The sequence below is a fragment of the Rhinoraja longicauda genome, chromosome 1 (genome assembly GCF_053455715.1).
Source record: "Rhinoraja longicauda isolate Sanriku21f chromosome 1, sRhiLon1.1, whole genome shotgun sequence".
NCBI lineage: Eukaryota > Metazoa > Chordata > Chondrichthyes > Rajiformes > Arhynchobatidae > Rhinoraja > Rhinoraja longicauda.
Genome location: NC_135953.1, coordinates 4,381,650 through 4,525,828, shown reverse-complemented (window position 1 = coordinate 4,525,828; position 144,179 = coordinate 4,381,650). Strand labels below are relative to the sequence as shown.

At 45.6% G+C, this 144,179-nt stretch overlaps 2 protein-coding genes and 1 non-coding gene across 4 annotated transcripts in view; 1 reads left to right on the top strand and 2 right to left on the bottom strand.

The window, feature by feature from the left end:
- Positions 1-46,332: 46,332 nt before the first annotated feature.
- paip2b (poly(A) binding protein interacting protein 2B) lies at positions 46,333-133,096 on the bottom strand. Of its 2 annotated transcripts, XM_078403875.1 has the most exons (5): positions 132,959-133,095; positions 98,222-98,275; positions 97,676-97,831; positions 57,346-57,519; positions 46,333-52,159 (listed from the first exon to the last, which is right to left on the bottom strand). In XM_078403875.1, the coding sequence occupies exons 2-5, from the start codon at positions 98,222-98,224 to the stop codon at positions 52,103-52,105; spliced, it is 390 nt and encodes a 129-aa protein (XP_078260001.1). In that variant the 5' UTR covers positions 98,225-98,275; positions 132,959-133,095; the 3' UTR covers positions 46,333-52,102. The 2 variants fall into 2 exon arrangements, with proteins under 2 accessions (XP_078260001.1, XP_078260093.1); XM_078403967.1 differs by lacking the exon at positions 98,222-98,275 and having other exon boundaries at positions 132,959-133,096.
- Positions 80,814-81,123, bottom strand: LOC144601355 (small nucleolar RNA U85). The gene has a single exon (XR_013548301.1). It is a non-coding gene; the product is annotated as a small nucleolar RNA U85 (small nucleolar RNA).
- A 5,288-nt stretch (positions 133,097-138,384) lies between the features above and the next one.
- exoc6b (exocyst complex component 6B) overlaps positions 138,385-144,179 on the top strand; it is a 563,998-nt gene continuing 558,203 nt past the window's right edge. Inside the window, exon 1 of the mRNA XM_078404240.1 lies at positions 138,385-138,513. Within this exon, the coding sequence (XP_078260366.1) occupies positions 138,404-138,513 (110 nt within the window). The 5' untranslated portion in view covers positions 138,385-138,403. The remainder of the gene's footprint in view (positions 138,514-144,179) is intronic.

Sequence of the window (144,179 nt, the reverse complement as noted above, 5' to 3'; positions counted from 1 at the left end):
GAGACGTATCAAATGTTATAAGGACTGGACAAGCTAGATGCAGGAAAAATGTTCCCAATGTTGGGGGAGTCCAGAACCAGGGGCCACACAGTCTTAGAATAAAGGGGAGGCCATTTAAAACTGAGGTGAGAAGCAACTTTTTCACCCAGAGAGTTGAGAATTTTGTGGAATTCTCTGCCGCAGAGGGAGTGGAGGCCAAATCACTGGACCACTTTAAAGGACGTTCTTTCAGAATTAAAGGACGTTCTTTCAGGAAGGAGATGAGGAGAAATTTCTTCAGTCAGTGGGTGGTGAATCTGTGGAATCTGTACCACAGACGGCTGTGGAGGCCAAGTCAGTGGATGTTTTTAAGGCAGAGATAGATAGATTCTTGATCAGTACGGGTGTTATGGGGAGAAGGCAGCAGAATGGGGTTAGAAGGGAGAGATAGATCAGCCATGATTGAATGGCGGAGAAGACCGGATGGGCCGAATGGACTAATTCTACTCCATGAACTTATGAACTTATGAGTTGTAGTTTTGTTTCCAACCAGCTTGAAGATCGAGAACAATATCCTACAACATACCTGGATGACTACAAACCTATGAATGAACGCAGGCCACAGCGGGTAGCTGATTTTCCACACATAAAAGTCAAGGGACACATCGACGCTGAGGTAAATTATTAAGTTATGTAAGGCATTGGTGAAGCCACATTGTCATGTCATAAGTGATAGGAGCAGAATTAGACCATTCGGCCTATCAAGTCTACTCCGCCATTCAATCATGGCAGATGCAGTTTAATGTGGATAAGTGTGAGGTAATCCACTTTGCTGGTGAGAATAGGAAGGCAGAGTATTATCTGAATGGTGTCAAGTTAGGAAAAGGGGACGTACAACGAGATCTGGGTGTCCTAGTGCATCAGTCACTGAAAGGAAGCATGCAGGTACAGCAGGCAGTGAAGAAAGCCAATGGAATGTTGGCCTTCATAACAAGAGGAGTTGAGTATAGGAGCAAAGAGGTCCTTCTGCAGTTGTACAGGGCCCTAGTGAGACCGCACCTGGAGTACTGTGTGCAGTTTTGGTCTCCAAATTTGAGGAAGGATATTCTTGCTATTGAGGGCGTGCAGCGTAGGTTCACTAGGTTAATTCCCGGAATGGCGGGACTATCATATGTTGAAAGACTGGAGCGATTAGGGTTGTATACACTGGAATTTAGAAGGATGAGAGGAGATCTTATCGAAACGTATGATTATTAAGGGGTTGGACACGTTAGAGGCAGGAAACATGTTCCCAATGTTGGGGGAATCCAGAACAAGGGGCCACAGTTTAAGAATAAGGGGTAGACCATTTAGAACTGAGATGAGGAAAAACTTTTTCAGTCAGAGAGTTGTGAATCTGTGGAATTCTCTGCCTCAGAAGGCAGTGGAGGCCAATTCTCTGAATGCATTCAAGAGAGAGCTAGATAGAGCTCTTAAGGATAGCAGAGTCAGGGGGTATGGGGAGAAGGCAGGAACGCACTGATTGAGAATGATCAGCCATGATCACATTGAATGGCGGTGCTGGTTCGAAGGGCCGAATGGCCTCCTCCTGCACCTATTGTCTATTGTCTATTGTCTATTGATGTATCTCTCTCTCCTCACGCCATTCTCCTGCCTTCACCCCATAACCCCTGACACCTACACTATTTCCAGAACCAGGGCCACAGACTAAGAATCCAGAACCAGGCACCACAGTCTAAGAATAAAGGGGAGGCCATTTAAAACTGACGTGAGAAGAAATTTTTTCACCCAGAGAGTTGTGAATTTGTGGAATTCTCTGCCACAGAGGGCAGTGGAGGCCAATTCAGTGGATGAATTTAAAAGAAAGTTAGATAGAGCTCTAGGGGCTAGTGGAATCAAGGGATATGGGGAGAAGGCAGGCACAGGTTACTGATTGTGGATGATCAGCCATGATCACAATGAATGGCGGTGCTGGCTCGAAGGGCCAAGTGGCCTCCTCCTGCACCTATTTTCTATGTTTCTATGTAATCAAGAATCTATCTATCTCTGCCTTAAAAATATCCATTGACTTGGCCTCCACAACCTTCTGTGGCAAACAATTCCACAGATTCACCACCCTCTGACTGAAGAAATTCCTCCTCATCTCCTCCTTAAACATAGAAACATAGAAAATACGTGCATAAGTAGGCCATTCGGCCCTTCGAGCCAGCACCGCCATTCAATATGATCATGGCTCATCATCCAAAATCAGTAACCTTTTCCTGCTTTCTCCCCATATTCTTTGATTCCGTTACCCCTAAGAGCTCTATCTAACTCTCTCTTGAAAACATCCAGTGAATTGGCCTCCACTGCCTTCTGTGGCAGTGAATTCCACAGATTCACAACTCTCTGGGTGAAAGAGTTTTTCCTCATCTCAATTCTAAATGGCCTATCCCTTATTCTTACACTGTGACCACTGGTTCTGGACTCCCCCAACATCGGGAACGTTTTTCCTGCATCTCGCCTGTCCAATCCCTTAAGATTTTTTTTGTTTCTGTAAAATCCCCTCTCATCCTTCTAAATTCCAGTGAATACAAGCCCAGTCGATCCATTCTTTCGTCATATGACAGTCAAGCCATAGACAATAGACAATAGACAATAGGTGCAGGAGTAGGCCATTCAGCCCTTCGAGCCAGCACCGCCATTCAATGCGATCATGGCTGATCACTCTCAATCAGTACCCCGTTCCTGCCTTCTCCCCTTACCCCCTCACTCCGCTATCCTTAAGAGCTCTCTCCAGCTCTCTCTTGAAAGCATCCAACGAACTGGCCTCCACTGCCTTCTGAGGCAGAGAATTCCACACCTTCACCACTCTCTGACTGAAAAAGTTCTTCCTCATCTCCGTTCTAAATGGCCTACCCCTTATTCTTAAACTGTGGCCCCTTGTTCTGGACTCCCCCAACATTGGGAACATGTTTCCTGCCTCTAATGTGTCCAATCCCCTAATTATCTTATATATCTTATATCCTGGGAATTAACCTGGTGAACCTGCGCTGCACGCCCTCAATAGCAATAATGTCCTTCCTCAAATTAAGAGACCAAAACTGCACACAATACTCCAGGTGCGTTCTCACCAGGGCCCTGTACAACTGCAGTAGGATCTTCTTGCTCCTAAACTCAAATCTTCTCGCTTTGAAGGCTAAGATGCCATTTGCTTCCATCACTGCCTGCTTAGATTGTTTTCAGATTTAGATTTAGAGATACACCGCTGAAACAGGCCCTTCGGCCCACCGAGTCCGCGCCGCCCAGCGATCCCCGCACATTAACACTATCCTACACACACTAGGGACAATTTTTACATATTACCCAATCAATTAACCTACAAACCTGCACGTCTTTGGAGTGTGGGAGGAAACCGAAGATCTCGGAGAAAACCCACGCAGGTCACGGGGAGAACGTACAAACTCCGTACAGACGGCGCCCATAGTCAGGATCGAACCTGAGTCTCCGGCGCTGCATTCGCTGTAAGGCGGCAACTCTACTGCTGCGCCACCGTGCCGCCCTAATACCTATACCTGCATGCTTACGTTCTTTAATTATGAGGCTATGACCTCTGGTCCTAGACTCTCCCACTAGTGGAAACATCCTCTCCATATCCACTCTATCCAGGCCTTTTGCTATTCGGTAAGCTTCAACGATGTCCCCCCTCATCCTTCTAATCTCCAGCGAGTACAGGACCAGTGCCGACAAACGCTCATCATATGTCAGTATTGTGTTCAGTATTGTGTTCAGTTTTGGGCACCATGTTATATGAATGATGTTGTTAATTTGGAAAGGGTGCAGAGAAGATTTACGAGGATGTTGCCACGTCTCGAGGGTCTGAGCTATAGGGAGAGGTTGAGTAGGCTGGGACTTGGAGCGCAGGAGGATGAGGGGTGATCTTATAGAAGAGTACAAAAATCATGAGAGAAATGGATTGGGTAGAGTCTCTTACCCAGAGTCGGGGAATCGACAACCAGAGGACGTAGGTTTAAGGTGAGACTGCAGGAGTACTTGCTGAGGGACGCACTGAAGCTTGGTGTAGCCTACGCCAAGGCTCTGTGGGGGAGGACCACAGTCTAAGGTCCTTCCGCTGCTGGACATGGGGGGCAGGGTGTGGTGGAGACGCCCTTCAAAATAAAGGAAGAGATTCCACACCAGTGGGCCACATGAGTGGCAAGGGTGGGGGTAATTTTATATAATTGGTGTATTGAATGTATGTACAGTCTCCGAGAATGTCGGATGGAGTTTTTGGAAGGAACATGTTTTGTATATATTTATTTCTTGAATAAAGTGTTTTTTTGATAATAAAAAAAAGGGGAGCTAGATGAGGCAGGTACTGCAGGTCAATAGACAATAGACAATAGGTGCAGGAGTAGGCCATTCGGCCCTTTGAGCTAGTACCGCCATTCAATGTGATCATGGCTGATCATCTACAATCATGTTCCCAATGTTAGGGGAGTCCAGAACCAGGGGCCACAGTTTACGAATAAGGGGCAGGCCATTTAAAACGGAGACGAGGAAAAACCTTTTCAGTCAGAGAGTTGTAAATCTGTGGAATTCACTGCCTCAGAGGGCAGTGGAGGCCAATTCTCTGAATGCATTCAAGAGAGAGCTAGATAGAGCTCTTAAGGATAGCGGAGTCAGGGGGTATGGGGAGAAGGCAGGAACGGGGTTCTGATGGAAAATGATCAGCCATGATCAAATTAAATTGTGGTGCTGGCTCGAAGGGCCGAATGGCCTACTCCTGCTCCTATTGTCTATTGTCTAATCAGTACCCCGTTCCTGCCTTCTCCCCATACCCCCTGACTCTTTAGGAGCTCTATCTAGCTCTCTCTTGAAAGCATCCAGAGAATTGGCCTCCACTACCTTCTGAGGCAGAGAATTCCAGATTTACAACTCTCTGACTGAAAAAGTTTTTCCTCATCTCCATCCACCACTGATGTTCCAGCACCTTTAGTTCCAGAGCCTTTCCGGATTATCCGTGTTGCTAGACCAACAGAGGTCACGGCCTCCGAGAGGAGTCCAACGGTACCGGAACGTTCCGCTTGGGCCGCCGAGAGGTGGGGGGGGGGGGACCGAGATACCGGCCTGCAAAGTCGGCCGTGGGAGTCGGCTATGGGAACGGATCTGCCGGCTCCGGCCTAATTCTGCTCCCGATAACATGAACTTATGAAGGAATCCAGCATCTGCATTTCCTTGTGCCTCCTTGTCACCGATGGCTCGGTTACTTGCTTGGGCCGAGGGGACTGGGTGGTTGAAGGGGGAGGGTTGGGAGGGGAAAGGGGGAACGCATCAGGGAGGGGGGCAGTGAGATCACAATTGGGCGTGGGCTGCAATGTTGATGTAACACGGCCCTCAACAGGCCCAGTGCTTGCAAGGCTGGGAAGGAACGACATCTCCTGAGGCACAAAGATCTGGTGAGATCAAAGGCACTTTTGCCTCTCAGAACAGCTTCGCTGCAGTGGAAATGTAGAGGGCAGTCATTGGAACTATTATTATGTAGACGCTATACCTGGACAAGTTTAGATTAGATTCATTTAATTTTTAGTCTGGTTTACTTTAGTTTACGTCAGTTTACTTTAGTTTAGGTTAGTGTAGATGACTTTAAATTACTTTAGTTTCGTTTATTGTCACGTGTACCTAGGTAGAGTGAAAATAGGGTTGCCAACTGTCCCGTATTAGCCGGGACATCCCGTATGGGCCCGGACACTGAAGGCCTGGACACTGTAGGCCCGGTCACTGTAGGCCCAGACACTGAAGGCCCGGACACTGTGGGCCCGGTCACTGTAGGCCCAGACACTGTAGGCCCGGACTGTGTAGGCCCAGACACTGAAGGCCCGGACACTGTAGGCCCGGTCACTGTAGGCCCGGTCACTGTAGGCCCAGACACTGTAGGCCCGGACTGTGTAGGCCCGGACTGTGTAGGCCATGAGGCCCGGGCGCAGCCTAACAGAGATTGCATAGCAACCCGCCATTGGTGGAGCGGGAGCTCGTGGTCGCTGGCTGGGTGAGGTCACGTGGGGCGCGGGACGCGGGGCGGTGATGTCACCTTGTCCCTTATTTGGGCACGAGAGTTGGCACCCCTAAGTGAAAAGCTTTTGTTGCGTGCTATCCAGTCAGCGGACAGACAATACACGTTTACAATCAAGCCGTCCACAGTGTACAGATACGTGATAAAGGGAATAACGTGAATAACATTTAGTGCAAGTTAAAGTCCGATCAAAGATAGTCAGAGGGTCTTTAGTTTACGGGTTTAGTTTAGTTTAGCTCGAAGACAGATACAAAAAGCTGGAGTAACTCAGCGGGACAGGCAGCATCTCTGGAGAGCAAGAATGGGCGACGTTAAGTTTAGTTTAGTTTACTTTAGTTTATTGTCACGCGTACCGAGGTATCGTACAACGAGATCTGGGTGTCCTAGTGCATCAGTCACTGAAAGGAAGCATGCAGGTAGAGCCGGCAATGAAGAAAGCCAATGGAATGTTGGCCTTCATAACAAGAGGAGTTGAGTATAGGAGCAAAGAGGTCCTTCTGCAGTTGTACAGGGCCCTAGTGAGACCGCACCTGGTTGACTGTGTGCAGTTTTGGTCTCCAAATTTGAGGAAGGATATTCTTGCTATTGAGGGCATCCAGCGTAGGTTTACTAGGTTAATTCCCGCAATGGCGGGACTGTCGTATGTTGAAAGACTGGAGCGACTAAGCTTGTATACACAGGAATTTGAATACCTTGAATGTCTTGAATCCCTTGAAGACAGGAGCAGGGGAATTTATTATGGGGAACAAGGAAATGGCAGACGAGTTGAACCGGTACTTTGGATCTGCCTTCACTAAGGAGGATACAAACAATCTCCCAGATGTTCTAGTGGCCAGAGATCCTAGGGTGACAGAGGAACTGGAGGAAATCCACATTAGGCAGGAAAAAGTTTTGGGTAGACTAATGGGACTCAAGGCTGATAAATCCCCAGGGCCTGATGGTCTGCATCCCAGGGTGCTTAAGGAGGTGGCTCTAGAAATTGTGGACGCATTAGTGATTATTTTCCAATGTTCTATAGATTCCGGGTCAGTTCCTATGGATTGGAGGGTAGCTAATGTTATCCCACTTTTCAAGAAAGGAGGGAGAGAGAAAATGGGAAATTATAGACCAGTTAGTCTGACGTCAGTGGTGGGGAAGATGCTGGAGTCAATTATAAAAGACGAAATTGTGGAGCATTTGGATAGCAGTAACAGGATCGTTCCGAGTCAGCATGGATTTACGAAGGGGAAATCATGCTTGACTAATCTACAGGAATTTTTTGAGGATATAACTAGGAAAATTGACAGGGGAGAGCCGGTGGATGTGGTGTACCTCGACTTTCAGAAAAGCCTTCCACAAGGTCCCACATAGGAAATTGGTGGGCAAAATTAGAGCACATGGTATTGGAGGTAGGGTACTGACATGGATAGAAAGTTGGTTGACAGACAGAAAGCAAAGAGTGAGGATAAATGGGTCCCTTTCAGAATGGCAGGCAGTGACTAGTGGGGTACCGCAAGGCTCGGTGTTGGGACCACAGCTATTTACAATATACATTAATGACTTGGATGAAGGGATTAAAAGTACCATTAGCAAATTTGCAGATGATACAAAGCTGGGTGGCAGTGTGAACTGTGAGAAAGATGCTATGAGGTTGCAGGGTGACTTGGACAGGTTGTGTGAGTGGGCGGATGCATGGCAGATGCAGTTTAATGTGGATAAGTGTGAGGTTATCCACTTTGGTGGTAAGAATAGGAAGGCAGAGTATTATCTGAATGGTGTCAAGTTAGGAAAAGGGGACATACAACGAGATCTGGGTGTCCTAGTGCATCAGTCACTGAAAGGAAGCATGCAGGTACAGCAGGCAGTGAAGAAAGCCAATGGAATGTTGGCCTTCATAACAAGAGGAGTCCTGAGTATAGGAGCAAAGAGGTCCTTCTGCAGTTGTACAGGGCCTTAGTGAGACCGCACCTGGAGTACTGTGTGCAGTTTTGGTCTCCAAATTTGAGGAAGGATATTCTTGCTATTGAGGGCGTGCAGCGTAGAAGGATGAGAGGGGATCTTATCGAAACGTATAAGATTATTAAGGGGTTGGACACATTAGAGGCAGGAAACATGTTCCCAATGTTGGGGGAGTCCAGAACCAGGGGCCATAGTTTAAGAATAAGAGGTAGGCCATTTAGAACGGAGATGAGGAAAAACTTTTTCAGTCAGAGAGTTGGAAATCTGTGGAACTCTCTGCCTCAGAAGACAGTGGAGGCCAATTCTCTGAATGCATTCAAGAGAGAGCTAGATAGAGCTCTTAAGGATAGCGGAGTCAGGGGGTATGGGGAGAATGCAGGAACGGGGTACTGATTGAGAATGATCAGCCATGCTCACATTGAATGGTGGTGCTGGCTCGAAGGGCCGAATGGCCTCCTCCTGCACCTATTGTCTATTGTCTATTATTGTGAAAGCTTTTTGTTGCATGCTAACCAGTCAACAGAAAGACAATACATGATTACAATCAAATCATCCACAATGGCCAGATACAGGATAAAGGGAATAACGTTTAGTTCAAGGTAAAGCCAGTAAAGTCCGATCAAGGATAGTCCAAGGATCATCAAAGATGTAGATAGTAGTTCAGGTCTCTGATTGTCCCTTTGTTTTCATTCTCAAACTCAAAATTTACTTTAATTTACTATTGTCACTTGCGCCAAGGTAAGTGAAAAGCTTCTGTTGCGTTTAGTTAAGTTTTTAGATACAGCGCTGAAACAGGGCCTTCAGTCCACAGAGTACGCACCGACCAGTGATCTGTGAACACTAACACCATCCTACACACACTAGGGACAATTTACAATTAATCTACGAACCTGCACGTCTTTGGAGTGTGGGAGGAAACTGAAGATCTGGGAGAAAACCCACGAGGTCACGGGGAGAACGTACAAACTCCGTACAGACAGCACCCGTAGTCAGGATCGAACCCTGGTCTCTGGCACTGAGAGGTAGCAACTCTACCGCTGCGCCACCGTGCTGTGCGATCCAGTCAGTGAAAAGGCTCTACGCAATGACAATCAACCCACCCACAGTGAACAGATACAAGATAAAGGAAATAATGTTTAGTGCAAGATAAAGTCCAGTAAAGTCCGATCATAGATTGTCTGAGAATCTCCAATGAATTAGATAGTAGTTCAGCACTGCTCTCTGGTTGTTGGTAGGATGGTTCAATTGCCTGATAACAGCTGGGAGGAAACTGTGCCTGAATCCACGGCGGCACGGTGGCGCAGCGGTAGAGTTGCTGCCTTACAGCGAATGCAGCGCCGGAGACTCAGGTTCGATCCTGACTACGGGCGCCGTCTGTACGGAGTTTGTACGTTCTCCCCGAGACCTGCGTGGGTTTTCTCCAAGATCTTCGGTTTCCTCCCACACTCCAAAGACGTACAGGTTTGTAGGTTAATTGGCTGGGCAAATGTAAAAATTGTCCCGAGTGTGTGTAGGATAATGTTAATGTGCGGGGATCGCTGGGCGGCGCAGACTCGGTGGGCCGAAGGGCCTGTTTCCGCGCTGTATCTCTAAATCTAAATCTGGAGGAGTTCATTTTCACATTTCTGTACCTCTTGCCTGATGGGAGAGGGGGGAAGAGGGTGTGGCTGGGGTGAGACTGGTCCTTGATGATGCTGCTGGCCTTGCCGAGGTAGCGTGAGGTGTAGATGGAGGGTCAGATGAACATCGTAGTGTATTCATAAGGCTCCGAGCGGCGCGGTGGCGCAGCGGTAGAGTTGCTGCCTCACAGCGCCAGAGATCCCGACTACGGGTGCTGTCTGTACGGAGTTTGCACGTTCTCCCCGTGACCTGCGTGGGATTTCTCCGAGATCTCCGGTTTCCTCCCACACTCCAAAGACGTACAGGTTTGTAGATAAATTGGCTTGGTATGAATGTAAAAGTCCGAGTCTGCACCGACCAGTGATCGCCGCACATTGACACCACTCCACACACACTCGGGACAATTTACACTTAATACATAACCAATTAATCTACAAACCTGCACGTCTTTGGAGTGCGGGAGGAAACCGAAGATCTCAGAGGAAACCCACGCAGGTCACGGGGAGAACGTACAAACTCCGTACAGACGGCACTCGTAGTCGGGATCAAACCCGGGCCTCTGGCGCTGTGAGGCAGCAACTCTACCGCTGCGCCACCGTGCCACTCTCTTTTACTCAGAGCAGGACAATTGAGAAGTAGAGGACTGAGGTTTAAGATGAGGGGGGGAAGATTTAATAGGAACCAGAGGAGCAACTTTTTGTACACAAAGCCTGGTGGGTGTATGGAACAAGCTGCCGGAGGAGGTAGTTGAGGCAGGGACTATCGCAAATTCCAACCGCTGATCTATCTCTCCCTCCTAACCCCATTCTCCTGCCTTCTCCCCATAACCCCTGACACCCGCATTAATCAAGATTCTATCTACCTCTGCCTTAAAAATATCCACCGACTTGGCCTCCACAGCCTACTGTGACAAAGAATTCCACAGATTCATCAATGTGTCCACGATTTGGTGCGGACTCGGTGGGCCGAAGGGCCTGTTTCCGTGCTGTATCTCTAAACTAAACTAAACTAAACAAAAAAAATGCTGGTGTAACTCAGCGGGTCAGGCAGCATCCTTGGAGAACATGGATAGAAACATAGATACATAGAAACATAGAACATTGGTGCAGGAAGAGGCCATTTGGCCCTTCGAGCCAGCACAGCCATTCATTGTGATCATGGCTGATCATCCACAATCAGTAACCCGTGCCTGCCTTCTCCCCATATCCCTTGATTCCACTAGCCCCTAAGCTCTATCTAACTCTCTTTTAAATTCATCCAGTTAATTGGCCTCCTCTGCCTTCTGTGGCAGAGAATTCCACAAATTTACAACTCTCTGGGTGAAAAAGTTTCTTCTCACCTCAGTTTGAAATGGCCCCCCCTTTATTCTTAGACTGTGGCCCCCTTATTCTTAGGTGATGTTTCACAGAGTGCTGGAGTAACTCAGCGGGTCAGGCAACATCTCTGGAGAACATGGATGGGTGACGTTTCACAGAGTGCTGGTGTAACTCAGCGGGTCAGGCAGCATCTCTGGAGAACATGGATGGGTGACGTTTCACAGAGTGCTGGAGTAACTCAGCGGGTCAGGCAGCATCTCTGTAGAACATGGTATGGTAGCGCAGCGGTAGAGTTGCTGCTTTACAGCGAATGCAGCGCCGGAGACTCAGGTTCGATCCTGACTACGGGTGCTGCACTGTAAGGAGTTTGTACGTTCTCCCCGTGACCTGCATGGGTTTTCTCCGAGATCTTCGGTTTCCTCCCACACTCCAAAGACGTGCAGGTCTGTAGGTTAATTGGCTGGGTAAATGTAAAAATTGTCCCTAGTGGGTGTAGGATAGTGTTAATGTACGGGGATCACTGGGCGGCACGGACTTGGTGGGCCGAAAAGGCCTGTTTCCGGCTGTATATATATGATATGATATGATATGGATGGGTGACGTTTCGGGTGGATACCCTTCTTCAGACTGATTGTGGCTGTGGGGAGTGGAGATGAAGAAAACTGGAAAAGGGGCAAGGCTTTGTTTTGCCTCTTCCCTTTTCCAGCGATCTTCTCCACCTCCCCCCCACCAACAACCGGTCTGAAGAAGGGTTTCCACCCGAAACGTCACCCATCCATGTTCTCCAGAGTTACTGCCTGACACCCTGAGTTTAGTTTAGTTTAGAGATACAGCACGGAATCAGGCAATGTGGCCCACTGAGTCCGCGCCGACCAGCGATCCCCGCACACTAGCACCATCCCACACACACTAGAGACAATTTACAATTATACCAAGCAACTCTACCGCTGTGCCACCGAGTTACTCCAGCTCTCGGTGTGTCCATCTGTGGTGGTGATGTCAACAGTGCTACCAAGATGAGACACAAGGAACTGCAGATAATGGAGTCTTCAGCAAAACACAAAGTGCTGGAGGAACTGGGCGGCACGGTGGCGCAGCGGTAGAGTCGCTGCCTCACAGCGCAAGAGACCCGGGTTCGATCCTGACTACGGGCGCTGCCTGTACGGAGTTTGTACGTTCTCCCCCGTGACCTGCGTGGGTTTTCTCCGGGTGCTCCGGGCCCAGCACACTACATACTAGGGACAATTTACCATTTTTGCTGAGGCCAATGATTCCATAAACCTGTACGCCTTCATAAGGTCATGTAATAGCAGCAGAATGAGGATATTTGGCCCATCAAGTCTACTCCACCATTCAATCATGACTGATCTATCTCTCTCCCTCCTAACCACATTCCCCTGGCTTCTCCCCATAACCCCTGACACCCGTACTAATCAAGAATCTATCTGCCTCTGCCTTTACAAATATTAATTGACTTGGCCTCTATGGCTATGTGCCGTCAGTGGCTATGAATTCCACAATGTGTCCCTAGTGTGTGTAGGGTAGTGTTAATGTGTGGGAAACGCTGGTCAGTGCTGACTCGGACTTTTTCATTTACAATTAACCTACAAACCCGTAAGTCTTTGGAGTGTGGGTTGTGGAGGCCAATATTTTTAAGGCAGAGAAAGATAGATTCTTGATCAGTACGGTTTTGGGGAGAAGGCAGGAGAATGGGGTTAGGAGGGAGAGATAGATCTGCCATGATTGAATGGCGGAGGGGACTTGATGGGCCGAATGGCCTAATTCTACCCCCGTTCCTTACGACCTTATGAAGGTATCTTATTGAAACGTATAAGATTATTAAGGGGTTGGACACGTTAGAGGCAGGAAACGTTCCCAATGTTGGGGGAGTCCAGAACAAGGGGCCACAGTTTAAGAATAAAGGGGAGGCCATTTAAAACTGACGTGAGAAGAAACTTTTTCACCCGGAGAGTTGTGAATTTGTGGAATTCTCTGCCACAGAGGGCAGTGGAGACCAATTCACTGGATGAATTTAAAAGAGAGTTAGATAGAGCTCTAGGGACTAGTGGAATCAAGGGATATGGGGAGAAGGCAGGCACGGGTTACTGATTGTGGATGATCAGCCGTGATCACAATGAATGGCGGTGCTGGCTCGAAGGGCCGAATGGCCTCCTCCTGCACCTATTTTCTATCTTTTCTATGAAACATGAATCAAGTTTAGTGCAAGATAAAGCCAGTAAATTCCGGTCAAAGATAGTCCGAGGGTTTCCAATGAGCAAGATGGGAGGCCAGGACCGTTCTCTAGTTGGTGGTAGGATGGTTCAGTTGCCTGATAACAGCTGGGAAGAAACTGCCCCTGAATCTGGAGGTGTGCGTTTTCACACTTCTGTACCTCTTGCCCGATGGGAGAGGGGAGAAGAGGTTCCAGTAAAGTCCAATTCTAGTCTGAGCGTCTCCAATGAGGTAGATAGTGGCTGAGGTGAGACTGGATCACTAGTTCCCGGAATGGCGGGACTGTCGTATGTTGGAAAACTGGAGCGACTGGGCTTGTACACACTGGAATTTAGAAGGATGAGAGGGGATCTTATTGAAACATATAAGATTATTAAGGGATTGGACACGCTAGAGGCAGGAAACATGTTCCCGATGTTGGGGGAGTCCCGAACCGCGGGTCACAGTTTAAGAATAACGGGTAGGCCATTTAGAACGGAGATGAGGAAAAGCTTTTACACTCAGAGAGTTGTGAATCTGTGGAATTCTCTGCCTCAGAAGGCAGTGGAGGCCAATTCTCTGGATGCTTTCAAGAGAGAGCTAGATAGAGCTCTTAAGGATAGCGGAGTCAGGGGGTATGGGAGAGAAGGCAGGAACGGGGTACAGAATACAGAATACCTTTATTGTCATTCGATACCGAACGAAATTCATTTGCCAGCAGTCACAGAGCAAAAAAAAAGAACACAAGACACACGACCCCAACACAAACATCCATCACAGTGACTCCAAACACCCCCTCACTGTGATGGAAGGCAACAAAACTTCCTCTCTGTTCCCCCATGCCCCTCCCACAGACAGTACTGATTGAGAATGATCAGCCATGATCACATTGAATGGCGGTGCTGGCTCGAAGGGCCGAATAGCCTCCTCCTGCACCTATTGTCTATTGTCTATTAAGGATAGCGGAGTCAGGGGGTATGGGGAGAAGGCAGGAACGGGGTACTGATTGCAGATGATCAGCCATGATCACAGTGAATGGCGGTGCTGGCGCGAAGAGCCGAACGGCCTCCTCCTGCACCTGTTGCCTATTGTCTATTGGCCTTGCTGGTGACGCTGGAGTTCGACAGGCTGTTTTTTCTCTTTTTTTTGCTGGCAGATTCCCAAGATCGACCCGTGCGTCCCGACCACCTACATGGATCACTACCGAGGCTGCCTGCCTCCGGTGCGGCCCTGTATGGATTACTGCAGGCCCCACATGAACGAGTACACCGCTTGCATGGACCGCTTCAACCTCCACTGCTGTGAACCGTGCGGCTACCAGATCTGTCCACAAACCAGCTGTTCCTACGACACCAACAGGGTAAGGAAAAGGGTCAAGGCGCAGAAACATCAGGACAGATGTTTTACTCAACACCAAACAGCTGGAGTAACTCAGCGGGATCGGCAGCATCTCTGGAGAGAAGGAATGGGTGACAATTTGGGTCGAGACCCTTCTTCAAACTGTCTAGAGATACAGTGCGGAAACAGGCCAATTCAGCCCACCGAGTCCTATTAAATCTTTCCCTCCTCACCTATGTCCTCTGGTCCTCGATTCCCCTACTCTGGGCAAGAGATTCTGTGCATCTACCCGATCTATTCCTCTCATGATTTTATACACCTCTATAAAATCACCCCTCATCCTCCTGCCTTCCAAGGAATAGAGACCCAGCCTGCTCAACCTCTCCCTATAGCTCACACCCTCTAGTCCTGGCAATGTCCTTGTAAAATCTTCTCTGTACCCTTTCCAGCATGACAACATCTTTCCTATAACACGGTGCCCAGAACTGAACACAATACTCTAAACGAGGCCTCACTAACATCTCTTATACAACTGCAACCTGACCTCCCAACTTCTATACTCAATACTCTGACTGATGAAAGCCAATGTGCCAAAAGCCTCTTTGACCAGTGACTCCACCAAGGATCTATGCACTTGCACTCCAAGATCCCTCTGCTCTGCAACACTCACCCAGAGGCCTACCATTCACTGTGTAGGTCCTGCCCATGTTGGACTTCCCAAAATACCACACCTCACACTTCTCTGTATTAAATCTCCTTAATCATTCCACAGCCCACCTAGCCAACCGATCCAGATCCTGCTGCAAATTTTGACAACCATCTTCACTAATGACAATAGACAATAGGTGCAGGAGGAGGCCATTCGGCCCTTCTACAAAACCACCCACTTCAGTGTCATCTACAAACTTGCTAATCTTGCCCTGTATGTTCTCATCCAAATCATTGATGTAGATGACAAACAGTAACGGGGCCCAGCACCGAACCCTGAGGCCCACCACTAGTCACAGGCCTCCAGTTGAGAAGCAACCTTCCACCATCACCCTCTGCTTCCTTCCATGGAGCCAATTTGCTATCCATTCAGCAATCTCTCTTTGGATCCCCACGCGATCTAACCTTCCAGAGCAGCCTACCTGACAGGAACGTTGTCCCCCAGTGTCATAACAATAAACCTAAACCTTCGTCTGTCGAGTCTGCTCTTCTGCCGAGGAATATAAATGTGCCGTGTTTTTATTTCAGGCAGCGGAGGATGCACTAGCGTGCTACAGGTACAAGAAATGCTTGGATAGTTTCTATGGAGCATCACCCTTGGCACAGGTGAGTCAGCACAGGTGCTACACAAATGTTATCTATTAAAATTATAAAATTATAAATTATATATATCAATTTAAAATTTAATTTAAAATTAAATATATATATTTAATTTAAACCTGTTCACACAAATCCTATATATATATATATATATATAATTTTAAATTTAATTTTATATTGATATATATAATTTATAATTTTATATATATATAAATTTAATTTAAAATTTTTAATTTAATTTAAACCTGTTCACACAAATCCTATATATATATATATATATATATAATTTTAAATGTGATTTTATATTGATATATATAATTTATAATTTTATATATATATAGATAGATAGATATATAAATTTAATTTTAAATTTATATATATATATATAGGATTTGTGTGAACAGGTGAACAGATTGATGGTCAGCATGGATACTGTGGGACGAAGGGCCTGTTTCCATTCTGTATCTTGGAACTTTAAAAAGTCGTAGAAAAGTAGCTGTACCTGAACCTGGTGGTGTGGGACATTTACTTTCTGTACCTCCTGCCCGACAGTAGCAGCGAGATTAAAACTAAGATAAAAATATGGAACTGCAGATGCTGATTTACAGAAAAGGACACAGAAAGTGCAGGAGTAACTCAGCAGGTCAGGCAGAACTCCGTTTAAGAAAGGAACTGCAGATGGAGATAGATACTCTTAAGGATAGCGGAGTCAGGGGGTATGGGGAGAAGGCAGGAACGGGGTACTGATTGAGAATGATCAGCCATGATCACATTGAATGGTGGTGCCGGCTCAAAGGGCTGAATGGCCTCCTCCTGTGTCTATTGTCTATTGATGCTGGTTTACACCGAAGATAGACACAAAATGCTGGAGTAACTCAGCTCGACAGGCAGCATCTCTGGAGAGAAGCATTGGTTCACTAGGTTAATTCCCGGAATGGCGGGACTGTCGTATGTTGAAAGACTGGAGCGACTGGGCTTGTATACATTGGAATTTAGAAGGATGAGAGGGGATCTTATTGAAACACATAAGATTATTAAGGGATTGGACACGCTAGAGGCAGGAAACATGTTCCCAATGTTGGGGGAGTCCAGAATCAGGGGCCACAGTTTAAGAATAAGGGGTAGGCCATTTAGAATAGAGATGAGGAAAAACTTTTTCACCCAGAGAGTTGTAAATCTGTGGAATTCTCTGCCTCAGAAGGCAGTGGAGGCCAATTCTCTGGATGCTTTCAAGAGAGAGTTAGATAGAGCTCTTAATGATAGCGGAGTCAGGGTGTATGGGGAGAGGGCAGGAACGGGGTACTGATGGGGAATGATCAGCCATGATCACATTGAATGGCGGTGCTGGCCCAAAGGGCCTCCTCCTGCACCTATTGTCTATTGTCTATTGACCCGAAACGTCACCCGTTCCTTCTCCCCAGAGATGCTGCCTGTCCCGCTGGGTTACTCCAGCATTTTGTGCTTATCTTCGATTAAATCCAGCATCTGCAGTTCCTTCCTGCGCACTTCTTCACAAGTGTTTGCTATTAGTTTCCATTGTTTCGTTTTCTTTACATGGGATTATCCGTGACTTCTCTGTCATAAGCAATTGGATTTCTAAGAGTCCACGTAAAGAATAAGATCGCCAGAGCGATTTTGTATTCCGATGTTCTGAACTTCTGGGGTCACTAAATTACTCTTTGCCTTCACAGAATAAATTTCCACCCGACGAGATTGCACCAAATCCATGCGCGTACCCAGGTAAACATCCACCTTTACTTTAGTTTAGTTTAAAGATACAGCGCGGAAACAGGCCCTTCGGCCCACCGAGTCAGTGCCGACCAGCGATCCCCGCACACTAACATTACCCTACATACACCAGGGACAATTTTACGTTTATACCAAGCCAATTAACCTGCAAACCTGCACGTCTTTGGAGCATGGGAAGAAACCGAAGATCTCGGAGGAAACCCACGCAGGTCACGGGGAGAACGTACAAACTCCGTACGGACAGCGCCCGTAGTCAGGATCGAACCGGGGTCTCCGGAGCTGTAAGTCGCATACAGCGTGGAAACAGGACTTTCGCCTAACCTGCCCATGCCGATCAACATGTCCCATCTACACGAGTCCCACCTGCCTGAGTTTGGCCCATATCCTTTTAAACCTGCCCATTCCCTGTCCCTGTCTAAATGTTTCTTAAACGTTGCGATAGTCCCTGCCTCAACTAGTTTAGTTTTGTTTATTGTCACGTGTACCGAGGTGCAGTGAAAAAGTTTTTGTCGCGTGCCAACCGGTCAGCGGAAAGACAACACATGATTGCAATCAAGCCGCCCACAGTGTACATGATAAAGGGAATTACATTTAGTGCAAGATAAAGTCCAATTAAAGATAGTCCGAGGGTCTCCAATGGGGTAGATGGTAGCTCAGGACCGCTCTCTGGCTGGTGATAGAATGGTTCACATGCCCACTTCAACTAATAATAAAAGGACTGGAAGGAACTTCAGATGCAGGTTTAAACCGAAGACAGACACAGAAAGTTTAAGTAACTCATCAGGTCAGGCAGCATCTCTGGAGAGAAGGAATAGGTGACGTTTCGGGTTGAGACCCTTCTTCACATTAGTGGTTCAGACCAGTCTGAAGAAGGGTTTCGAGCCGAAACGTCATCCATTCCTTCCCTCCAGAGATGCTGCCTGTCCCGCTGAGTTGCTCCAGCTTTTTGTGTCTAATAATAATAGTGTTTTAAAACTAAAACTAATCTACACTAAACTCTCTGCGATTTCTTGCTTGTTCATTTGGTCCTAGAAACATAGAAACATGGAAAATAGGTGCAGGAGGAGGCCATTTGGCCCTTCGACCAAATATGGCCAGCACCGCCATTCATTGTGATCATGGCTGATCATTCACAATCAGTAACCCGTGCCTGCCTTCTCCCCATATCCCTTGATTCCACTAGCCCCTAGAGCTCTATCTAACTCTTTTACATTCAACCAGTGAATTGGCCTCCACTGCCCTCTGTGGCAGAGAATTCCACAAATTCACAACTCTCTGGGTGAAAAAGTTTCTTCTCACCTCAGTTTTAAATGGCCTCCCCTTTATTCTTCGACTGTGGCCCCTGGTTCTGGACTCCCCCAACATTGGGAACGTTTTTCCTACATCGAGCTTGTCCAGTCCTTTCATAATTTTATGTCTCTATAAGATCCCCTCTCACCCTTCTAAACTCCAGTGAATACAAGCCCAGTCTTTCCAATCTTTCCTCGTATGACAGTCCCGCCATCCCGGGGATGAACCTCGTGAACCTACGCTGCACTGCTTTTGCAACTTGTTTTAATCAGACCTTCCACCACCCCATCCCCGGGCACTTTCCCCTGCAACCGCACGAGATGCAACACCTGTACCTTTGCCTCCCTCCTCAACTCCATCCAAGGACCCAAACAGTCTTTCCAGGTGAGACAGAGGTTCACCTGCACCTCCTCCAACCTCATCTATTGCATCCGCTGCTCCAGATGTCAACTTATTTACATCGGCGAAACCAAACGCAGGCTCGGCGATCGCTTCGCTGAACACCTGCGCTCGGTCCGCGTTGGCCAAATTGGTCTCCCGGTGGCCGAGCACTTCAACTCCCCCTCCCATTCCCAGTCTGGCCCTTCTGTCATGGGCCTCCTCCAGTGCCATAGTGAGGCCCACCGGAAATTGGAGGAACAGCACCTCATATTTCACCTGGGCAGCTTACAGACCAGCGGTATGAACATTGACTTCTCCAACTTTAGATAGTTCCTCTGTCCCTCTCTTCCCCTCCTCCTTCCCAGATCTCCCACTATCTTCCTGTCTCCACCTATGTCCTTCCTTTGTCCCGCCCCCCCTGACATCAGTCTGAAGAAGGGTCTTGACCCGAAACGTCACCCATTCCTTCTCTCCCGAGATGCTGCCTGACCTGCTGAGTTACTCCAGCATTTTGTGAATAAATACCTTCGATTTGTACCATCATCTGCAGTTATTGTCTTATACTATATATATTCTCCCCTCTTCCTTTCAAAGCTCCAAATGTGCCACACAGCGTGGACTACGTGAAGAAGACCTCGTCTGTGCCCCGGATTCCTGAGGGAGGTATCAGCAAGAAACTGGAACAGTGCTCCATCTTCCCAGCAGGTCAGTCGCCTGGTTTAGGGGTTTTGTTTGGTTTATTATTTAGTTTAGCCTGAACTCTGGAGCTGTGAGACAGAGCCTTCACCAGCTACACACCACTGTTTAGGCCGCCCAAAATGGGGTTCTTGAACTGACCTGCACAACCTAATATGACAATAGACAATAGACAATAGACAATAGGTGCAGGAGGAGGCCATTTGGCCCTTCGAGCCAGCACCGCCATTCAATAGGATCATGGCTGATCATCCAAAATCAGTACCCCGTTCCTGCTTTCTCCCCATATCCCTTGATTCCATCAGCCACAAGAGCTATATCTAACTCTCTCTTGAAAACAGTGGATTGGCCTCCACTGCCTTCTGTAGGAGAGAATTCCACAGATTCACAATTTTCAATTTTCCTCATCTCGGTCCTAAATGGCCTACCCCTTATTCTTACACTGTGACACCTGGTTCTGGACTCCCCAAACATCAGGAACAATTTTCCTGCATCTAGCCTGTCCAATCCCTTAAGAATTTTATATGTTTCTATAAGATCCCCTCTCATCCTTCTAAATTCCAGTGAATATAAGCCCAGTCGACCCATTCTTTCATCATATGTCAGTCAAAGTATGGTGAATCTGTAGAATTCAATGCCGAGTCAGCATGGATTTATGAAGGGGAAATCATGCTTGACTAATCCTTTGAAATTTTTTGAGGATGTAACTAGGAAAATGGACAAGGGAGAGCCAGTGGATGTAGTGTACCTGGACTTTCAGAAAACCTTTTGATCAGGTCCCACATAGGAGATTAGTGGGCAAAATTAGAGCACATGGTATTGGGGGTAGGGTGCTGACATGGATAGAAAATTGATTGGCAGACAGGAAACAGAGTAGGGATTAATGGGTCCCCTTCAGAATGGCAGGCAGTGACTAGTGGGATACCGCAAGGCTCGGTGTTGGGACCACAGCTAGTTACAATATACATTAATGACTTAAATGAAGGGATTAAAAGCAACATTAGCAAATTTGGAGATGACACAAAGCTGGGTGGCAGTGTGAACTGTGAGGAAGATGCTATGAGGATGCAGGGTGACTTGGACAGGTTGTGTGAGTGGGCGGATGCATGGCTGATGCAGTTTATGTGGATAAATATGAGGTTATCCACTTTGGTGGTTAGAACAGGAAGGCAGATTATTATCTGAATGGTGTCATGTTAGGAAAAGGGGATGTACAAAGAGATCTGGGTGTCCTAGTGCATCAGTCACTGAAAGGAAGCATGCAGGTACAACAGGCAGTGAAGAAAGCAAATGGCATGTTGGCCTTTATGACAAGAGGAGTTGAGTATAGGAGCTAAGAGGTCCTTCTGCAGTTGTACAGGGCCCTAGTGAGACCACACCTGGAGTACTGTGTGCAGTTGTGGTCTCCAAATTTGAGGAAGGACATTCTTGCTATTGAGGGCGTGCAGCGTAGGTTTACTATGTTAATTCCCGGAATGGCGGAACTGTCATATGTTGAAAGACTGGAGCGACTAGGCTTGTATACACTGGCATTTGGAAGGATGAGAGGGGATCTTATTGAAACATATCATATTATTAAGGGAATGGACACGTTAGAGGCAGGAAACATGTTCCCAATGTTGGGGGATTCCAGAACCAGGGGCCACAGTTTAAGAATAAGAGGTAGGCCATTTAGAACAGAGATGAGGAAAAACCTTTCCAGTCAGAGAGTTGTGAATCTGTGGAATTCTCTGCCTCAGAAGGCAGTGGAGGCCAATTCTCTGAATGCATTCAAGAGAGAGCTAGATGGAGCTCTTAAGGATAGCGGAGTCAGGGGGTATGGGGAGAAGGCCGGAACGGGCTACTGATTGAGAATGATCAGCCATGATCACATTGAATGGTGGTGCTGGCTCGAGGGGCCGAATGGCCTCCTCCTGCACCTATTGTCTATTGTCTATTCAGTAAAGAAATTGTAAATTATCGCTAGTGTGTGTGGGGTGGCGTTAGTCTGCTGGTCAGTGCGGAATCAGTGGGCCGAAGGGCCTGTTTTCCGCGCTGTGTCTTTAAAGTCTAGAGACTAAAGACCGGTTGGAAGCTGTGGCGATTGGGCGGCAAAACTGAAGGGGGAAACAAAATGTTTCTTCCGACTTTGAAGTGCTATTGTTTCATCTTCTTTCCTTCTCAGCACAAGTAAGCCAATTGTCTGGTTTCCCTTCTCATAAGGTCGACAGCCGATACTGTCACTATCCTGGTGTGGTCGCTAACCCTTGTGACCCCTACATGCGTATGCCCCGCCGACAAGAGTACAGGTGAGTGCTCACAGACGCCCGTGGAGTCATAGAGTGATACAACGTGGAAACAGCACCTTCAAACCCAACTTGCCCACACAGGCCAACAGGTCCCAGCTACACTAGTCACACCTAGGGTTGCCAACTGTGCTGTATGAGCCGGGACATCCCGTATATTGGGCTAAATTGGTTTGTCAGTAAAACGGGACCGCCCTTGTCCCTTATTAGGCCCGGTGGGGGGGGGGCACTGTAGGCCCGGACACTGTAGGCCCGGACACTGTAGGCCCGGACACTGTAGGCCCGGACACTGTAGGTCCGGACACTGTAGGCCCGGACACTGTAGGCCCGGACACTGTAGGCCCGGACACTGTAGGCCCGGACACTGTAGGCCCGGACACTGTAGGCCCGGACACTGTAGGCCCGGACACTGTAGGCCCGGACACTGAATTCCCGGAGGCCGCTGTAGGCCCGGACAGCGTAGTCCCGGAGGCCCGGGCGCCGCCTAACAGAGGTTGCGTAGGAACCCGCCTCCCGGCCCGCGCGGCCGCCATTGGTGGAGCGGGAGCACGTGGCCGCTGGCTGGGTGAGGTTACGTGGGGCGCGGGGCGGTGATGTCACCTTATGTCCCTTATTTGGGAGTGAGAAAGTTGGCAACCCCTACACAGCATGGAAACAGCACCCTTCAGCCCAACTCTCCCACACCGGCCAACATGTCCCATCTACACTAGTCCCACCTGTCCGCTTTTGTCCCATATCCCTCCAAACCTGTCCTGTCCAAGTACCTGACTTACTGTTTCTTAAACGTTGGGATAGTCCCTGTCTCAACTACCTCCTCCGGCAGCTCGTTCCATACACCCGCCACCCTTTGTGTGAAACAGTTACCCCTCAGATTCCTATTCAGTTTTTTCCCCTTCCCCCTTAAACCTATGTCTTCTGGTCCTCGATTCCCCTACTCTGGGCAAGAGACTCTGTGCGTCTACCCGATCTATTCCTCTCATGATTTTATACACCTCTATAAGATGCAGCACAGAACGCCACAGGAGATCCTTCTTCCCTGGGGCTATCAAACTGTACAACTCCTCCACCTTCTGTCATGGGGTAGACTGACTCCCCCTCCCTCCTCCCCACACCCCCCCCCACAATCTTTGCACATCTCCCCCAACCTCCCGGCTGCCTCATACGATACGATATGATGCAACTTTATTCATCCCAGAGGGAAATTGGTGAAAAAGATACAGTTACATGGCATTGAAAGTGTGCATTATAATAATAATAATAATAATAATGAAATATAAGTGACCAGTTATTGCACAGCACATATGTAATATTGCACAAACAAGAAATTAAATCATCGAGTGGAAAAGGTCAGGATTTGTAAAGATGATGGGGATTCAGTCTCAGTTTGCCCCTCGACAGAAGGGGGAGGGGTTGTACAGTTTGATAGCCACAGGGAAGAATGATCTCCTGTGGCGTTCTGTGCTGCATCTCAGTGGGACCAGTCTGTTGCTGAAGGTGCTCCTCAGGTTGACCAGTGTGTCACGGAGGGGGTGAGCTGTATTGTCCAGGATGCTCCACAGTTTGAGGAGCATCCTCCCCTCCAAGACTACCTCCCCCCACCATTGAATCCAACTCCCCTCCCCTGGACAGAGCCAGCCTTCCTGATGAGTTAGTTCGCTCATCTAGGCTTTCCCAGCTTCTTTGCAGTCACAGAGTTGATTAGTGCGGGTGTCAGGGGTTATGGGGAGAAGGCAGGGGAATGGGGTTGAGAGGGAGAGATAGATCGGCCAGGATTGAGTGGAGGAGTAGACATGATGAGCCGAATGGTTTAACTGGATGAACTGAATGGACTCCTGTAACTTGTGAAGTTATGAACTTATGTGTACCGGGTTTGTTGTGTGTTATTCAGTCAGCGGAAAGACTATACATTATTACAATCAAGTTGGCCACAACGTATAGATACAGGATAAAGGGAATAACGTTTAGTGCAAGATAAAATCCAGTAAAGTCTGATTCAAGATCGTGCAACGTCTATTTAATGAAGAAGGGTCTCGACCCGAAACGTCACCCATTCATTCTCTCCTGAGATGCTGCCTGACCCGCTGAGTTACTCCAGCATTTTGTGAAATAAATACCTTCTATTTAAAGGAGATGTGTGGGGCAATTTTGTTACACAGAGGGTGGTGTGTGCCTGGAACGTGTTTACAGGGGTGTTGGTGGAGGCAGATATGATAGTTTTAGAGGCATTTAGATCGGCACATGGAAGTGGAGAGAATGGAGGGATATGGATCATGTACAGGCAGATGTACATCATGTTCGGCACAAACATTGTGGGCTGAAGGGCCTCTTCCTGTGCTGTACTATACCATGTTCTATGTTTCATTAGTCGGGCCGAAGGGCCTGTTTCCCAGCAGTACGACTCCATGAATCTAATAGTTCGTACTGTAGACTTTCCATATTTCCTTCCACAGTCAGAGTCACACAACACAAACACTGGCCCTTCGACCCGACTTGTCCATGCTGACTAAGATGCCCCATCTAAGCAAGTCTCATTTGCCTGAATTTGGCCCATATCCCTCCAAACCTTAGGTAGATACAAAATGCTGGAGTAACTCAGTGGGTCAGGCAGCATTGGTGCCAGCATCGGGCGGCACGGTGGCGCAGCGGTAGAGTTGCTGCCTTACAGCGAATGCAGCGCCAGAGATGCAGGTTCGATCCTGACTACGGGCGCCGTCTGTACGGAGTTTGTACGTTCTCCCCGTGACCTGCCTGGGTTTTCTCCGAGATCTTCGGTTTCCTCCCACACTCCAAAGACGTACAGGTTTGTAGGTTAATTAGCTGGGCAAATGTAAAAAAAAAAAATTGTCCCTAGTGTGTGTAGGATAGTGTTAATGTGCGGGGATCGCTGGGCGAAGGGCCTGTTTCCGCGCTGTACACCCTTCCCTCTAAACCTTTCCTGTCCAAGCATCTTTTAAATGTTATCGCGGTACCTGCCCTCAACTACCTCCTCTGGAAGCTCGTTCCACACACCCACCGCCTTTCGTGAGGGCAATTTGCCCTTCAGATTCCTATTAAATCTTTCCCCTCTAACCCTAAACCTTTGCCCTTGAGCCCTTGAGCTCTTGATTCCCCTACTCTGGGTAAAAGAATGTGCTTTCACCCTATCTATTCTGTTCAGTTGAGTTCATTGCCACGTGTACCGAGGTACAGCGAAAAGCTTTGGTTGCGTGCTAACCAGTCAGCGGAAAGACAACACATGATTATAATTGAGCCATTCACAGTGTACGATACATGATAAAGGGAATGACGTTTAATGCATCTATCTGTTCACCTATCTCTGTAAGTTCAGGTGATGAAGAGCAGAGCACTCCATGGCATAGAAATGTAGAAACACAGAAAATAGGTGCAGGAGGAGGCTATTCGGCCCTTCGAGCCAGCACCGCCATTCACTGTGATCATGGCTGATCATCCACAATCAGTACCCCATTTCCTGCCTTCTCCCCATACCCCTTGACTCCGCTATCATTAAGAGCTCTATCTAGCTCTCTCTTGAAAACATCCAGTGAATCGGCCTCCACTGCCTTCTGTGGCAGAGAATTCCACACATTCACAACTCTCTGGGTAAAAAAGGTTTTTCCTCATCTCAGTCCAAAATGGCCGACCCCTTATTCTTAAACTGTGGCCCCTAGTTCTGGGCCAGGCTGAGATGCACCAGTGCTTAGAAGGTTGCCCCTTCTCTGGGGTTACGTCCCGTGCCCGGGTGGTAATGGAGGGGGACTACCCACTATCCACGGGCACCGTGTGATATTTCCAGGGCCGCCGGGCACCTCGTGGGATGCAGGAAAAATGTTCTCAATGTTGGGCGAGTCCAGAACCAGGGGCCACACAGTCTTAGAATAAAGGGGAGGCCATTTAAAACTGAGGTGAGAAGAAACGTTTTCACCCAGAGAGTCGTGAATTTGTGGAATTCTCTGCCACAGAGGGCAGTGGAGGCCAAATCACTGGATGGATTTAAGAGAGAGTTAGATAAAGCTCTAGGGGCTAGCGGAATCAAGGGATATGGGGAGAAGGCAGGCACAGGTTATTGATTAGGGACGATCAGCCATGATCACAATGAATGGCGGTACTGACTCGAAGGGCCGAATGGCCTCCTGCACCTATTTTCTATGTTTCTATGAATACATCCTTGACAAGGATGGTAATCTGGTCGTTTACTTTTCAGTATATATGATATAAGGTCATAAGGAACAGGAGTAGAATTAGGCCATTTGGCCCATCAAGTCGACTCCGCCATTCAATCATGGCTAATCTATCTCTCCCTCCTAACCCCATTCTCCTGCCTTCTGCCCACAACCCCGGACACCCGTACTAATCAAGAATCGATCCATCCCTGCCTTAAAAATATCCACTGACTTGGCCTCCACAGCCTTCTGTGGCAAAGAATTCCACAGATTCACCACCCTCTGACTAAAGAAATTTCTCCTCATCTCCTTCCTAAAGGAACGCCCTTTAATTCTGAGGCTGTGTTCTCTGGTCCTAGACTCTCCCACTAGTGGAAACATCCTCTCCACATCCACTCTATCCAGGCCTTTCACTATTCTGTACGTTTCAATGAGGCCCCCCCTCATTCTTCTAAACTCCAGCGAGTACAGGCCCGGTGCCGACATATTTAAAGATATTTGTTGTACTTTGTACTACGGTGGTGAGTTTGTTGGTATTGTTTTGTATTGTACATATTATTCTTGTAAATAATTGATTAAAAAGTGTTTAGATGGTTGATACGGTTTGGCACTCAGGACTCAGGATTGGTTGAAAGATAGTGCATGGAAACAAGTGTGGGAACGAAAACCGCAGATGCTGGTTTAAATCGAAGGCAGACACAAAATGCTGGAGTAACTCTGCCTCTCCACCTCTTCACAGAGTGTGGATTTGCCAAGAGAGTCTGGAGAGGTCTGCAGGGGTCCCTGTCACGATTCATTCCGAGCAGCTCCGTCACAGAGGACTCTGTGATCTACGGACTGTTCCCAGGGACGTATTCGGAGACTGACTTCGAGTGCTGCTGGAAGGTCATCAACTCGGTGAAAGACGCCCTATGGTCTGCCCGATCCTTGTTGACCTCCCAGTGGAGCGAGCTGTCCGTCAAGGAATGTTGCCGACTGGCCCGCTGCAGACTGCAGGAGTACGTGCTGAGGGACGCTCTGAAGCTTGGTGCAGCCAACGCCAAGGCCCTGTGGGGGAGGACCACAGTCTAGGGTCCTTCCGCTGCTGGACATGGTGGGGGGCAGGGTGTGGTGGAGAGAAACGCCCCTCCAAATAAGGGATACTATAGACAATAGACAATAGACAATAGGTGCAGGAGTAGGCCATTCAGCCCTTCGAGCCAGCACCGCCATTCAATGCGATCATGGCTGATCACTATCAATCAGTACCCCGTTCCTGCCTTCTCCCCATACCCCCTCACTCCGCTATCCTTAAGAGCTCTATCCAGCTCTCTCTTGAAAGCATCCAACGAACTGGCCTCCACTGCCTTCTGAGGCAGAGAATTCCACACCTTCACCACCCTCTGACTGAAAAAGTTCTTCCTCATCTCCGTTCTAAATGGCCTACCCCTTATTCTCAAACTGTGGCCCCTTGTTCTGGACTCCCCCAACATTGGGAACATGTTATCTGCCTCTAATGTGTCCAATCCCCTAATTATCTTATATGTTTCAATAAGATCCCCCCTCATCCTTCTAAATTCCAGTGTATACAAGCCCAATCGCTCCAGCCTTTCAACATACGACAGTCCCGCCATTCCGGGAATTAATCTAGTGAACCTACGCTGCACGCCCTCCATAGCAAGAATATCCTTCCTCAAATTTGGAGACCAAAACTGCACACAGTACTCCAGGTGCGGTCTCACCAGGGCCCGGTACAACTGTAGAAGGACCTCTTTGCTCCTATACTCAACTCCTCTTGTTACGAAGGCCAACATTCCATTGGCTTTCTTCACTGCCTACTGGGTAAATGTTAATGTAAATTTGGAAGTTAATACCTGTATTGAACGTGTAACCTCCGGAAATGTCGGATGGGGTTGTTAAAAAGATTTTTTGTAAATGTTTATTACTTGAATAAAGTATTTTTTGATATATAAAAAAAAACTCTGCGTCTCAGGCAGCATCTATGGAGAGAAGGAATGGGTGACCTTTCAGGTCGAGACCCTTCTTCTGAAGAAGGATCTCGACTCGAAAGGTCACCCATTCCTTCTCTCCAGAGATGCCGCCTGACCCGCTGAGTTACTCCAGCATTTTGTGTCTACCAGCGTAGAAACAAGCCATTCGACCCACTGAATCCACGCCAACCATTGATCACCCGTTCACACTGGAGTCATAGTCATACAGAGTGGAAATAGGCCCTTTGGCACAATTAGCCCACACCATGTAGATGATCAGACATGATCACATTGAATGGTGGTGCTGGCTCGAAGGACCGAATGGCCTCCTCCTGCACCTATTGTCTATGTATCTACACTGACCATCGTGTCCCATCTGCACTAGCACCACTGTTGCTGTTATCCCACTGTCTCATCCACTCCCGACACGCTAGGGGGCAATTTACAGAGGCCAATTAACCTACAAATCCGCACATCCATGTAACGTGAGTGGAAACTGGGCCACCCGGAGGAGAACCACGCTGTCACAGGGAGAATATGCAAACTCCGTACAGACAGCACACGAGGTCAGGATCGAACCCGGGTCTCTGGCGCTATGAGGCACTGTTTCTTCACGAGCTTCACCACACAATGAGATGGATAGCCTTGGAGAAGTACACTGAAGTGCACCCACACACACGCACACTAGGGTTGCCAACTGTTCCGAATTAGCCGGGACATCCTGTATTTTGGGCTAAAGTGGTTTGTCCCGCACGGGACCGCCCTTGTCCCATATTAGGCCCGGATGGCGATGTAGGCCCAGACACTGTAGCCTGGGGGCCACTGTAGTCCCGGACAGTGTAGGCCCGGGCACCGCATCACGGAGGTTGCATAGCAACCTGCCTCCGGCCCGGGCGGCCATCATTGGTGGAGCGGGAGCACGTGGCCGCTGGCTGGGTGAGGTCACGTGGGGCGCGGGGCGGTGACGTCACCTTGTCCCTTATTTGGGAGTGAGGAAGTTGGCAACCCTAACGCATACACACACACACACCTACACACACCTACAGTCATACATACGTACACACTCATACAAACACACACACATGCATGTGCACACACACATATATACATACACACACACACACACACACACACACACACACACACACACACACACACACACACACACAGGGAGATAGATCATGAAGCATTGGCTACACTTCGTAAATCATTAACCTGGAAAGAGGGCAGGGACTCGAGGACCTAAGCTACAGGGAAAGGTCTACTCCTTGCAAAGCAGGAGGATGAGGGGTGATCTTGTGAAGGTGTACAAAATCATGAGGGGAATAGATGGAGTAAATGGACAGATACTTGTTCCTTGGGTTGGGGAATCGAGAAGCAGAGGCCATGGGTTTAATAATAATAATAATAATAATAATAATATTCATTTATTGTCATTGCAACGAGTACAACGAAATTAAAAAATAGCCAATCCTGACGGTGCGTACAAACATATATGCAATAAATGCAAAAACAAATAAATACATAAATACAATTAAATACAATTATATTAAGTACAAGATTTTTTAACGGTGTTGCCTAGTGCAAAGGTAGTGTTCAGTTCCGCAAAGGTAGTGTTCAGCGTGAGAGGAGAAATATTTACTCAGAACCTGAGGGGTGACGTTTCCACACAGAGGGTGGTGGGTATGTGGAACACAAGTTGCCAGAGGAGGTAGTTGAACCAGGTGCTATAACATTTAAAAGACATTTAGACAGGTACGTAGATAGGTTTAGAGTGGCAGAGGCAGATCCGGCCATGATCACATTGAATGGCGGTGCTGGCTCGAAGGGCCGAATGGCCTCCTCCTGCACCTATTGTCTATTGGTGTTTAAGAGGCTTCTAGACAGGAACAGGGCAGCTTAGATGGGGCATCTGAGTTGGGCAAGTTGGGCCGAAGGGCCTGTTTCCGTGCTGTGTGACTCTGAGATGGGTGAGCCTTTTAAAGAGTAAATTCCTTTAACACTCTTCTCTTTTGTTGTTGTTGTTCTTTGCAGTTACAGCTGTAACAGGCTGGAAAGAACAAGCTAAATGACAAAGCCACAGATAATTAAAACCGTACAGAACAAAATGGACCAGCGATCAATTAGACCTTCAGCAACTGTGCTGCCGTTCCCTCTTGGCACGACTCTTGTGCAGTCCAACACCCTGACTTTGCCCTCATCTCACACGTCCCTTAGTCAAGCCCCATTTACTTGTTGCTACTCAAACCGTCGTTGTGCGTTCCAAGTCCTACCAAATTCTACTCTGCGCTCAAAATCCTCCCTTCCAGTATTGGCTTCGTCAACTGGCTAACGCTCTGGAACACCAGAGCTCGATACAAACATAAAACGAAAGACACCTTCACCACCGCCAATACGCCAAGTGCCAAAGTTTGACTTTTATGACCTTGTGCCAACTTACTGACCGTCGTCCTTGTCAAACCCACGCAAAACCAACCAACACCCGTGGGAAACGTTCTGCTGTGTTATTGCTTATCTGTACAAATCCACCAAGAAATAAATTAAGGGAAACTGGACACCACTTTAGTTTACCGTCATGTGCGCCGAGGTACAGTGAAAAGCTTTCTCGTTGCGTGCCAAACAGTTCACGGAAAGACGATACGTGATTACAATCGAGCCGTTTACAGTGCATAGTAAATCAAAATAATCATAATCACAATCAAAATCATAACCATACTTTATTAGCCAAATATGTTTTGCATCGTGGATGATCAGCCATGATCACAATTAATGGTGGTGCTGGTTCGAAGGGCCGAATGGCCTCCTCTTGCACCTATTTTCTATGTTTCTAACATACGAGGAATTTGTTTTGCCATACAGTCACACCAATAAAAAGCAACAAAAGACACAAAATACATTTCATGTACATAAAGCAAGACATGTTGCCGTAGTGTGGAGCGGTTGCTTCAGTTTCAGTTTTGTCCATCCAATCTCCCTATAACTCAGTTCAAGTTTAGTTTCTTGTCACGTGTACCGAGGTACAGTGAAAAGATTATTGAGGGCGTGCAGCGTAGGTTTACTAGGTTAATTCCCGGAATGGCGGGACTGTCATATGTTGAAAGACTGGAGCGACTAGGCTTGTATACACTGGAATTTAGAAGGATGAGAGGGGATCTTATCGAAACGTATAAGGTTATTAAGGGGTTGGACACGTTAAAGGCAGGAAACATGTTCCCAATGTTGGGGGAGTCCAGAACCAGGGGCCACAGTTTAAGAATAAGGGGTAGGCCATTTAGAGCAGAGATGAGGAAAAACTTTTTCAGTCAGAGAGTTGTGAATCTGTGGAATTCTCTGTCTCAGAGGGCAGTGGAGGCCAATTCTCTAAATACATTCAAGAGACAGCTAGATAGAGCTCTTAAGGATAGCGGAGTCAGGGGGTATGGGGAGAAGGCAGGAACGGGGTACTGATTGAGAATGATCAGCCATGATCACATTGAATGGCGGTGCTGGCTCGAAGGGCAGAATGGCCTCCTCCTGCACCTATTGTCTATTGTCTGTTGCCTATGTGCTAACCAGTTAGCGGAAAGACAATACATGATGACAATCGAGCCGTTTACAGTTCACAGATACATGGATCAGAGAATAACGTTTAGTGCAAGGTGAGGCCAGTGAAGTCCGATCAAGGATTGTCCGTAGGTCCCCAAAGAGGTAAATAGTAGTAGTAGTCTTCACCAAAGAGGTAGATTGTAATATGTGACTATTGATTATAGATCTGCTTCTGTGGCTAGCATGCAAATAGTTGCCTGGGCTGGGCGCCATCTTCAGGTGAGTGGACATGTTTGCAGGACTACGGATGGTAGTGGTGAACGCAGGGCTAAAGGCCTTCCGAAGTAGACGTGATGTCCTGCAGGGCACGGTGACCCAGCGGTAGAATCGCTGCCTCACAGCACCGGAGACACGGATTTGATCCCGACTACGGGCGTAGTTTGTACAGAGTTTGTACGTTCTCCCCGTGGGTTTTCTCCGGGCGCTCCGGTTCCATCCCACACTCCAAAGACGAACAGGATTGTAACCGGGGCATTGCGGGTCGATGGAGCCCGCGGCCATCGGCCTGGGTCGGCTCCATGGAAGCTTCCGGAGAGGACCCGGCGGCGATAGTGGAGAGGTCAGTGCTCAACTGAAGGACGAGAACAGACCATGTGGAGTGGGGTTTATTCACAAAATGCTGGAGTAACTCAGCAGGTCAGGCAGCATCTCGGAAGAGAAGGAATGGGTGACGTTTCGGGTCGAGACCCTTCTTCAGACTGATGTCAGGGGGGGCGGGATAAAGGAAGGATGTAGGTGGAGACAGGAAGATAGAGGGAGATCTGGGAAGGGGGAGGGGACGGGAGGGACAGAGGAACTATCTAAAGTTGGAGAAGTCGATGTTTATACCACTGGGCTGCAAACTGCCCAGGCGAAATATGAGGTGCTGTTCCTCCAATTTCCGGTGGGCCTCACTATGGCACTGAAGGAGGCCCATGACAGAAAGGTCAGACTGGGAATGGGAGGGGGAGTTGAAGTGCTCGGCCACCGGGAGATCAGTTTGGTTAATGCGGACCGAGCGCAGGTGTTTAGCGAAGCGATCGCCGAGCCTGCGTTTGGTTTCGCCGATGTAAATAAGTTGACATCTAGAGCAGCGGATGCAATAGATGATGTTGGAGGAGGTGCAGGTGAACCTTTGTCTCACCTGGAAAGACTGTTTGGGTCCTTGGATGGAGTTGAGGGGGGAGGTAAAGGGACAGGTGTTGCATCTCGTGCGGTTGCAGGGGAAAGTGCCCTCGTGAGGGAGGAGGGGGAGAACAATGGGAGACCAGGCACGGGGGTACTTTGTAACTTTGTCAGCGGCCTTTACGTGGCGACTATTTGCATACCTTGGGTATGCAAGCAAAGAATATCACTGTGACTTGCCACATGTAACAATAAAGCATTCATTCATTAGCTTTAGTAAAATTGTAAAATTCTGCCCAGTGTGTAGGATAGTGCTGGAGTACGGGGCAATGGCACGGACTCGGTGGGCCGAAGGGCCTGTTTTTACGCGCAGTATCTCTAAAGTAAAGTCTATCACTTGCTTCTCTTCCGCCCCCACCTCTCATCCAGCTTTCTCCCCCATACAAAAAGCAGTCCTGACCCGAAACGTTACCTCTCCATGTTCTCCAGAGGTACTGCCCGACCCGCTGAGTTACTCCAGCATTTAGTGTCTTTTTTTGTAAACTGGCATCTGCAGTTCTTTGTGACTCCTCTTTATAAAGAGAGTGTTTGATTACAGTTGTTAGGAAGTCTGATTGCAACTGCATAGGCCAAGAGTCAAGAGTGTTTTATTGTCGTGTGTCCCAGATAGAACAATAAAATTCTTACTTGCTGCAGCACAACAGAATATGTGAACATGACACACTGTCAACAATATGATAACAATATGCCCTTGGTCTTCTTCTTCTTGTGTTTGATTACTGCTCTGCCCCTGCGCTGCCCTAGCAGCTGCGGCTTACCTGCAGTCCGTCTGTCTTTAATGTTGTTTTTTTGTCTTGATTGTAGTGTAAATGTGATGTAGTTTTTTGTGGTTGTGTACTATGGGGGGGGGGGGGGGGACTGTAAATGTAAAACTGTCTCTTCCGAACGGAGACGCGATCTTTTGTTCTGGGTGGTGTCTCCGTTCCCGCTGCGGCCTACCATTCGCCATGCGCCTGGACCTGGCGGCCTCCAACTGGGACTCGCCTGTGGAGGCTCCGGCCGTGTGGACGTCGGAAGCTCGCAGCCCCTGCCCTGGGTGGGGGCCGACATCGGGAGCTCCGGCAGTGGCAGCGTCTTCGCCCGCCGTGGACGTTTCACCGTCTGGCGCGGCCTGAAATAGGCCGCAAGCTTTTTCTCTGCCCGGCGGGGGCTTCAATGTTCGGAGCCACGACCGCCCCGACGTGCAGCGGCGGCGTCTTCGCCCACACCGGATCGCGGGGCTTGGGACGGCCCACCGCGGACCTTTCACCGTCCGGCGCGGCCTGGAACGTGGCAACTACAACAGCCTGACCGCGGGAGAAGACGGCAGGGGAAGAGAAAAGACATTGTGGCCTTCCATCACAGTGAGGAGGGGACTGGAGGAGACTCACTGTGATGGATGTTTCTTTTTTTTGTTTTTGTTTGGTGTTGGTTTATGATTGTGTGTGTTATTGCTTATTTTTATTGCTCTTATTGTTGGACTGTGGGAAATCTTTCATTTCACTGCACATTTATGTGTGTGTGACAAATAAACTTGACTATTGACTATATTGAGGCAACAGAAGTTATGAAGCTGCTTCTGCTTCTGCTGTCTCTGTTTGTTGTCGTTCGTCTGACTGAGGACTGTTGACAGGGCTCACCACGGGGAGGTCGACAATGTGGGCCCCATGCCCTTGGTGAGACCACAAGTTAATGTTTTTTCCACATGACATCAGGTGCTGCCTTCTAGATGGGATTGTACACTTGGATCTATGTTGAAACAGAATTGGGAAACAGTTTAGTTTAGAGAAACAGCGCGGAAACAGGCCCTTCGACCCACCGGGTCCGCGCCGACCAGCAATCCCCGCTCATTAACACTATCCTACACACACTAGTGACAATTTAGAATTTTTACCGAAGCCAAATTAACCTACAAACGTGTACGTCTTCGAAATGTGGGAGGAAACCAGAGCACCAGGGGAAAACCCACGCGGGTCACGGGGAGAACAATAGACAATAGACAATAGGTGCAGGAGGAGGCCATTCGCCCCTTCGAGCCAGCACCGCCAATCAAAGTGATCATGGCTGATCATTCTCAATCAGTACCCCGTTCCTGCCTTCTCCCCATACCCCCTGACTCCGTTATCCTTAAGAGCTCTATCTAGCTCTCTCGTGAATGCATTCAGAGAATTGGCCTCCACTGCCTTCTGAGGCAGAGAATTCCACAGATTCACAACTCTCTGACTGAAAAAGTTTTCCCTCATCTCAATTCTAAATGGCCTACCCCTTATTCTTAAACTGTGGCCCTTTGTTCTGGACTCCTCCAACATTGGGAACATGTTTCCTGCCTCTAACGTGTCCAACCCCTTAATAATCTTATATGTTTCGATAAGATCTCTCATCCTCTCATCCTTCTAAATTCCAGTGTATACTGGAATTCCAGTGTCCAACGTACAAACTCCGTACAGACAGCACCTGTAGTCAGGATGGAACCCGGGTCTCCGGCGCTGTGAGGCAGCAACTCTGCCGCTGCACCACCGTGCCGGACCTGGAATCCTCCTCGGTGTCAAATAATGAGGAGCACAAATAAGATGAAAAGCCCACAAGCCATTTCGCCAGAATACGGTGTAAAACCAGGGGAGCAGAAGGTGAAATGGGAAAGATGTAATAGGAACACAGGGGGCAACCTTTTCACACAGAGGGTGGTGGGTGGGTGGAACGAGCTGCCGGAAGAAGTGGTAGAGGTCGGTACAAATAACAACATTTAAAAGACACATAGGGAAAGGTTTGGAGAGATATTGGCCAGGTGCAGGCAAGTGGGACTAGCTTGGTGTTGGGCAGCTTGGTCGGCATGGTTGAGATGGGCCGATCGACCTGTTTCTGTGCGGCAAAACTCTATCTTGAAGTCACCATGACTTAACTCTCATAGAAACAGAGAAAAATAGGTGCGGAGTAGGCTATTTGGCCCTTCGAGCCAGCACCGCCATTCAATGTGATCATGGCTGACATCAGCCCAACATCACTGTAAAATACTGTAAGGGTGGCACGGTGGCACAGCGGTAGAGTTGCTGCCTCACAGCGCCAGAGACCCGGGTTCAATCCTGACTACGGGTGCTGTCTGTACGGAGTTTGTACGTTCTCCCCTTGACCTGTCTGTGTTTTCTCCGAGATCTTCTGTTTCCTCCCACACTCCAAAGACGTGCAGGTTTGTAGGTTAATTGGCTTGGTGTAAATGTAAATTGTCCTCAGTGTGTGTAAGATTGTGTTAGTGCGGGGATCGCTGGTCGGCGTGAACTCGGTGGGCCGAAGGGCCTGTTTCTGTGCTGTATCTCTAAACTAGGGTGGTGGGTGCATGGAACAAGCTGCCAGAGGAGGTAGTTGAGGCTGGGACTATCCACCATCACCCTCTGCTTCCTTCCATGGAACCAATTCGCTCTCCATTCAGCTATCTCTCCTTGGATCCCATGCGATCTAACCTTCCAGAGCAGCCTACCATGCGGAACCTTGTCGAACGCCTGACTGAAGTCCATGTACACAACATCTACAGCTCTGCCCTCATCAACCTTTTTGGTCACGTCTTCAAAAAACATCAATCAGATTTGTGAGACACGACCTCCCACGTACAAAACCATGCTGACTGTCCCTAATCAGCCCTTGCCCAACCAAATGCCTATGTATCCTATCCCTCAGAATACTCTCCAGTAACTTTCCAACTACGGATGTTAAGCTCACCGTCCAAAAGTTCCCAGCATTTTCCCTGCAGCCCTTCTTGAAAAGAGACACAACATTTGCCCCCCTCCAGACTTCCGGCACCTCTCCTGTATTTAAGGACGACTCGTACATTTCAACCAGGGCTCCCGCAATTTCCTCTCTGGTTTCCCGTAATGTCCTCGGATGTATCTGATCAGGCCCTGAAGATTTGTCCACCTTCAAACACGACAGTACCTTCAGTACTTCTTCGACGGTAACCCTGACTGCTCTGAAGACACTTCCAGTGACTGCTCCAGTTTCCTCCGTCCTACCTGTCTTTCTCCTCGATAAATACAGAGGTGTGGCGGATCAGGCCACTCCTTGGGTCAGCCCCCTCGTTACGTGACGGACAGGCGAAAGGGGTTAAAAGCCAGACCAAGGGAAGGCGTATCTTATCCCTAGGAGAACTACGCTGTGGGCAGGAGCTCACAGCCTAATAAAAGAATCTTACTAAACACTGCCTGGCGTCTTGCCTTTTCTCTGGCCTCCGCCAGGCCACTACAGAGGAGAAATACTCATCGAGGACCTTGCCCATCTCCTGTGGCTCCACACAGAGGTGACCGCTTTGATTCCTGAGAGGTCCCACTCTCTCTCTAGTTACCCCTTTCCCCCTTATGTATTTATAAAATCTTTTGGGATTGTCCTTAATGCTGCCCACCAGAGCTATCTCCTGGCCCCTTTTTGCCCTTCTGATCTCCTTTTTCAGTTTACTCCTTAGTTCCCAAAACTCCTCCAGGGATGCACTTGATCCCAGCTGCCTACGCCTGTCCCATGCATCACCTCTTGTTTTTGAATAAGAATAAAGGGGAGGCCATTTAAAACTGAGGTGAGAAGAAACTTTTTCACCCAGAGAGTTGTGAATTTGTGGAATTCTCTGCCACAGAGGGCAGTGGAGGCCAATTCACTGGATGAATTTAAAAGAGAGTTAGATAGAGCTCTTGGGGCTAGCGGAATCAAGGGATATGGGGAGAAGGCAGGCACGGGTTACTGATTGTGGATGATCAGCCATGATCACAAGGAATGGCGGTGCTGGCTCGAAGGGCCAAATGGCCTCCTCCTGCATCTATTGTCTATGTTTCTATGTTTCTATGACCAATGTCTCAATTTCCCTCATCAGCCAAGCATCCTCACGTTTGCCTGCTTTACCCTTCACTCTAACGGGGACGTACACATCCTGACCTGTGGTCAGCACACTTTTAAAAACATCCCACTTGGCCGATGTTCCTTTCCCCTCTAATAACCTGCTGCAGTCAACTTGAGCGAGACCTTCTCTCATCCCCTCAAAGTTGGCCTTACCCCAGTTCAGCATTTCAACACGTGACCCTCTCCATCCCTACCCATAACTATCTTAAACCTAATCGAACTGTGGCCACTAGTCCCAAAAGGCTCCTCCACACACACTTCATTAACTTGCCCTTCCCAGTTTCCCAATACTTGATCCAGCGTTGCCATCTCACGTGTGTGGGCCTCTACGTACTGCTTAAGAAAACTCTCCTGAACACCTTTGAAGAATTGCACCCCATTTAAACCCTTCACACTATGATTTTCCCAGTCTATATTGGGAACGTTAAAATCCCCGACTACAACAACGTTGTTTGACCTGCAGCTGTCTGCAATCTCCTGCCACATTTGTTCTAATTCCCGTTGACAATTTGGGGTCTGTAGTACAGTACACCCCCAACAAGGACCATCCCTCTCTTGTTCCTCAGCTCCACCCATAGAGCCTCACGAGACCGACCGTCCGTAATGTCACCTCTGATCACAGCCGTGCCATCCTCCTTGACCAACAATGCAACCCCCCTCCTCTTTTCCCCTCACCCCAGCCTCTCCTGAAGCACCTGTACCCCGGGACATTGAGCCGCCAGTCCTGCCCCTCCCTTATCCAGGTTTCAGTCATGGCCACAACGTCCCAGTCGCTCGTACCTATCCACGCCCTGAGCTCATCTGCCTCGCCCGTCAGGCCCCTGGCAATGAAATACGTGCAGTTTAAACCAACCCTCCTTCCCCACTCTCCGCCATTCGCCTGCCTATTCTGTCCACTAACCTTTCCCACACCACCCTCCATACCAACTTCCAGCCTCTCACCTGCCTCTGTCCTGCACGAGATCCCACCCACCCCTGCCAATCTAGTTTAAACCCTCCCGTGTAGCATCAGCAAACCTGCCCGCTAGGATGTTGGTCCCCCTCCAGTTAAGGTGCAACCCGTCCCTTTTGTACAGGTCACCCCTGCCCCGGAAGAGATCCCAATGATCCAGAAATGTAAATCCCTGCCCCCTGCACCAACTCCTCAGCCACACATTCATTTCCCCAATCTTCCTGTTCTTACCTTCACTAGCACGAGGTACTGGAAGCAGTCCTGAGATCATTGCCCTGGAGGTCCAGCTTTTCAGTCTTTTGCCCAATTCCGTAAACTCGTGTTGCAGAACCTCCTCCCTCGTCCGGCCTGTAACATTTGTGCCACCGTGCACAACAACCTCCAGCTGCTCCCCCTCTCTCTCTCGGATGGCGTGCAGCCGCTCCGAGACGTCCTGGACCCCGGCACCAGGGAGGCAACACACCATCCTGGAGTCTCGCCTGCTGCCACAGAATCTCCTGACTAGTTGTGCTGTCTGTATGGAGTCTGTACGTTCTCCCATGACCTGCGTGGGCTTTCTCCGAGATCTACGGTTAATTGGCTTGGTATAAATGTAAATTGTCCCTAGTGTGTGTGTGTTAATGTGCGGGGATCGCTGGTCGGCGTGGACACGGTGGGCCAAAGGGCCACAGTTTAAGAATAAGGGGTAGGCCATTTAGGACTGAGATGAGGAAAATCCTTTTCACTCAGAGAGAGTTGTGAATCTGTGGAATTCTCTGCCTCAGAAGGCAGTGGAGGCCAATTCACTGGATGTTTTCAAGATAGAGCACTTAAAAATAGCACAGTCAAGGGATATGGGGAGAAGGCAGGAAACGGGGTACTGATTGTGGATGATCAGCCATGATCACAGTGAATGGCGGTGCTGGCTCGAAGGGCCGAATGGCCACCTCCTGCACTTATATTGTCTATTGTTTCCATGCTGTATGTCTAAACTGAACTAAACTAAAGTGAAACTCAACTGCCAAGAAGCACCATTGCCTTTAATATGATGGTATCTGTGATTACAGGCGGAGTTGTAATCGGCTGATGAGATTAAACAACATGATTTCTACGGAGTAGATTGCCAAGAGTACAAGATGGGGGAAGACAACAAGCGAAGTGCTGCCTCACCACCCCAACTTCAAGACAACATCTTACACATCGTCCATCTGCGCCCCATCTAAAGCTGGCATATAAGCACTCCAGCACTATTTAGGGTTGGTTTAGTGCCGAGATACAGCAAGGAAACAGGCCCTTCGGTCCACCAAGTCCGTGCTGTTGCCCAGAATCTGAGGCATCTTATAACCTTACCAACACGGTTTAAATCCACTGTCCGCCGTAACTGAAGCAAAAATAAAGGAGAATTGGGAATAATTGTTCTTCAAAACGCTTGAGTTGGGGTTGAGAGGGAGAGGTAGATCAGCCATGATTGAATGGCGGAGTAGACTCGACAGGCCGAATGGTCTGATTCAGCACCTTACACTTATGAACTTATGAGTCACGCCAGCAAGTTGTGCTTAAAACCTTATTTTGGATAAGGACCTTTAGGGATATGGAACTGGGATGTAATGCTGAGGCTCTATAAGGCGCCAGTCAAGGTGCACTTGGAGTATTATGAGCAATTTTGGGCTCCATATCTGAGGAAGGATGTGCTGGCTCTGGAGAGGGTCCAGAGGAGGTTTACAAGAATGATCCCAGGAATGAGTGGGTTAACATATGATGAACGTTTGTCGGCACTGGGCCTGCACTCGGAGTTTAGAAGGATGAGGGGGGAACCTCATTGGAACTTACCGAATAGTGAAAGGCTTGTTGAAAGACGATGTGGAGAGGATGTTTCTACTAGTCTAGTCTAGGACTAGAGGCCATAGCCTCAGAATTAAAGGACGTTCCTTTAGGAAGTGGATGAGGAGGAATTTCGTTAGTCAGAGGGTGGTGAATCTGTGGAATTTATTGCCCCAGACGGCTGTCGAGGTGACGTCATTCAGTAATATTAATGTCGATATTGATAGATTCTTGATTAGTACGGGTGTCAGGGGTTATGGGGAGAAGGCAGGAGAATGGGATTGAGAGGGAGAGATAGATCAGCCATGATCCACCTCTCTCTCTTTCTCTCTCTCTGTGAGATGGAGTGTGTCAGTGAAAGAGGGAGGGAGGGAGATGCAGTGTCACTGACACACCATCTCTGCCTCTGCCTCTATATCCCCCTCTCTCAGTCTCTCCATCTCTCTCAATTATGCACCATCTTCTCTATCTTCTTGCCACACACTCTCTTCTCTCTGACCATCTCTCTCACTGACCATTTGAGGAAGGATATTCTTGCTATTGAGAGCGTGCAGCGTAGGTTTACTAGGTTAATTCCCGGAATGGCAGGACTGTCATATGTTGAAAGACTGGAGCGACTAGGCTTGTATACACTGGAATTTAGGTGAGAGGAGATCTTATCGAAACGTATAAGATTATTAAGGGGTTGGACACGTTAGAGGCAGGAAACATGTTCCCAATGTTGGGGGAGTCCTGAACCAGGGGCCACAGTTTAAGAATAAGGGGTAGGCCATTTAGAACGGAGATGAGGAAAACCTTTTTCAGAGAGTTGTGAATCTGTGGAATTCTCTGCCTCAGGAGGCAGTGGAGGCCAATTCTCTGAATGCATTCAAGAGAGAGCTGGATAGAGCTCTTAAGGATAGCGGAGTCAGGGGGTATGGGGAGAAGGCAGGAACGGGGTACTGATTGAGAATGATCAGCCATGATTACATTGAATGGCGGTGCTGGCTCGAAGGGCCGAATGGCCTCTTCCTGCACCTGTTGTCTATTTGCTCAATCACCATTTAAGATGATACAAAATTTGTTGTGTGCCCTCCCCTAATTCCCCATTTACTGGTGCCCTCCCCTAATTCCCTGTTTACTGGTGCCCTCCTCTAATTCCCCATTCACTGGTGCCCTCCCCTAAATCCCTGTTTACTGGTGCCCTCCCCTAATTCCTCGTTTACTGGTGCACTCCCCTAATTCCCCGTTTACTGGTGCCCTCCCCTAAGTCCCCATTTACTGGTGCCCTCCCCTAATTCTCCATTTATTGGTGCCCTCTCCCAATGCCCAATTTACCAGTGCTCCGTCCTAATTATGACCAACACCTCTCTCTCTCTCTCACACACAATGGTGGAAGTCTAGGACCAGAGGTCGTAGCCTCAGAATTAAAGGACGTTCCTTTAGGAAGGAGATGAGGCGGAATTTCTTCAGATCGATCAGCCACGTTTGAATGGCGGAGTAGACTTGATGGGCCGAATGGTCTAATTCTGCTCCTATCACTTAAGAAGCCATAGATGTCAGGCTCACTGGTCTATAGTTACTAGGCTTTATCTTACAGTCCTCCTTAAATAGATGCACATCATTAGCCTCCCTCCAGTCTTACAGCACCTCACCCGTGTCTAATGATGATTCAGATATCTCAGCCAGGGCTCCAGTAATTTCTCTAGCCTCCCACAGTGTCCGTGGTTATATTTGATCAGGCCTAGTTGACTTGGTAATTAAACACTCTTGTCTCTTGAGACATGAAGAGTTATGCAAAGAAACCTCCTCCACCATAAAGGGACTGAGCTTCTGCTCGTAATTCTTATCTTCCGTAATTTCGTTGATGATTGAAAGTAGATCATAAGTCCATAAGCGATAGGAGCAGAATTAAGCCATGCGGCCCATCAAGTCTACTCCGCCATTCAATCACGGCCGATCCATCTCTCCCTCCCAACCCCCATTCTCCTGCCTTCTCCCCATAACCTCTGACACCCGTACTCATCAAGATTTTGTCAATCTCCGCCTTAAAAATACCCAATGACTTGGCCTCCACAGCCTTCTGTGGCAATGAATTGAGAATGATAAGCCATGATCACATTGAATGGTGGTGCTGGCTCGAAGGGCCGAATGGCCTACTCCTGCACCTATTGTCTATTGAATTCCGCAGATTCACCACCCTCTGGCTAAAGAAATACCTCATCTCCTTTCTAAAGGTGCGTCCTTTTATTCTTTGGAGCGCAGGACGCTAAGGGGTGATCTTATAAAGGTGTGCAAGAACATGAGGGGAATAGATAGGGTGAATAAGTCTTTTACCCAGAGCAGGGAAATCTAGAACCAGAATGCATAGGTTTAAGGTTAGAGGGGAAAGATTTAATAGGAACCCGAGGAGCAACTTTTTTCACTTAGAGGGTGGTGGCTATAAACAATGAGCTGCCAGAAGAGGTAGTTGAGGCAGGTACTATAGCTGCATTTAACCCTTGACACAGACAGCTGTGGAGGCCAAAACATTTAGGTATTTTTAAGGCAGAGATTGATTAGGAAGCATGTCAAAGTTTATAGTGAGAAGGCAGGAGAATGGGATTAAGAGAATGGTTTGGCAGCACGGTGGTGCAGCGGTAGAGTTGCTGCCTTACAGCGAATGCAGCGCCTGAGACTCAGGTTCGATCCTGACTACGGGCGCCGTCTGTACGGAGTTTGTACGTTCTCCCCGTGACCTGCGTGGGTTTTCTCCGAGATCTTCGGTTTCCTCCCACACTCCAAAGACGTACAGGTAGGTATGTAGGTCAATTGACTGGGTAAAATGTAAAAATTGTCCCTAGTGTGTGTAGGATAGTGTTAATGTGCGGGGATCGCTGGGCGGCGCGGACTCGGTGGGCCGAAGGGCCTGTTTCCGCACTGTATCTCTAAATCTAAAAGAGGGAAAAATAATCAGCCAATTATCCTCAATGGGCTGACTAGCCTAATTCTGCTCATCTGTCATAGGAGAGTCTAGGACTAGAGGTCATAGCCTCAGAATTAGAGGACATTCCTTTAGGAAGGAGATGAGTAGGAATTTATTTAGTCAGAGGGCGGTGAATCTGTGAAATTCTTTGTCACACAAGGCTGTGAAAGTCAAGTCAATGGATATTTTCTAAAGCAGAGTTAGATTCTTAATTAGTATGGGTGTTAGGGGTTACAGGGAGAAGGCAGGAGAATGGGGTTAGGAGGGAGAGATAGATTAGCCATGATTGAATGGCAGAGTAGACCAGATGAGCCGAATGGCCTAATTCTGCTCCTATCACTGATGACCTCATGGTCCAAAATGAGTTTCAACAATGGACAAGGAATTTCTAAACACTAGAAAATCCACTCACAAAGATAGTCAAGATCTCCGCTGCAATCCTGAATCAGAGGTGACTCCAAAGAGGATCTTCTCCACATTGCTTACTGAGCCCTAACATAGAACAGCACAGCACAGGAACAAGGCCTACAGCTCAGTGTCCGTACCAAACATGATGCCTCGAGAAACTAATCTCATCTGTCAGCACATGATCAGTATCCCTCAATATACATATAAGGAACTGCAGATGCTGTTTTACACCACAGACAGGCACAAAATGCTGGGGAGCAACTCAGCGGTACACAAAATACTGGAGTAACTGAGTAATGCTTAACATTGAGCATAAACTGAGTAACTCCAGCATTTTGTGTCTATCTCTCTCATTGTACAGGAAGAAACTGCAGATGCTGGTTAAAGCCAAAGAAAGACACAAAAATCTGGGGTAACTCAGCGGGACGGACAGCATCTCCGGAGAAAAGGAACATTTGACGTTTTGGGTCGCGACTCTTCAGACTAAAGAAGGGTCTCAACCTTAAACGTCACATATTCCTTTTCTCCAGAGATGCTGTCTGATCCACTGAGTTACTCCAACTTTTGTGTCTCTTAATATACATCTGCCTATCAAAACGTCTCTTAAATATCTGCCTCAACCAACAACCCTAGCAGTCCATTCCAGGTACTAGCCATTCTGTCTAAAATACCTGCTTCGGACATCTCCGTCACATTTTCACCCTTTCATCTGCTTGTATTCTTTAAACTTTACCCCATGTAGCTCCCCTGTGCAATTTTGCAGAAAATTAGATTTGCGAGGATGTTGCCAGGACTAGAGGGTGTGAGCTGCAGGGAGAAGTTGAGTAGGCTAGCTCTCTATTCCATGGAGCGTAGGAGGATGAGGGGAGATCTTACAGAGGTGTACAAAATCATGAGAGAAGATCGGGTGGATGCCCAGAGTCTTTTACCCAGAGTCGGGGAATCGAGGACCAGAGGACATAGGTTCAAGGTGAAAAGATTTAATAGGAGCCCGAGGGGAAACTTTTTCCACACAGAGGGTGGTGGGTGTATGGAACAAGCTGCCAGAGGAGGTCGTTGAGGCTGGGACTATCCCATTGTTTAAGAAAGTTGGACAGGTACATGGATAGGACAGGTTTGGAGGGTTATGGACCAAGCGCAGGCAGGTGGACTAGGGTAGCTGGAACATTGCTGGCCGGTGTGGGCGAGTTGGGCCGAAGGGCCTGTTTTCACACTGTGTAACTCTATGACTATCTATGACTCTAAAGGGTGTGGTTTAAAAAATGGAACTGCACAAGATGGAAGAGCCCTGGGGAAGATTGTACAGAGTTGGGATCTAGTAGTACAGGTACATAATTCCCTTTAAGCGGTGTCACAGGTAGGGTGGTGAAGGCAGCTTTTGGCACATTGGCCTTTCCATCAAGGTATTGAGTATAGAATTTAGGATATGTTGCAGTTGTAGAAGTCCTTGGACAGGCTGCATTTGGAGTGCTGGGTAGACACAAAATGCTGGAGTAACTCAGCGGGACAGGCAGCATCTCTGGAGAGAAGGGATGGGTGACGTTTCAGGTCGAGACTCTTCTTCAAACTGGAGTACTGGGTTCAGTTTTGGAGAGGGAAAGATGGATCAGCCATGATTGAATGGCAGAGTAGAATCTAAAGTGATAGGAGCAGAATTAGGCTATTTGGCCCATCAAGTCCACTCCACCGTTCAATCATGGCTGATCAGAGCATTTTACCCAGGGTAGGGGAAATCATGTCAAGAGTCAAGAATGTTTTATTGTCATATGTCCGAGATAGAACAATAAAATTCTTATTTGCAGAACCAGAGGACAAAGGTTTGTGAGAGGAGCGAGATTTAATGGGAACCTAAGGGGCAATTTCTTCACTCAGAAGGTGCTCGATATATGTAATGAGCTGCCACAAGAGGTTGTGGAAGCAGGTATTTTCCCAGAATTTGGATAGGTATATAGATTGCTCAGCATGCAACAAAAGCTTTTCACTGTACACATGACAATAAACTAAACTCAAACTCAAGATAGGAAAGGTTTAAAGGTATAAGATAAGATGTCCTTCAGACTGAGGGTCAGGGGAGAGGGAGACACAAAGATAAGGAAATGTAAGGTATCGGCATGAACGAGTTGGGCAGAAATCTGTTTCCAGGCTGCATGACTCTATAGGTAAACACAGAACTGTGAAATAAACAAGGAAAAGCCTATGTAGGTATAAATACCAACAAAAGGCAAGTCGATCTCGTTGCTCCACCAAACATTTGTTTTAAATAAAAATGTTGTGATAGTTTTATGTCTCTAAAATTCCCTTTCCAGAAACAGCTCAAGAAAAAGACTAAACAAAATTGTAAATTACAAAGTTTATTCCACACTTGTGTCAGATAATTAACAATAAACAAAGGCGATACATCCGCAAACACATTCGGATAATACCCTCGTCTCGACAAAATGCTGAGAACTCAATTTTTAATACAGAAATGGTATTAATACAGAAATGTACTGGCAACTGTGGTTTAAACAGACTTTACCGCAGGAGTGACCCAACCCATTATTTACCAGCCAGCAAAACAGCAACAGTGATACTGTGTAACTGAAATTTATGGGCCAAGTATACACAGCGGCAATTTAGAGGCTATTTGGGGCAGGGCTGAAGGTTTTTTCTTACTAAAATAGATCCTAGATAATTTGCATTGAAGTGGGGTTTAGGGGGAGGGGAAGGGTGGAGAGTTGAGTTACAAGGTCCTGCAGTTCACCATGTGGAAATCAGTTATGGAGTGGCATTGGTAGATGCCCAGGAGACAGGAGTTGACCGCAGCCAACGGAATTACGGTCTAACCCACCAAATGCCGTCTAAATTTTTGATCGGCCAAACTGGTTTGTAACGGACACGGAGTTTGATGATTTTGAGCTTCAGCACAAGCAAAACGAGGCTTGTAAGCAAACGAATCGGGGTACTGCCCTGCCCTCTTATGCATAGTGTCGGTGCGAGATCTTTGAGAAAAAACACAGCCAATGAGAGAAGTAAATCAGACACAATATGTTCCTATGTTCAACGGAGGTTTTTTTTAAAAACTTAAATATTTTGGTTTCATAAGCTTAACGCACTGCTTAACAGGATGATATTTCAATTCCCCCCCCCCTATTTTTGGCCATGATTGACTTGTAATCTTTTCACGAGAGAAAAAGAACTTGCACTTCTTTAGCGCCTTTCACAACCCCATGACTTTCCAAAGTGCTAGAAAGCATTTTTTTTAATGCATGTTTTCTGCTGAAATGTCAGAAACGATTTCCACACACATAGAGGTTTTCTAAATGTGGTCCTCAGGCATTGAATAAATGAAAAGCAAAATACCCTCTCATACCCCCTCCTTTAAATATCTTATGTACCCACTGACCCAAGTAAATAGGTTTCAAAGGCTAATTTATCAACTAAGCTAGCACAAAATGGGAAGGGTCCACAATTCCAGCACAATTGTAACCTTCAATTCAAGCTCGAATATTCAATTCATCCAGTTAAAAAACAACTGTTGAAATGAGAAGCCAAAGGTAGAGTCCCAGTTCTTTTAGACCATCTACACTAGTCCAGCAGTCTTGTGCTCAAGTTTCCTTCTTTGTTATATCCCTGTATGAAGGTGTACCTCAATGAGAAATGCTGAATTATTGCATGCACATCCTGAACACGTGAAACACGTGGAACAGCCAGAATACTGGAGGTGTGTAGAACAGCTGCTATCAACCGTTTTTGTTCCTGCAAAAACTGGCATTCATAATCCTTGGGTGACATCAGCTCTGTCACATGCCGACCTGGTGTTCTAAAGCACCAGCTCACCCTCCGAGCAAATGGTTATCGCTCTCAATACTAGGCAGTAAATAAGTGAATAGTAAAGCGTGCACGGAAGAGGAGTAAGGAAAGGTGCTATCCATAGAAGAGTTCACCATGAAGTTGCTATGCCTGATTAAAAGCTTGAATTTTAAATGAATTTAAAAATACCTGGACTGAAAGACAAAAAACAAAATTCCCGTGTAACCTCCAATTTTTCCAAAGTACAAGGCCAATTGCAGAATAAGACAGGACTGGAGAGCTTGTTTATTTACTTGTGGTTTCAAAACGTCAGCACAAAAGGAAGAGTGTAAGAACTCACGATTGCAATATAGTACGAGTTCCACAATTCTCACAAGGTTCTGGTTGGTACAATCAACTTAGAAATTCAGTGAAGGTGATACAAATTTTCTTGGGCAGTTGTCTTATGGCTCCACAGATGCTGGCAGATATATAGGAATGCAGCCAAGAAGACGACCCCCCTCCAATTTTCTTAATAAACGTCCATCAGATTTCATATATTTAAAAATACTGTATATAGTTAGTTTGCACAGGCATTAACAATGTTCATGGTAGAATTATTTGTAAAATATTTTAAATGGTTACCAAATCTAAATTTAATAATTGAACCTAATTTTGTTGAGAAAAGATACCTACATTCCCATCTGATGATTACTAGTTAGAATTCACCAGGGTAAATCTAAATTTGGGATAAATATTAATAGGCAGTTTTCCAGTTATATTCAAGGCTGGAGCCTTTTAAGAGAAAGGATGGTTGCAGCTTTAAACAGGTTACCTGAACCCCATTTTCTTTTGGATGGCTTTGATTTAAGCAGCAGCAACTCTCCCTAATTCACCAAAATTCAAGCACCAGCTGAATTATTACCCTCTGAAAATTTATGATTATGAGAAAGCATTGGAGGCATCTACAACAGGGCAGACTTTAGCAACAATCACTATTCTCCCTTTTGGCAGATGGATAAGTTGAATAAAATAATAAGAATTGATGAAAACAAGTACAGGGCATTGCCAACTAAAATCAACTGCTCCAAAAAAAAAAACTAACACATTTAAAAGGTCAAGATAATAAAGGACAGGGTGGATGTTTCAACTGAGGAAGATTGCCATACCTGGACATTCCTCTCCTAAGCACCCTGCCATGTCATTCAAATTGTAATCTTCAATTCATTCTCCAATATTGTTCTGTTGGTATCAGCTACACTTAATTCAAATATATGACCATAAAAGATAACCAACCAAATAAAAATTAACTACCACACTGCAGGAGTCGGTTAAAAAAAACCTGAACCCAGCAAGCTTCAGATGTGAACGCTTCCATCAACACCAGACAAGGTAAGAAACCAGATGGCATCTTGATAAGATTTCTTCCTTTGTCCAAGGGTGCAAAGTGAGGTAGTAACACTGCCACTCCTGCTGTAGAGATGTGTTCATTTGGCAATCACCAATAACCAAATTCAGGGCCTCTGGGCAATGCCTTTATTCACTGGGCCACTGCAGAGATGAAAATTCATTTTTTAACCCAATCATATAGCTGCCAACCATCCAGATTGATAGGAGTGAAGTCTGTTTTCCAGAACAAAAAAAGGTTCTAAAGTTGTGTGCGCTGCAATGGGTTTCTGGAAACCCCTTCTGCAGCACAAAAGTGATAGATATTCAGCATTAACAAGCAATTTCCCCTCAGTCGGGCCACAAGTTTGTGAAACTGCATTTACCCTACTTTAGATTAGTGGTGAGTGTTGTTGGCATGAAAGTGTGCTGAAGCTGTAATTATAAATGACCAATGCCTAAAATAGAACTGGGATGAGTGTTTCGACAAGTACAATGAACTCTAAAATATATGAACATTAAAGAACAGGCCTCGATTGGTAGGACAGCAAGGGGAAAACGTTTGATATATCATGTCACAATGGAGACAAATATAATTTCCATCTTAAAGGGCCATAATGACTCAAAATGATACCATAACCATCCACCCAGTTTGTAGAAATAACGTACTTTTGGATAAAGTGTTTCAGCAAGGGGTTTGTTGTGCAGAAGACATTGCTGATGTTAATGGTTGCACTGAATAGCTGTTCAATCTGAAGTCGTGGATTATGTCACGACTTGGTATGTTGTATAACAACATATTTTTAAGACCCCTCCTTTATTAAAGCGCTCTACTGAGATTTCAACCTTTGCTGTAAATCCAGAACCAGGGTGAGTGGTGACGGGAATGAATAAAGGACCGCATCACGCAAATTGCCAAACCATTTCTTGCGGCAAATGCGCCCAAGATATCCGAGTGTTTCTTATCACAAAGCAACTGCAGGAACAAGAACTGATAACAGTTGGTGTGGCAGGAAAATGACGTTATAAAGAAAATGGCTTAAAAATGGGAAATGATATCGGCTGACATAAGGGTTGGGAAAAAATTCTGCACCTCCAAATGTGAAAATCAAAGGAAAGAGAGTTAGCAAAAATGAGGTGTGATCCACAAGAAAATCGCTGCCCATTTCATTGAAAACTTAATACCATAGAACTCACTTTCATTTAGCACAGAAAAAAAGTCATAACCAAAGCACGAAGCTTGCCCACCATTCCACACGTGATGTACTGAATTAACATGGAATTTTCACAAAGGAAAATGGGCATCACAATTAGGTTTTGAAATTGTACGGTGTATCTCCCTCCATCGTTTTCCCTCACCCCACCATAATTAAACCTGTCCTGTGCAGGAACATCAGGGATTTTGAATTAATTTAATTTCATAAAAGCTTCAAAGTGTAAGCTACATTCCATTCCCTCCCACCAAAACACAATGTGTAACAAAAATATTGGCATCTCTACTTAAATCAGAGTACCTGCAAACCACTTTTATACTATCAGGTCTAGAACATGCACATCTCCACTACATAAAGAATATATTCATGATCTTTTTAAAAACCTTTCAACCCTTAAACCTGCTAACTTCTCACTGACATAAGCTGAAGAGTGGCCAAGTACCTTATTGTTTTTCTTTAAAATAAAACTCTATTTTCCAGTAAATTTTCCTTTTGCACTCACTTGCATTAAGACCAAATGACAAAAAGAAATGCAACTCTTTGAAAGGAGCACCATCATCTTCCCTGGGACAGAGTGAAAGAGATAACGAGAGCAAGAGAACAAGTGAGAGAGCGAGAGAAAGCGAGAGAAAACGAGAAAGACTGGGACAGCAGTGCCATGTTCACCATCAAGGTAGACACAAACAATGACCCATTGGTGAAATTTGTAATGAACTGGATCACTCTGCTTGCTGGTTAAAAATGCTCTTTGTTAAGCAATTTGTGCACTCTTTACCAATGAGCATCCCTTTGACCTGGCTCCCACCCAAACCCAATATACAATTTTCAAAAGTGCAACCCAATTTTTTTCTTCACATCTTTGAAGGATTTCCCCCCACAGCCCCATTCCAGACAAACAAAATTCTTTTTTTTTTCATTAAAAACCCCTTTGGACTGCACTTCAAAAATAATGCCCCAAGAAAGATACGTATAGTTTCTAAATAAAATATCACAATATGTATTGTAACACATTTAGCCGCTACAGCATTCCCTTTACTGCCAGTATTATTTTAAGATAATCTTGCAGACAACAAAACTAACTACCGGCAATGGTAGCGGTAATACTGTTATATTTTTTAATATCCATCCCACAACCCGCACCCCACCTTTATAAGGCTCTTGTAATTTAGAAGAAAGGGACAATTATAATCAGGCAGTAAGAGACCCAAAGCAGTGCATGTTGGGTTCCAGCAGTTTGTAGTTATTCTTGGAGAATAATTTTTTGGCAAAGTGCTTTTGTTGTTATGCTTACACCAATTCTTAACATATTTAAAAAAGGGGGGAGTGGGGGGGCACTGTCACTTTAAACCCATCTTTCATGACATGCACAATGGTCTCTAAACTGAACAAGACTCTGGCAATTTGCTTCGTTCTCCTCCCGCTGAACCACGAGAACCAGTTGTTTTAAAGTAGCAGACTCATTGTGATACGTGGCAAATAGAATACTGTACACCAGCCGAACCCTTGCACATATCAGAAGTCGTGAAAGGACCAAGTTATTTCTGCAATGAAGCTTAAAAAAAAAGAGCATTCGATCTAAACAAGTTTCGGCAGAGGGAAAGGGAGAGGGTGGGTAATCCAATAGCATCTATAACCAATTGGCCATCCTAAAAAGTGACTCGCTTCACAGTGTTCAGAAATTGTATTTTTTTTTGCTTCCTCCAGAAGAGGGCAGCCTACAAGACTCTCAAAATTTCAGTACTTCACTCCAGGAACAAATTCCTTGGCGTCAGGATTCAGAGTACTTTTACTCTAGAGGAAAGAAAGAGGAAACAATTAGATTTTGTTTTGTGCGAGTCAAACACAATTTTTTTTTTTAAAACTGCACAAACGGCTGACAACAACATCCTGAATGGGAAGGAAGTGATTCTTGCTTTCACTCGATGGCTTGGATATATCAAAATCAAAACAAAAACAAGATTTAGCCTCTTAAAAAAAAAAAAAAATGCCGGAGTAACTCAGTGGGACAGGCACAGCATCCCTGGACCGCACCAGAAACATCACCTATCCATGTTCTCCAAAGATGCTGCTTGATCAGCTGAGTTACTCCAGCCATGTTTTTTTTGTAAACCAACATCTGCAGTTCATTGTGACAAGATTTAGTCTCTGTTATATAGGAGGGATATGCCAGGATTGATTCACGGGCGAGGTGATTGTCAAACGAGCAGAATTGCTGCCCCCCCCCCCACCTCACAGGAGTTCAGAGGTACTTCAGTCTTCCCAGATTAAACCAAGGCCCTTCCATTTGGACAAAGAACCGAACAGTGCAAGAAAAGGTTCTTCGGCCCACAATGCCAGTGCTGAACATGATGCCAAGACCAACTCTCATTTTCCTGGAGGCTGATTCAAGCATCTAAGATTGTGGGGAATAGACAGAGTAAATAGTCCAAATATTGTTCAGATGGTAAGCATATAAAAGGTGGGGTTTAAAGGAGATCTGAGGTGCAATTTGTTTTTAAACAGGGAGTGTGATTGATATCTGGAATGCCTGCCATAGGAGGTAGTGAAATTGCTCTGTGTAAGAGCAATTTAGACAGACACAAACAAACAGCAAGGCACAGAAGCATACATAAGAAAGGAGATGTACAGTGCCCTCCATAATGTTTGGGACAAAGACCCATCATTTATTTATTTGCCTCTGTACACCACAATTAGAGATTTGTAATAGAAAAAAAATTCACATGTGGTTAAAGTGCACATTGTCAGATTTTAATAAAGGCCATTTGTATACATTTTGGTTTCACCATGTAGAAATTACAGCAGTGTTTATACATAGTCCCCCCCATTTCAGGGCACCATAATGTTTGGGACACAACAATGCCATGTAAATGAAAGTAGTCATGTTTAGTATTTTGTTGCATATCCTTTGCTTGCAATGACTTCTTGAAGTCTGTGATTCATGGACATCACCAGTTGCTGGGTATCTTTTCTGGTGATGCTCTGTCAGGCCTGTATTACAGCCATCTTTAGCTTATGCTTGTTTTGGGGGCTAGTCCCCTTCAGTTTTCTCTTCAGCATATAAAAGGCATGCTCAATTGGGTTCAGATCGATCGGGTGATTGACTTGGCCACTCAAGAATTGATCATTTTTTAAGCTTTGAAAAACTCCTTTGTTGCTTTAGCAATATGTTTGGGATCATTGTCTTGCTGTGGAATGAACCGCCGGCCGATGAGTTTTGAGGCATTTATTTGAACTTGAGCAGATGTGTCCATACACTTCAGAATTAATTATACTACTAACATCAGCAGTTGTATCATCAATGAAGATAAGTGAGCCAGTACCTTCAGCAGTCATACATGCCCAGGCCATAACACCCCCACCACCGTGTTTCACAGATGAGGTGGTATGCTTTGGATCTTGGGCAGTTTCTTCTCTCCTCCATACTTTGCTCTTGCCATCACTCTGATATAAGTTAATCTTCATCTCATCTGTCCACAAGACCTTTTTCCAGAACTGTGGTTGCTCTTTTTAGTACTTCTTGGCTAACTGTAACCTGGCCATCCTATTTTTGCAGCTAACCAGTGGTTTGCATCTTGCAGTGTAGCCTCTGTATTTCTGTACATGAAGTCTTCCGCGGACAGTGGTCATTGACAAATCCACACCTGACTCCTGAAGAGTGTTTCTGATCTGCCAGACAGGTGTTTGGTGATTTTTCTTTATTACAGAGAATTCTTCTGTCATCAATTGTGGAGGTCTTCCTTGGCCTGCCAGTCCCTTTGCGATTAGGAAGCTCACCAGTGCTCTCTTTCTTCTTAATGATGTTCCAAACAGTTGATTTTGGTAAGCCTGAGGTTTGGCTGATGTCTCTAACAGTTTTATTCTTGTTTCTCAGTCTCATAATGGCTTCTTTGACTTTTATTGACACAACTTCGGTCCTCATGTTGATAAACAGCAATAAAAGTTTCCAAAGGTAATGGAAAGGCTGGAGGAAAGACTGGGTGGCGAGAGCTCTCTTATACCTGCATTAAGGAGGCAATTAAACACACCTGAACAATTACAAACGCCTGTGAAGCCATGTGTCCCAAACATTATGGTGCCCTGAAATGGGGGGACCATGCATAACCACAGCTGTAATTTCTACACGGTGAAAATGTATAATAAAATCTGACAATGTGCACTTTAACCACATGTGATTTTTTCTATTACAAATCTCAAATTGTGGAGTACAGAGGCAAATAAATAAATTATGGGTCTTTGTCCCAAACATTATGGGGGGCACTGTATGGGTCAAGCATTCTTGTGTGTTTTAGGTGCCTAGAACTGGATGGTGAAGTTTGGAAATAGGAAACTATTGCTACAATTGCACAGGACATTGGTGAGGCCACACCTGGAATACTTGCATTTTGTCTCCTATATTTAAAAGGATACACTAGCATTGGAGACAATCCAAATGAATTCACCAGGTTAATTCCAGGGATAAGAAATACATCCTATCTTAATTCAGCTGAAGATCTTGAACCTATACAGAAGGATGAGCGGTTACGCTCTTGATTAGTGCGGATGTCAGATGTTGTGGGGAGAAGGCAGGAGAATTTAGTTTGGAGGGAGAGATAGATCAGCCATGATTGAATGGCGGAGTAGACCTGATGGGTCAAATGGCCTAATTCTGTTCCTATTACTTATGATCTTATGTGACCTCATTGAAGATCCTGAGGGGGCAGGGCAGGGTAGATGGGTGTTTCCGTAAATACAGCACTCAGTAGTGAAACTGGTCTCCAAACTTCCAGGTTATTTTCCTGTTTTTTATGTAATAATCCCATCGTTTCATATCCTGTATTTTAAGTAGTATAGATCATGGTGTATAGCCAAAATAATGAGATGACGCAAAAATAAATAAATCTGTTTTTACAAAGAAAAATGTCAGATATGTCCCTGTGTTTCCTTGCCTTTTTGTGTGACATTTTTCAAGCAGGATTTCATCAAATCCTTAGGCTAATTTGTAGGAGAAAGATCACATTAATTTTGCAGTTAAATAACTCTATATAAGCCAAATTCTGATTATGTTTAGGATTTTTATTTATCACCTGATTTGATGATTTTCTGATGCCTAAAGTGTTTGCAGCACAAGTGAGTAGCAGTGCCCCTTTGGTCACGTGTGAAATGTGTCCATGTTCCCAATGTTGGGGGAGTCCAGACATGTTCCCAATGTTGGGGGAGTCCAGACATGTTCCCAATGTTGGGGGAGTCCAGAACAAGGGGCCAAAGTTTAAGAATAAGGGGTAGGCCATTTAGAACGGAGATAGGATAAACCTTTTGTGAGAGTTGTGAATCTGTGGAATTCTCTGCCTCAGAAGGCAGTGGAGGCCAGTTCTCTGAATGCATTCAAGAGAGAGCTAGATAGAGTTCTTAAGGATAGCGGAGTCAGGGGGTATGGGGAGAAGGCAGGAACGGGGTACTGATCGAGAATGATCAGCCATGCACATTGAATGGCGGTGCTGGCTCGAAGGGCCGAATGGCCTTCTCCTGCACCTATTGTCTATTGTGTCATTTATAAGCAGAGTGACCGTTTTTATATTTATTGTTTCTTTTTAATTGTTTATATTTTGTGTTTAAAATTTCCATTGAAATACTTAATAATGAATAGAACTTAAAATCATGAAATAAAAATCTAGTTTGCTCACCTATTTTATCGATGCCTAATTCAGTTGTCCCTCCCGTTTTCTGACCTCATCAATGCTATAACGGGTTTTTTTTGTGCACTCGTCGCGATTAAAAAAAAAATTCAAACAATGCGATTGTAATGACCCTGACCTGAACTACGGGCCTCGTGGTGGCTTACGTGCCGACATTTTGCAAGGGAGCTAAGAAATCAGTATGAGAGACGGTATCCAAGTGGTCACGTTGTGGGCACTCTGAGCTCTGAAGAATGCTGTGTTCACTTTTATTTGCTTGGAATCATTGGTTGGTAGAAATCTTTTTGGACCTTTTCGTTCTTTTCTCTTAAATGTTGCTTCTCGTTTACTAAAGAAATGTTTAAATTCCATTAAACCTTCATTGCTTGTTGCTATGTTGTTGTAAAGTGCGTGCACTGTAGCGAAGGGAATCGAAAGTGATCGGGTTCTACATATCCCCATGTCTCGTTGAAAGTATGCCCCTGTCTACACAGATGCTTTTGGTTCCGGGCAGATTTCGAGTAAATTAACATCGAATTCGATGAAAGGTTACTATATTCTTTCTCATTTATGTATATATGTTTTTTTTAAATTGTAAATATTTTTTTTCTTGTTTTTCCCCCCTCATATTTTGGTCGATTTTGTGCAAATTAGTGCAAAAGGATCATAGGCAGGCCCATTTTTAATGCTGTGGTATTTCATTATAATTTAATAACTTTCAAATTTGGCCAGCCGTCACAGATTGGTACCCTTATTTACGGAAACACCTAGATATCAAGATGTTTTAATAAGTGGGCAAGTCAAGGGCCAAATGGCCTAATTCTGCTCCTATGTCTTATGGGACGAGGTTACAAAGAGCTGGTCATTTAAAGCCCATGAATTTCTTCCCAGAGAGAATGATTAATCTCTGTAATTCTCTATCCCAGAATGTGGAGACTAGATCATTGGAGGTATTTAATGAGGGGGCAGATAAACTTTTGAAAGAAAGATTGTGGAATTGAAAGCGATGTGGAACTGGCAGAGAAAATGAGTTGAGATCCACGATCATAATGAATGGCAGGGAACTCTTAAAGGAACAAGGTGGACTACTCCTGCTCCTGTTTTCTTGTGCTCTATAAAACATTAGCTTGATCACAACTATAGTGTTGAATGTGAAGACTTGGAAGAGGTCTGAAGAGTTTTTATTGGAACAATGCTAGGGATGAGGAAATGTTAAAGCTGGGATTGTTTTTTAAGAGCAGAGAAAATTGAGCTGAAATTTGATGCAAGATAAGATGGCACATTAAGGGTTTTTGTGTGGGAACATTATCGCTCTTTGCTATTTACCACAAGGTCCTCTGTCTTGCTGCTGTCGTTTATGGATAGTCCATTCATTTGTTGTTGCATCTGGTTGATGCCTGGCAAATCCCGCTCTGGAATGAACCATTCCTGGTCCTCTTCATCCAGCATCTCCTGAAAACAACGCTCCAAGAATTCTTCCTCCCATAATTCCTCTTCTACCTGTGGACCAAACCAAAAACAACGTTAAATACACATGCGAGCTCATTCAACGATTTAATCTGAATGTTGTGCTATTGGGCCACTAGGCAAGGTTTGGAGGCAGGGCTATTTGTTCTGGGCATTTTAATCAGACATCGTTGCATGCTGAAGTAATAAAATATGAAAATGTGCTGGTGAGAGGTAATGGTGAGTAAAATAGAACCTTAGTGGAGTTGGTGGAGAACCCAAGGAGTTAGTGGTGGACTTTAGGAGGAGAGGAACACCCCTGTCCCCTGTCTCCATCAATGGTGTGGATGTGCAGCTTACCAGGGAGTACAAATACGCTGGAGTGTACCTGGAGAGTAAACTGGACTGGTCCAGGAATGCTGGGGAATACAAGAAGGGACAGAGCCAGCTGTACTTTTTGAGAAGGCTCCGCTCCTTCAACGTCTACAGCAAGATGCTACAGATGTTCTACCAATCGGTGGTGGCCAATCTTTGCACATCCTCAATCCTTTCCACTCATCACTTTAATTTCATGTTTCATGTATCTTGTGTTTTATGACTGTTGGCAGATCAATCTCCCTCCTGGGATAAATAAAGTTCTATCGTATTGTATCATTATCATAGATTGATGGCACAGAAGTGGATTTCTAGTCCCCTGTGAGAGCAAACAAATTGAAATGTTTCAATAGAAAACAATTCTCACTATTTGCCAAGTTGTGGACATTTCTGAATAGTTACAGATAACTACTGATTGCAGGTTCAGCACCAAGACACATTTTAAAATGATTTCTGTTAAAAGAGAGAGGGTAATGTTGCTGATTCAGAGAGCTACCTCGAGTGAAAGGCAAATTAAAAGTCATTATATTGTTCTTGATAAGTAACTGGTAGTACAAGAAAATAACTGCAGATGCTGGTACAAATCGAAGGTATTTATTCACAAAATGCTGGAGGAACTCAGCAGGTCAGGCAGTATCTCAGGAGAGAAGGAATGGGTGACGTTTCGGGTCAAGACCCTTCTTCAGACGGATGTCAGGGGGGCGGGACAGAGGAAGGATATAGGTAACTGGGTCGAGTGTCAGGGGTTCCCCCATTTTTTTTAGAAACCTATTTATTCTTAACCCTTACTATATTTTCCCCGAATAACCTTCAAGTACCTATTTACCATGCACTTTTGTGCAAAAATGTGCTGGACATGTGGGGGGATCCACATTGAGCTATCACAATGTTTAGACAGGGACATATAGATAGGATAGATTTAGAGGGGTATGGACCAGAAGCAGGCAGGTGGGACTAGTTTAGACGGGGCACGATGGTTGGCGTGGGCAAGTTGGGCCTGTTTCAACGTTGACTCTGGTTGTACTTTCCACCGATACAAGGCCACACTCTGCAGATGCACAGATCCCACCATCATGGAGATGGCAATACTGCAACCATTTATTGGGATCCACATATAGCGAGTCGGCTTCAGGTAGCAGATTCAAAGGCTATACTCCCCATCTGCCCTGAGCTTTTTGATGCTCCAGCTAGAATAAGACCTACCCCCATGGTCTCCAATGATAAGAGATAAATAGAAACAGTTTAAATAAAAATCTTTAAAAATTAATAAGTTTAAAAGCACTCGGTTCGCATAAATTAATTATAAAAGAATACACTTGTTTTAGTTAACATTTCAATGAAGGTCAGAAGACTATACTAAATGTATTCTGCCTCCTATCAGCTGAGTAAGACTATGAACCACTGCTGGATTCAGTGCAGCATATAAGAGGGACATCATATGGCTCACTATCTGACCTCCAGCACATTCCAGCCAGCAGCATTCAGGCACTGAAGATTAGAACATGCTGACGTGCATCCTACAGCTAACCCACTGATTCTTGACCATACCAATGGGTAAAGATTACAGCGATCCATGCAATATCTCGGGCCTGCTGGGATCACGAGAATATTATTTACGGTGACGACAGTTGGGACTGAGCCAAACTGTGTAAGCCACGTGTAGGTCAATGATGGAAGCAAGCCATAGTAAATGCAAAAAGCACAAATGCTATGCAAACGAGCACAGCCACGCAGATTGTATTGTGTTTATAAAGGTTTAACAGTTCTTTGAGCAGCCTGGTTACTGCAATGTCATGTGCTTTTTGCTCAATCCATTGGTAGCTATTTTGAGATCAAACACTAGCGACAACCTCATCTCCTGCAGACAAAGCAGACAAAAACAATTCAAGGCACAGTGCCCATTTGCCAACAATTTGAATGAGATTCACAGATTTCAAAAATGGTGAAGAGCTTTTAACATGTACAGATCAGGCAGTGATGGAGAAAGTCTTCAGTTCATTTCAGTATAAAGCCTAGGACCTGAAAGAGCATCGAGGGTGATTAATCTGTATGGAGTTTGCATTTCTTCCTGTGACCATGTGGGATTCCACTGGGTGCTCCAATTTTTCCCCAAATCCCAACGGTATGGTAGGTGAATTGGCCACTATTAATTGCCCCTGATGTGTAGGACCAGTCTGGTAGGCTAGACCTGTACAAGTGGGATAGAAACAATTGAGTCCATGTCTATATACTAAAACTCTCGTTTGTTTGTTTGTTCCTGAACTACAGGCAAAACGGTGAATGATAGCACGACAATTATAGGCCCACCTTATTCACTGCTGTCCCTTTGGTGCTAATGGAAGAAGTTTCATTGAAATTGGTGTTATATTTTTTAAGTTGTTCACATTTTAAAATGTAAATCTATCTCCTAGGGAGGGAGGGGGAAAGGAGAGGATAAGGGGGGTTGATGGGGAGGGAGGAAGGGGGCAAAGGGCAGAGGGGAAGGGGGGAGGGGAAGGGGAAGGAGGAGAGGGGAAGGGGAGAGGGAGCGGGGAAGGGGGAGAGGGGAAGGGGGAGAGGGGAAGGGGGAGAGGGGAAGGGGGAGAGGGGAAGGGGGAGAGGGGAAGGGGGAGAGGGGAAGGGGGAGAGGGGAAGGGGGAGAGGGGAAGGGGGAGAGGGGAAGGGGGAGAGGGGAAGGGGGAGAGGGGAAGGGGGAGAGGGGAAGGGGGAGAGGGGAAGGGGGAGAGGGGAAGGGGGAGAGGGGAAGGGGGAGAGGGGAAGGGGGAGAGGGGAAGGGGGAGAGGGGAAGGGGGAGAGGGGAAGGGGGAGAGGGGAAGGGGGAAAGGGGAAGGGGGAAAGGGGGAGAGGGGAAGGGAGGGAGAGGGGGAGAGGGGAGAGGGGAGTGGAGGAGGAGAGGGTGCTGCACCAATGCAGGAGAGGTTTGGGCCCGCTAGGTCTAGTGATATATAAAAACGGAAAATAGAAAATGCTTGAAAAACTAAGCATGCCAGTCATCACCGTTACACTGACGACTGCATCGGGGCTACCTCCTACACCCGTGCAGAACTCATGGACCATTAACTTCACTACCAGTTTCCGTTCTGCACTGAAATTCAAGGACCATCTCCGACACCTCCCTCCCCTTTCTTGATCCCACCATCACTGACAGCTACTATATTGTGGGAGTCAGTAGGATCTACTGACTCTCACAATATCTAGATTACACTTCTTCCTACTCTGCCCTCTTGCAAAGACTCTATCCGCTACTCCCAATTCTTCCCCCTATATACCGCAGCTGCGCCTAAGATGAGGTGCTCCATAACGGGCCATCCGAGATGGCCCCATACTTTATGGAACAGGGATTCCCCACCTATTATACACGAGGTCCTCATGTGTCTCCTCGGTACCCTGCAACTCCACTCTTGCTCCCTCTCCCTCCAGTGGCAACAGGGACAGAATTCCCCTTGTACTCACCTTTCACCCCATCAGCCATTGCATACAACGCACAATCCTCCATCATTTTAGCCACCTCCAACAGGATCACACCATTAGTCACATTTTCCCATCTCCACGCCTTGACACTTTTCGCAGAGACCGTTCTCTCAACTCTCAGGTTATCACATCCCTTCCCACTCAACCCCCCCCCCCCCTTCCCAGGTACCTTCACGAGATGCAATCCTGTTCCTATACCTCTCCCTACACTCTGTCCAAGGACCCAAACAGTCCTTTAAGGTAAGGCAGAGGATCACTTGCAACTCCTCCAACCTCCTACTGGATCCGCTGTTCCTGGTGTGGATTCCTATATATCGGTGAGACCAAGAGCAGACTGGGCGATTGTTTCGCTGAACGCCTTCGATCAGCCTGCCTTGCCCTATGTAATTTCCCAGTTGCCAAACACTTTTGCTTCCCATCCCATTCCCATACTGACCTTTCTTCCCTGGGCCTCCACCATTGTCACAGGAGGGCCAAATGCAAATTGGAGCAACAGTGCCTCATATTTCGCTTAGTCAGCTTACAACTCAGCAGTATGAATAACTAGACAAAGTGGACCCGTTGGGCCCAAACCTCTCCTGCATTGGTGCAACACCCTGTCCTCCCCCCCCTCCCCAATCCCTCTCCCCAATCCCCCTCTCCTCTCCCTTCTCCCCCACTCCCCCTTTCCCTCCCCTCCCCTCCTCCCTTCCCCCTCCCTCCCTTTTAAACTTTAAAAATATAACACCGATTTCAATAAAAACGACTTGCATTATCACTAAAGTGACAATGGTGAATAAGGTGGGCGTAAAATTGTCGTGCTATCGTGTACCGGTTTGGCTGAAGTTCAGTCACAAACAAGATAACAAACGAGAGTTTTAGTATATAGATGATTTCTCCAACTTCAAATACAGGTGCTCCTCAACTTACGATGGGGTTACGTTCCAAGAAACCCATCGCAAACCGAAAATATTGCAAGTCGAAATGCATTTAATACACCTGATCACGTGGCCTGAAGCGAGCTGTGGCTTCGCTACGGGTCGCTGCTGTTTGTACCATCGCAAAGTCGAAGCACGTAAGTCGGGGAGCATCTGTGATCCTTTCATTCCCCCCTCTCTCCGTCCCTCCCCCACCCTCGTCGGCGTACTAGTTTCACTGTTGTCCTGTTGAGTATCACTGTTGGTATAACTTATCACCTAGGATATCACCTATCACTTATCTTAAGGATAGCGGAGTCACGGGGTATGGGGAGAAGGCAGGAACGGGGTACTGATTGAGAATGATCAGCCATGATCACATTGAATGGCGGTGCTGGCTCGAAGGGCCGAATGGCCTCCTCCTACACCTATTGTCTAGCCCACAGCCAACAATGAACCATTGTGGGCTCCACCTTTCCTTGATCATCGTTACTTTTGCATATCTTTCATTAATTTGCTCCATATCTCTCTATATCACAGTCTATATCTCTTGTTTCTCTTTCCCCCGACTGAAGGAGGGTCTCAACTAGAAACGTCACCTATTCCTTTTCTCCAGATAGGATGCCTGACCAGTAATCCCGCTTTGACCTCTTCATAACTGACCTCTTCATAACTGCCCTTTTTACATTTGGTTCTCAAAACATTTATTTATAGACTTTATACGACAAATGTTACGGGGAGAAGGCAGGGAATGGGGTTGAGACGAAAAAATAGATCAGACATGATCGAATGGCAGAGCAGACCCGATGGGCTGAATAGCCTAATTCTGATCCGACATCTTATGATCTTATGCCCAACCTCTCCCAATAGCTCAACCCCCTAGGTCCTGGTAACATCTTCCTAAATCTTCCCTGCACTCTTTCCTGCTTAATGACACCCCTCGTACAGCGACCAAAACTGAACACTGTACTCCAAATGTGACCTCATCAATGTTTTGTACAACATCCTAACCTCCATATTCATTCAATACCCAAAATCACCTTGACCACCCCATCTACCTGTGACACCACTTTCAAGGAACTATATACCTGTACTCCTATGCTCTACAACACTCCACATGGCCCTACCAATCACTATGAAGGTCTTGCCCCGATTTGTTTTCCCAAAATGCAACACCTCATGCTTATCCACATTAAACTCAATTTGCTATTCCTCAGCCCACATGCCGAGCAAATCTAGCCCGCTGTAATTTATGTACGAAATGAACATCCTTTCCTGGTTGTTTTTGCAACTTTAATATTCTCTTCAACTGAGCTGAATTTTAAGGCAAGTAACCAGTCTATAATAAAAATCATTTATTCCTATTTCTACTTCTGCAATTCTATTTATTTCTGCTTCTGGCATATAGACACCCAGTTTGCAGAATACCTCAGTTTATACTGCGAGTTTGTCCCCAACCTTCTCGATACCTGTCACTTTAAATGCACATCATCGTGTCATACAGTACGGAAACAGACTGTTTGGCCCAAATCGCCTATGCCGACAAAGTGCTCATCTACGTCAGTTCCACTTGCCAGCGTTTGACCCATATCCCTGCAAATCTTTCCTATCCTTGTACCTATCCAAAACCCCTTTAAATGTGTTATTGTATCTGCTGCAACCACTTACTCATGGAGTCTTACAGCCTGGAAACAGGCCCTTCGGCCCAACTTGCCCACACTGGCCAACATGTCCCATCTACATTAGTCCCACCTGCCTGCGTTTGGCACATATCTCTCTAAACCAGTCCTGTCCATGTACCTGTCTAAATGCTTCTTAAAGGCTGCAGTAGTCCCTGCCTCAACTACCTCCGGCAGCTTGTTCCATACACCCACCACCCTTTGTGTGAAAAGGTTACCCCTCATCTTTCCCCTCCCCTCAACTTAAACCTATGTCCTCTGGTTCTCAATTCCCCTACTCTGGGCGAGAGACTCTGTGCGTCTACCCGATCTATTCCTCTCATGATTTTGTGCAACTCTATAAAATCACCCCTCACATCCTCTTGCACTCCAAGAAAAAGAGTTCTAGCCTGCTCAACCTCGCCCTATAGCTCAGGCCCTCAAGTCCTGGCAACATCCTCATAGCTGTGGCAGCTTTTTCCAACCCCCATTCTAACCTTGATGTTGGACCTCATCTGAGCAGCATCTCCAGCATTATTGGGTAATAAGCTCATACGTATTCTCCTATTCATATCTTCCTAAAACATAGATTTTGTTTTCACTATCCGCTGCCACACATTTTTTAGTCAGTTTATCATTACGTGCTATTCAATCACTTATGTCCTTGACCCTATGATGCAGCTTTCCTCTCCTTCACTCAGCAACTTAAACTTTGGTTTACTTCCAGATATCTCCCATTTCTGATGACGCGATATCTGAAATGTTATTCTGTCTTTTGTGTCCAGAATATAGATATTTCCAGCGCTTTCTGTTTTATTCCCATCTTAGCCCTGTATTTTGTCTTTTAATTTCTTGTCTCTACTTTAGAGGGGCAAATTTTAAAAGTAATGTGTAAGACAAGTTTTATTTTACACGCAGAGAGTGGTGGGTGTCTGGAACACGCTGCCAGAGGTGGTGATGGAGGCAGATACGATAATGGTATTTAAGAAGCTATTAGATAGGCACATGGATATTCAGGGAATGGAGGGATGTGGATCATGTGCAGGCAGAGGAGATTAGTTTAACTTAGCATCATGTTCAGCCAGACAGAGTGGGCCAAAAAGGGCCTGTTCATATGCTGCTGTTCTACGTTCTATTTCAAATACTATTTCACAAAATCTATCCAGAACAACCAAATATAACCTTCACTTCTCCCTTTCCCATCGTTGCAGCCCAGGAGCACAAACAATACTGTGCAAATTAAACAAAGAGGCGACATTTAATCGCTTGATGAACTGATCAGCACAAAGGAGATGTCACAAAAAGACAAACACTGGGAAAAGCAGTTATACAGCTGCGTTTGGAACCTGTACCTGGTTCAAAACATCACCATAGGCATTTTCCAAATCACTTTATATCTTAACACGTCTTGAAAATGATACAAAAAAATAATAATTTAATGGTGACTATGTAAATTCAATGACGAAGATAGAATACTCTCTGACTGAAAAGGTTTTTCCTCATCTCTGTTCTAAATGGCCTACCCCTTATTCTTAAACTGTGGCCCCTGGTTCTGGACTCCCCCAACATTGGGAACATGTTTCCTGCCTCTAACGTGTCCAACCCCTTAATAATCTAATATGTTTCAATAAGATCCCCTCTCATCCTTCTAAATTCCAGTGTATACAAGCCTAGTCGCTCCAGTCTTTAAACATACGACAGTCCCGCCATTCCGGGAATTAACCTAGTAAACCTACGGTGCACGCCCCTCATCTTTTCTCCCCGTATTGCATTTTTAGTTATCTTTTGTTGCTCTTTAAAAGAGTCCCAATACTCCGGCTTCCCACTCTTTGCTATGTTATACTTATTCTCTTTTATTTTTATGCTGTCCTTGACTTCCCTTGTCAGCCACGGGTGCCTCTTACTCCCCTTAGAATCTTTCCTCCTCTTTGGGATGAATTGATCCTGCAACCTTTGCATTATTCCCAGGAATACCTGCCATTGCTGTTCCACCATCTTCCCTGCTGGGGTCTCCTTCCAGTCAAATCTGGCCAGCTCCTGCCTCATGCCTTTGTTATAGTGTAATACTGACACTTCCGATTTTCGCTTCTCCCTCCCAATTTGTAGATTAAAACTTATCATATTATGATCACTGCCTCGTAATGGCTCTTTTTCCTTGATTTCCCTTATCAAATCAGGTTCATTACTCAACACTAAATCCAGAATTGCACTCTCCCTGGTTTGCTCCAGTACAAGCTTTTCTCAGAATCCATCTCGGAGGCACTCCACAAACTCCCTTTCCTGGGGTCCAGTACCAACCTGATTTTCCCAGTCTATCTGCATGTTGAAATCTCTCATAACCACCGTAGCATTACATTTTCGACATGCCAGTTTTAGCTCTTGATTCAACTTGCACCCTATGTCGAGGCTACTGTTTGGGGGCCTGTAGATAACTCCCATTAGGGTCTTTTTACCCGTACAATTTCTCATTTCTATCCATACTGATTCTACATCTCCTGATTCTATGTCACCCCTTGCAAAGGAGTGAATATCATTCCTTACCAACAGAGCAACCCCACCCCTTCTGCCCACCTGTCTGTCTTTTCGATAGGTTGTATACCCCTGAATATTCAGTTCCCAGCCCTGGTCCTCTTGTAGCCATGTTTCTGTAATTCCCACAACGTCATACTTGCCAATGTCTAACTGAGCCTCAAGCTCATCCACTTTATTTTTTATACTTCGCGCATTTAAATACAGCACTTTAACTTCGGTATTCACCTCCCCTCTCACACCGGTGGTCACCATTGGCCCTGACCTTACTCTCTTATCCCATCTAGAACTTTCCTTCCCATTTATTCTAGAGTCCTTTGTAATCTTATTCTATGTTCTACCTATGGGTCTAAGTCCATTGTTCCCTGAAAATGGCAACGCAGGTCTACACAATGAAGGCTGCACATGGTAAACTTGGGTTCATAGGTTGGAGCAAAGAATAAAAGAATTGGGATGTGTTGCATTTTTACAAAACACTGCTTAGGCTGCACATGGAAATATTTACTGAGGACGCTGTGGGAAGTTAGAGGGGAAATTACAGATGCCCTGGCTGAGATTTATGTCATCATTAAGGACGGGTGAGGTGCTGGAAGACCGGAGGGTGGCAAGTGTTGTGCCTTTAGACACAAAGGGCAGCAGGGAACAGCCTGGGAACTACAGGCCAGTGAGTCTAACATCTGTGGTGGGAAAGTTACCAAAGAGTATTTTAAGGGATAGGATATACATGCGTTTAGAGGAACAAGGACTGATTAGAGAGAGTCAGCATGGTTTTGTACATGGTAGATCGTGTCATACAAATCCAATTAAGTTTTTGAAGATATGACCAAAAACGTTGATGCGGGCAGAGCTGTAGATGTTGTATGGGCTGGCTGCTCTGAAATAGCTAATGGCTATTAACTTTGCAAGATGGGATGCTTGACCATAATAAAATGGTAGAATGAATAAAAAGCCTGAACTTTGGGTCCTGAATTGCTGATGTTTGCAAAATTGCACCAGGCAGGATGCAACAATGTGATTCCTAAAGCTTGTATGCCAGGCTCTGATAGTATATCCTGTTTTGCCTGGGAAGAATTTCTAGGAAAGACGATGGACAATGCTCTCGCTAAGATTAGGATGTGGTTAACTGTTGACTACTTGTGGGAGTGGGACTACTTGTGAGACCTTCTGTGGTATGATAAGGATCCTTACCTTCGACTAATTACTTATTGTGTGGAATATTTTATGACTGTAGGGTGACAAAAGTATATTGTGTTTGATACAATTTGTGATTGATTTGAAGGAAATGTTGTGTTAAACATTCTTGCAGCAAATTCTGTATAAAAATAGTGCGAAAATGCTGTATCTTTGAGTGGAAGCACGGGAAGTGCTGAGTATGGTCATACACCCTTAGCACTGGTCTCCCCACTCCCGTCTGACGATAGGGTCTCGACCCGAAACGTTACCCATTCCATCTCTCCTGAGATGCTGCCTGACCTGCTGAGTTATTCCAGCATTTTGTGAATAAATACCTTCAATTTGTACTAGCATCTGCAGTTATTTTCTTATAATTAAAGCTTTGCTTGGTTTACCTTTAACCGTTTGTGTTGTTGTCTGTTTTAAGAAACGAACTTTAACAGCTCTGGATGGTTAGGCTACATGGGATGCAAAGAAAGCTAGCCAACTGGTTAGAAAATTGGCTACATAGAAGGAAATAGAAGGCGATGGTGAAAGGTTGCCTTTCGGACTGGAAGCTGTGACTAGTAGTGTGGTGTGGGTGTAGTGCAGGGCCCATTGCTGTTGTCATCTATATCAATGATTTGGATGAGAACGTACAAGACATGATTAGCAAGTTTGTAGATGACACAAAAGTGGGTGGTATTGTAGATAGCGAAAATGGTTGTCAAAAATTGTAGCAGGATCTTGATCAACCGGGCAGGTGGGCTGAGGAATCGTTGATTACATTTAATTCAGAGAATTAAGAGGTGTTACATTTTGGGAAGTCAAACCAAGGCAGGATCTACACAATGAATGGCAGAGCTTTGGGAAGTGTTGTAGAGCAGAGGGATCTAGGATTGCAGGCAGGTACATAGTTCCTGAAAGTGGCATCTTTTGTTTCTACTTATTTTATTGTACTGATTTTTTGTTTTAATCAAATTCAGAAGAGGCCACAGCTGACAAATGCAATCATAGTTTGATTTCAGTAGTGTGGGAGATGTTTTCCAAATATATTCAAAATCCAGTGAAAGGTTTTCCCTCCTTAATGTGGGATGTTAAGTTTGCAACTCCAAAAATATTCCACACTTTATGGGCTGACCATGGGTGATTAATTAACGATGGATCAATCGGAACATTCAAACAGCAAGTTACGTTTATATAGCACCTCAAGAAGCCTTATCAAAAAGTACAAGGACTCTTTGGTAATGCAATTGTCTGTTTCTACCAAAACGTACGGCACTGAAGTACGTAGGAAGGTTAGGACGCGAACAAAAGCTTGGCTCAGCATTTACATCTTTGGGATTATCTCAGGAGGGAGAAGTGGAGGCCCAACGATTCAGAGCTCAAGGATGAAGTTGCTGAAGCTCCAGCAGTCATGGGGAAAATGAAAATAAACTGATTATCAAGAAGCTGGGATTGAAAGAGCCCAAGAGTTTGAATACAGGCATGAGAGTTTGAAAAAGAACCATTGCCAGACTGAGGATCAATGTAGGTTACAGGAAGACAGCAAATTAGTACATTATTACAAAACACCAGCTTCACTCATTTAAATGAAAAATTTCCAATAAAGTATCATTGTCAATATGTTAAAAAATGCCAAAAACAGTGCTATTACAATCCTATTCTCAAGAAGCATCGCAGGGAGCAAGTGACATTGATTTGCACTTATTTTTAGCCCTGAATGTTATCCCAGGAAGTGGACAACTGGCAAGATAAAATCTATACTTTTAAGAATATGGAATTTGAGAAATACAAGATGGTGTCGAAAACGTGGTGCCATTTTCTATACCATCTTAGAAATCTACTATTCTTACAATACAATTGTTGCATTCTTATATTATAAGCATTATTGTGCCAGTGATCCATATCTATGTTACTACTGCATTTCATAAAGGCCACCATCGTATCTGCTTCCACCAACATCCCCGGAAGCACATTGCAGCCACACACCACTCTCCATGTAAAAATCTTGTTCTGCACATCTCCTGTAAACTTTTCCCCTCCGACTTCAAAGTTGTGGTATGGACCAAATGCAGGCAAATGGGACTAGCTTAGAAGGACAACTTGGCCAAAAGATCTTGTTTCCTTGCTGTAGCTCTATAACTCTGTGCCCTAGTCTTTGACAATTCCACACAGGAAAAATATTCTATTAGGTCTCCCCTCGGTCTCTGGCGCTCAATATACACCGATCAGCCAAAACATTATGACCACTGAAAGGCGGTCACTGAAAGTGAATAACATTGATTATTTTGTTACAATAGCACCTAGGATATATTAGGCAGTAGGTGAACAGTCAATTCTTGAAGTTGGTGTGTTGGACCCCTCTCACCCTGGCCACAAACTCTTCGAAGCACTTCCCTCTGGAAGGCGACTCCGGACTGTCAAAGCAGCCACAGCCAGACATAAAAACAGCTTTTTTCCACGAGTGATAGTTCTACTCAATAACCAAAGTCTGTTGTCTCTTTTTTGCTCTGGTATATTTTCACCCACATGTTTAGACCGTAATGTTGTATCCTTATTGTTTTGACGTGGTTATGCTTTATTCATAATTGTTAACTGTATGTTTGTGTTGTCATTTGTGAGCGGAACACCAAGGCACATTCCTTGTATATGCATACTTGGCCAATAAACTTATTCATTCATTTATTCATTGGATGCAGGAGAAATGGGCAGGAGTAAAGACCTGAGCGACTTTGACAAGGGCCAAATTATTATGGCTAGACGATTGGGTCAGAGCATATCTGAGAGGGCAAGGCTTGTGGGGTTTTTCCCCCCCTTCAGCAGTGGTGAGTACCTACCGACAGTGGTCCGAGGAGGGACACACCACAAACCGGCGACAGGGTGTTGGGCGCCCAAGGCTCATCGATGCACGAGGGCAACAAAGGCTATCCCGTGTGGTCTGAACCGACAGAAGGTCGACTGTGGCACAAGTCACAGAAAATTTTAATGGTGGTCATGGGAGGAATGTGTCACAATAGACAGTGCATCGCACCCTGCTGCGTATGGGGCTGTACACGGAGGACCAACAGCATATTAGGCAGGTGGTCATAATGTTTTGGCTCATCAGGTCATAATGTTTTGGCTGATCGGTGTATGACACGGGCTAGCCACGTGGATAATATTCAAATCGCAATCTACATGGACATCCACACAGACATTTTACACTTTGGAAGACGATAAACATCACTGCTTTTCATCTGTTCACTGATAGCCATTAGTCAACAGAAAAGTTGTGTGACACAAGCAAATCCGCTGATACAGTATGATTCATTGCACAGAACATTATCTTTTTACAAGGTTAAGAGTTTAAAACAAGACCTAGTTTTCAAAAAGAAACATCAATGTGCTTTGCATACAAAGTATTTATATAGCTTTGTTTTAATATTGCATTTGGAAAGTTAATTAATTTAAAAAAAATCAACATGGGACAACTATTACGTTTCTTACATTCAACGTTCTCTCCAGAATAGCATTCCATTTCCCCCAAATCAATCAGCAGCTACTTAGAAATAAAGTTTGTGTTGGGTTAACATTATCCTGTGCTACCTGAAATTGCTAAGTAATTCACTTCCAAAACTTGCATAGCATACACTAAACACAGTGCTATAGTAAGACAACGGGCCAGATAGCATCTGTGGAGGGAATGGATAGGCGCAGTTTTAAGTCAAGACTCTTCTGCAGACCCACAACATAGACTGTCTATTCCCTCCACAGATGCTGCCTTGTCCTGCTGTGTTTTGCTCAAGATTCTAGCGTCCGAAATTTACTAAATCTACTATTAAAACATAATGGCACACAAATGTTTTTCAGGGAACGCACAATCCAATCAAGCCAATATAAGATCTGACCGCAAGACCGTAATTTCACTTTTAAATATAAATTTTAGGTTTTTTCCTGATTGGTTGGTATAAAATTAAATTTCTAATTTTTCTCTGCTAGCCTAGCCTCTCACCAAAGGGAGATTTTAGAGATACAGCTTGGAAACGGACCCCGAGTCCCACAGAGTCTGCACTGGCCAGCAATCACTGCACACTAACACTATCTTACACCCGAGGGAAACTGGAGGTATTGGAGGTAGAGTACTGACATGGATAGAAAATTGGTTGACAGACAGAAAGCAAAGAGTGGGGATAAATGGGTCCCTTTGAGAATGGCAGGCAGTAACTAGTGGGGTACCATTAGCAAATTTGCAGATGATACAAAGCTGGGTGGTAGTGTGAACTGTGAGGAAGATGCTATGAGGTTGCAGGGTGACTTGGACAGGTTGTGTGAGTGGCAGATGCAGTTTAATGTGGATAAATGTGAGGTTATCCACTTTGGTGGTAAGAATAGGAAGGCAGATTATTATCTGAATGGTGTCAAGATAGGAAAAGGGGACAGACAACGAGATCTGGGTGTCCTGGTGCATCAGTCACTGAAAAGAAGCATGCAGGTAAAGCAGGCAGTGAAGAGAGCCAATGGGATGTTAGCCTTCATAACAAGAGGAGTTGAGTATAGGAGCAAAGAGGTCCTTCTGCAGTTGTACAGGGCCCTAGTGAGACAGCACCTGGAGTACTGTGTGCAGTTTTGGTCTCCAAATTTGAGGAAGGATATTCTTGCTATTGAGGGCGTGCAGCGTAGGTTCACTAGCTTAATTCCCGGAATTGCGGGACTGTCGTATGTTGAAAGACTGGAGCGACTAGGCTTGTGTACACTGGAATTTAGAAGGATGAGAGGGGATCTTATCGAAACATATAAGATTAGTAAGGGGTTGGACACGTTAGAGGCAGGAAACATGTTCCCAATGTTGGGGGGTCCAGAACCAGGGGCCACAGTTTAAGAATAAGGGGTAGGCCATTTAGAACGGAGATGAGGAAAAACTTTTTCAGTCAGAGTTGTAAATCTGTGGAATTCTCTGCCTCAGAAGGCAGTGGAGGCCAATTCTCTGAATGCATTCAAGAGAGAGTTAGATAGAGATTAAGAATAGCAGAGTCAGGGGGTATGGGGAGAAGGCAGGAACGGGGAACTGAGAATGATCAGCCATGATCACATTGAATGGTGGTGCTGGCTCGAAGGGCCGAATGGCCTACTCCTGCACCTATTGTCTATTGAAATTCACCATTCTTTTACCGGAGCCCATTAACCTACAAACCTATGGTTGATTTAAAAGTTTGTAGATGACACAAAAGTGGATGGAATTGTAGATAGCGAAGATGGTTGTCAAAAATTACAGTAGAATCTTGATCGGTTGGGCAGGTGGGCTGAGGAATGGTTGGTGGAAATTAATAGAGTAATGTCAGGAGTTGCATTTTTGGAGCACTAACATGGGCAGAACCCACACAGTAAACAGTAGGGCTCTGGGGGGTGTTGTAGAGCAGAAGGATCCAGGAGTTCAGGTACATAGTTTGTTGAAAGTGGCATCTCAGGTAGATAGGGTGGTCAATTTGGAACATTGGCCTTCATCAGTCAGAGCATTGAATATAGAAGTTAGGAGGTCATGTTGCAGTTGTACAAGATGTTGGTGAGGCTGCATCTAGAGTATTGTGTTTTCAATTTTGGGATCCATGTTACAGGAAAGATGCTGTCAAGCTGGAAAGGGCGCTGAGAAGATTTATGAGGATGTTGCCAGGACTAGAGGGCCTGAGTTAGGGAGCGAGGTTGAGCAGGCTAGGATTCTATTCCTTGGAGCCCAGGAGGATGAGGGATGATCTTAGAAGTGTAAAAAATCACGAGAGGAATAGATTGGGTTGACACACAGTCTCTTGGCCAGAATAGGGGAATCGAGGAGTAGAGGACATAGGTTCAATGTGAGGGGGGAGAAGATTTAATAGGAACCAGAGGGATGACACACAAAGGACAGTGAGTACAAGGAATGAGCTGCTGGAGGTGGCAGTTGAGGCAGGTACTATTGTAACGTTTAAGATTTTTTTTGACAGGTTCAGGGACAGGACAGGTTTAGAGGGATATGGACCCAAACACAGGCAGGTGGAACTAGTGTAGATGGGACAGGTTAGCCTGTGTGGGCAAGTTGGGCCAAAGGGCCCCGTTTACGCGCTATATGACCCGGTGGAAGCTCATGCGGTCACAGGGAGAACATACAAACTCCATACAGACAGCACCCGTAGTCAGGTCGAACCAGGTTCTCTGGCGCTATAAGGCAGCATCTCTACCGCTACACCACTGTGCCGTCCCAGGCTTATCAATTATACATTCTGACAAATAGACCAAAATCTGATAGTAGCAAGAACTTTGCTTCACTCACATAAGTTACAAAATACTATTGGAATACTGGCCAAGCATTCTTTGAAGTTCCCTGCAATGACTAAAAGCCATAAACAACTCAATCGGGAATAACTGAAGGACCAATGTATCGAGTGAACTGAAGATTATGTGGATATTAATAGCAATGTTTGACCCTTTTGTACAGATACGATGAACAGCAGACCAAATATAGAGAATCAACGTGCAGTGGGGTTTGGCTGAAAGGAGGATTGAATTATGACTCCATCTATCAGACATATCTGAGGACACTGTGGGAAGCTAGGGAATAAATTGCAGGCTCCCTGGCTGAGATGAGAATCATGCTTAGGTATGGATGAGGTACCAGAAGATGGGTGGCTAATGTGTCTCTATTTAGGCAAGTTAGTAGAGGGTATTATGAGAGGTTAAGATAGATGAATTTGGAGGCGATTCGAACTAGCATGGTTTTGTTTGTGGGACATCTTTGCTTACAAATCTAATTTTTTTTGAAGATGAGGGCAAAGCCATAGACATTATCTACATAGACTTCAGCCAGGCTTTGATAAGGTTCCACATGGTAGATTGCTCTGGAAAGTTTGATTGCATGGGGTCCAGGGAGAGCTAGCCGACTGAATAGAAAATTGGCTTAATGGAAGGAAGAAGAGGATGATAGTGGAAGATAGACACAAAATGCTGGAGTAACCCCGTGACAGGCAGCATCTCTGGGGAGAAGGAATGGGTGACGTTTCGGATCGAGACCCTTCTTCAGACTGAAGTCTGAATCAGATCAGATCAGTCTGAAGAAGGGTCTCAACCCGAAACGTCACCCATTCCTTCTCTCCAGAGATGCTACTTGTCCCGCTGAGTTACTCCAGCATTTTGTATCTATCTTCGTTTTAAACCAGCATCTGCAGTTCCTTTCTACACATGATGGTGGAAGGTTATTTTTCAGACTGGATGCCTGTGACCTCAGGAATTTGTGCCGGACCCATTGTCATTTGTGGTTTATATCAACGATTTGTACGGGTCATAGAGTGATAGTGTTGAAACAGGCCCTTCGGCCTAACTTGCCCACACCGCCCAACATGTCCCAGCCACATGAGTCTCACCTGCCTGCCTTTGTTCCATATCCATCCAAACCTGGATGTTTGAATGTATGAGAATGTATAAGATATGATTAGAAAGTTTGCAGTGGTATTATAGATAATGAAAATGGTTATCAAAAATTACAACAGGATCTTGATCAGCTGGGCAAGTGGGCTGAGGAATGGTTAATAGATTAAATGCAGATGTGCAAATGTTGAATTTTGGGAAGTCATACCAGAGTAGGATCTTCACAGTGAATGGAGAGCTCTATGGAGCGCTGAAGAGCAGAGGGATCTAGCAGTGCAGGTACATAGATCAATGAAGTGGTGCCATAGGGTAGATTGGATTGCGAAAGAGGCTTTTGGCACATTGGCCTTCATCAGTCAGGGTACTGAGTATAGAAATTGAGATGTTATCTTACAGTTGTACAAGACATTGGTGAGCCCACATTTGGAGTATTGTGTTCAATTTTGGTCATCCTGTGAAACGATTGTCCAGTCTATGTTTAGTCTCGCCGATGTGTAAGAGTCCACTTGGCAAACGTTTCGCTGAACACCTTCGCTCAGTCCGCCTGAACCTACCTGATCTCCCGGTTGCTAAACACTTTAATTCTCCGTCCCATTCCCACACTGACCTTTCTGTCCTAGGTCTCCTCCATTGTCAGAGGGAGGCTAAACGCAAATTGGAGGAACAGCATCTCATATTTTGCTTGGGCCGTGGTATGAATATTGATTTATCTAACTTCAAGTAACCCCAGCATTCCCTCTCTCTATCCTTTCCCCACCCAAGTTGCACCAGCTTCTCATTTTCACCTAACAAACAGCTAACAATGGCCTGTTTCCTTTATCATCATTACTTTTTTGCATATCTTTCATTCATTGCTCTTTATCTCTCTACATCATTGTCCATACCTTGTTTCCCTTTCCCGTGACTTTCAGTCTGAAGAAAGGTCTCGACCCGAAACGTCACCCATTCTTTCTCTCCAGAAATGCTGCCTGTCCTGCTGAGTGACTCCAGCTTTTTGTGCCAGAGCAGGTAGTTGAGGCAGGACGTTTGACAGGTACATAGATAGAACAAGTCTAGAGGGATAGGGGCCAAATGCAGGCAGATGGCTCTAGTGTAGATAGGGCAAATTGGGACAAATGGCCTGTTTTCATACTGTATGACTATCATCTTTATGGCGTTTCTCACTTCAAATCTGGTTCTAATTAAGCCCATTAAGTTCTTTGTTTTTGTCTCGTGTACAGAGATATAGTGAAGAGTTCACATGCTATCCAGTAAAAAAAAAACTATACTCAAATCTAATCAAGCCATCCACATTGCAAAGCCAAAAGATGGGAATAAAAGGACGGAAGTTGGGAATAAGACAAAAGAGTTAAGAATAAAAGGATAGCTTCATTTGTACCTCTGGATAATAAAGAAACAGTAACAGACCACGGGGGAAGTAAGGGGTGTCCGTCTTTGTCAAATTCCACTATAACCAAGTTAGGGTCCCCCCCCCCCACATGACATCATTGCCTGGGCACTGGGTCAGAATCCTGGAGCCCAGTGACTGATAACCCAGAGAGACCTCCCTCAGCCCAGCGGCCCGAGGAGGTCGCCCGGCACCACCTTGTCCAGCACAGCTGGGAAATGGCAATCCCTACTGCCCCCGCTACTGATTCCCATATTCTGAGATTGAGAGCAAAATGGGAGGTCTGGGGCATTGGGGTGACAGGGTGAGGAAGCTCTGTCCTAATCTAAGTGCGAATCCCACGACCAACAGGAGGAAACTACATCGACCTTAAACGTCTCTCCTTCCAAAAACACTAACCTGCGGAGTGTACAAAGTTCTTTTTAACAGCTAAAAATGTATTTTTGTTACCGCAAGCTAAAAATACTGAAAGGCTATTTGGTACATTGTTTAATAGTTAAGTGTCGATCGAAGCAATTGCCTGATCAGTGGCCTGTCAGTTTCAGCGGCCTCTGCAATGTAACTAGCAGGCTGTGTTCTTAAGGAGAGAGCACACTATAACCAAAATCAGAGGCAGGCCATTCGGTCACATCGTCTCTGCTGAACACGATGCCAAGATAAACTAATCTCATCTGCTTGCAGACGATTCGTATCCCTGCATATCCACGTGCGTCTCTAAAAGCCTCTTACACACTATTATCGTATCTGATAATAGACCTTCAGATAGGCACATGGATACGCAGGGAAAGGATCACATGCAGGCAGAGGAGATCAGTTTAACTTGACATTATGTTGGGCATTGTGAGCTGAAAGGCCTGTGCTGTGCTGTTCTACGTTGAAAGGATGTATGTACCATCTAGATACTAAAACTCTCGTTTGTTTGTTTGTGTCTGAACTACAGCCAAAACTGTACACGATAGCACGATAATTTTATGCCCACCTTACTCACCGTCGTCCCTTTGATACTAATGGAAGACGTTTCATTGAAATTGGTGTTATATTTTTTAAGTTATTCACATTTTGAAGTTTAAATCTATCTCCCAGGGAGGGACGGAAGGTGGGGTGGAGGATAAGGGGGGATGGAGTGGGGGGGGGGGGAGGGAAGGGAAGGGGGGGGGGAGGGGAGGGGGAGGAGGAGAGGTTGCTGCACCAATGCAGGAGAGGTTTGGGCCCAACGGCTCCACTTGGTCTCGTTACTACAAAAACTGCGGCAACACAAATGCCAAGAGACCTTTACAAAAAGAGCATGGAACTTGGAAAGCTGACAATTAACTCGTTTGCCAATGAAATCACAATGGTGGACAAAAAAGACTAAAGTAGGGGTTTGGTTTACGTCTGCTGCAATTATCACACCAAATAACTCATCATCCGAGGGCCACACTAGTCTAGTTTTGATCTGAGCAATTTCCTGGCAATGTGTTATATTTACCACTTAAGTCTTATCAAATCTGCACAACACTTTGAGGTGTAATCAAGTCTGCAGTAGGCTATTTATATCAGCCACAGCCTGATGGGTTCAACATCAAAACTAATCAATAAAAACATTACAATAACATAAATGCACATTGTCCTGACGTAAGCCACATTAAATGTGCTTGGCAATCTAACATTCTTACCTTTTGCCTCATCATATTAAACACGGTCTGTACATTTTCTTCCATTGCAAGTATTAATTCAAGCAATACCACATGTGAACACGAAGGCATCACAAAATGCTGGAGCAACTCAGGTCAGGCAACATCTTGGAGAGAAGGAATGGGTGACATTTCGGGTCGAGACGCTTCTTCAGACTGATGTTAGCGGGGAGGGACAAAGAAAGGATATAGGTAGAGACAGGAAGACAGTGGGAAAACCAGGAAGGAGGAGGGGAAGAGAGGGACAGAGGAACTATCTAAAGTTAGAGAAGTCAACGTTCATACCGCCGGGCTGTAAGCTGCCCAAGCGAAATACGAGGTGCTATTCCTCCAATTTCCAGTGGGCCTCACTATGACACTGGAGGAGGCCCATGACAGAAAGGTCAGACTGGTAGTAGGAGGGGGAGTTGAAGTGCTCAGCCACCAGGAGATAACATAACATAACATAACATAACAACACTTTATTGTCACTCGGCACAACACCGAGCGAAATTTCAGCAGTCACACAAAATACAGCAAAAAGAAAAGAACACAGGACACCCGACCCCAACACAAACATCCATCACAGTGACTCCAAACACCCCCTCACTGTGATGGAGGCAACAAAACTTCCCCTCTCTTCCCCCCGCACCCACGGACAGGCAGCTCGACCCCTACCGAGGCAAACGACACGCACAGCCCCCGCAAGGGGATGGAAGGCCCCCCGGCCGAGCCGCCCCGGGCACCGAAACGTCCCGCGGCCACACCGGGCGATGTTAAGTCCAACGGCCGAGCCGCACCGGGCACTGAAACGTCCCGCGGCCGAACAGCGCTGACGATGTTAAGTCCAGCGGCCAAGCCGCGCCGGGCACTGAAACGTCCCGCGGCCACACCGGGCGATGTTAAGTCCAGCGGCCAAGCCGCACCGGGCATTGAAACGTCCCGCGGCCGAGCCGCACCGGGCACTGAAACGTCCCGCGGCCACACCGGGCACTGAAACGTCCCGCGGCCACACCGGGTGATGTTAAGTCCAGCGGCCGAGCCGCACCGGGCACTGAAACGTCCCGCGGCCGAGCCGCACCGGGCACTGAAACGTCCCGCGGCCGCACCGGGCGATGTTAAGTCCAGCGGCCGAGCCGCACCGGGCACTGAAACGTCCCGCGGCCGAGCTGCGCCGGCAATGTTAAGGCCCGCAGCCGAGCCGCACCGGGCACTGAAACGTCCCGCAGCCGAGCTGCGCCGGCAATGTTAAGGCCCGCAGCCGAGCCGCACCGGGCACTGAAACGTCCCGCAGCCGAGCTGCGCCGGCAATGTTAAGGCCCGCAGCCGAGCCGCGCCCCGGGGAAGAGACCTAATAAAATAAAGGTTTCCCCCCGCCCCACCCCCCCACCCCACCCCACACCCCCACCACACACCCCCACCACACATACACAGCCAAAAACAGAAACAAAAACCATCCCAACACCGACACAAACAAAAAAAAAGAAAAAAAAGACAACAGACTGCCAGAGAGCCGCAGCCGTTAGGCGCAGCCAACTCCTCCCAGGTGGGTTTCAGGAGGAGTTGGTTAAGGCAGACTGAGCGTAGGTGTTGAGCGAAACAATCGCCGAGCCTGTGTTTGGTCTCGCTGATGAAGAGAAGTTGACATCTGGAACAGCAGATACAATAGATGAGGTTGGAGGAGGTGCAGGTAAAACACCTCATCCTGGGCGCAGATGCGGCGTAGATGGAGGAATTGGGAGTAGGGGATAGACTTTTTGCAGGAGACAGGGTGGGAAGAACTGTAGTCCAGATAGCTGTGGGAGTCAGTGGGTTTGTAGTAGATGTCAGTCACTAGTCTGCCTCCTGTGATGGAGATGGTGAGGTCCAGAAACGGTAGGGAGATGTCGGAGATGGTCCAAGTATATTTAAGAGTAGGATGGAAATTAGTGGTGAAATGTATGAAGTCAGTGAGTTTTGCATGGGTACAAGAGGTAGCACCAATGCAGTCGTCAATGTAGCAGAGGTAAAGTTTGGGGATGGGGCCAGTGTATGTCTGGAACAGGGATTGTTCGACGTACCCGACAAAGAGGCAGGCATAGCTAGGGCGCATGCGAGTGCCCATAGCTACGCATCGGGTTTGGAGGAAGTGGGAGGAGTCAAAGGAGAAGTTGTTGAGGGTAAGAAACAGCTCTGCTAGGCGGAGGAGAGTGTTAGTAGATGGAGATTGGCTGGTTCTACCTTGGCTGGTCGAGGAAGAAACACAAGACCATCCTTGTGGGGGATGGAGGTGTAGAGTGACTGGACATCCATGGTAAAGATGAGGAAGTGGGGGCCTGGAAACCAGAAGTTATTGAGGAGACGGAGAGCGTGTGAGGTGTCGTGGACATAGGTGGGGAGGGATTTACCACATGTGAACACAGCTTGTTTGAGTTATGCAACAGCCCAGGTCTTAATATTTGACAAAATAACAATTTTTGGCGACTTTCAATATTAAAAATGCATTCCGGGATTTTTATTTATTTATTTTTTCGGTATTACATAACACTCATAAATTCATGTGATTGGAGCAGAATTAGGCCATTCGGGCCATCAAGTCTGCTCTGCCATTCAATCATGGCTGATCTATCTCTCCCTAACCCCATTCTCCTGCCTTCTCCCCATAACCCCTGACTCCCATACTAATCAAGAATCTATCTATCTCCACCGTAAAAATATCCATTGACTTGGCCTACATCACCGTCTGTGGCAATAAATTCCAGAGATTCAACACCCTCTGATTAACAAAATTCCTCCTCATCTCCTTCCTAAAAGAACGCCGGGTGACTTAGAGGGAGCACCATACCGTCCCTGATGCCCACGCGACCCCTCAAAGTGCCATCAGATTACCAAAGATGTGCGATCATTCTCTCTGGCATGTCCGACCTTCGATCTCTGACCCTCCCTCCCCCCTCCGAATGTTCGTGCCTGGCATATGAGGAGGTGCCCCTTCTCTGGGCGACCCCCCCTCCTCTTCCTCTGTGTCGCCAGGCACGAGGGCACCCCACCCTCGCTGTGGGTCCGGCCTTACAGCGGGAGCGGTGGTCTCCTGCACGCCCGCCAAGATTACGGACCTTTCCCCACCCAGATCGAAGGTCGGCATTGGTCGCCGAGAGGTCACACTCGCCTTTGACTCATCACGTGGCCTCTCCTCCTCCCCCCATCCCCTCCCTCTCTCTCTCTCTCCCCCGCCTTCCCCCACCATTCTTCTTCTGAATTAATAATTAATCATTGACAATATACTCATTGAAACAATTATAGACACTAAATGCTGGAGTAACTCAGAAACGAGAACAGACCAGAAACGTCACCCCTTTCTTCTATCCAGAAATGCTGCCTGTCCCGCTGAGTTACTCCAGCATTTTGTGTTTATCTTCGGTGTAAACCAGTATCTCAAGTTCGTTCCCACACATTAATATAATCACCTAAAATAACAAATAAACACAGATAAATCTTGAATAATGACAGCTAAAAATAATGTTCATTTTGCAGTTACACATAGAATCATACAGCAGCTGAAAAGATGTCACTTTTGAAAATCATTTCCTCGCATGAGCATCATTATTTACATGACCTAGTTATCGAGTGGGCTCGAGGACTTATCACTGACAGAAAAGGACAAAATCAGAACAGGCTGACACTTAAGATAAAAAATAATAAAATAAACTGCAAATCAAAGTAATGAGCAATATGACGAAAGCAACTGCTGCATGCAAAATTAAATACAGATTATGGAACCTTGTGCAGATATACAAGGTTTCACTGTTAAGGTAGAGGTCAACTCTTTTCCAGTATTTCCAAAAGGGGAGTTGCTTATCGCCATGACTGAGACTTCAAAGTCTTCACTCAGCTACAAGTGGATCAGTCATTTCTACTGTTAAACTCCACCCATTTGAAAAAATAAAGATGGCCCAAAAAGATGGATCTTCTGCACACTGCTTCCAGAAATGGTCAGAAAAACCTCAGTCAGTGCATAAAGGCACAAATCAAGACAACGTCCAGTTGAATTACACAATGTCAAGCAGAAGCTTCTTATCAGCTGAAAATAAATGCGTTTCACACTAGGTCCTGGCACTCTGTTCAGTCTGAAGAAGGGTCTCGACCTGAAACGTCACCCATTCCTTCTCTCCCGAGATGCTGCCTGACCTGCTGAGTTACTCCAGCATTTTGTGAATAAATCACTCTGTTCTGAGCCTTGTTGTTTTCAATGTTAATTTTAGATTGAAGGGAAGAGGAATAAAAGTTCAGTACAGAGAGGTGACTCTGTTCTCTTATTCCCCCTTGCCTTTAACACATTTATAAATCTCTGGCATATAAAGTTAAGGAAAAGCAATGATTTTCTCAATTTTTCCTTTATGTTCTTAATTCATGATCTAATTTCAGCTTTACTGTCATAATGAGCTGTTGGTATTTTAGACAAGTGTTTCCATTTTAAATTATCCTACATATTCTTGCTGTATTCGACAGAGAGGGGAAGGCCCAAACTTTGTGATTCAGGAAAAGATTTTCTTGAGATGAGAAAAAGTAACGGTTCTTCAGAGAGGCGAACTGACTTATAAATGAAGACCAACCAGACATTGCGGAATTTTCTGTAATTACACCCAGAAAATGGGTTAACCTTATAACCTCACCAGACAAACATAACTGAAAACAAAACCAGCAGAAATGTCCACAAACAGATTGCCAACAGGCAACTTGAATCCACGTTTAATTTCGACACCCACACCCGCTGATAGCATCATTTGGTCATCAACCATTGAAACACTGCATCAGGTTTATCAGATTGATAGCTACTTCAGAAATAGAAAAGGTTGCAGTGAGTTGCAGGGTACCAAATATGAAAAATTAAAACGTTGAGCAAAGTTTTGTAATAATTGGTTACAGAATTAGATTGCCCATTTGGCCTAAGCCAATATAAGGGAAACAAATTAAAAATTAGGCATTTAGACCCTCTTGTTATTTGAAATAATGAATTGTACATCGTGGAAACAGGCCTTTTGACCCACTCTACCAAGTACCCACAGGTACTAATCCTTCACTGATCCCATTCTACTCACCAGGCATTAACTTTACATATTCTACCACTGCATGGCGTGATTTACAGGGGCCAATTAATCCACCATCCCGCATCTATTTTGCGGTAGACTCACGGGAAGGATGTGTAAACTCTACACAGACAACTACAGAGGTGAAGACACAAGAAAATTCAGATGAGGAAACGAACACAAAAACAAAGCACTGGAGAAACTCAGCAGGTCAGGCAGCATTGATGGAGGGAATGGGCAGCTAATGTTTTGGGTCTGGACTCTTCATACTGTTGAGCAAGGTAGTAAACTTGGGTCACTGGAGCTGAGAGACTGGAACTTAATTACTGCGTCACTCTGTGGTGCAAAGATCCTGCTTTCCCCAACTGGGTCTGATTTTAACTAAATTATTCCAAGGATTTACTTTTCTCAAAAGCAGACCTACTGTTGCTGGAAACACAAATAAAAAATAAAAATTGCTGGAGGACTTCACGAGTCAGGCAGCATCTGTGGAGGGAAATGGAAAGACAATGTTTTGGGTTGTGAAACTTTTCCATCTAAAGAAAAGTCCCAATGCGAGACATTGTCTGTCCAATTCCATCCAAAAATGCTGCATTCCTCTAGCAGTTTGTTTGTTTAATCTATTCTTGCAAGGGTCACTGCAAAAACTTTACATGATCGTGAAACTTTGGAACAGAATTCCTTTTGTCCATTCTCGAAAGTGTTAAGTTGTACTTATATTTTACACTCTTGCCCTAGCTTTTCACTTCCAAGATGCCTTCTTTTCAATCTGATGGCCCAAGTTTCTCTGGTCTTTTATTCACACCTCGTACTCAGAGTTAGCTTCAGCCTAGTGGCATTTCTCTCTGTGGTCTCAAATGCTTGAATGCATTTTTTGTTTTCCAGCAGCCAGAAGCAGACACACTTCACAAGGAAAGTCTGATCAGGCACTGAATAACTTAATCAAGACCTCATTATTCTGTATGGACCATGTAGTTCAACTTTCCATTAGTTGGTTGTTTATTATTTTCACTTTGGTTGAATGATTCAAACAGCATTTACCAAGGTACCTGGGTGTGGATTTTCTCGGCTTTTAGTTTCTAGCCAATGAAAACCTACATCTAGAGGAGACCTGGAAAGTATATTAAAAAGCTGACTACTGAGAATTAAAGTTTAGTAAACGGACAAGAAAAGAGGATATAGTACCGTGGGAGAAAATTATAACAGTTTGTACCACAGTTTAATAGTTAAAGAGTCAGAGCATGGAGCAGGCCCTTCGGCCCTAGTCGTCTATAACGCCCAAAATGCTCTATCTAAATTAGTCCTATTTGTCGTTATAAGAAGATAACTGCAGATACTGGTACAAATCAAAGGTTTTTATTCACAAAATGCTGGAGTAACTCAGCAGGTCAGGCAGCATCTCGGGAGAGAAGGAATGGGTGACGTTTCGGGTCGAGACCCTTCTTCAGACTGAGGAAGACTATTTGTCGTTGGTTGGCCTATGTGCCTCTAAACCTTTCCTATCCATGTACCTGTTCAATTGTCTTTCCTACAGCAGATGACCAATACTTAATACAATACTCCAAATACGGTCTTGCCAACATTTTTACAACTGTAACTGAACATCCCAACCTCTATACTCAATATCCTGACTAATGAAGGCCAAAGTACCAAAAGCTTTCTTTGTCGATCAATCCCCTAGGCGGATTGATCCATGCCTGACTTTCGTATTGCTGACCTGATCTAGGGTCCATGCCTGGTTTTGGTGTGCCATGCAGAGGTTAACCATGAGGTGTGCCATGCAGAGGTTTTCTCACCTGCTCTCTGCATTGTATTTGTAATAAAACGCTTATATAGAAGTTAAACGATTTGTGGAAATCTACACATCTTACATTCTTCACTAGCCTATTCACCTTTAATGGCACTTTAATGGAACTATGTGCCTGCACTCCTAGATCCCTTTGCTCTACAACATTCTCCAGGCCCCATACATTCACTGTGAAGGTCTTGCACTGGTTTAGGTGAAGGGCCGAATGGCCTACTCCTGCACCTATTTTCAATGTTTCTATGTTTGACTTCCAAGTTAGGAATCATAGTTATCAGAACAGAAATAGGCCCTTGGACCCAACTTATCCAGGCCAAACAAGTTGCCATAGCCAGTCCCATTTCCCAACGTTTAGCCCATTTCCCTTTAACCCATTCCTGTCCATGTACCTGTCGAAAGGCTATTTTAAATGTTGTCATTTTGCCAGCCTCTACCAATTTCTAACGCAGCTCATCAATATTTTCACCATCCTCTGTGAAAATGTTGCTACTTAGACTCCCTTTAAATCTCAACTACGTCTATGCCCTCTAGTTTTAGTCTCCCCAACACTGAGACACCGACAGTGACCATCCACCTTATCTATGATCCTCAAAACTCAATAAGGTCAATCCTTAGGTTCACACACTTCAGTGAAAAAGACCGAATGTTCCACAATTTCTTCTTTTATAATTGACTCCAGCATCTTCCCCACCACTGATGTCAGGCTAACTGGTCTATAATTTCCCGTTTTCTCTCTCCCTCCTTTCTTAAAAAGTGGGATAACATTAGCTACACTCCAATTCACGGGAACTGATCCTGAATCTATAGAACATCGGAAAATTATTCACAAAATGCTGGAGTAACTCAGCAGGTCAGGCAGCATCTCAGGAGAGAAGGAATGGGTGACGTTTCGGGTCGAAACCCTTCTTCAGACTGATGTCAGGGGGGCGGGACAAAGGAAGGATATAGGTGGAGACAGGAAGATAGGAGAACTGGGAAAGGGAAGGGGAAGAGAGGGACAGAGGAACTATCTAAAGTTGGAGAAGTCAATGTTCGTACTGCTGGGCTGCAAGCTGCCCAAACGAAATATGAGGTTCACCCATTCCTTCTCTCCTGAGGTACTGCCTGACCCGCTGAGTTACTCCAGCATTTTGTGAATAAATACCTTCGATCTGTACCAGCATCTGTAGTTATTTTCTTATACTACTTGAACAATGCGTCCACGATTTCTAGAGCCACTTCCTTAAGTACCCTGTGATGCAAACCATCAGGCCCTGGGGATTTATCAGCCTTCAGTCCCATCAGTCTACCCAACACCATTTCCTGCCTAATGTGAATTTCCTTCAGTTCCTCCGTCACCCTAGGACCTCTGTCCACAAGTACTTCTGGGAGATTGTTTGTGTCTTTCTTAGTGAAGACAGATCCAAAGTACCTGTTCAACTCGTCTGCCATTTCCTTGTTCCCCATAATAAATTCACCTGCATCTGTCTTCAAGGGATCCACATTTATCTTAACTTATTTTTTTCTCTTCACATACCTAAAGAAGCTTTTACCATCCTCCTTTATATTCTTGGCCAGCTTATCTTCGTACCTCATCTTTTCTCCCCCCCTTGCCTTTTTAGTTATCTTCTGTTGCTCTTTAAAAGAGTCTCAATCTTCTGGCTTCCTGCTCATCTTTGCTATGTTATACTTCTTCTCTTTTATTTTTATACTGTCCTTGACTTCCCTTGTCTTATTGAAACATATAAGATTATTAAGGGATTGGACACGCTAGAGGCAGAAAACATGTTCCCGATGATGGGGGAGTCCAGAAACAGGGACCACAGTTTAAGAATAAGGGGTAGGCCATTTAGAATGAAGATGAAGAACATTTTCATCCAGAGAGTTGTAAATCTGTGGAATTCTCTGCCTCAGAAGGTAGTGGAGGCCAGAGTGCTTAAGGAAGTAGCCTCAGAAATAGTGGATGCATTAGTGATAATTTTTCAAAACTCTTTAGATTCTGGAGTAGTTCCTGAGGACTGGAGGGTAGCTAATGTAACCCCACTTTTTAAAAAGGGAGGGAGAGAGAAATCGGGGAATTATAGACCAGTTAGCCTAACATCGGTAGTGGGGAAAATGCTAGAGTCAGTTATTAAAGATGTGATAGCATCACATTTGGAAAGTGGTGAAATCATCGGACAAAGTCAGCATGGATTTACCAAAGGCAAATCATGTCTGACGAATCTTATAGAATTTTTTGAGGATGTAACTAGTAGAGTGGATAAGGGAGAACCAGTCGATGTGTTATATCTGGACTTTCAGAAGGCCTTCGACAAGGTCCCACATAGGAGATTGGTGTACAAACTTAAAGCACACGGTATTGAGGGTTCAGTGTTGAGGTGGATAGAAAATTGGTTGGCGGACAGGAAGCAAAGAGTAGGAATAAACGGGTCCTTTTCGGAATGGCAGGCAGTGACTAGTGGGGTACCGCAAGGCTCAGTGCTGGGACCCCAGTTATTTACAGTGTATATTAATGATTTGGACGAGGGAATTGAATGCAACATCTCTAAGTTTGCGGATAACACGAAGCTGGGTAGCAGTGTTAGCTGCGAGGAGGATGCAAGGAGGCTGCAGAGTGACTTGGATAGATTAGGCGAGTGGGCAAATGCATGGCAGATGCAATATAATGTGGATAAATGTGAGGTTATCCACTTTGGCGGCAAGAACAGGAAAGCAGAGTATTACCTGAATGGTGACCGATTGGGAGAAGGGGAGATGCAACGTGACCTGGGTGTCATGGTGCACCAGTCATTGAAAGCAAGCATGCAGGTGCAGCAGGCAGTGAAGAAAGCGAATGGTATGCTGGCATTCATAGCAAGAGGATTTGAGTTTAGGAGCAGGGAGGTTCTGCTGCAGTTGTACTGGGCCTTGGTGAGACCGCACCTGGAGTATTGTGTGCAGTTTTGGTCTCCTAACCTGAGGAAAGACGTTCTTGCCTTAGAGGGAGTACAGAGAAGGTTCACCTGATTGATCCTTGGGATGGCGGGACTTTCATATGAGGAAAGACTGGATAGACTGGGCTTGTACTCGCTGGAATTTAGAAGACTGAGGGGGGATCTTATAGAAACATATAAAATTCTTAAGGGGTTGGAGAGGCTAGATGCGGGAAGATTGTTCCCGATGTTGGGGGAGTCCAGAACCAGGGGTCACAGCTTAAGGATAAGGGGGAAGTCTTTTAGGACCGAGATGAGAAAACATTTCTTCACACAGAGAGTGGTGAGTCTGTGGAATTCTCTGCCACAGAAGGTAGTTGAGGCCAGTTCATTGGCTATATTTAAGAGGGAGTTAGATGTGGCCCTTTTCGCTAAAGGGATCAGGGGGTATGGAGAGAAGGCAGGTACAGGCTACTGAGCTGGATCATCAGCCATGATCATATTGAATGGCGGTGCAGGCTCGAAGGGCCGAATGGCCTACTCCTGCACCTATTTTCTATGTTTCTAATTCACCGGATGTTTTCTAGAGAGAGTTAGATAGAGCTCTTAATGATAGCGGAGTCAAGGGATATGGGGAGAAGGCAGGAACGGGGTACTGATTGTGGATGATCAGCCATGATCACAGTGAATGGCGGTGCTGGCTAGAAGGGCCGAATGGACTACTCCTGCACCTATTGTCTATTGTGGTAAGTGCCTGGAGTGTGCTGCTGGAGGAGGCAGATATCATAGTGGCAACGAAGAGGCTTTTAGACAGGCACAGGGATATGCAGGGAGTGGAGTGATATGGATCATATCCAAGTAGCTTAAATCAGCATTATGTTTGGCACAGGACAATGTGAGCCAAAGGGCCCGTTCCTGTTCGGTGTTGTGTCATGTTCATTCCTTGGGTCACTTCCCCAGCTCATCTAGATCCTGCTGTAAACTTTCTTTACTGTGCATCATACCACCAACTTTGGTGTTATTCACAATATTACTAGCCATCATACTATGTATTCACACAAATCATTAATATAAATAAGGAGCGGCACACCGCTGGTCCGACAGCTAGCTGATCACAGGGCTCTACAGAACATCCAGAATGAATTTCATCTTGGTGGGTTAAAATGTGGTGGAGTACAAACTGTAGAACTGAGAACATATTTCAAGCAATTCTAAGGTCGAACACTTTTCAACAAGTTTATTTGTAAGGTAAGCATGAATTCTATTAACATCTAATACTAAATATTTGTTTTACTCTAAGTCAACAACTAATTCCATAACCCAAAGTCTGAAGAAGGGCCTCGACCCGAAACGTCACCCATTCCTTCTCTCCGGAGATGCTGCCTGACCCGCTGAGTTACTCCAGCATTTTGTGTCTACCTTCGATTTAAACCAGCATCTGCAGTTCTTTCCTACACACATAATTCCATCGGCCATTTCCTTAGCAAACTTGGTGGTTTTATGGGGGTGGAGGGCGAGGAAAGGAAACGAGAAAATCGAGTACAAATCAGTAAGGCTGCTTAAAGAAGCAGACAAGAATCTTAAGTTTACAAATAGGAGTACAACAGCATGGCAGTTATGCTGAACCTTTATAATCCAATGCTGCAGACCCAGCTGTCATACTGTGTCAATTTCTAGACATCACTCATCAGGAAGGCCATAAGGGTGATGGGTGTATGGAACGAGTTGCTGAAGGAAGTAATTGAGGAGAGACCATCGCAACATTTATAGTCATAGAGTGAGACAGCATGGAAACAGGCCCTTCGGCCCAACTTGCCCACACCGTCCAGCATGTCCCAGCTACACGAGTCCCACCTGCCCATATTTGGCCCATATCCCTCCAAACCGGTCCTATCCATGTACCCGTCTAATTGTTTCTTAAACATTGGGATAGACCCTGCCTCAACAACCTCCTCTGGCAGCTCGTTCCATACACCCACTACCCTCTGTGTGAAAAGGTTCCCATTAAATCTTTTCCCTTCACCCTAAACCTATGTCCTTTGATCCTTGATTCACCTACTCTGGGCAAGAGACTGTGCATCTACCCAATCTATTCCTCTCATGATTTTACACCTTGATAAGATCACTCCATAGCCTCCTGCGCTCCAAGGAATAGAGTCCCAGCCTACTCAACCTCTCCCTAAAGCTCAGACCCTCTAGCCCTAGCAACATCATTGTTCATCATTATAGATAGACAATAGGTGCAGGAGTAGGCCATTCACCCCTTCAAGCCAGCACCGCCATTCAATGCGACCATGGCTGATCACTCTCAATCAGTACCCCATTCCTGCCTTCTCCCCATACCCCCTCACTCCGCTATCCTTAAGAGCTCTATCCAGCTCTCTCTTGAAAGCATCCAACGAACTGGCCTCCACTGCCTTCTGAGGCAGAGAATTCCACACCTTCACCACTCTCTGACTGAAAAAGTTCTTCCTCATCTCCGTTCTAAATGTCCTACCCCTTATTCTTAAACTGTGGCCCCTTGTTCTGGACTCCCCCAACATTGGGAACATGTTTCCTGCCTCTAATGTGTCCAATCCCCTAATTATCTTATATGTTTCAATAAGATCCCCCCTCATCCTTCTAAATTCCAGTGTATACAAGCCTAATTGCTCTAGCCTTTCAACATACGACAGTCCCGCCATTCCGGGAATTAACCTAGTGAACCTACACTGCACGCCCTCAATAGCAAGAATATCCTTCCTCAAATTTGGAGACCAAATCTGCACACAGTACTCCAGGTGCGGTCTCACCAGGGCCCGGTACAACTGTAGACAATAGACAATAGACAATAGACAATAGGTGCAGGAGTAGGCCATTCAGCCCTTCGAGCCAGCACCGCCATTCAATGCGATCATGGCTGATCACTCAATCAGTACCCCGTTCCTGCCTTCTCCCCATACCCCCTCACTCCGCTATCCTCAAGAGCTCTATCCAGCTCTCTCTTGAAAGCATCCAACGAACTGGCCTCCACTGCCTTCTGAGGCAGAGAATTCCACACCTTCACCACCCTCTGACTGAAAAAGTTCTTCCTCATCTCAGTTCTAAATGGCCTACCCCTTATTCTCAAACTGTGGCCCCTTGTTCTGGACTCCCCTAACATTGGGAACATGTTATCTGCCTCTAATGTGTCCAATCCCCTAATTATCTTATATGTTTCAATAAGATCCCCCCTCATCCTTCTAAATTCCAGTGTATACAAGCCCAATCGCTCCAGCCTTTCAACATACGACAGTCCCGCCATTCCGGGAATTAACCTAGTGAACCTACGCTGCACGCCCTCCATAGCAAGAATATCCTTCCTCAAATTTGGAGACCAAAACTGCACACAGTACTCCAGGTGCGGTCTCACCAGGGCCCGGTACAACTGTAGAAGGACCTCTTTGCTCCTATACTCAACTCCTCTTGTTACGAAGGCCAACATTCCATTGGCTTTCTTCACTGCCTGCTGTACCTGCATGCTTCCTTTCATTGACTGATGCACTAGGACACCCAGATCTCGTTGAACTCCCCCTCCTCCTAACTTGACACCATTCAGATAATAATCTGCCTTTCTATTCTTACTTCCAAAGTGAATAACCTCACACTTATCTACATTAAACTGCATCTGCCATGTATCCGCCCACTCACCCAACCTGTCCAAGTCACCCTGCAGCCTTATTGCATCTTCCTCACAATTCACAGAACCCCCCAGCTTAGTATCATCTGCAAATTTGCTAATGGTACTTTTAATCCCTTCATCTAAGTCATTAATGTATATCGTAAATAGCTGGGGTCCCAGCACCGAACCTTGCGGTACCCCACTGGTCACTGCCTGCCATTCCGAAAGGGACCCATTTATCCCCACTCTTTGCTTTCTGTCTGTCAACCAATTTTCTATCCATGTCAGTACTCTACCCCCAATACCATGTGCTCTAATTTTGCCCACTAATCTCCTATGTGGGACCTTGTCGAAGGCTTTCTGAAAGTCGAGGTACACCACATCCACTGACTCTCCCCTGTCAATTTTCCTAGTTACATCCTCTCTTCTCATCATTCTCTGTACCCTTTCCAGCTTGACAATATCTTTCCCATAACATGGTGCTCAGAACTGAACACAGTACTCTAATTGTGGCCTCACCAATGTCTTATATAACTGCAACAAGACCTTCCAACTTCTATACTCAATACTTTGACTGATGAAGTCCAATGTGCCAAAAGCCTTTTTGACCACCCTGTCTACCTCTGATGCCACTTTCAACAAACTATGTACCTGCACTCCTAGATCCCTCTCCTCTACTGTACTCCCCTACCATTCACTGTGTAGGCCGTGCCCATGTTAAACTTCCCACAATACAACACCTTACATTTCCATCATCCATTCCTCAGTCCACCTGCCCAATCGATCAAGATCCTGCTGCAATTTTTCACAACCATCATCACTATCTGCAAAACCACACACGTTTGTATCAAACGGGCCCAGCACCAAAGCCTGAGACATATCACCACTCACAGGCCTCCAGTCTGAGAAGCAACCTTCCACTTTCACCCTTTGCTTCCTTCCACAAAGCCAATTTTCTATACATTCAGCTATCTCTCCTTGAATCCCATGCGAAGAAACATTTGGACAGGTACATGGATAGATTAGGTTTAGAGAGATATGGGCCAAACGCCTGCAGGTGGGACTGGTATAGATGGGACATGTTGGCCAGTGTGGGCAAGTTGGGCCTGTTTCCACACTGTATGCCTCTATGAGTGGGACTTGAACTAACTGAAGGAATTAAGAAAAACAAGATTGCTTTCTTTGAGGCATAAAAGACTAAAAGGTGTTGCAAAATTGTAGCATGGTGAACAGGAAAAACTTGTTTCCTCTGATGGAAAAAGTAACAAGAGGGATACAGGTTTTAGCAAATTGGTAAAAGCAGAGACGAAAATGAGAATTTTTCGTCCTTAATGTGGTGGAATGCATCATCTTAAAGATGGTAAAAAGGGGTTCATAACACCTGACAGAACTGGATAAATCCTTGAAAAGAAAAGGTACAAGGCTACGTCAGTAGAATACAGGTATGAATTAATTTTGACAACTTCAATTAGCTGGCATAAGCAAAACTGATGAAATTGCAGTTTTCTTTGCTGCAAAAACTCAAACTATCCATTCCATGTACCACATCTGGTGACAACAGAAAGCTTCAAAAACAAAGATTACAACTTGCACAACAGTATTCTTTCATTGTGAGAATACAGGATCAATTTTGTTTTCTTGCTCCTCAATCTTAGTATACTTATCCTTTTCTTTTATTATCAACTGCAGTTTCTGCCTCAAAGATATTGGTGATACAATATTGAGTTATAAATTGTTAGGTATAACAATATCTTCTTTGTGAATATGGAGCTAAGGAAGTAAAGCTAGATAGGTGATAAAGAATTTCTAACTACCGTTGTTTTTCGAAGTATAAAAATGTTTTCTATACTCTGCATTTCCAAGACAAGTTTTGCATTTGGCCATTTTTCTCCAGATTACACAGTGAAAGAAGTCAATTAGGCAGTATAGTCTAATCCTTGGGAGCATTTACAGTCAGAGTTATGTGGCACGGAAACAAGGCCTTCAGCCCCTCGCACGTGCCGGTAAAGATGCATCATCTTAGCTGGTCCCATTTGCTCATGTTTAGCCCATAATCCCTTTATATCTTTCTTATCCATGCACCTGTCAGTGTTTTGCAAATGCTGTTATATACCCTCCTCAACTACCCACTCTGGAAGATCACTGAGCGGAAATGTTGCTATTAAATCTTTCTCCTCTCAGCTTCTCCTCCTAGTTCCTTTGGTTCTCAATTCCACTAACCTGGACAAAATCATTCCTCTCATAATTTCACACACCGCTGTAAGATCACCCTTCCAAGGAATAAAGTCCGAGCCTACCCAACCTCTCCTTACAGCTCAGGCCCTCAAGTCCTGGCAAAATCCTTATAAATCTTCTCTTACCTCCACCTCTATTCCTCTTGCAGCATTTGTACCTGAGAACATTGAGGTGCCAGGCGATTCCCTCCTGCAGCCACATTTCTGCATTAGCCATAATATCCCAGTTCCATGTACCTACCCGGGCGCTACGTTCATCTGCCTTAGCTGCAATGACATAATTGTAGTTTAATCTATTAATCTTCCCTTAGTTCCTGCCTTGATCCTCCCTGTCCGATTTACTTATCTAGTTCTCTTTGTCTCATGCCTCATCCGCCTTGCTACTACTTTGGGTCCTACCCTGCGCCAGACTAGTTTAAATCCTCTCGAGTAGCTTTAGAAAATTTCCCTGCCAGGATTTTGGTCCCTCTTCAGTTTGGATGCAACCCGTCTCCCGTCTGTCCTCGTAATTGAACTATGGAATTTCCTCTGCCCCAGCAGGGATCCCAATGGTCCAAAATAGCCGAATGCCCTGCTCCCTGCACCAGCTCCAGGCATGCATCCATCTGCTCCAAACTCCTTTTTCCACTCTCACCAGCACGTGGCACCGGAAGTAATCCAGAAATGACTATCCTTGAGGCCCTGCTTTTTAATCTTCTGCCTAACTTCCTATATTGATTCTGCAGGATCTCATCCCCCCCCCCCCCCCCCCTTTCCAAGTTCCACCTATTTTTCCACCTATGCTGTTGGTACCAGTATGTACTTATGACCACTGGCTGCAATAGTTTACATTTTTTTCAGAATAAATGCTATTTGGCTCGATATTTTGAATGTATATTACATACAAAAATGAAGTTCTTAGATCAGGTCTTCTTACAATTTCTCAATGTTGCTCCTCTAACCACCTTAAAAAAGTTAAACCCAAAGTTGGCATCACCTGACCATTGAGCAAAATGTAATATGCTGGAGGAAATCAGCATGTCAGGTAGCATCTATGGAGGAAATGGACAGACGACACTTTCAGGTCAGACCCTTCTTCAGTTTGAAGAAGTATCCCGACTTGAAATGTTGCCTGTCTATTCCCTCCACATATGCTGCCTGATCCACCAAGTTCGTCCAGCAACTTGTGCTTTGCTCAAGATTCCATCAGCTGCAGGTCCTTGTCTCTTCATCACCTGACCATTACTTGTAGTCATAGAATCATAGAGCATGGAAATATTTGGCTCAGCTGATCCATGCCAACCGGTGCCACCCTTTCCTATTACCATCATTATCCAGCACTTGGTCCATATAACTCTATGTCTCAGTAATTCAAGGCATTCAATGCATTAAAGATATCCACCACTCTCATGGTAAACAAGGTGCCCCAGTGGTGGGGAAGATGCTGGAGTCAATTATAAAAGATGAAATTGCTGAGCATTTGGATAGCAGTAACAGGATTGTTCCGAGTCAGCATGGATTTACGAAAGGGAAATCATGCTCGACTAATCTTCTGGAATTTTTTGTTTTGTTTTGAGGATGTAACTAGGAAAATTGACAGGGCAGAGTCGGTGGATGTGGTGTACCTCGACTTTCAGAAAGCCTTCGACAAGGTCCCACATAGGAGATTAGTGGGCAAAGTTAGAGCACATGGTATTGGAGGTAGGGTACTGACATGGATAGAAAATTGGTTGACAGACAGAAAGCAAAGAGTAGGGATAAATGGGTCCCTTTCAGAATGGCAGGCAGTGACTAGCGGGGTACCGCAAGGCTATTTACAATATACATTAATGACTTAGATGAAGGGATTAAAAGTACCATTAGCAAATTTGCAGACGATACAAAGCAGAGTGGTAGTGGAACTGTGAGGAAGATGCTACGAGGTTGCAGGGTGACTTGAACAGGTTGTGTGAGTGGGCGGATACATGGCAGATGCAGTTTAATGTGGATAAGTGTGAGGTTATCCAAGTTGGCGGATAGGGAGAATAGGGAGGCAGATTATTATTAATTGAATGGTGTCAAGTTAGGAAAAGGGGACGTACAACGAGATCTGGGTGTCCTAGTGCATCAGTCACTGAAAGGAAGCATGCAGGTACAGCAGGCAGTGAAGAAAGCCAATGGAATATTGGCCTTCATAACAAGAGGAGTTGAGTATAGGAGCAAAGAGGTCCTTCTGCAGTTGTACAGGGCCCTAGTGAGACCACACCTGAAGTACTGTGTGCAGTTTTGGTCTCCAAATTTGAGGAAGGATATTCTTGCTATTGAGGGCGTGCAGCGTAGGTTCACTAGCTTAATTCCCGGAATGGCGGGAATGTCGTATGTTGAAAGACTGGAGTGACTAGGCTTGTATACACTGGAATTTAGAAGGATGAGAGGGGATCTTATCGAAACATATAAGATTATTAAGGGGTTGGACACGTTAGAGGCAGGAAACATGCTCCCAATGTTGGGGGAGTCCAGAACCAGGGGCCACAGTTTAAGAATAAGGGGTAGGCCATTTAGAACGGAGATGAGGAAAAACCTTTTCAGTCAGAGAGTTGTAAATCTGTGGAATTCTCTGCCTCAGAAGGCAGTGGAGGCCAATTCTCTGAATGCATTCAAGAGAGAGCTAGATAGAGCTCTTAAGGATAGCGGAGTAAGGGGGCATGGGAAGATGCCAGGAACGGGGAACTGATTGAGAATGATCAGCCATGATCACATTAAATTGTGGTGCTGGCACGAAGGGCCGAATGGCCTACTCCTGCACCTATTGTCTATTGTACCCATTCAAAATTTCTAGCCCCTTACCCTAAATCTATGTAATCGAATTGGATCTAACTCTTGTATGGGGAAAGGTTTTCTGGATGTGGTCTATCCATATCCCTCATAACATTATATAGCTCAATCATGCCCCTCCATTCGCCCCAGCTTTCTCCACTTCCGGGAGAACACACCAAACTTCTCCCGTTTCTCCTCTTAATTATACTTGGGAATTTCCTCTGCGTCCTCTTAAACATAAGCTTCCTAGAAAATGGTGACTAGAGCAGCACATCAGTACTCTATTGAGGTTTGACCAATTTGCTAGAACTCTCTGTAATTTCTTGCAGTCATTGGCAGAGCAGTTTCTAAACCTGACAATATGATTCAACCCAACAACATGCTTTCTGTGGCGCGTCCGTAGCAGTAAAGAGTCATCGGAGACATGCCAAATTTCCCTCGTCTCCTGCAGAAGTCGGTATGCCTTCTTGGCTGTCTCTTCAATATGGTTGATTCATGACAAGTCATTCGTAATATTGATGCCATAGAACTTGAAGCTCTCAAAAATTTCCACTTTGGTACCATTCATGTTAATTGGAACATGTACCCCACTACATTTCTTGAAGTTGATAACGAGCTTCCTTTGTCTTGTTGACGTTGGGGGAAGAGGCTGTTGTCTCACGACCATTCTTTGACCCACTTTCCCAGTTCATTAAGATTCTTTTATAATCTTTGTTAACCCAGTTCACAGTCCATGATACCACGGATTTTAGTAAACTCCCCAAGATCCTACCATTCGTGATGCATGTCTTAACTTCGTAAGTATTCCCAAAATGCATCACCATACATTTGTCAGATTAAACTGCAAATTTTCACCCCTTTTCATCAGCACAACATGATCTCCCTGCAGACTCTTCAGACATCCTTCCACACTGTCAACAACTCCCCCAATCTTCACGCCATGTGCAAACGTACTGATCTTGCCTCCCACGTCTATGTAAGTCATTCATGAATATTACAAACAACATTAATTCCTGTTGGACGCCAGCCATATTACAAATTTTGGTACTCTTGACTTCTTGCTTTTTTTCCTCCTCCTATTCCAATGAATTTCACTAATATTTGTAGCGCTTGTTTTATAATAAACACAAAATTATGGTAGATATGGAAAATAATCTGGAGTGGAGCTGTTTAAAAGTTTAACACCATAAGAGAGGCTACAGTGGGTTTAGTTCATGACATAGGTGCAGAAGTAGACTATTCGGCACATCGAGTCTGATTTTTCAAGTTCTGTCTTTAATTATTGTATTAATTTTAAAGTCACATTTACCTGTCGGTTGTATTCTTCTTCATGTTCCATCCACATGTACTCGGCAAAAGGATTTGGCTCACTTTCAGTATGCCCATTGGATACGATAACTTCCTGCGCCCCAGAGCCTGACGTCATGTTTGTCATATTAGGTGCCTTCATGTCTAAGGAATCAGTCTGCAATGTAGAACACAGGATATAGGGACCGATTAAAGACAAGAAACATTTGACTCAGAAATACCCTGAATGAATATTATTAGAATATTGGATTTATGCTAAAACTAGCCAGCAGAGACAAAAACATTCAGCACACTGCAGGCCAATTCGGTTAAGTGTTCAATCAAGAAAGATAATCAAGGGATGGGGACACAAGCCCTAAAATGACAAAAGACACTTAAATGTTTGTTTGTTGTAAAAGTTGAGCTGCACGCATGCTACCCTTTCACAGACAATTTTTTGAGATGGTGTGTTGTATTATGCACACCTGTGACCTGACCCCATACTTCCCAGCAGCATAAGGTGCAGGGATAGATGTGACAAGGTTCACAACTCTTCTGCTGAACTCACCATTTTCCTCAGTTGTTGAAATGATCAGAAGAAAAAGTTGTTCCAGGGTAGTCACTAGAGGTAAAGAAACAAACGTAAGGGCTGGGCCATCGAATAGCAGATAAGAAACAAACATGACCATGAGAAAAATCAGGGAATCATATTGAGCAGCATATCAAAATACCCTGGAGTGGTTTTTTAAAATTTATGCCTGTCCAGATTTACTGAGCACCAAGTAAAAAAATAATAACTACTGCCCATCTCCTTTTGAAACTTTTCAACTTTCTCCTATATTCCAAATGCAACTGGTATCTACCAGTGTTACACTAGCATATAGGTGGACAATATTTTGTTTCCTCTGTACAGAGGATGAAGGATAGATTTTAAAAAATCCAAAAAGAGTACAAAGCGGGGATAATTGTTGAAGCTGCAGACACAAACTCCCTTTCCTGCAATAAAAATAGAAAATTATGAAAGCACTTTGCATCCAGAGGGACAGAATCAAAACGTAACACTTCAGGTTAATGACCTTTCAATAGAACTGAGAAAAGTTAGAAATAAAACAGTTCTGATGAAGGGCCTTCGACCTGAAACATTAACACTGATTTCTCTTCCCAGAGACATAGTTGATCTGCTGACTCCAGCATTTTCAGTTTTTATTTTAGATTTCCAGCATCAAGAACATTTGACAGAACAAAATGACTGAAATTGAGTGGAGACCAGAAGAGATTCAATGAGACACGTGGTGGTTTATGGAGCCAGCTGGAAAAGGATGGTAAAAGCATGCCTTGGGATGCAAAAAGGTTAAAAAAAATGCTGCAGACATCAAATAAAAAGGCAGAATGATATTGCTATTAGTTTATTAACCTCACGTGTACAAAGATACAGCAAAAAGCCTTTGTTTGCGTGCTATCCAGTGAAATAAAATCATACTATATTCTATACAAGTACAATCAAGCCATACACGTAAATGGATAATTATCTGAAGTTGATGAATTAATATTGAGCCTTAAAAAATGTGCCAATTAAAACAAGATACTGTTTCTTGGGGTTGCTTTGAGCATCATCAGAATAGCGTAGAATAGCAAAGGCAAACAAAGTCAGAGTCGAAATGTGATGGATTAATGTAATAGGGTTAATTAGCCTAACTCATATGGACCAGCTGAAATGAGAGGCTCTGCATCCATTTCCCCAATGTATTGGAAACCATATTGTCAGCAACTAATAAAGTACATCTAAATTTGAAGAAGTGCAAGTGATATGTTATATCACCCATCGAAGGTATTTATTCACAAAATGCTGGAGTAACTCAGCAGGTCAGGCAGCTTCTCAGGAGAGAAGGAATGGGTGACATTTCGGGTCGAGACCCTTCTTCAGATTGATGTCAGGGAGGCGGGACAAAGGAAGGATATAGATGGAGACAGGAAGACAGTGGGAGATCTGGGAAGGGGGAGGGGAAGAGAGGGACAGAGGAACTATCTAAAGTTGGAGAAGTCAATGTTCATACCGCTGGGCTGCAAGCTGCCCAGGCGAAATACGAGGTGCTGTTCCTCCAATTTCCGGTGGGCCTCACTATGGCACTGGAGGAGGCCCATGACAGAAAGGTCAGACTGGGAGTGGGAGTTGAAGTGCTCAGCCACCGGGAAATCAGGTTGGTTATATCACCCAAATGATGTTTGAATCCTTGAATGACAATAATGCAGAAAGAAAATGGGTGTACATGTCTTTCAGTTGCATGATAAGTTGACGTGCGAAGTGGTTTTAGTGGAGATGTAATGGACCAGAGCACTGCAGATGTAACAGTCCCTTGGGAACGCAGAAAGGAAAAGGGGGGAAATTTGTCTCCTTGGGGTATTGCATTTGAAGGCGTCAGAATTTAAGATACCGATCTGTTGAACGAAGAGGTTGGTGGTGGAACGAGAGGACGAGGAGGAAACATTATTCTTGTTCTGGATGGGAGCACAGGTGGTGAAGGTTGAATTGTACAAAATAGAACTGTAAGGTTCACAGCTGACAATAATAAAATAATAGCAATATCATTCTTTATGGTGGAGGGGGAAAGAGAAAGGCAAAACATATTGGAAACAATGGTATGGGATCTGGCATCAATGGAACAGATGTATAGATGGAAAAATTGGGAAAATGAAATGCCAAGATGAACATTGGTGCAGCTAGTTATGTGCTCTGACCTTAGGAAAAATGTTAAGGTTTCAGAGTGCGTACAGAAGAAATTTGCTACAATGATTCCAGGGATGAGGTACATTGTATTATGGATAAACTGGAAATGTAGCTGTAGTTTGTGCTTTTGGTTGTGAGGGAATCAGGTAGATATTTGAAATCATGAAGGATATGAAGAACAGGTAAATAAAAAATTCCATTGAAGCAGGGGTCAAAACAGAAGACAAAGACAGCATTTGACAAAAGAAATAAAATTCATGAGGAAAGCAGTTAGGGTCTGGAATGCTTGAGGAGAGCAGTTAGGAGGAATTCATGAGGAAAGCAGTTAGGGTCTGGAATGCACTGTCAGGATTCAATTGTAGACACAAAGAACTGCAGATGGTCGAATCTTGAGCAATACACAAACTGCTGTAGTAACTCAGCAGGTCAGGGAGCATCGCTGGAGGACATGGATTTGCAATATTTTGGGTCAGGGCCCTTTTTCAGACTAATTCAATTGTGAACTTTTCAAGGAATGAATAGTACGGGAAAGGAAAATATTTGTAGAGCTATGGGGAGAGGTCAAAGGACTGAGTCTAGAATTGCTCTTGAAAAAGGGAACAAAGGGAAGATGTGTTGAAAGGAACTGCAGATGCTGATTTATACCGAAGATAGATATACAAAGTGCTGGACTAGCTCAGCAGGTAGCATCCTCGTTTGGGTGACATTTCGGGTCGGGACCCTTCTTCAGACTGAAGAACCTGAGTTTGAAGAAGGGTCTCGACCTGAAACGTCACCCATCCCTTATTTCTAGAGATGTTGCCTGACCCGTTGAGTCACTCCAGCACTTTGTGTCTATCTCCAAAAAATGGGAAAAGTTGGACAAGATGAAAGCAGGAGCATGGTGGAAAATGGTAATGAAGGTGATGAAGCACTCATGTTCAATATGACAGCAGAAAGCAGCACCAATATAATCATTAATGCAGTGAAAAGAGTTGAGAGCGAACCCTGGTATAGCTGGGCCTCATATATGCATACAATTTTGATTAAACAAGGCAGTTTTAAAGAAGTTGTTCAATGCCAGAATGTTTAGGCAAGCAAAAGGAGGGTGTTGGTGAATGTCAAGTCTCTAAGCAAGGAGAAAGCAAAAGGCCCTACGGCCATTCTAACGATGTAGGATTAGAGGGCCATCGCCCATCGCTCTCAATGTGCTACCTCACTCTGACCTTTCTGATTTTTTTCCGTCAAAACTCAATAAGCTTGACGCACCACACCTCATCTTCTGACAAATCATATTATAAAATTCAAGGCTCCACAATGAATTGCTTTACAGGCCGAATTGGCATTTAATGACCTAGTTGCCCTTAAGGTGGCAATTTGCCTTCTTGAATTGTGGCAGTCTGAGACGTATATGGATACACCTACAATGCTGTTAGGGAGAGATTTCCTACATTTTGACCCAGCGATAGTGAAAGAACGGCGATGTCTTTTCACATCAGGATGGTATGTGGCTTGGAGGGCAACTTCCAGGTAATGGTCTCTCCATTTTTTGCTGCCTTTGCCCTTCTACCCGGTAGAGGATACAGGTTTCAACTGTGCTGTCAAAAGAGCCTTGGCAAGTTGCTGTAGTGCACCTTGTAGATCGTACAAACAGCTGCTTCTTGAGCGTTCCTGAAGCTGAACTCCTCCAGACAAGTGAAAAGTACTCCATCGCACTGTCATGTGGCTTGTAGATTGCAACCAGACTTTGAGAAGTTAGGAAGCGAGTTATTCACTGCAGGATTCGTTGTCTTGGACCTGTTCTTGTAGCCATATTGTGTACAGTTTCTGTTCAATGGTAACCGCCAGAATATTGGTCATGGGGGTTCAGTGATGGCAATACCACTAAACATTAGACGGTGATAGCTGGATTCTGTTTATTAGATACCTTCATTCCCAGGTACTTGTATGTGGCCACTTCAACATTGTATTTCACTCATTTTCAGCCTTCCTCTCCAGGACTTTTCGCCTTTTCTGTATTTTATTCACTTTGTTTACAAATCCTCAGGACATATCTTTACATCTCACTTTCACTGCCAGCATTCAATTTCTCCTGGTCACCTCTCTATCAGAAGCCTTTTTTCCCCATCTCATCTTTAAAAAGGTCACTAATCTTTAATAGATTTTTCATCTCTCAGATTTGCGAGTCTTTGACATTCCTCAAACATTGTTGGAAACAGTTTTTGAATATTATTAAGGTCGATAGATTCTTCATAATCAAGGGTTAGAGTCAATCATGCAATTGAAATTGGAGGTTATGATCAAACCAGCATGCTTTATTACATGGCAGTCGGCTCCAGGGGTCGAATGACCTGTTCCAAAATCTTATGTTCATATTTCTTTTTAAAGTTTACGCTTTATTTTTCACTTACATAACCATTATGCAGTTCTATCATACTTGTATAGCCCAATTATGACATATTCAGGAGATGCTCATTAAGGATGTAGCAAGATACACCAAGGAGAGACAAGTACTGGCATAATGACCGTATCAAGCATAATGTGTTTTCCCTCCAACAATGACTGTTTGCCACTTACTAGACTTATTCAATGGCGAAATAGAACTCTGTGAATACTCATCCATTGGTTTATTGGTTTGTTATTGTCACATGTACTGAGGGTATAGTAAAAAACTTCTGTCTGTGTGCAATTCAATTAAATGAAATTATATTGTACATGAGTATAATCAAGTCATACACATGTATAAAAGGTAGTGCAAAAAGTAAAATACCAGAGTGTAGAATATAGTTTTACAGCATTGTAGAAGTACAGTGAAAAACTTTGTTTTGTATGCTATCCAATTAATTCAGATTATACTATACATAAATACAATTAAATCCAACTCAAGCACAATAGATCGAGCAAAGGGAAGATACAGAGTACAAAATATAGTTCTCAGCATCGCAGCGCATCAGTTCCATAGACAAAGTCAAATATCCACAATCAGGTAGAGGTGCATCAGACAGTACCTGCACGGTAGCGCAGCGGTAGAGTTGCTGCTTTACAGCGAATGCAGCGCCGGAGACTCAGGTTCGATCCTGACTACGGGTGCTGCACTGTAAGGAGTTTGTACGTTCTCCCCGTGACCTGCGTGGGTTTTCTCTGAGATCTTCGGTTTCCTCCCACACTCCAAAGACGTACAGGTATGTAGGTTAATTGGCTGGGTAAATGTAAAAATTGTCCCTGTGGGTGTAGGATAGTGTTAATGTACAGGGATCGCTGGGCGGCACGGACTTGGTGGGCCGAAAAGGCCTGTTTCCGGCTGTATATATATGATACCTTAGCTTACGGAAGGTCCGTTCTGAAGCCTGGTAAAATATGATTAGAAATGGTGGTAGATTTAGAAGAGTAGCATGATTGTATTGGATGAAGGTAGACTCTCCTCTGGGAAAGGCACACAGAAAGTCACCATGCTCTACCACTATCTTTGTGCAATTTCTTGAAGTCTTGGGCAGAGCTATTCCCAAACAAGCTTTGATGCAACCTGATAGTTTGCTTTCCACAGTGCCTCTGCACAAGTTGGCGAAACATGCCAAACTCACCGAGTCTCCCGAGGAAGTAGGGGTGATTTTTTTGCTGTAGCCTCATTGGCCCAGGATAAGATTGTTGGGGATATTTATGCCTAGGAATTTGAAGCTCCTGACCATTTCCATTTCGGCACCATTGATGCCGATTGGAGAAATACTCCACCTCCCTTCCCGAAATCGATAACTAGCTCCTTTGTCTTGCTGACATTGAGGGAGAGATTGTTGTCTTGACACCATGTAATCAAACTCCCTATCTCCTTCCTACATTCTGTCTCGTCATTGTTTGAGATCTGGTCCACTACAATGGTTTCATTTGCAAACTTCTAGATGGAGTTAAAGCACAGAAACTAATGGAAAGGGCGTATAGCAAGAGGTTGAGAATACATCTTTGCGGGCCAACAGTGCTGAGAATTATTGTGGAGAATTTTTGTTGCTTATTCTCACTGATGTTATGGCAGAGCTGCAGTCAATAAATAGGAGACTGATGTAGGTGTTCTTATTATCTAGATGTTCCAAAGATGAATGTAGGGCCAGGGAAATGGTGTCCACCATTGACTTGTTGTGACAGTAGCCAAACTGCAGTGGATCATGGTTGGCTGGGAAGCTGGCCCATGTACTCCATGACCAACCTCTCAAAATACTTCATGACAGTGGATTTCAGAACTACTTGATGGTGTCATTAAGGCACACTACCTTGCTTTTCCTTGGCACCAGGATGATAGTGGTCTTCTTAAAGCAGATAGGTACCTCAGAATAGAGTAGAGGGGTGAAAGATGTCCATGAATACCCCTGCCAGCTGATCGGGGCAGGTCTTAAGCACACGGCTGAAAATCCATCCAGGTCAGTTGTTTTTTGTGGATTCATTCTAGAGGGCCGATTTTACATTAGCTACAGCGACCGTGGACAAAGGCACACCCAAGGGTGACGGGGCAGATGACATCCTTCTACTGATCTTCTTTTCAAAGTGACCATAGATTGACCCATGGAAGTGGCGTCTGCTGTTATTGCCAGCGATAGTGCCCAATTTTACTTTATAACCCAGAAAGCATGCAAGCCTTGCCTCAATCGGTAGGTGTCCTCGGTACTTCTAAAGTTACAACTAGATACTGCATAAGTTTAAGGAGCAGAATTAGGCCATTCGGCCCATCAACTTTACTCCACTATTCAATCATAGCTAATCTATCTTTCCCTCTCAACCCCATTCTCCTGACTTCGCCCCATAACCCCTGACAACCCCACTCATCAAGAATCTGTCAATCTCCACCTTATAAATATCCATTGACGGCCTCCACAGCCTTCTGACTAAAGAAAATCCTTATCTCCTTTCTAAAGGTACGTCTTTTTATTCTGAGGCTATGGCCTCTGGTCCTAGACTTTCCCACTAGTGGAAACATCCTCTCCACATTCACTCTATCCAGACCTTCCACTATTTGGTAAGTTTCAATGAGGTCCGTGCTCATTTTTCTAAACTCCAACTAGGACAGGCCCAGTGCCCTCAAACGTTAATCATATGTTGACCTAATTATTCTTGGGATCATTCTCGTAAACTTCCTCTGGACCCTCTCCAACGCCAGCACATCCTTCCTCAGATATGCGGCCCAACACTGCTCACCATACTCCAAATGCGGTCTGACCAGTGCCTTATAAAGCCTCAACGTTCTTTCTCTCCAGAAATGCTGCCTGTCCAGCTTTTTGTGTCTATCCTCAGCATTATATCCCTGTTTTTGTATCCAAACTCTCTCAAAATAAATGCTAGCATTGCAATTGCCTTCCTTACTACTGATTCGACTTGGAAATTAACTTTTTAAGAACTGTGCACCAACACTTCCAAGTCCATTTGCACCTCCAATTTCTGAATTCCCTCCCCATTTAGAAAATAGTCCACACATTTATTCCTGTTACCAAAATGTATGACTCCACACTTTGTTACGCTGTATTCAATCTGCCACTTCTCAGCTCCCAACCTGTTCAAGTCCTTCTGCAGACTCCCTGCCTTCTCCACACTACCTGCCCTCCGCCTATCTTCGTATCATCTGCAAAGTCTTCAATTCCCTCATCCAAATATACACTGTGAAGAGTAGCGGCCCCAGCATTGTCTCCTGTGGAACACCACTAGTCACCAGCAGCCAACCAGAAAATGGCCCCCTTATTGCCACTCTTTGCCTTCTGCCATCCAGCCAACCTGCTATCCATGCCAGTATCTTCCTTCTGACATCATGGGCCCTCATCTTCTTTAGCAGCCTCATGTGCGGCACCTTATCAAAGGCCGTTTAAAAATCCAGATACAATGTAGAATGATATGCCTGCCTCTTTCTGACAGATTGGTGCCATTAACCTTCACTGTAACTCAAAGACAGCAAACATCTCATTAGAATGTCGAGGGAGGAACTGCAGATGCTGATCATCACAGACTACCTAATAGTATCAATAAAGACACATAATTTCACACTGCACAAACCATGCAATACCACATTTGATTTTATATGCTTCACAGGTGACAGCTACACCTTTGGACTGTGGATCCCTTAAATTACAAAATAAACACCAAGATTTTTGCTTGTACAGAAATAACACAATTCAAGCTTTCTAACTGCTTAAGCTCGAATCTTCACTGTAACATGGTTTAAACAACAAAAGCTTAAATGCAAGAAAGTGAAAATAAATAAGATGGTAGGAGATTTATATTGCACCCAAAGAGACCGTCTAATGATTGTTTTTTATGTTGAGATATTATATTCAATACTTCGAATTTACCTTTATGAACTTTTTGAAAACATCTATAAACAAAGTTTTACTCATAACTGACAATGCCACAGATAATTCAGATCTTTTCTCACTGGACACTCACATAGCTTTTAAATATCAATTACCGGAGAGAAACTATATCAGCTAGTTTGCTTCACGATTCAAATATATCAGATAGTTTGTTTCTCATGGAACCTCTTCCTAACTGGAAATGAAAGACAAAACCAGCTGAGATTCTGGTTGAACAAAGGGATGATTGCATTCCTGGTCTACTTCGGTCAATGCATAGCACATGTTTCACCACTGTATTGTAAATATTCAACCTTAGAATGTGAATGTTTCTAAAATTAAGAACCTCATTCTGCTCAATGTAGTCTTAATATATTAAGATGTTTAAAAAAACTTTAAGGTTCTCCATACAAGTCTGTCAAAAGTAGACACAGCACCTCAAGGACAACTTTTAAATGTCCCTCTCCTGTAAACGAGTATTTCATCTATGGCAAACAATTCATGCTGAACATACAGTTCAGAGTACAAGCTTACTCCATCAGGAATTGAATTCCAGAATCTGCATCCAAAGGCACATTGCAAAGGCTGCTTTCTTACTGGAATCAAAATTTTGGAAAGAGCCAGACTTGCTATTCCTGAACACCTCACACACAGCTGGTTATCATAAATAGGGACTGAAGAACACATCACCTGTATGCTTTTGGCCAGAGTCGACGTGGCAAGCGAGATCTTAGAAAAAAGATGGCTTCTAATGCACAATCATTTCCTCAATGAGTGATTTCTCCAGGTACTCTAATTACCTCTCACACCACACATTACAGTAGCAGGGCACATGCCTCAATCTTAAATTTAGGATTTGGGCTCTTTTAATCTTGAAATCGATTTCAAAATCTATAATAGTATGAAGCCTGTCTGGCAAACTAAAAAAGGCAGCTCCTATTGCAGTGTTACAACAGATTTTCAAAGGCGTGAGTGTTCCTCACATTATTTTCCAAGTCTTCGTCCAGAAAAATATCGTCCAGGTAAACCCTCATAAAGCATTATACTTTGGCATAATTTCAATAGTCCAAATTCTGGAAACACTATACTGCAAAAACATGAAGTAATCGCCACCTGCCCGGCAGTCTATTAAAAAAACTGGATCACTCAGCACAGAGCAAGAAACATACACAAACTAGACAGACTGACCTTATTATGGATCAAGATGAAAACTTCATGTAAATTTAATTCAAACATGAAATAACAATTTGGCAGTTACATTTTACAACATCACTGCAAAATCCTAATGAAAGCTTTCCAGACATTGAGGTTTTTAGCTACTTAAAATGACACCACCTCTGGTCATTTGACACCTACAATTTACTCCACCCCTTCCTCAATACTCATTCCACCAAGCAAACAAAACCCATTACCAATGCACAAACCAAAGATTGAAAAGACACAAGGAAAAAACAATCATGGAGAAATTACAAAGACAAACCACACGTCCAAAGATATTAGACTATCTTTCAACATATGTCCATATTGATGGTGAGAAAAAACGATCTCATCACCGCATATTTGTCTTTTGTAGCAATAAAGATGCCCTTTTTTAACATGAAAGAAAAATCAAAACTATACTCAATGTGAATGAATAAGAGCATAACTTTCAACCTAGTACCCAAGCCATCATTTCTAATGTTTCCTTTGCTGGCTCTAGAGGTTTTGCAGGTCAATCACTCTACAAAGCCTTGAGTGCACTGGGCATCACCGGAATGGAGTGAAGAGTCATCAAGAACACCACAGAGGCAGCAGAAAGCCTCGAGATGGCTCTGGATCAGGAGAGGAGGTCCATGGGGAGGAGCGAATGCCGCCTGAACACAAGTTGTGGTCTGATCAACCACAGCTGGGTCGCCTGGGCGAGAGTGTCTGATGTTGAAAGACCCGATACACCCAATGACCCCAGGTTACATCACTGATGATGTGTTCAGGAGCACCAAGAGATGTATTTTATCAACGCTTGAACACATCGTTGCATATCAAAAACCATATTTTTCAATCCAAAAAAGGTTTCCAGCCTTGCCATTGCACCAAATCACCTTGTCCATTAATGACAACCTGTTGTGATGATAGTAATTAATTTCTCATTCTTCCCAACATGCCTAAAGTATTCTTCCTTCAATATCTCTCTGTAATCCAGGTTTACGAGACTGCTTTAGTTTCTAGTAACAGAATTAAGCAGAGAATAATCAAACATAGAAAATAGGTGCAGGAGGAGGCCATTCAGTCCAGCACCACCATTCATTGTGATCATGGCTGATCGTCCCCAATCAATACCCCGTGCCTGCCTTCTCCCCATATCCCTTGATTCCATTAGCCCCTAGAGCTCTATCTAACAACAGTTTCTCTCCCCTTCTCTGTAATATTACTTCTGGCGCCATGAAACTATTCTTAGTTCAAAGCTCCACCACCCACATGTCACTCCTTGGCAACACATTCAGGTTCTACATGAAGGCTCATAATGTTAGAAGATATGCTGACAAGGTTAACAGCTCAGGAACATTCAGCTAGAAAAAGGCTGTAAAGACCAAGGGAAAGGGGAAAATCTGAAAACTAAGATACTTTCTACTTTATAATGCATCTTTCAACCTGGCCTATATGCTTAAACAGCTGATCAGACACCTTTTCACCCAGAGAGTTGTGAATCTGTGGAATTCTCTGCCACAGAAGGCAGTGAAGTCCATTTCACTGGATGTTTTCAAGAGAGATTTAGATTTAGCTCTTAGGGCTAAAGGAATCAAAGGATATGGGGAAAAAGCAGGATTATAGATGATCAGCCAAGATTATATTGAATGGCGGTGCTGGCTCGAAGGGCTGAATGGCCTATTCCTGTAACTATTTCTTTCTCTATGTTTCTAGGCAGAGGATAAGTACAGCATTCTACTCCCACTGTTCACTGATGAGGTTGAAGCTGTCCACTGCATTCACCATCTCAAACTCCATTCACAAGCCATTCCATTCACGGGGAGAGAACAGGGTACAAATGGTCCTTGATTATGTTGGTTGCTTTCCCGAGGCAGAATTGACCACAAACTAAGACTCCCTTCCCCCGCAAGATTGACCACAAAACCAAGTGGCACATCTGTGGTAACACTATATTTTAAACTCTGGTATTTTTCTTTTAGCACTACCAGTTGTACTTATGTATGACATGATTGCCTCCTCCTGTATGGTATGATTTGACCAGAGAGCACGCAAAGTTTTTCACTGAAAGTCCATGCACATGATAATAATAAACCAGACCAGATCAAAGCACACCTTAACAGCTGTTTGATCAAGCTTTTATTGGATCTTATGCCATGGTGTAGTGTCATTCCTGTGAAGCAGAAACATAAATGTATTGTTCATCTGATGAATCCGGGAGGGAAGCCACCCTCAACAGTATGTCAGCCTAATCAAGTCATTCTTTGATGAAATAATAAATAAAACAGTATCTGCCGGCAGACCGACTTCAATTAACACAAAGGCCACAATTCAAAAGTAGTGCAGGTGGTTAAGTAAAGCTAATTGTTTCCTGAGGAAAATGTACCATTCAATATAGATATGAAAGTAGAACTCAGTTGGCAAAGTGAATGATCCATGAAACAAATCTTACAGCCTATTTTTGCCCGATCCCCTAATCCTAATTATCAAGGCAAAGGAATCATGGCACCTACTTAGTAATAACTTGCTTACTGATATTCAGTGAAGATTCTTCCAAGACAAGTTCCAGTTATATATTATAGCAAATATCACAAGGCATATTAAGAGGCAGTGGGTTGGAATGTCTGGCCTCTATCATTCCCAAATATAACTGCTTCACCAATGCCTTCAGCTACCAAGGTGTACAGCTCTGGGAAAATCTCTTGCATCTTTGCCATTATACCTTTTTTTCTTTTATCAGTGTTTAAAGTCTACTTCTTTGAACAAACTTTCAGCTAATTGACCCAATATCTAATTGTGGTATTTATTCACAAAATGCTGGAGTAACTCAGCAGGTCAGGCAGCATCTCGGGAGAGAAGGAATGGGTGACGTTTCGGGTCGAGACCCTTCTTCCTTTGGGTTACTCCAGCATTTTGTGAATAAATACCTTTGATTTGCACCAGCATCTGCAGTTATCTTCTTATATCTAATTGTGGTTCAGTATATTCAATATTACTTTTGTGCTGCAAGGCCAATGTTAATTTTACAATCACCTTTCACTTAAATTTCCCATTCTACTCCAACTTGACCATAGTGGAGGAATATCAGAGGCTGAAGACAACCATCAAGTACACAATTCCATTTATCAGTTCTTGGTCCATAGCCATTTATGCCTTGATGACTCAAGTGTTCATCCAGATACTTGTTAAATGTTGTGAGAGAACCTGCCCCTTCACCAACTTTTCAGGCAGTACCTTCCAGATTGCAACCACTCTTTGGATGAATTTTTATACCCCCTCCCTCTCAGATATCAAAACCGTACTCCACTTTAAACCTATGGCCTCCAGTCTTAGAATTTGTAAACTACAGGTGCCCACTCGGCCCCCTCTGCTCCAAGAAAGACAAACCCAGCCTGTCGAGTCTCTCATAACTGAAAAGTCGCATCGCAGGTAACACCTTGGTAAATGCAGAATCCGAAATACAAATGTCAACAATTCCTTTCCCCTGAAATGTTGTTCGCACTGTTGAGTTGCTTTTTGTCCCATATTCCAGCATCTGCAGTCACTTGTGTGCGCAATACTCTGTTCAATCTTCTCTCCACCTTCTCGAGCACTCCATGACCTTCTCATTGAGTGTAAACCAGAATAATTTCACACAATTGTGACGATGTAGCTCCAAGATTTTATAAAATTGATTCTAGACCTTTAGAACCTTTAGAACACTTTTTAAGAAAGGAGGGAGAGAGAAAACGGGTAATTATAGACCAGTTAGTCTGACGTCAGTGGTGGGGAAGATGCTGGAGTCAATTATAAAAGACGAAATTGCTGAGCATTTGGATAGCAGTAACGGGATCATTCCGAGTCAGCATGGATTTACGAAGGGGAAATCATGCTTGACAAATCTACTGGAATTTTTTGAGGATGTAACTAGGAAAATTGACAAGGGAGAGTCAGTGGATGTGGTGTACCTCGACTTTCAGAAAGCCTTCGACAAGGTCCCACATAGGAGATTAGTGGGCAAAATTAGGGCACATGGTATTGGGGGTAGGGTACTGACATGGATAGAAAATTGGTTGACAGACAGAAAGCAAAGAGTGGGGATAAATGGGTCCCTTTCGGAATGGCAGGCAGTGACCAGTGGGGTACCGCAAGGTTCGGTGCTGGGACCCCAGCTATTTACGATATACATTAATGACTTAGACGAAGGGATTAAAAGTACCATTAGCAAATTTGCAGATGATACTAAGTTGGGGGGTAGTGTGAATTGTGAGGAAGATGCAATAAGGCTGCAGGGTGACTTGGACAGGTTGTGTGAGTGGGCGGATACATGGCAGATGCAGTTTAATGTAGATAAGTGTGAGGTTATTCACTTTGGAAGTAAGAATAGAAAGGCAGATTATTATCTGAATGGTGTCAAGTTAGGAGGAGGGGGAGTTCAACGAGATCTGGGTGTCCTAGTGCATCAGTCAATGAAAGGAAGCATGCAGGTACAGCAGGCAGTGAAGAAAGCCAATGGAATGTTGGCCTTCGTAACAAGAGGAGTTGAGTATAGGAGCAAAGAGGTCCTTCTACAGTTGTACCGGGCCCTGGTGAGACCGCACCTGGAGTACTGTGTGCAGTTTTGGTCTCCAAATTTGAGGAAGGATATTCTTGCTATGGAGGGCGTGCAGCGGAGGTTCACTAGGTTAATTCCCGGAATGGCGGGACTGTCGTATGTTGAAAGGCTGGAGCGATTGGGCTTGTATACACTGGAATTTAGAAGGATGAGGGGGGGATCTTATTGAAACATATAAGATAATTAGGGGATTGGACACATTAGAGGCAGATAACATGTTCCCAATGTTGGGGGAGTCCAGAACAAGGGGCCACAGTTTAAGAATAAGGGGTAGGCCATTTAGAACGGAGATGAGGAAGAACTTTTTCAGTCAGAGGGTGGTGAAGGTGTGGAATTCTCTGCCTCAGAAGGCAGTGGAGGCCAGTTCGTTGGATGCTTTCAAGAGAGAGCTGGATAGAGCTCTTAAGGATAGCGGAGTGAGGGGGTATGGGGAGAAGGCAGGAACGGGGTACTGATTGAGAGTGATCAGCCATGATCGTATTGAATGGCGGTGCTGGCTCGAAGGGCTGAATGGCCTACTCCTGCACCTATTGTCTATTGTCTATTGTCTATTTCTATGCCTGGGTTCATGAAAGTCAACATCCCATATTTCTTCTCTATGGACAATCTTCAAATAGCTTTTACCACTTAGAGTACAATTTGATTGTTCCTGGCATATCCTTTCGTGCAGCTCAACTAATTACCCATTCAGATTATTATTTTCAATTCAATTTCACAAGTCACAAAATTTGGGACCAACCTCAAGATACTATCAAATGTTTTCAGATTATCCATATTTACCGATTGCCATGTCAATTCTTCCCATTTCTTCAGTGTTCCCATCAGGACAGCAGAGTTAAGAGTCAGAGTAACAGGGAGATAAAGCATAAAAACTGACCCTTCTGCTCTGCAGAGTAACAGGGAGATAGAACACAAAAACTGACCCTTCTGCCACCAAGTCTGCATTTGCCATCAAGCACCCATATTTAAAATAATGTTCCTAAATCATGTTATCCTCCTCACTTTCACATTAATGAACCCCACATCCCTGCCCCCATACAGAATTTTCACATTCATCAAGGAGAAATTTATTATAGGCAATTTATCTATCAACCCGCACATATTTAGGACACGGGAGGAAAGCGTGAAGTGTAGATAGAGTCAATGGTGGGGAGTCTAGTCTCTGTGAAGGACTGGGCTGCATCCACAACTCTGCAATTTTTTTCTGGTCTTGGGCAGAGCAGTTCCCAAACCAAGCTGTGACGCATCCCAACAGTATGCGTTCTATGGTGCATCTGTGAAAGTTTGTACGTCATTGGAAACATGCCAAATTTCTTCAGTCTGCCGAGGAAATAGAAGAATTGGTGCTTTCTACGCTGTCACTTCAATGTCCAAGACAGAACAGTTGATAACATTTACACCAAGGAAACTCAAGCTCTCAATCATTTCCACTTCGGGAACCAGTGCTGCCAGCAACAAGTCCAGCAAGGACATTGTGACAAGGGTCTCTTCCTAAGCTATACTTTTCTATATGTCATGTAAAGTCACTGTGAGGCAGCAGCTCTGCAAGCTGAACCATTGTGTTGCCCTAAATCCCACTCATGTTTTAGGAATAATAGTAGGAGAACCCAGTTTGTGTGTCCATTACTCTCTTCTGAAATTTGGCATGAATGAGGTCCGATGGGATCAATGCTAGCTCAACTGGGACTGTAGAATGGCATGCCAGCTGCAGCAAACATATTGCAATGAGGGAATAACCTATCTGAAGCCTAATTTCATACTGGAGAAAATATGTTTTTTGTATTTAAACAGTTTCACAAGCACAAATCAACATAATATTCTGTCAGTACACCACATTAACGAGAACTAGTCATGTTGCTGGCTAAGCAAACAAAGTGACAATTCTTTGGTAATGGAAGAAAATTGACCATGCCTGCAGTGTTTTAATTATAATAGGACAATTCTAGCATAGCCTGATCAATCTTCTCCAAATGATTAAAAGCATGATGCATGGACCCATCTTCAAAACAAAGTGTCACAGATAATCAGCTCACTAATCCACAGCACTGGTTCAGCAGAATCATCTGGTTTTAAACTTCATTATCGCCTCCATCCAGATAGGGATGCAAGTTAAACAGCACTATCAATTCATTTATCTGCATCACAAATGAATACTGCATCAAGGAAGTTGATCAAATGGAGTTAGGACACAGTGGACAAATTCATACAAAGCAGGCCTAGGAATTAATTACAATATCAGCTACCCAATCATCTTCAGGGGTTTCATTAATGCACGTCCCTACTGCATTATGGTCAAGAGTGGGATTGATTACAAAAAATATATATGTTTGGATCAGAGCATAGAAGCATGTCCTCACTCAATTTCTTCTGTGACCAAGCACCCATATACAATCACATGACTGTACACAAATGCAGTCACAGAGAACATATATACTCCATGCAGAAGGTATCCATGGCCAGAATCATACCAAGGGGTTGAGCTGTGGGGCAGCAACAATAAATGCTGCATCAATGTACCACCCCCTCACAAATATTCAAATAATAAACAGCCCTACAAGTCTATATTCGTGCACAAGTGTCTGACAACCAAAGACATCAAGAAGAAATATCCCAGTCAACAATCTTCAAAAACACAAAGTCACTATCATTACAAATTTCTACCATCATTCATACTAAGTATGCCAATGGTTGGAAACTTAATTTACTTGCCAGAGGAAATAGTGTACCACAGAGCAGTGAAGGAGTGGGATTTGTGTAACATGACCTACCTCTCAAATACTGCCACCATGTACAGAATTCATGTTAGATGTACAATGGAACATCTGAAAACCTGCCAGGATAATGCTGCAACAGCTGAACCCCAAATGATATCCATCCAATTACTACCACAAACAAATGTTACATCTACAGGATGCAATGTAATAACAAACCAAGCTTAACAACCAAGATAGCTAAAGTTTAAATCTATACCTGAAGAAGTAAACTGAATCACTTCGAACACTCTTTCCGCACCCCCCCCCCCCCATCAAATTACTCCCTGGATTGTAAATACATAGCTTCACCATCGCAACGTAAAAATTTTAGAATCACAGCAACAAGCTCTGTAACAGTGCCTGCAGTAGTTGAAGAAGACAGCACAATAACATCTACAATAACTTCTCCTTTGACTCCTCCCATTTCCTCCAAACCTGAGGCGTAGCTATGGGCACTCTCATGGGCCCTAGCTACACCTGCCTCTTTGTCGGGTACGTCGAACAATCCCTGTTCCGGACGTACACCGGCCCCATCCCCGAACTCTACCTCCGCTACATCGACGACTGCATTGGTGCTACCTCTTGTACCCATGCAGAACTCACTGCTTCATACACTTCACCTCCAATTTCCATCCTGCCCTTAAATATACCTGGACTATCTCCGAATCTCCCTCCCGTTTCTGGACCTCACCATCTCCATCACAGGAGACAGACTAGTGACGGACATTTACTATAAACCCACTGACTCACACAGCTATCTGGACTATACTTCTTCCCACCCGGTCCCCTGCAAAAGGTCTATCCCCTACTCCCAATTCCTCCGTCTACGCCGCATCTGTGCCCGGGATGAGGTGTTTCACACTAGGGCTTCGGAGATGTTCTCGTTCTTCAGGAAATAGATGAGGCTCTCACTAGGGTCTCTTCTGCATTCCGCAACTCTGCTCTTGCTCCCCCTCCCCCCACTCGCAACAAGGACAGAATCCCCCTCGTTCTCACCTTCCACCCCACCAGCCAACGGATCCAACAAATTATCCGCCAACATTTCCGTCACCTGCAACGGGACCCCACCACTGTCCATATCTTCCCATCCCCTCCCCTCTCTGCGTTCCGCAGAGACCGTTCCCTCCGTAACTCCCTGGTCCACTCGTCCTTTCCTACCCAAACCACCCCAACCCCGGGCACTTTCCCCTGCAACCGCACGAGATGCAACACCTGTCCCTTTACCTCCCCCCTCAACTCCATCCAAGGACCCAAACAGTCTTTCCAGGTGAGACAAAGGTTTACCTGTACCTCCTCCAACCTCATCTATTGCATCCGCTGCTCTAGATGCCAACTTATTTACATCGACGAAACCAAGCGCAGGCTCGGCGATCGCTTCGCTGCGCTCGGTCCGCATTAACCAAACTGATCTCCCGGTGGCCGAGCACTTCAACTCCCCCTCCCATTCCCAGTCTGACCTTTCTGTCATGGGCCTCCTCCAGTGCCATAGTGAGGCCCATCGGAAATTGGAGGAACAGCACCTCATATTTCGCCTGGGCAGTTTGCAGCCCCTTGGTATGAACATCGACTTCTCCAACTTTAGATAGTTCCTCTGTCCCTCTCTTCCCCTCCTCCTTCCCAGATCTCCCTCTATCTTCCTGTCTCCACCTACATCCTTCCTTTGTCCCGCCCCCCTGACATCAGTCTGAAGGAGGGTCTCGACACGAAACGTCACCCATTCCTTCTCTCCCGAGATGCTGCCCGACCTGCTGAGTTACTCCAGCACTTTGTGAATAAATACCTTTGATTTGTACCAGCATCTGCAGTTATTTTCTTATATTATAATAACATCTACATCCTGTGAATAAATAACTATAGAAATTTAAAGAAACAAAAGTTATAGCATCTCCTCCAAAAATTAGCTGAAAATTGCAGTTTTTTGCAGGAGGGACGGTATATTAAATACATTTAAGCACTAGTAAGAATATAATTTTGAATATTATCTACCGTGTAACAAGTGAAACATTGGTCTGCAGCTGAAAGGCATCTCCTAACAGCCAAGCTTCAATAAAGATTTAGGAATGAAGCACTTGTCTTGTTTTTCCAATTAACTACAACCAAATATTTTACTGTAACTACTATGACATCACTATAACAACTGTTGTTCCCAGGGTAACACAACTTACCTAGCCAACCACCTCCCACTCCATCATTACCCCAAATCTTTGCTTTGAGCATGGAAATGTCTAAAGACCTCAATATTAATAACTACACGGATAATTAGTTGTTTTAATTCAATTGAATGATTGATTGAAAGACACAATATGGAAACAGGTCCTTCTGCCAACCGAGTCCACACCGATCATCGATCATCCATTCACACCAGCTCTGTTATCCCACTTTCTCCTCCACTCAGGGCAATTTAACCATCAAACCTGCAATTCTTTTTTGATGTGGGAGGAAACTGGAGCACCCAGAGGAAACCTACGCAGTCACAGGGAGGACATATAAACTCCACACAGACAGCTCCCAAGGTCAGGATCGATCCTAGGTCTCTGGCAATGTGAGGCAGCTGTTCCACCAGCTGCGCCACTGTGTGCAGCTAAATAATAAACTGGGATTAGTTATATTACTGGACATTTTTTTAAACTTGTGGAAATTAAAATAAAGGTAGTAAAAGTGTTCAGATGGCCTATGGAACAAACTGCTGGTGGAGGTAGTTGGGGCAGGTTCTATCTTAACGTTTCAGACACTTGGTATACGAATAGGATAGGTTTAGAGAGACATGGACAGGTGGGACTGGTGTAGATGGGACATGTTGGTCGGCGTGGGCATGTTGGGCTGAAGGGTCTGTTTCCTCCATGCTGTATTAATCTATGACTCTCTTGTACAACTATTGCTATAAGTAAGATGCTCTCAATACATCTCAATGTTTAAAACTCAAGATTCACAAGTTCTCATTAAGGTGACTATGTTTTGTTTTCCACAGATGCTCCCTTATCTGCAGTATTTGCAGCATTTTCAACTAAAATAGAATTACTTACTGCCACAATCTAAACGAGTGCAACTGGAACTTGACAACACTAACCATCTCTAAAATAAAGTGATAAACAGAAAGATCTTGGAAAACCCCTTCAATGAGAACATAACATTTGACTCAAAAAATTCAGTGTCTAAATTAAGGCATTTTCAACACCAAATCACCAAAACAATCCCAAAAAAGTCCTGAATATTTATTTATATCCACTTTAATGTATCTTCTATCATAATATCTCTTGATTGTCTTAATGCCCTGAAATCAATCAATCTGTTTGAACAAACTCAATAGCTTCCATATGCCTAGAATTCCAAAGATCCATTCCCCTCAGTGAAGTTTTCTTCATAGAATATAGAAAAGCACGACATAAGAACAAGCCCTTCATTCCCTTATGTTTGCACCGACCATGCCAATCTATCCAATTCCATTTGCCTGCATATGGTGTTTATCCCTCTATTTCCTGACAATTCATATGTCTGTCAAAATGTTTCTTAAATGCTGCTATCATATCAGATCACCCCACTGCCTCCATGTCCCGAGAAAACAATTCAAGTTTGCCCAACCTCTCTTTAAAGCGAATATTCTCCAATATTGGCAAAATCCTGATGAACTTCTTCTGCACATCCTCCTAAACCTCTACATCCTTCCCATTGTGCGGCAACCAGAACTGCACACCATATGCCTTCTTCACATCTCTATCCACTCGTGTTACCACTTTCGGGGAGCTATGGACATGCACCCCAGGATCCCTCTATACATCAATGCAGATTTGTGATATTTATAATTTTCTCTTGCATTCGACCTCCCAAAATGCTGCACCTCAAGCTTGTCCACATTAACCGGCATCTGCCATTTCTCTGCCCAAACTGCCAGTTGACCTATATCCTGAAGTGATCTTTGACAACCTTCTTTATCATCCACAACTCTCTACCAACATTTGAGTTGTTGCAAATGTACCAGCAAGACTAACTACATTTTGATCCAAATAATTTATACATAATCACAAATAACAACGGTCCTAGCACTAACACTAACCCTTGAAAAACACCTGCAAAAATCCTCCATGTATTGAGTCTATAACACACTATGTTTCAATATGATGTCCTCATATCTTTCTTAATTTCTTATATAACAAAACACCTAAACTACAAAGCCATCTCAAATGAGTTTAGTAAAGCTTCACTGCACTCCTACACTCTGCAAAATGGAAAGTGACGAACGTAATAAGATGGAATTGCAGATGCTGGTTTATACCGAAGATCGACTCAAAATGCTGAATTAACTCAGCGGGTCAGGCAGCTTCGTTGGAGAAAATGGATTTGTGACGTTCCAGGTAGGGATCCTTCAGACTACTTGGAGGGGGGGGGGGGAGGGGGGAAGAACTTGAAGAGAGAAATGACCAAGAAAACTCAGGGCCAGCAGCAGATGACATCAAACAGAGAGGTTTCCTGATAGGCCGATTGTTGGCTAGGGACGATGTGATCCCAAGAGGGATACATCGTTGCGAACTGGTTAACTGTCCTTTCGGAAGAACGGGAGGAGAAGGGCAATGTTTATAGAAGTTACCTAAAAGCATAGAATTCAACGTTCACACTGCTGGGTTGTAAGCAACCCAACAAAATATGAGGCGCTGTTTTCTCCAATTTGCGTGTGCCCTCATTCAGGCAATGGAGGCGGCCCAGGACAATAGGTTAGGATGGGAACGTCAAAGGGAGTTAAAATGGTTAATAACCAGGAGATCCAGTAGGCCCTGGCAGATCGACATAAGTATTCAGTATGCGGTCACCAAGTCTGCACTTTGTCTCACCAATGTACAGGAGAGACTGCCTTTATTTAGGATGGGATGCAAATAAAGCCAGGGAACAACCAACCCTGTGAGCCTAAAATCAATGCTTGGAAAATTAGGGGAGGGGATTCTGAGACAGGATCTGCAAGCATTTTGAAAGTCACAGATGATTAGGGATCATCAGCATGGCTTTGTGTGCTGGAAATCATGCCTCACAAAATTGATTTGAGTTTTTTACAATAAAGTTGATGAAGTGGATTGACGAGGTCAAGGCAGTAGCAGTTTTAAAACATATAAAGGCAGTTGAATGTCGGCGTATCCCTAGGATGTTGCAGGAAATTAAGGAAGAAATTAGCCTCACTGTGCCATGGTGCATCAGATGCACAAAAGGCTAAGGATTTTGTTAAACAGCAAGGTTCCTCTGTCAAGCTCCTCAAGTTTGCGGATGCCACTACCCTGATTGGACTGATCCAGGATGGAGAGGAATCTGCCTGCAGATGGGAAGTGACACAGCTGGTGCCATCGCAACAACCTGGAGCTCAATGCTCTCAAGACAGTGTTTCCAAATACACAGGACAAGATGTTAGAAATCCAAAGTGCCAAATGTCAACTTGCTCCCGGTGGTGATGGGAGGCTTATGCACTCACCTATGCTCCTCCGATGTTGAGAAAGGCTAGGCACACACGTCATTGGGGTTATCAAGTGGGCACCTACTTTCATCGACGTTTCGCTGATTGGACCCACGACATCTCCAGTAGGCTCAGCAGTGCATTCTGGCGTCCCAGAACCACCCCCCTCTGCATCTGCATCTGCCTAGCCGGCTTATTTGGGAGACCAGATGGGGTCTTTCCTCTTCAGCCAGAGCCACTGGCTACTCCACTCTGCACCTGTGATGTTTCCTTGATAGCCTGGCGTAGGGCTTGTCCGCTGATCCCCAGGTCCTTCATCAGTCTTACAGTAGATGTTGCCACAAATCCTCGACATCCAACTTCTACCGGGCAGATCTTTGCTCTCCAGCCCCGCTGTTCTGCCTCCGCTGCAAGCTCTGTGTAGCGCAGTTTCTTTCTTTCAAAGGCTTCCTGCACAGCATCCTCCCAAGGGACTGTGAGCTCCACAAAATGCACCATGCGCTGAGAGTTGGACCAGAGGACAAGATCAGGCCTCAAGTTGGTGATGGCTATCTCTGATGGAACTGTAAGCCGTTGGTCCACATCCACCAGCATCTGCCAATCCCGGGCTGCCTCCAGCTGTCCAAACCTTGTCCTTGGTGGAATTTTCCGTTGCTTTTGTTCCCCCTCCTGAACAAAGGCAATTGGCATAACTAGGTTGGTTGTTCTGGGCGGCAGGGCATTGTTGGTTGTTCTCCTGCTTTCCAGAGTCGCTGCCAGGCATTTGAGCACTTGATTATGTCTCCAGGTGTACCATCCTTGGGAGAGCCTTACTTTACACCCAGTAAGGATGTGCTTAAGCGTGGCTGGTGTTGAACACAGGGGGCATGATGGATCTTCGCCCAGCCATCGGTTGAGATTTTTTGGGAACTAATTGTAGACTTCCGAAGAGATCCCCCTCCCCTCCCCCCACTCACCATCAACAACACCATAGTCACATCTGTGGAGTCATTTAATTTCCTTGGAACCATCATCTCCAGGGACCTTAAATGGGAGGCCACCATCGACTCCATAATCAAAAAGGCCCAACAGAGGATGTACTTCCTGCGGCAACTGAGGAAACACAATCTGCCACAGGCAATGATGGTCCAATTCTATACTGCTATCATTGAGTCCGTCCTCACCTTCTCCATCATGGTCTGGTTTGGCTCAGCCACCAAGCACGACATCCGGAAGCTGCAACGGATCGTTCGCACAGCTAAGGTTGTTGGCTGCAACCTTCCCCCCATTGACGAACTATACACTGCAAGGGCCAGGAAGCGAGCGGGCAAGATCATCTCTGACCCCTCTCACCCTGGCCACAATCTCTTTGAAGCACTTCCCTTTGGAAGGCGACTCCGAACTGTAAAGCAGCCACAGCCAGACATAAAAACAGCTTTTTCCATAAGTGACAGTTCTACTCAATAACCAAAGTCTGTAGTCTCTTTTTTTGCTCTGGTTTATTTTCACCCACATGTTTAAACCATAATGGTGAATCCTTATTGTTTTGTTGTGTATGCTTTATTTTTAATTGTTAACAGTATGTTTGTGTTGTCATTTGTGAGCGGAGCACCAAGGCACATTCCTTGTATATGCATACTTGGCCAATAAACTTATTCATTCATTCCGAATAAAAATAATATTGATTTTACCCATGGGTTATGGGGAGAAGGCAGGAGAATGTGGTTTGGAGGGTGAGATAGATCAGCCATTATTGAATGCGGAGTAGACTTGATGGGCCGAAATGCCTCATTCTGCTCCTATTACATGACCTTATGACCATTGGATATTTCGAAGTGTTCTGCTGCAACATCTTCACTCAGATGGCGGCGAGTTTTTGTAATACCCTATCCTGGAGGCTGTGAATTCAAAATCAAAATTTATCATATTTCTAGACACGAGAGGAATCATGGGATTGGAGGATACAGCAAGAAGACTGTTTTGACATACAATATAGTATTTTTCTAATTGGAGGTGTCTGACCAGTGTTGTGCCGCAGGGTTTCCACTAATGTTTCCTCTGGGGACAAATAAAGTTCTATTGTATCATATCGTACATTAACGATTTGGATGGCAATGCTGTTAAGATTGTTAGCAAATTTGCAGATGGCACCAAAATTTGTGGTAGACCGTGAGGATACTTAAGCTTACAATAAGATCAAGATCAATTAGGAAGGTGAGCTAAGGAATTGTAAATAAAATTTTGCTTTGACCACATCGTTGGTATGCCAAGTATAGCTAATTGTCAAGCCCTGGAGGGCTTTGCAGAACAGAAAGATTTGTGAGTAGAGGTGTATGGTTCCCAAAAATTGACGAGTCAAATGGACAATGTAGCGTAGAGGCTTGCATTGTGTGCATGCTTTCCCTCATTGTATTGAGTACAAAAGCTAGTACATTATGATGCAGCTGTAAAAGTTGATTTTGGGACAGAACGAGTTTACAGAATGCTGCCTGGATTAGAAGGTATAAACTGGAAAGAGAGGTTGGACATACTTGTGCTGTTTTGTCTGAAACATCGGAGGTTGAGGGGAGACCTGATAGAAGAAAATATTATGAGGCATAGATAAACAGTTGGAATCGTTGTTTTACGGTGGCATGGGGAATGTTTAAAGGAGATATGCAGGGCAGGTTTTTCCTGTGATACCAGTGATTAACAATGACAATGCCCCATATTAAAGATTACCAGCATCTCGTTCTGTTACTACCGCTTTGTAACCATTCTTGCACATTCTCGATTCAACTAAAGTTGGTTGTCTGCTTAGTGAAGGAGCAGCAAGGAAAATGAACACTCGAGGTAACAAGTTTACAGATAAGTTTCTATTCTGATTGTTCGTATGAATGCTCTATATTCAGTTATACGATTATGCTCCTGACGATATGTGACATAATGGAAGATGTCCCCAGTATGAAGGCAGGAAATATACTTTCAAACTTGATATTTGATTAGTATAGTATAGAGATTATGAGGAGAAGGCAGGAGAATGGGGATAGGAGGGAGATGGATCACCCATGATTGAATGGTGTAGATTTGATAGGCCGAATGGCCTAAGTCTACTCCTATCACTTATGACCAAACTACACAGAATATAGAAAACTACAGAATAAGAACTGTACTGTATGCCACGTCTGTACCAAACATAACGCCAAGATAAACTAATCTCATCTGACTGCACAGGATCTCTATCCCTCTGTTCCCTGCATATCCATGTGCCTATCTATAAGCCTCTTAAATGCCACCATCATATCTGGATGAATGAATGAATGCATAAGTTTATTGGCCAAGTATGCATAAACAAGGAATGTGCCTTAGTGCTCCACTCACAAATGACAACACAACCATACAGTTAACAATTAAGAATAAAGCATAAACACATCAAAACAATAAGGATACAACATTACGGTCTAAACATGTGGGTGAAAATAAACCAGAGCAAAAGAGACTACAGACTTTGGTTATTGAGTAGAATTATCACTCGTGGAAAAAAGCTGTTTTTATGTCTGGCTGTGGCTGCTTTGACAGTCCGGAATCGCCTTCCAGGGAGAAAGATTTTGTGGCCATGGTGAGAGGGGTCAGAGATGATCTTGCCCACTCGCTTCCTGGCCCTTGCAGTGTACAGTTCGTCAATGGGGGAAAGGTTACAGCCAACAACCTTCTCAGCTGTGCGAACGATCCGTTGCAGCCTCCGGATGTCAATAGACAATAGGTGCAGGAGGCCATTCGGCCCTTCGAGCCAAAACCGCCATTCAATGTGATCATGGCTGATCATTCTCAATCAGTACCTCGTTCCTGCCTTCTCCCCATACCCCCTGACTCCGCTATCCTTAAGAGCTCTATCCAGCTCTCTCTTGAATGCATTCAGAGAATTGGCCTCCACTGCCTTCTGAGGCAGAGAATTCCACAGATTCACAACTCTCTGACTGAATTTTTTTTTCCTCATCTCAGTTCTAAATGGCCTACCCCTTATTCTTAAACTGTGGCCCCTGGTTCTGGACTCCCCCAACATTGGGAACATGTTTCCTGCCTCTAACGTGTCCAACCCCTTAATAATCTTATACGTTTCGATAAGATCTCCTCTCATCCTTCTAAATTCCAGTGTATACAAGCCTAGTCGCTCCAGTCTTTCAACATATGATAGTCCCGCCATTCCGGGAATTAACCTAGTAAACCTACGCTGCACGCCCTCAATAGCAAGAATATCCTTCCTCAAATTTGGAGAACAACACTGCACACAGTACTCCAGGTGCGGTCTCACTAGGGCCATGTACAACTGCAGAAGGACCTCTTTGCTCCTAAACTCAACTCCTCTTGTTATGAAGGCCAACATTCCATTGGCTTTCTTCACTGCCGGCTGTACCTGCACGCTTCCTTTCAGTGACTGATGCACTAGGACACCCAGATCTCGTTGTACGTCACCTGTTCCTAACTTGACACCATTCAGATAATACTCTGCCTTCCTAGTCTTACCACCAAAGTGGATAACCTCACACTTATCCACGTTAAACTGCATCTGCCATGCATCCGCCCACTCACACAACCTGTCCAAGTCACCCTGCAACCTCATAGCATCTTCCTCACAGTTCACACTACCACCCAGCTTTGTATCATCTGCAAATTTGCTAATGGTACTTTTAATCCCTTCATCCAAGTCATTAATGTATATTGTAAATAGCTGCGGTCCCAGCACCGAGCCTTGCGGTACCCCACTAGTTACTGCCTGCCATTCTGAAAGGGACCCATTTATCCCCACTCTTTGCTTTCTGTCTGTCAACCAATTTTCTATCCATGTCAGTACCCTACCTCCAATACCATGTGCTCTAATTTTGCCCAATAATCTCCTATGTGGAACCTTGTCAAAGGCTTTCTGAAAGTCAAGGTACACCACATCCACCGGCTCTCCCCTGTCAATTTTCCTGGTTACATCCTAAAAGAATTCCAGAAGATTAGTCAAGCATGATTTCCCCTTCGTAAATCCATGCTGACTCGGAACAATCCTGTTACTACTATCCAAATGCTCCGCAATTTCGTCTTTTATAATTGACTCCAGCATCTTCCCCACCACTGATGTCAGACTAACTGGTCTATAATTTCCCGTTTTCTCTCTCCCTCCTTTCTTAAAAAGTGGGACAACATTAGCTACCCTCCAATCCACAGGAACTCATCCTGAATCTATAGAACATTGGAAAATGATCACCAATGCATCCACAATTTCTAGCGCCACCTCCTTAAGTACTCTGGGATGCAGACCATCAGGCCCTGGGGATTTATCAGCCTTCAGTCCCATCAGTCTACCCAACACCATTTCCTGCCTAATGTGGATTTCCTTCAGTTCCTCCGTCACCCTAGGATCTCTGCCCACTAGAACATCTGGGAGATTGCTTGTATCTTCCTTAGTGAAGACAAATCCAAAGTACCGGTTCAACTCGTCTGCCATTTCCTCGTTTCCCATAATAAATTCCCCCGCTTCTGTCTTCAAGGGCCGTGCTTGGTGGCTGAGCCAAACCAGACCATGATGGAGAAGGTGAGGACAGACTCAATAATAGCAGTATAGAATTGGACCATCATTGCCTGTGGCAGATTGTGTTTCTTCAGTTGCCGCAGGAAGTACATCCTCTGTTGGGCCTTTTTCACTGTGGATGGTGGCCCCCCATTTATGGTCCCTGGAGATGATGGTTCCAAGGAACTTAAATGACTCCACAGATGTGACTATGGTGTTGTTGATGGTGAGTGGGGGGAGGGAAGAAGGATCTCTTCGAAAGTCTACAATTAGTTCCACTGTCTTGAGTGCATTGAGCTCCAGGTTGTTGCAATGGCACCAGGACGCCAGCTGTGTCACTTCCCATCTGTAGGCAGATTCCTCCCCATCCTGGATCAGTCCAATCAGGGTAGTGTCATCCGCAAACTTGATGGGCTTGACAGAGGAGTCTGTGGAGGTGCAGTCGTTGGTGGAGAGAGAGTAAAGGAGAGGGGAGAGTACGCAGCCTTGCGATGCTCCTATGCTGAGGGTCTGAGGGTCCGAGATGTGCTTTCCCAGCCTCACATGCTGCTTCCTGTCCGTCAGGAAGTTGATGATCCACTGACAGAGGGGTTCAGCCACAGTCAGCTGGGAGAGTTTGTAGTGTAGTAGCTTTGGCACAATGGTGTTAAAAGCAGAGCTAAAGTCCACAAACAGAATCCTGGCATAGGTCCCCTTGTGGTCCAGGTGCTGGAGGATGAAGTGCAGGCTTAGATTGACTGCATCGTCCACCGATCTATTGGCCCTATATGCAAACTGCAGGTGGTCCTGCAGGGGGTTTGTGATGTTTTTCCGCTGGGCCAGCACGTCTTTCAAGTATCTGCCTCCATCTCCACCCCTGGCAGCACATTCCAGGCACTTCTGGGTAAAAACAAAACGTGCCACGCACAGCTCTCTATCTATACATTACTAAAACCCTTGGTTTGTTTGTGTGTATATCTTTATGTGTTTGTGTGTACCATGCCCTCTACACAGCCAAAACGGTACATGACAGCGCGACAATTTTAGGCCCACCCTATTCACCATTCTCCCGTGGTCTGAATAAACCCACTTTTGTTACTTTTTAAAAACAATTTACCTAATAAACTATAATAAATGCGCTCCCCCCCCCCCCCGGGAGGACCAGCACCCATCCCGGCGTGCCCCGCGCCTGACCTTCCTCCCGTGGTGTAGCGCGGCAGCAGAGGATCCACAAGATGGCCGTCCCTGCCAAGCTGCAGGAGATGCTTCAGCTCCACGCCCGGCCTGCAGGAGAGGCCCGCAGGAGAAACGGGGCCGAGGTCAGTACCTTTTCCCAGTCCCCCCTTGCCCGCCTACGGCCATGGGGGCACCCCCGTCCGGGGGAGGAAGGGGGGTGGGGAGGAAGGGGATGGGGAGGAAGGGGGATGGGGAGGAAGGGGGATGGGGAGGAAGGGGGATGGGGAGGAAGGGGGATGGGGAGGAAGGGGGATGGGGAGGAAGGGGGATGGGGAGGAAGGGGGATGGGGAGGAAGGGGGATGGGGAGGAAGGGGGATGGGGAGGAAGGGGGATGGGGAGGAAGGGGGATGGGGAGGAAGGGGGATGGGGAGGAAGGGGGATGGGGAGGAAGGGGGATGGGGAGGAAGGGGGATGGGGAGGAAGGGGGATGGGGAGGAAGGGGGATGGGGAGGAAGGGGGATGGGGAGGAAGGGGGATGGGGAGGAAGGGGGATGGGGAGGAAGGGGGATGGGGAGGAAGGGGGATGGGGAGGAAGGGGGATGGGGAGGAAGGGGGATGGGGAGGAAGGGGGGTGGGGAGGAAGGGGGGTGGGATGGGGGAGGAAGGGGGATGGGGAGGAAGGGGGATGGGGAGGAAGGGGGGATGGGGAGGAAGGGGATGGGGAGGAAGGGGGATGGGGAGGAAGGGGGATGGGGAGGAAGGGGGATGGGGAGGAAGGGGGATGGGGAGGAAAGGGGAGGGGAGGAAAGGGGAGGGGGAGGAAGGGGGGAGAGGGAGGGATGGAGAAGGGGTGAAGGAGATGAGGGAAGTAAGTGGGGGGGGAGGGGGAGAGGGGAGGAGGAGGGAGGGGTGAAGGGGGATGGGGGAGGAGGGAGCTCTGCACCAATGCAGGAGAGGTTTGACCCAACGGGTCCACTTGCTCTAGTCTCTTTTAGACTTTGCCCCTCTCACTTTAAAGTTATGTCCACTAGTCTTTAAAATTTCCACCTCGGGAAAAAGGTTCCGACAATCTATCTTATCTGTTTTAAATACTTCTATCATTTTTCCCCTCATTCTCTGATATTCCAGGGGAAAAAAATCCAAGTCCTTCCAACCTCACCTTGTTGCTAATATCACCTTATCCATGCAACATTCTGGTAAACCTCTTCTGCATCCTCTCCAAAGCCTCCACATCCTTCCTGTAATGGGCCAACCAGAGCCGCATGTAATACTCCAAATGCAGGTCGAACCAAAGTTTATAAAGTTACATCACAATTTCCTGACTCTTATGCTCAATGCCCTGACCAATGAAGGCAAGCATACCATATGTCTTTGTTATCACTCCATCTATTTGAAGTTACTATTTCACGACCAAGATCCCTTTACACATCAAGGTCTTGCGGCACTCGACCTCCCCAAGTTGCAACATCTCACACTTGCTCAGATTAAACAGCCATTTCTCCACTCATTTCTGCAGTTGATCTGCATCCTGCTGGATGCTGTAACAGCCTTCTTAAACTGTCTACAAATCCAGCAATCTTGGTGTCATCTACCAAACCATCTAGATTTACACCCAAGTCATTTACATATATATCAACGGTTCTAGCATAGATCCCTGCAGAAACTCCACTGGTCTTAGACTTCCAACCAGAACCACATCTGTCCACCACAACCCTTTGTCTATGTATGATTAAACCAGTTCTGAATCCATATGACCAAATCACCGTGACTTGAATGCATCTTAATCTTCTGAATTAGCCTACACGGGTGGAGGGGAGGCGTGTTTCTTCCTATTCCGAAGAATCTTCTCCAATAACATCCTTATCACTAACGTGAGGCTCGCCATCCTAAAATCCCATTGATTATCTCTACTTCCATTCTTAAACAAAGGAACATTGGCTCCTCTCTGGTCCTCCAGAACCATCGCCTGCAGTTAGAGAAGTTGCAACAGCCTTTGTCAAAGCTCCTGTAATCTCCTCTTGCTTCTCTTAATAACCAGGATTAGATCCATCCAGGCCCAGGAAATTTATCCACCTTAATGCTCTTCAAGAGCCCCAATACCGTTTCCTTCTTGATCTCAATCTGTTCTTGCTTATTAGCATTCTCCACACTGATCTCATTGTCCTCTATGTCCTTTGTGCAGCAGATGCAAATTACTCCCTTTAGTACCTCACCTACATCCTCTGATTTAAAGCACAAATTCCCTCCTTTGTCCATGAGCGGTCTGGACTTCTTCCTGGTTACCCTCTTGCTTTTAATGTACATATAAAAAGGCCTTGGGATTTTCATTAATCCGACTCGCCAATGACATTTCATGGTCCCTTTTGGCCCTTCCAATCACCCGCTTGAATTATTTCCTACATGCAGCTGTTTGAAAGCACATCAAACTAATGTAGGCCCACAACAAACTAAGAAACATGAACTGTCTTTCAACATACCAGATGATAACGAGATTAATGGTGTAAAAACTAAGCAACCATTTTCTCCAGCTTGAGATTCTAGAACGTACTTGTGCCCTGTCAGGTTGAAGGGTTCTGTCCTTTAAGAAAATGGGAAATTTCTTCTCGCAGAAGATGGTATACATGAAGAATTCTCACACCTCTTGATTAATACAAGGCTGTCAAGGTTTTGTACACCAAGGAAATGAACAACACGGTCAACATGCTACCAGCAATATTTTCCTGTTGTTGGTTTCCAAAGTAGTTTATGTGGTTAATATCCCATTGCTAATTGTGGGAGCTTGCTGTGCCCCAGGTCAGGTGTCACTTCAATAGGCACAACACTTCAACATATTTTGCTTTAACTTCTGGGTCGTCTTGATGTTGTGTACAAACAAAATGCTATGTGCAAACAAAAATGACTTCTCCAGATATTACCACAAGAGACAACAGAACGCAATCTAGAAATGGGCTGAACACATTCACAGCCATTTTAACATCGTTAACAAGAAAACCTTCAAAAACATTTCCTTCGCACTCACAATCTTTGACATTGGACTGAGAGGTGAAAATGGAGCAGGAAGAATGTGACCAAGTTTGGTTGGTGGAGGTGGGAGTTGGGTGTGGATATCAAGGGCTCAGTCTCCCCTTCCCACCAATTTGTGAGAGGTTTAGGGGTGGGGGGAGGATCAGTGGGAGAGGGGATCCGGGAGGCGGGGGGAGTGGAGGGATCGATCCTTGGTTTTTAAGAGAAGGCTGACTGGCCCTTGGATTGGAGAAGCATTGATACCTGGGATCGACTCCAGGGTAAACCTGGGAATAAGGGGTCCAATCCTTGGAACAAGGGGATGGGACTAGCCTTTGGAATTGGAGAGGTGACCCAGTGTCAATCCCAGGAGTGGACCCAGCCTCGGAAACTGGGGTGGTGGACCCTTTGGATTGGTGTGAGGGGGAGAAGGGGTCCATCAAAGGGGGAGTCTGCCCTAGGATTTAAAGGGGGAGTTTACCCTGGGATTGATAGGGGAGTTTAAAGGGGTTATTTAAGGGGGAGTTTGACCCTTGATTAAAAGGGGAGTTTGACCCCATAATTTAATGGGGAGTTTACCTCAGGATTTAAAGGGAAGTTTGCCGCAAGATTTGAAGGGAAGTTTACCCCGGGATTTAATGGGGAATTTACCTTTGATATAAGGGGGAGTTAACTCCAGGATTTTAAAGGGGGGGGGTTAAAAGGGGAGTTTACCACCAGGATTTTTAAAGGGAATTTTGACTCCAGGATTTAAAGGGGGAGTTTACCCTGGGATTTAAAGTTTACCTCAGGGTTAAATTGATTTTACCTCAGGATTTAAAGGGAGGTTTACCATGGGATTTAAAAAGGAATTTTGACCGCAGGATTTAGGGAGGGGTTTAACCCCCGGGATTTAGTGGGGTTATTTAAAGGTGGGAATTTGATCCCATAATTTACTCGGAGGATTATCTCAGGATTTTAAAGGGAATGCACTCCGGGATTTAAAGGGGGAGTTTACCCTGGGATTTAAAGGGGGAATTTACCTGGTTGTTTACAGAGAAGTTTATCCCGGGATTTTAAGGGGGAATTTACCTTGGGATTTAAAGGGGGAATTTACCCCGTTTTTTATAGGGAAGTTTATCTCGGGACTTAAAGGGGGAATTTACCCAGGGATTTAAAGGGGGAATTTACCCCGTTGTTTACAGGGAAGTTTATCCCGGGATTTAAAGGAAGAATTTACCCAGGGATTTAAAGGGAAGTTTATCCCGGGATTTAAAGGGGGAATTTACCCAGGGATTTAAAGGGAAGTTTATCCTGGGATTTAAAGGGGGAATTTACCACGGGATTTAAAGGGGTAGTTTACCGCCGGGATTTAAAGGGGGAATTTAGCCCGTTGTTTACAGAGTTTATCCCGAGGTTTAAAGGGGGAGTTTACCCCGGAATTTAAAGGAGGAATTTACCCTGGGATTTAAAGGGGGAATTTACCCTGATGTTTACAGGGGAGTTTATCCTGGGATTTAAAGGCGGAATTTACCCCAGGATTTAAAGGGGGAATTTACCCTGATGTTTACAGGGAAGTTTATCCTCGGATTTAAAGGAGGAATTTACCCCAGGATTTAAAGGGGGGAATTTACCCTGATGTTTACAGGGAAGTTTATCCTCGGATTTAAAGGAGGAATTTACCCCGGAACTTAAAGGGGGAATTTACCCTGATGTTTACAGGGAAGTTTATCCTGGGATTTAAAGGAGGAATTTACCCCGGGACTTAAAGGGGGAATTTACCCTGATGTTTAAAGGGAAGTTTATCCTGGGATTTAAAGGAGGAATTTACCCCGGGACTTAAAGGGGGAATTTACCCTGATGTTTAAAGGGAAGTTTATCCTGGGATTTAAAGGAGGAATTTACCCCGGGACTTAAAGGGGGAATTTACCCTGATGTTGACAGGGAAGTTTATCCTGGGATTTAAAGGGGGAATTTACCACGGTATTTAAAGGGTGGGATTTACCCCGTGGTTTACAGGAAAGTTTATCCCAGGATTTAAAAGGAGGAATTTACCTCAGGATTTTAAAGGGAGTTGATCCCGGGATTTAAAGGAGAGTTCACCCCTTGATTTAAGGTGTGTGTGTGTGTGTGTGTGTGGGGGGGGGGAATGGGGGATTAACCCCAGGATTTAAAGGAGAGTTTGCCCCTGAGGTGGGTTTTTAAGGGGAATTTTCCCTCGCAGGATTTAAACAGATGTTTACCTCAGCATTTAGAGAATGGATGTCGTGTGGTATCCCCCAGGGGGGAAAGTAAATAGGCAGACACAAAATGTTGGGAGCAACTCAGACGGGGACAGGCAGCAGGCAGCATCTGTGTGCGTGTGTGTGTGGAGAGAGGGAATGGGTGACATTTCAGGTCGAGACCATTCTTCAGGGAGGGTAAAAAGGCCGTCTCTTCCCCTCCCCTCACACTCACCTCCAGTTTAAATTCCATTTGGAATATTTTGGAGGACCAAGAACCACATGAAAGGGGTGAGAGAGAGAGCTCCAGGCTTTTGGGCCTACCTCGAGTGAGGCGCATCCCGCACACTGTGTGTGAGTGTGTGTGTGTGTGTGTGTGGGGCTGGTTGAAGGGACGGGCGAGCCTCAGCGGGAGGGTGTGGGAGCCCGCGTCCACGGCGGATATTTACCTCAAAAAAAAAAATCTCCTTCTCCTCCTCCGTCTTGTCTTTTGGGCGATCGGTCGCTCGCTCGGTCGAGCGGCTGGCGGACGCGGACGCGGGCGGGCAAACAAACGAACTCTCGCTCGAGCAGCGCTGCCTGGGGGAGGGGGGGGAGGGGGAAAGGGAGGGAGGAGCCCCGTCATTGGTCCAACCCCCCCCATCATTAGACCAACCCCCCCTCATTAGTCCAACCCCCCCTCATTGATCCAACCCCCCCCTCACGAGCCCAACCCCCCCTCATTAGTCCAAACCCCCCCACATTAGTCCAACCCCCTCCTCCCACATTAGTCCAACCCCCTCCTCCCTCATTAGTCCAACCCCCTCCCTCATTAGTCCAACCCCCCCTCATTAGTCCAACCCCCCCCTCATTGATCCAACCCCCCCTCATTGATCCAACCCCCCCCATTAGTCCAACCCACCCTCATTAGTCCAACCCCCCTCATTGATCCAACCCCCCCATTAGTCCAACCCACCCTCATTAGTCCAACCCCCTCCTCATTAGTCCAACCCCCTCCTCATTAGTCCAACCCCCTCCTCCCTCATTAGTCCAACCCCCCTCATTCGCCCAACCCCCCCTCATTAGTCCATCACCCCCCCTCATTAATCCAACCCCCCCCTCATTAGTCCAATCCCCCCTCATTAGTCCAACCCCCTTTCATTAGTCCACCCCCCTCATTAGCCCAACCCCCCCTCATTAACCCAACCCCCCCTCATTAGTCCAACACCCCCTCATTAGTCCAACCCCCCCTCTTCATTAGTCCAATCCAACCCCCGATCACCAACCCAACCCCCCCCTCATTAGTCCAAACCCCCATCTCATTAGTCCAACCCCCCCCCTCATTAGTCCAACCCCCCCCTCATTGGTCCAACCCCCCCTCATTGGTCCAACCCCCCCTCATTGGTCCAACCCCCCCTCATTAGTCCAACCCCCCCTCATTAGCCCAACCCCCCCCTCATTAGTCCAACCCCCCTTCATTAGTCCACCCCCCTCTCATTAGTCCACCCCCCTCATTGGTCCAACCCCCCCCTCTTCATTAGTCCAATCCCCCTCATTAGTCCAACCCCCCTTCATTAGTCCAATCCCCCTTCATTAGTCTAACCCCCCCCTCATTAGTCCAACCCCCCCTCTTCATTAGTCCAATCCAACACTCCATCACCAGCCCAACCCCCCCTCATTAGTCCAATCCCCCAATCTCATTAGTCCAACCCCCCCCTCATTAGTCCAACCCCCCTCATTGGTCCAACCCCCCTCAGTAGTCCAACCCCCCTCATTAGTCCAACCCCCTCCATCACTAGCCCAACATTAGTCCAACTCCCCCTCATTAGTCCAACCCCCATCATTAGTCCAACCCCCCTCATTCGTCCAACCCCCCCTCATTAGTCGAAGCTCCCCCCCTCATTAGACCAACACCCCCTCATTGGTCCAACACCCCCTCATTAGCCCAACCCCCCCCTCATTAGTCCAACCCCCATCACTTGCCCAAACCCCCCCTCATTAGTCCAACCCCTCCTCTTATTAGTCCAACCCCCCTCGTTGATCCAACCCCCCCAATTAGTCCAACCCCCCTCATTAGTCCCACCCCCCTCCTCATTAGTCCAACCCCCCTTCATTAGTCCAACCCCCCTTCATTAGTCCAACCCCCCCTCATTAGTCCACCCCCCCTCATTGATGCAACCCCCTTCCTCATTGATCCAATCCCGCCCTCATTAGTCCAAACCCCCTCATTAGTCCACCCCCTCATTAGCCAACCCCTCTCTCATTAGTCCAACCCCATTGATTCAACCCCCTCCTCATTAGTCCAACCCTTCTTCATTAGTCCAACCCCCCTCATTAGTCCAACCCCTCCCCTTATTAGTTCATCTCCCCCTCGTTGATCCAATCTCCGTCGTTGATCCAACAACCCCCCCCCCCTCATTGGTCCCAACCCCCCTCATTAGTCCAACCCCTCCCCTCATTGGTCCAAACCCCCCCATTAGCCCAACCCATCTTATTAGTGTACTCCCCCATTCCCCCATTAGTTCACCCCCCCCTTTCGTTTCATATCATATCATATATATACAGCCGGAAACAGGCCTTTTCGGCCCTCCAAGTCCGTGCCGCCCAGCGATCCCCGTACATTAACACTATCCTACACCCACTAGGGACAATTTTTTACATTTACCCAGCCAATTAACCTACATACCTGTACGTCTTTGGAGTGTGGGAGGAAACCGAAGATCTCGGAGAAAACCCACGCAGGTCACGGGGAGAACGTACAAACTCCTTACAGTGCAGCACCCGTAGTCAGGATCGAACCTGAGTCTCCGGCGCTGCATTCGCTGTAAAGCAGCAACTCTACCGCTGCGCTACCGTGCCGTCCCAATCCGTCAGCACAGGAGCAGGAATAATGGGGGAGGAGGGAGGGGAGGGGGTAGGGAGGGAGGGAGGGGAGGGGGTAGGGAGGGAGGGGATGAGGTAGAGGGGGAGGGGAGGAGGGGGGGAGGGAGGGGATGAGGTAGAGGGGGAGGGGAGGAGGGAGGGGGGAAGGAGGGGAGGAGGGAGGGAGGGGAGGGGAGGGACGGGAGAGGGAGGGAGAGGGGGAGAAGGTGGGGCGAAAGGGGGGGAGAGTGGGTAGAGGGGGAGAGAGGGAAGGAGGTGGAGAGGGAGGGAGGGGAGGGGGAGAAAGGGGGGAGAGTATGTAGAGGGGAGGAGAGGGAGCAGAGGGGGGGCTGGGTGGGAGTTGATTGGTCGAATTGCACGTCACTCGAGCAAGAGGCGGGATCGGAATGCAGAGCCGAGATCCGATTGGTCCAAATCCCGCTGCAGGTCCCGCCTCCCGAGGCGATGGACAGCGAGGTCACCCAATAGCCGACGGATGAGGGAAGGGATGCCTTGAGTCGCCGAGGTGCGGGGGGCGCATGCGCACACGCGGTTGTTTGTCAGCCGGAGAACGTGTGGAGGCTGCGTCGTGACGTCATCGAGACTGGAGTTGATGCGAAAAACTTTTGTGTTTTGCTCAAGATTCCAGCATCTGCAGCCCCAATATATATGTCCCTTCAGCAGTTTGTTTTTGGCGGATAGGCACAAAATGCTGGAGTTACTCAGTGGGTCAGCCAGCTCAAGATTCCAGCATCTGGGGCCCCAATATATATGTCCCTTCAGCAGTTTGTTTTTGGCAGATAGGCACAAAATGCTGGAATAACTCAACGGGTCAGGCAGCTCAAGATTCCAGCATCTGCAGCCCCAGTAAATATCTCCTCGAGCACTTTGTTTTTTGGCGGATAGACACAAAATGCTGGAGTAACTCAGCGGGTCAGGCTGCATCTGTGGAGAAAAGGAAGAAGTGGTAACGTTGCAGGTCGAGACCCTTCTTCAGACTGAAAGTCATGGAGAGGGAAACTTAGAGGTATGAAAATGCACAGAACACAGAACAAATTAGAACTCAGGAAAGGTGGAGCCCACAAAGGTTCGTTGTTGGCTGCGGTCGGCTCAGGTTTGAAGAAGGGTCATGACCCAAAAGGTCCCCAATTCCATTTCTCCTGAGATGAGTTACTCCAGCATTTTGTGTCTATCTTCTCTGTAAGGTGCAAAACCCAGTATCTTCAGTTCCGTCTTTCACATCCCATCTTACACAGTTTTGGTTTTGTCTCTGGATTTCAGCATCTGCGTAATTTTATGCTTCCTGCTTAGCGACCAGTTCCGGGCGGCACCGCTAGGGGGCTGCTCAACGAAGGAGCGGCACCACCAGGACTCTGCAGGCTGCGGCATTGTCCGGATACGCATGCGCAGAGCAGCCTTGTGCCAAGGGGGACTACATCTCCCCAGATGCTCTGCTGAACTCTTGTCATGGTATCAACACGCTCGTCGGTCGTCATCACGCTCGAAGACTATCGAAGACCTGCCTATTTATATAGACATTTACTTATGTTTATTATTATGTATTTATTTTTTAAATTTTCTATAAATAAATATAAACACATAAAAATATTCTATTATAATTATTATAATAATTATTATTCTATTATTAAAAATATATATATATGTTATTCTCATGCACTATAGAAACATAGAAAATAGGTGCAGGAGCAGGCCATTCGGCCCTTCGAGCCAGCACCGCCATTCAATGTGATCATGGCTGATCATCCACAATCAGTACCCCGTTCCTGCCTTCTCCCCAAATCCCTTGATTCAGTTTGCCCGAAGAGCTAAATCTAACTCTTGAAAACATCCAGTGAATAGACCTCCACTGCCTTCTATGGCAGAGAATTTCACAGATTCACAACTCTCTGGGTGAATAAGTTTTTCCTCATCTCAGTCTTAAATGGCCTACCCCTTATTCTTAAACTGTGAGCCCTGGTTCTGGACCGGGAACATTTTTCCTGCATCTAGCGTGTCCAATCCTTTAAGAATTTTGTATATTTCTAAAAGATCCCCTCTCAACCTTCTAAAATCCAGTGAATACAAGCCCAGTCGACCCATTCTTTCATAGAAACATAGAAACATAGAAAATAGGTGCAGGAGTAGGCATTCAGCCCGTCGAGCTGAATTAATATAAATATATAAATATAACTATAAAATAATATCAATATTATTATATAGATTAATACACATTATATTAACATTATATTATTTGTTAATAATAATAATAATAGTTAAGTATTAACTATTATGTATTAATACATATAACAGTATTAATATTATATTAATATTATTAAACTAAAATTATGTAGATTAATACACATTATATTAATAATATATTATGTATTAATAGATATAATAACAGTATTAATATTATATTAATATAAATATTTATAGGATGTATATTTATAAGTATATTTATATCTTTATACATAACATTTTCTACGGGTCTAAAGAAGGGTGTCGACGCGAAACGTTACCCATTCCTTCTCTGCAGAGATGCCTGACCCGCTGAGTTACTCCAGCATTTTGTGTCTATCACCATCTGTAGTCAATGAGAAAACGGACTACACCACCCGACATGCTCTTCCCCAGCGTCATGGCATCATCTCGCTTGAAGACCGGCAACCCAGTCTGTCGCCTGTGGAGAGAGGAGATGAGGACCCCTTCCTTTGTCCCGCCCCCCTGACATCAGTCTGAAGAAGGGTCTCGACCCGAAACGTCACCATTCCTTCTCTCCCGAGATGCTGCCTGACCTGCTGAGTTACTCCAGCATTTTGTGAATAAATCGATGAGGACTACACTTCCCGTCATGCCGTCTGTCCCCCACCCCCCCAGCACGGCTGGCTGCTACCAAGTGGACAAGTTGGACTACATCTCCCGACATGCCACCTATCGACGTCATCTCGTCATGTCGCCGAGGGACGGGGTCCCGCCCACTGACCGACGACGTCATCACGCAGGGGGCGGGGATGGAGGGGGAGGGTCGGCCGCAACAAACAGAGCCGGGCAAGATGGCGACGGCGGCGGTGTCGGAGCGGCAGGAGACAGCGGCGGCCGAGCATGAGCGCATCCTGAGGGAGATCGAGAGCACAGAGTCGGCCTGCATCGGGCCCACGCTCCGGTAGGGCGGCTCTGGAGGGGGGGGGGGGGCGGGGAGCACCCGAGAACCAGCGCTTCTCCGCCCATTCCTGACCGAGGGGGGTCAGAGGTCAGGGGTCAGGGGTTTTCCAGGGACAGGCGACGCCAACCCGCGCCTTCTGACCCCTAACCCCTCCCCCACCGCCCCAGCCTCTTGCTCTTTGACCCCTGGACACCATCCTCCCTCTTTGCCCCCTGACCCCACTTGCCCCATTGAACCTATCCTCCCTCCCACTTGCACTCTGACCCCATCCTCTCTCCCACTTGCCCTCTGACCCCATCCTCTCTCCCACTTTCCCCATTGACCCCATCCTCCCTCCCACTTGCCCTCTGACCCCATCCTCTCTCTTGCCCCCTGACCCCACTTCCCCCATTGACCCCATCCTCCCTCCCACTTGCCCTCTGACCCCATCCTCTCTCTTGCCCACTTGCCCCATTGAACCTATCCTCCCTCCCACTTGCCCTCTGACCCCATCCTCTCTCCCACTTGCACTCTGACCCCATCCTCTACCTTGCCCCCTTTCCCCATCCTCCTCGCCTCACCCACACACTGTCCTCCCATTCCCTGCCTCTTGCTCCTTGCCTTCTGACCCAGTCCTTCCCTCAGTCCCAATCCAGGGTCACATTGCTTATTTCCAATTTTGTCTCAGTTTTGATTTATTTGTTGCAAACTCTTATGTCCACCTGGTTTTTGTTGTGTTGTTTTGCTGCATGCTTGCTGGCTGAAGTTCACGGTGATTGCCATGGATGAGTTTGCTCGTGCATCTCAGGTGATCAGCAAAAAGATGGGATTGAAGTTCCTAAGAGTAAATACATCAAACAATTTGGCCTGGACCACCCACATCAATGTGTAGAAACAAGGAACTGTGGATGCTGGTTTACAAAAAAAAGACACAAATGCTGGAGTAACTCCAGCAGGTCAGTGTGACGTTTCGGTTTGGGGGGGCCTTCTTCAGACTCAAGAAAAACTCTTAGTGTGTCAATGTATCAGTCTGAAGAAGGACCCTGACCCGAAACTTCATCTATCCATGTTCTCCAGAGCTGCTGCCTGACCCGCTGAGTTATTCCTGCACTTTTCCCCTTTCAACATAAAATATGAAGGAGAGTCCTGATCCAAAACATCACCTATCCAAACACATCAATAGGACACAAAGTGCTGGAGTAACTCAGCGGGTCAAGCAGTATCTCTGGAGAACATGGACAGGTGATGTTTTGTGTCGAGACCCTTCCTCAGACACAAAACACATCAATGCTTCGACTTGCTTCGAAGGCAAAGGGAGGTCAACTGTACCAACTTGATTGGATGCACTGCAAAAAAAATATCCTACTCAGATCTATCTCAGCTTGGTTTGGCAGCATTTTGGCCCAAGACCACAAGAAACTACAGAGAGTTGTGCACTGCAGAGAGTGTGAACGCAGCCCAGTCCATTACACAAAGCAGCCTCTCCCCTCCCCTCCCCCCAAGCCCAAACCCTTGCCTTGCAGTTGTCCTCAGTCAACTCCATCTATGCAATGCTGTCTCAGGAAAGCAGCCAATATAATCAAGGATCAACCATGGGACAGTAGATACAAATGATTGAAAGCATATACCACCAGATTAATCATCTGCTGCATCGTTATCAGTGACCCAACCTGAAACATCATCTGTCCATTCCCTCCACAGATGCTGCTTGACCTGCTGAGTTATAGAGTCAGTCTGAAGAAGCGTCTCAAGCCAAAACGTCACCCATTCCTTCTCACCAGAGACACTGCCTGTCCCGCCGAGTTACTTCAGCATTTTATCTTTTAGGATCATACTGCGTGGAAACAGGCCCTTCGACCCACTTGCCCGCACCGGCCAACATGTCCCATCTACACAAGTCTCACCTGCCTGCGTTTGGCCCATATCCTTCCAAACCTGTCCTATCCATGTAACTGTCAAAATGTTTCTTAAACGAGTTCCTCCAGCGCCTGCAGTTCCTTGTGTCTCCAAAAGCTGAAAAGCAGATGTGTGACATGTTCTTATTGAATAGATTATTTAACGGCACAAATGGCTGCTTTGTTCATGAACACGCAAGTTGTTGGTTGTATTACGTTGAGTTGGGTTGCAGGAGATTGTGAAGGACTTGCCTTCTTTCTGACTGATGACTGCTGTTACTTTGGAACTTGCCCTGAAGGTTAATAGCCACAACCAAACTAGAACTGCAGAGTTCTGATAGTCATGATTGGGGTTCTGCAAGTTTTGCAACTCTGGTAAACTGCAGTAAAAGAATGTTAATAAGTTCATAAGATCTAGGAGCAGAAGAAGGCCATTTGGCCCATCCAGTCTACTTTGCCATTCAAACATGACTGATCATCTCTCCCTCCTAACCCCATTCTCCTGCCTTCTCCCCATAACCTCTGACACCCTTACTAATGAAGAATCTGTCAATCTCCGCCTTAAAAATATCGATTGACCTAGCCTCCACAGCCGCCTATGGCAATGAATTCCACAGATTCACCACCCTCTGACGACAGAAATTCATATCATATCATATCATATATATACAGCCGGAAACAGGCCTTTTCGGCCCACCAAGTCCGTGCCGCCCAGCGATCCCCTTACATTAACACTATCCTACACCCACTAGGGACAATTTTTACATTTACCCAGCCAATTAACCTACATACCTGTATGTCTTTGGACGTACATTCCTCCTCATCTCTGTTCTAAAGCTATGTCCTTTTATTCTGAGGCTGTGCCCTCTGGTCCTAGACACTCCCACTATTGCAAACATCCTCTCCACATCCACTCTATCCAGGCCTTTCACTATTTGCTATTCTAGGGTGTTGCTCATCGCAGGCTGATTCAGATACAGGCAGAGTTCCAGACTTGGTGATCTCATTGATGATTTCATTGAAGTGCAGGATATCCATGGAGACCTATGGGGTGGATGCAGTGTTAATGTTTCCCTTGGCTCAGTGTCCATTTCTTAAGAGGATTGTACAGGCTAGATGCAGGAAAATTGTTCCCGATGTTGGGGGAATCCATAACCAGGGGTCACACAGTTTAAAAATAAGGGGTATGCCAATTAGGACAGAGATGAGGAAAAACCTTTTTACCCAGAGAGATGTGAATCTGTGGAATTCTCTGCCACAGAAGGCAGTGGAGGCCAATTCTCTGGATGTTTTCAAGAGAGAGTTATATTTAGCTCTTAAGGCTAATGGAATCAAGGGATATGGGGAAAAAGCAGGAACGATGTACTGATTTTGGATGATCGACCATGGTCATCTTGAAGAGTGGTGCTGGTTCGAAGGGCTGAATGGCCTCCTGTGCCTACTTTCCAAGTTTCTATGAGGACACCACATGGTGGAAACCCCTAGTTTAGTTTAGGGTTACAGAGCGGAAACAGGTCCTTCGGCCCACTGAGTCCGCGCCGACCAGCGATCCCCTTACACGAACACTATCCAACACATTTGGGACAATTTACAACTTTAAAAAAACTAAAGCCAATTAACCTACATACCTTTACGTCTTTGGAGTGTGGGAGGAAACAGGAGCACGCAGAGAAAACCCATGCGGTCATGGGGAGAACGTACAAACTCCGTACAGACAGCACCCATAGTCAGGATCAAGCCCGGGTCTCTGGCGCTGTGAGACTACCACTTCGCCACTGTGCTGCCCAAGTGTTGGTGGTGCGTGCTGAGATAGAGGGTTGAAGGCTTTTCATTGCTGCCGGGAGCAGGTAGCAATTATCAAAAGGGAATGAGAACATGAAAGAGTTTTAGAACCGCAGAGGAATGACTCACACAGAAAGACAAGTCTTATCCAGACTCACTCTCCACCTTAAAAATATCCATTGACGGCCTCCCCGGCCTTTTGTGGCAAAGAATTACACAGATCCACCGCAATTTGTCTAATAAATTCCTCCCGTTCTGTCTAAAGGAATGTCCTTTAATTCTTGAAGCTGTGCCCTCTGGTCCGAGACTCCCACTAGTGGAAACATCCTCTCCACGTGCACTCTCTCCAGGCCGCTCACCATTTGGAAAGTTTCAATGAGGTCGCCCCTCATGCAGTGGTGGTGGGGGCAGATATGATAGTGGTTTAGTTTAGTTTAGAGATACAGCGCGGAAACAGGCCCTTCGACCCACCGAGTCCGAACCGACCAGCGATCCCCCCACATTAACGATATCCTACACACACTAGGGACAATTTACATTTACACCAAGCCAATCTACCTGCAAACCTCAACGTCTGGAGTGTGGGAGGAAACCGAAGATCTCGGAGAAAACCACGCAGGTCACGGGGAGAACGTACAAACTCCATACAGACAGCACCCGTGGTCGGGATCGAACTCGGGTCTCCGGCGCTGCAAGTGCTGTAAGGCAGCAACTCTACCACTACGCCACCGTGCCGCCCTAGTTTAAGAGGCTTTTGGATAGGCACATGGATATGCAGGAAATGGAGCGATAGCTGTGAATGGTTCCCAAACTTCCTTAGAAGGTTTAGTTCAGTTTAGTTTATTGTCACGTGTAACGAGGTACAGTGAAAAGAGCTTTGTTGCCTGCTGACCACTCAGCGAAAAGGCAATCGAGCCATTTACGGTGAAAAGATTCATGATAAGGGAATAACGTTTAGTGCAAGGTAAAGTCCGATTAAAGATAGTCTGAGGATCTCCAATGGGGTTGATGGGAGGTCAGGACCACTCTCTGGTTGTTGGTAGGATGGATCAGTTGCCTGATAACAGCCGGGAAGAAACTGTCCCTGAATCTGGAGGTGTGCGTTTTCACACTTCTGAACCCCTTGCCTGATGGGAGAGGGGAGAAGATAGTCTGAGAGACATCAATTAGGTAGATAGTAGTTCAGGACTGCTGCCTAGTTGTGGCAGGATGGTTCAGTTGCCTGATTAGGGAAGGACTAGGAAGTTTAGAACTGAGATGAGGAAAAACTTTTTCAGTCAGAGAGTTGTAAATCTGTGGAATTCTCTGCCTCAGAAGGCAGTGGAGGCCAATTCTCTGAATGCTTTCAAGAGAGAGCTAGATAGGGCTCTTAAGGATAGCGGAGTCAGGGGGTATGGGGAGAAGGCAGGAACGGGGTACTGATTGAGAATTATCAACCATGATCACGTTGAATGGTGGTGCTGGCTCGAAGGGCCGAATGGCTTACTCCTGCACCTATTGTTCAGCATATACCCAACAGCAACCCTCAAACAACCTACAGATGGAAGCATTTGGTCGGGAAGCATCACAGCTTGGTTTGGGAACAACTCCATCCAAGACTGCAGAGAATTGTAGACCCAGCCCAGACCATCACACAAACCAACCTCCCTTCGATTGAATCCATCTACACCTCACGCTGCCTCGGCAAGGCCAGCAGCATCATCAAGGACCAGTCTCACCCCGGCCACTCCCTCTTCTTCCCTCTCCCATCAGGCATAAGGTACAGAAGTGTGAAAACGCACACCTCCAGATTCAAGGACAGTTTCTTCCCAGCTGTTATCAGACAACTGAACCATCCTACCACAACCAGAGAGCAGTGTTGAACTACTGTCTATCTTATTGGAGACCCTCGGACTATCTTTCATCGGATTTTATTGGACTTTATCTTGGACTAAATGTTATTCTGTATCTAAATGTTATTGTGTATCTCAATGTCATCGTGTATCTGCACACCATTGACAGCACGATTGT

What these genes read in the sequence shown, in the direction of transcription:
- paip2b (XM_078403875.1), bottom strand. An exon ending in AAGAAGAATACAACCGACAG is followed by an intron (nt 57,520 to 97,675) that starts GTAAATGTGACT and finishes TTTGGTCCACAG; the next exon opens with GTAGAAGAGGAATTATGGGA. An exon ending in GCAAGACAGAGGACCTTGTG is followed by an intron (nt 52,160 to 57,345) that starts GTAAATAGCAAA and finishes TCTTTCCTCTAG; the next exon opens with AGTAAAAGTACTCTGAATCC.